This window comes from Dama dama, chromosome 7 (assembly GCF_033118175.1).
Source record: "Dama dama isolate Ldn47 chromosome 7, ASM3311817v1, whole genome shotgun sequence".
Taxonomy (NCBI): domain Eukaryota; kingdom Metazoa; phylum Chordata; class Mammalia; order Artiodactyla; family Cervidae; genus Dama; species Dama dama.
Genome location: NC_083687.1, coordinates 33,632,026 through 33,774,632, shown reverse-complemented (window position 1 = coordinate 33,774,632; position 142,607 = coordinate 33,632,026). Strand labels below are relative to the sequence as shown.

Here is a 142,607-nt window from a genome sequence, read left to right as displayed (position 1 = left end):
TCCTGGAATCTAATTATTTTTAAACATTTTCTTATCTTACATGAAAATTGAAGATGATATTGCTACAGAACTGAGGTAGTCATTTTCATAGGGAAGTCATTTTCAGAGAATTATAGCGTATATCTCGCATTCTTTAATAACTGTGATCATTGATTTGTTAGACCATGAAATGATAAACTCCATTTATTTTGCACTCCAGATTACAGGAGAGGGAATGTCTTTCTTTCCATACCCGCTGGCTTCCCCAGTGGCTCAGGTGGTAAAGAATCTGCTTGCAATTTGGGAGACCCAGGTTCGATCCCTGGGTTGGGACGATCTCCTGGAGAGGAGAATGGCAACCCATTCCAGTATTCTTGCCTGGAGAACTCCATGGACAAAGGAGCCAGGCTGGCTACAGTCCATGGGATTGCAAAGAGTCAGACTTGACTGTGCGACTTTCACTTTTCACTCACTGTAAAAGGAGGGGCAACAAGAAGTGACTTGTCTGCCACCCTGTGTTCACCTATTACCAGGAAAACCTCATGTGATGAAATTATGATCCTTCATGCTTAATTTTATTGGGTTGGCCAAAATATTCGTTTGAATTTTTCCATAACATCTAAAAAGGAAAAAAAAAAAACCTGAAAAAACTTTTTGACCAATCCAATACTTTATTACTTGGAGTCAACAGGATTAATGTCTTTGGCAGAATGTGCTTTGCCAGATTATAAGATCCTCTCCCTGACACCAGCCACTTTGCTGCCATGGTATCCACATAACTGGCAACACAATTGGATAGTCTTTGTTCTTTCAAATCTCCTGGAGGTTTCCTTGCATGTGACATTTCTTTTATTTAGCAAATATTTATGCATTTAATTAATACAACATACTCGCATTCTTCTGGGCAATCAGTATATAGCAGGATCAAAGACACAAAGTCCTGCTCCCACGTCTTACATCCTGGTGTGAAGTTGCTCAGTCGTGTCCGACTCTTGGAGACCCCATGGACTGTAGCCCACCAGGCTCCTCTGTCCAAGGAATTTTTCAGGCCAGAGTATTAGAGTGGGTTGCCATTTCCTTCTCCAGGGGATCCTCCTAACCCAGGGATCGAACCTGGGTCTCCCAAATTGTAGGCAGTTGCTTTACCATCTGAGCCACATGCACTGTAATCCTTTTCTGTTATTTGACAATGGTGTTGTCTCTCAAAGGAGTGGGTGGTGGTGCTGTGCTGAGTCATCTCTGACTCTTTGTGACATCATAGCCTGCTAGGCTCCTCTGTCCATGGTATTTTCCGGATGCCATTTCCTACCCCCGGTGGATCTTCCTGACCCTGGGATCAAAGGTGTGTTTCTTGCGTTTTCTGCATTGCCAGGTGGATTCTTTTCTGAAACACAGGCCAGTGGAAATGATTTGTGGGGACACGGGTGCATCTTGGAGTTTCTAACAAGCAGCATGAATGACTGCCTTCTCTAGTTTCCTGTCTGTGTTTCTGTGTTTCAGCTCTTTAGAAAACAAAGTCTCAGAAATGAAAAGGAAACATGAAAGAAAGAACATTTCCCAGCCACAGGATGGAAGTAGAAGTTGAAAACAGAAAAGTGGTCAACACTCAACTAGTTACATGGGAAAGAGTTCCATTGAGAACCATCTTGGCTGGATTATAAACCCCTAGCTGAATTTCCACTATTCCTAATCGGTATTTTGGATAAACTCCAAGTTAGTTTTCCTTGTCACTAGGACCATGAGGTTTGAGTCCAGGTAGAAAACTTGGGAGAATAGACTGTGTCAATTAACATTTCCTTTGAAACAACCACAAAATCTCAGTAGCATAACAATAAGAAGATCAGCTGATCTTGGCTAGGCTGGCTCAGATATCCTGGGGTCGGCTAGATGGTAGAGGCTGGCCTTAGCTTGGGCAACTGGGGCAACTCAGCTCTGTGAATCTCATTCTTAGGAGGCTAGTTTGGCCATACCGTCCTCATGGTGACTGCAGAAATATGACTGGGCAGGCACTGTTCAAGCTTCCTATTGAGTGGTATTTGCTAACATTTCATTGACCAAAGCAAAGCTCAGAATCAAAGAGTAGGACCAAGAGGAAGAGAGAACTACAAAATTACCTGGCAAGGGCATAGATTTAAGGGGAGAAGAACTGAAGCCATTTTTGTGACTTACCTACCATAACCGCTGAGTAAGGAAGACCTGGTTCAAACTTCTTTACGCAGCATTTGCCCCATGGGCTCCCTTTCACATCACCAGGCCCCATTTATTTACAATGTGCTCCTGTTACTCTCTTCTTTAGCCTGGCCCACTGCCAGCCACAGTAGATTTGAATGGTTCTGGCTTTTTACCATAGCCTGAGTTAAAAAGAGAATTTAGCCTGCTATGTTGAAAAGTGAAGAAAAGAATCAAGTACATTAAAAAATCTAATATTATTAACACCATCAATTCCCCTATATTTCTTTAGTAAGAATACAGATTATGCTTCCCCACTGAATGAGAAGCAGATATTGGTCTCTTATTTTCCTTCCCAATATCCTTGTGAATATGTAGGTTAAGTTGTTTACACAACTATTTATATTAATATAGTTCTTAAGTGTAAAGAGACTATGTCTTGGCCAGGAGCCCACAGCAAGTTATTGGCTGGGAAGGAGGCTGGCAGGCATGTGATTCTGGACCAGACCCCAGTCTCCTCCTCTCTCCTCTTTCCCTGTTTCCCTCTGGTCTAATTTCCCTGCAACTGTTTTGCCAAGCCTGACTCATTTCACATTAGGGTAAGTGAATATGAGTTGAACTGTTACTCAAAATTAATCAGATGGGTACATTTTTAAGGGAGACAATCTCATGACATGTTTCTAATGTTGCAATATTCTAAAGGAAAAGAGCTGGGTAAATATTCTCACTTAATCTGATAGTTCTAAAAAGCTTGAAGAACTTAGGGTATCTCAGGAGAAATCCTTACCAGTTTTGACTCCTGCTAAGAGAATTAGAAAACAATTTTCTAGTTCCCTCACTTGCTTAAAAAAAAAAATTCAAGAGAAAAAAAAAGTGCTTGACAAAATAAAAACAAACATGTTGCTTTGATATCTGTGTGTCTCTCCTCCACCCCTTGCTTATGGTGGTTTGTAGAATGATAAAATACCATTATTAAAGAAAACAATAGCTTACAAGTTAACAAAGCAGCCAACATCATGGAAACATCTACTATCATGGAAGAGTAAGCAAATGTTTTTATTCTGTATTTTAATTACAGATATTATCATTTAAAATCATTTGCTAGCAACTGTTGCCCGAAGGATGATTCAAAGTTTAAAGTTGTTTTTATGAGCTAAATGGCTTCATGGGGCCTGTCTGTATGTTATATAGAAGAAAGGGCAAGTGCAGGGCATCTGGACCAAACAAATGCGTCCAATGTGAAGAAAGTGCTAGGACACTTGAGATCAGAAAGGACATACGGTAAAGAAATAGAAAACAAAACCAAAAAACAAACCTTCATAGATGAGAACAAAAGTAACTGAACCTGCTATCAAGAAAGCTAGTTAAAATCTCATGAGCTCTGTCCTGTGTGTACTCATGCTTATCTATGGATACTCACGTCCAACCTCTTTGAGCCTCAACCTCCTCACCTGTTAAATGCAAATAATAAGTAGTAATAAGACTATGTACCTCACATGATTTGTGAAAACACTGTGTGACTGATTGAACTAATGTACATGAAAACATTTTATAAACTGATGCTTTGCAAAAACATTAGGTAGGTGAGATAGTAACAGGGAGGAGGAAAGGGGGAGGTTTGTTTCATCACCATCTTAAGTTATAAAGTTTAAAACAATCTTTTACGCATTATTTACAAGAGCCAAACATGGAAGCTACACAAGTGTCCATCAACAGACAACTGGCTTACGAAGATGTGGTAGATACAAGATTAACATACAGAAATCAGTTGCATTTCTTTTACACTAACAATGAAATATCAGAAAGGGAATATAAACAAACAATCCCTTTTAAAATTGCACCAAAAATACTTATGAATAAACCTGATCTAGGGGGTGAAAAACATAGACTGAGAACTACAAAACATTAAGGAAATTAAAGTTGATTCAAAAAAACTGAAAGATAGCCCACGCTCTTGGATTAGAAGAATATTGTTAAAATGGCCATTACTATCCAAAGTAATCTACAGATTTAATGTGCTCCCTACTAAATTACCAAGACATTTTTCACAGAAATAGGACACATACTAAAATTTATATGAAACAATAAAAGACCCAGAATTGCCAAAGCAATCCTGAGAAAAAAAGCAGGAGGCAAAACCCTCCCAAACTTCAGACAATGTTATGAGGCTACAGTAATCAAAAGAGAATGGCATTGGCACAAAAATACACACATAGGCCAATGGAATCAAATAAAGCACCCAGGAATAAACCCACAGACCAATGGACAAATCAATCTTCAAAAAAGGAGGCAAGACTATACAATGGGGATGACAGTCTCTTCAGCAAGTGGTGTTGGGAAGGTTGGACAGCTGTATGTAAATCAGTGAAGTTAGGAATACACCCTAACATCACACACAAAGATAAACTCAAAATGGCTTAAAGATCTAAATATAAAACAAGACACCATAAAACTCCTAGAAGAGAATCAAAGCAAAATATTCTGACATGAATTGTACCAACATTTTCTTAGGTCAGTCTTTTAAGGCAATGGAAATAAAAGCAAAAAATAAACAAATGGGATCTAATCAAACTTCAAGCTTTTGCATAGCAATGGAAACAAAATGAAAAGGAAACTTACAGCTTAATTTTCAAAACAGCTCATACAACTCAACAAAAAAACCTAACAATCCAATCCAGAATTGGGCAGAAGACCTAAACCAACATTTCTCCAAAGACAACATACAGATGGCCAATAAACACATGAAAAGGTGGTCAACATTAGAGAAATGCAAATTAAAACTACGAGGTACCACCTTACACCAGTCAGAATGGCTATCATTAAAAAGTCTACAAATAAATTCTGGAGAGGGTGTGGAGAAAAAGGAACCCTCCTATACTGTTGATGGGAATGTAAACTGGTACAGGCTCTATGGAAAATAGTATAGAAGTTCCTCAAAAAAACTGAGAGTTGCTATATGATCCAGCAATCCCACTTCTGGGCATATACTCACACAAAACTATATTTCAAAAAGATATACACACTCTGATGTTCATATTAGCACTTTCCCAGTGGCCAAGACATGAAAACAATCTAAATGTCCATTGACAGATGAATGGATAAAAAAACATGTGGTACACACACAATGGAATATTACTCAGCCATAAAAATGAATGAAATAATGCTACTTGCAACAACATAGATGGACCTAGAGATTATTATACTAAGCGCAGTAAATCAGAATGAGAAAGACAAATACCATACAATATCTCTTTTATATGTGGAATCTAAAGAATGACACAAATGAATCTATACACAGAAACAGACTCACAGACATAGAAAATAAACTTACAGTTACCAAAGGGAAAAGGGACAAATTAGTAACAGATGTAAACTACTATACATAAAATAGATAAATAACAAGATTATACTGTATAGCACAATTATACTCAATATAATACCTATAATGGAATGTGACCTGCAAAAAAAAGAAAAAAAAAATCACTAAGCTGTATACCTGAAATAAAGACATTGTAAATTGACTGTATTAAAAAAAAACCCAACAACAAAAAACCAAAGTCTGTCATTCCTTTGTTGCATCCCTGCTCCCCAAACGCTTATGCAGAATCCCTTATAGTTATGCAATATACACTTGTGGGTCCATACATCACACATTCATGCTATACGTCATGATTAACTGTGTAGTTGTTGGGCCTCAGGGTGGGTCATCCCCAAACGTGTTTCAGTGGCATACTGATTATTTTGAATTAAAGTTACTTAAGAAAAAGCCAGTGCAAGAGGAACACTTGACCCTCCTGTCTTCCTGAAAGGAGGAAATACATCTTTCACATGGAAGGTGCCCACCCTGCATCTGAAGGTAGGACACCCTTATCTCTAGAATTCAGGGTGAAGAGCCCCTATAAACAAAGCTTGTTACACTTTAATTTACTGCAGACTTTGCTTACATTCCTTATAATTTACAACCCAAACCTAGTTTCTTTGTCCTGTTGATTCCATTTATTGTTTGTCTAAAAAATTAAGAAGCTGCTTGCTTTGGCCACTCCTTAGCTCCTATTTCCATGAGAACTTCCTGTGCATGAATGAAAATTTGTTTTTCTCTTGTTAACCTGACTTGTGTCAGTTTATTGCTGGTCCAGACACAAGAACTCAAGAGGGGTCGAGGAGGGCTCTTTCTCGCTCCCCAACACAGTCACCGCACTCATTCTGCCTGCATTTAATTCTTTCTTTTAAACCTGATCCCTATTCCTAAATTTGAAACAGTTTGAGACAAATCTTCCCAGGTTCCCCACTAGGCCCGCATTTATTAACAGTCCAAGGAATCTAGGGGTAACCTGGCCTTTTGGCTGGAAGCAGCTGAAACAGTTGACCAATTTGCTTAAGTTGGAACTGATTTCTGAACAGAGAACAGAGGCTTGAAGGTTATTTTTCTATTTTACAAATTAGAATATTTGGGCTCAGAGAGGATAATTAAATTGCCTGATGTCTCCAAGCTAGTAAGTAACAGAGCAGGTTATGAATTCATTTATAAAACACAGACCACGTTTACCTATTAGAATGTGTTAGAATTTTCATTGCTGTTGCAAGCATGGGGGTTCCTCTCCTTCTGGCCTTGACTCAAGGCCCAAGTGAGCTTTGTCACAAAGATTCAGCCCTTTCTTCCTTCCTCTCAAGAAGATAATTGTGATCATTTGGGGAGGAGTCTCTGCAAGTCAGAGTTGGGACTAGGATAGAGCACATGAGTTACTACCCTTGGGAGAAAAAAATTAGGGAATTATAAAAAAACAAAAAAATTCTATAATAAAAAAGTACTATTTTTAATACAATGTGGTTTTTTAAAGTCATAATACACAAAACCCCATGAAGGAAAAAAAAGATACTAAAATGTTAAAGGCAAAACCAGTATTACTGACCTTTGCCTCAGGCTCCAATGTGGCTTGTTATGCCTATGATGCCAGGTGACTGTTTTGAAGTTTTAATTCAGGGGAAGCATCCCTGCCACTTATCAACAGGTAAACAACTCTCTGGACTTCCCAGGTGGTGCTAGTGGTAAAGTACCTGCTGCCAATGCAGGAGACAAAAGAGATTCGGGTTCGATCCCTAGGTTGGTTAAGATCCCCTGAAGGAGGACATGGCAACCCGCTCCAGTGTACTTGCCTGGAGAATCCCATGGACAGAGGGGCCTGGTGGGTTACAGTCTGTGGGGTCCTACAGAGTTGGACACAACTGAAGGCGCACATGCACAACTAGCTCGCTATCCCCCATAGCCTCAGGGGAGATTGACTGTCTTAGCTGGCAAGTCTAGGGTGGGGGTGGGGGGGTTGCTTCCAAAAGCCTAAGAATTCATAAAGTCTGTGGAAATGTAGAAAGGAGAAGAGGATTGAGGGGGGAAAAAGTGTATTGAAGAAGCAGGAGGCAAGCTGATCTTCCCACTTCCAACAACAAGTTTTCCCTTTGCTGGACTAAGGAAAAAAGACCTTTGGCTCCTAGGGCAGCTGAATTGGATCCAGCTTCAGCAAGAGCTTGCAGGGGAGAAATGCCACGTGTCACATCAAGGCTCCCTCTGTCCCAAGTATGGCAGAGAAGAGTCTGGGAAGCAGCAGGCCTTGGCAGTCCTGCAGACCACACAGAGTGGACAAAGGGATGAAGACCAAATAACAAACACCTTCCACATGTGTGCGCACATGTCCTGGAGTCACGATGCAATGATGGGAAAGGACAGGATCCTCTCCCAAGAATGCCAGAGAAGTTTTAACTAGCCAGGAAGAAAGGGGTCTCAAGAGTAAGACCAAAACCAGACTCAACCTAGCTTCCAGAAAATGGTGGGCACTATCCTACATCTATCCTACTTTCTATCATGCCAAGGTGGTCTTTGGCAGCTCCAGATCCACATCTTCACAACTAACTGCAGGACTAACCTTTCTAGTCGCTTCAACAGAAATGTCCAGGGAATATTCTGGTAGGTCTGGCTTGGATCACATACTATCCCTGAGTCAGTCACAGTGGCCAGAGGGGCAGGGCACTTCAACTGGTCAGGTCTAGGATCAGGAGTGAACACAGTTCAAACCCGGGCCAAATCTAGCCCCACGTGGGCCCCATCAGGTCATGCTCATTCATTTAGATTGTTTGTTTTCATGCTATGCCAGTAGTTGTGACGGAGGCAGAATGTCTTGCAAAGCCAAAAATATGTTCCATCTGGCATGTGTATATAATATTTATGTAAGTTACAGGTGTACAACATTATAATTCTACATCTGTATACACTAAAAAATTATCATCACAAGTCTAGTTACCATCCATCACCATACAGTTGACCCCTTGGCTCATTTCTCCTATCCTCCCCTCCCCCTGCCCTGCTTTCCTCTGGTAACTACTACTCTGATTTCTGCATCTATGAGTTTTGTTTTTTTATCCTTTGTCTTAAGATTCCACATATGGGTGAAATAAAATGGTATTTGTCTTTGACATTCATTTAGCACAATGCTCTCAAGATGCATCCAAGTTGTCACAAATGGCAGGATTTCATTCTTTTTCATGGTTGAATAGTATTCCATCATGTACATGCACCTCACCTTTTTAAGCTATCCACCCATTGATGGTCACTTAGATTGTTTCCATATCTTGGCTACTGTAAATAATGCTGCAGTGAAAATGGGGGTGCAGATATCTTTTTGAATTAGTGTTTTGATGTTTCTTGGATGTTTCTGGGCTTCCCTTGTGGCTCAGTTGGTAAAAAATCCACTGGCAATGTGGCAGACCTGGATTGAAAAGATCCCCTGGAGAAGGGAAATGCTACCCACTCCTGTATTCTGACATGGAGAATTCCATGGACTGTATAGTCCATGGGGTTGCAAAGAGTTGGACACGACTGAGTGACTTTCACTTTCATGCATATACTTTGGATAAATATCCAGATGTGAAATTGCTGGATCATGTGGTAACTCTATTCTTAATTTTTTGAGGACTCTTCAGATTGTATTCTGATAGGGATAAAATAGTTATACAGGTAGTTGTAGAAGTCCCAGTAGGAGATTACAGAAAGAGGGAAACCTAGGGAACTTTGGGAGACCATTGTACATTAATGATCCCTCAGGAAAGCCATCTGAACAGTCGTGGAACAAAGCAGGTCTGCTTAACTATAAAGCATGAGATACCTCCCAGGTCATTAAGTGAAAAAAAAAAAAAAAGTTACCATCCTTCTGGTGATTTGAATAAGCACTATGACAGTCCTAGTTTGAATTCATAGGGTCTCCTGCCGTATATGAAGGATGAGCTAGTGATGTAACCCAGACCTCTACTTGAAAAATGAGGAAGGTGAGGCAAAAGTGAGGCAAAGAAGGTCCTTGCCTCCTCCCCCATTTTCCTTTGATTATAAAAATTATAGTCTCCTTAACCCTCGGGGCAGAGCCCCTTCGCATGCCTACCTGCACCCTTCACAAGCATCCTGTATTAAGAAGTCTATTTCTTGCCTATCACTTTGCCTCTTGCTGAATTCCTTCTGGGCTGACACACATGAACCTGGGAGCCTTAGTAAGTCCAGGCAACAGGTTTGAGTGATTCTAATTAAAAGAATCAAGCCCTACATTCAAGCCCCAATCTAGATTTAGGCTGGGTTTGAGTCCTGGCACCTGGGTTCAAGACCCAATCAGAAGCGCACAGTTTCCCTACCAACAGTGTACGGAAGTTCCCTTTTCTCCATGTCCTCTCTCCAATATTTGACATTTCTTGTCCTTTTACTAGATAGGAGGCCTTCTAACAAGTGTGCCACAATATCTACTTGTGGTTTTGATTTGCATTTCCCTCATAATTAGTGGTGTTGAACATCTTTTCATGTTCTTTACAGAAGTTTGCTGATCCCTTGACCAGGTGGTCCACGACGGCTGGTGCAGAGTTTGACCTTTCTAAACGACCCTGAATGTTTCACAGCAGAGCGTTTGCTTATCAGAAAAAGGAAGCGGAGTCTAGCAGTAAAACAGAGCATTTGAGTTTTGTCAGGACTAAAGACACACATTATGTAACTACCTGAAACATAATATATATTCAATTGACGTAATTTTCTCCACCACCCTCTCCCCTCCCACACATATCCTTAGACTTTTTTCTTAGGACTATTCAGGCAGCTCTCTGCTTTAACTGGGATGGTGGGAGAGTTGGGGGTGGTCTCTGGTTTCCCCAGGTAAAGCTCCTGGAAGCCACAGTCCCATTCAAACAAGTAAAAACCCAGACAAAACCCCACAACTCCAACCATAACAGAGGAGAGAAAGCAGAGCAAACCACTGCCGCCAAGATTAGAGAGACAGGCAAAAATAAAGAGTTACCTCTGGGTACCTTGCGCGGGGCAGGAAGCCGAACTGTGACAATTGCTGGAGGCTCCACGCAGACAAATCCGAGTTAAAACTCCACGGGGACCCAGAAATACTGTGACCTTTACCTCCAGGAGCCCAACTCGATTCCCTCAGAAAACATGGGGGAAAAGTCCTCTTCTGGGAAGGAGAAAAGGGGCCATTTTGAACTATCCCAGAGTGCTTAGCTCTCCTTAAAAAGCCTGTCTGCAGGGGAAACTAGTTAACCAGAACCTCACCTGCTGGGTATTATCAGAGCCTAAGTGACTTGGGGGGGAGGGAAATACGCAACTCCTGAGGAAAAACCCGAGAAACTCTCGTGAAGTTCACAGTCCAGAAGCCTAGGCTCACCAGCAGACGAGACCCCATCACCCGACTAGAGAATGCTTCCCTTCCCCCACACCACACCGCCGCCACATCCCTACAGGCTTAGGGTGTATCCGGGGTCCCCAACAGCCCTCTCCTCGCCACCCCCAGGCCGCACAGCACGAGATGGGCGGCGGGAGAGCAAAACTTCATCAGTTCCCCAGCACTTGCCCTACCACCTGAACTGCCCCTGCGCCCACCTCCCCTCCATCGCTTGCGTTGCTTGCGCCTGAGCCACACTCCCACCCTGCCTCGGAAAAGTTGTCATCCGTGAAAAAAATGACAAGGCATGCCAAACATCAGAAGTCATTTTGAAGAGAAGAAAAAAACATCAGATCATCAGAACCAGACATGGCAGGAATGTGGGAATTATCACACTCGGAATTTAAAACTATGATTCATATGCTAGCGGATAAAGCAATGGCATGCAAAAACAGATGGGCAATGTAAGCAGAGAGGGAAATCCTAAGAACCAAAAAGAAATGCTACAGATCAAAAACACTAACAGAAATAAAGAATGCCTTTGATGGGTTATTAGTAGAGGAGACATGGCTGAGGAATCTCTGAGCTTGAGGATATCTCAATAGAAACTTCAAAAGTCAAAAGCAAAGAGAAGGAAGACTTAAAAAAACAAAAACAGGATACCCAAGGACTGTGGGACAATTACAAGAGGTGTAACATACATATAACACAAATAGAAGGAAAAGAAAGAGATAAAGGAACAGAAGAAATGTTTGAAACAGTAATGACTGAGAATTCCTCCAAATTAATTTCAGATACCAAACCACAGATCCAGGAAGTTCAGAGAACATCACTCATGGTAAATACTAAAGAAAAGAGACTGAAATCACTCGATATGGGCTTCCCAGTTGGTGCTAGTGGTGCTAAGCTTGAGTTTGATCCCTGGGTTGGGAAGACCCCCTGGAGAAGGGAATGGTAACCCACTCCAGTATTCTTGCCTGGAGAATCCCATGGAGAGAGGAGCCTGACAGGCTACAGTCCATGGGGTCATAGAGAGTCAGACACGACTGAGTGCCTAAGTACAAGCTCTCCTCCTTTCCATCTGAGTTTTTAATCAGTATAGATTATTGTAGGAAGCACTGACAAGCCCAAGTTTGTGTATCTGATGTACAGTGAGGCCTAAACCCCTGAAATGTTGGTGTTTGGAGCACAGAAAGATTTATTGCAGGGTCAAGGAAGGAGAATAAGCATCTCAAAAGATTTGCACTCTCATATTTAGTCTTTTATACCATGAATTTTTGGGGGGAGAACGAGGCAGGTATTGTACTGGGTTGTTCAAAAGCTCCTTTGGGTTTTTTTTTTTTTAATGGAAACCCAAACAAAGTTTTTGGCTAACCCAATAAATAGGGGCCAAAAATAATCCACATGATATGAAGCAAGAGAACAATTTTTGGACAAATATGGAATTCCTACAAGTAGTTCACAATATATTCCTCTTCCTCACTGGCAACTATTTCTAGTCAGTTAAAGACTAAACAAAGGTATCTGAGGAGAAATGGGAAGGGGAAAGGGAAAAATGTAAAGAAAATGACCACAATAAAAGAAATCACTGAGATTCCCTTTTCTCCAGGCTAGGGTCACTGAAGTCTGGTGGGGCCTATTTAGTCAAAGTGGAGTCAATCTCCAAAAGTATGTGCCCAATGCAGGCCTCCAGTGACTTTGGACTTTAGTCCTATAGGACTCCTGCCATTCTCAAAGTCAAGGAGGGAAACATCGCCCAGAGTCAGTCCTCAGGACCAATGGGAAGTGACAGAATTTATCTTCATGGTTCACAGGACACCCATTTCCATCTTTATTTTATTATACCTTTGAGGAGCCTTTTGCTTCAGAAACACATTCTTCTCTCACATTTTCTCCCTGTTCCCAGGTCTTGGGGAAGAATCTGGTGCTACTCATTTGTGATGTTAGGGTAAAACAGGGATGCAGAACAGTCGGGTGGGGCCAGGAGTCAGAACGTATTAGGTTTATTCTGGCTAGGTATGCAAGTGGAGCTTGTGTGCACAGTCATGTCTGACTCTTTGTGACCGCATGGACTACAGCTCACCAGAATCCTCTGTCCATGGAATTTTCTAGGAGAATATTGGAGTGGGTTGCCATGTCCTCCTCCAGGGGATCTTCCTGGCCCAGAGACTGAACCCGCATCTCTTAAAGTCTCCTGCATCAGCAAACAGGTTCTTTACCACTAGCACCACCTGAGTATTTTGGCTACTATCATATAATTAGCCGTGTGATTTCACTTCTCTAAACTTCCTGCGAAGTGGGGGATAATGAAAGAGTAAGTTCATAAATTGTTAGGACATTTTAGCAAAATAATTTATTTAGAGACAACCTCATTTCCTGTTGCAAGTATGAGAGGCTTTGTCCCTGGTTAAAGGCATTTCAGACTTCTGTCATCAGTTGAAAGAATAATTTTGGAGAAATCTGGCCTTTCCAAATCCCGCAAATTGGCAGTGATCTTCTCCACCTCAGGACAAGACCAGTCTTGACTGAGACTTGAGACCTGCCCTCATATCCTTCCATTGTTCTCCTCTGTTGCACAGTGTCAGCTTAAATGAGGCAGCCTGACATCATCTTATCAAAAAATAATGATTATTTTCTCCTAGACAGTAAAACAAAATTTTATTTCTCTAGTTATGTGAATGCAGATGGTAGAATTGAGTGAGAATGTTGTTTTACATTTAATGGGTGAGGGAGAGGATGGCTGGCAACCCTTGCTTGGCACACACTTTTTTGTCTTCTTTATAAATCTGTGTCATTCTGAGTCAGCACTGATTACCATAGGCACAATTATAGTAATCTGCCGACAAGCGCTAATATTGCTAATGATATCGCTTTGCAGCGTAATTATCTGAAAACCACTCTCAGCTGTTGCATCAGGATAACAGCATTTGGATAACTCCAAATTAAGCCAGGGGTGGAAAAGGCAGCACTTGTTCAGTCAAAAAGAGCTGGTGAAGAGGACAGCCTGCAATTAGCTCAAACAGGCTGTCACCAGGGGGCTGGCAGGCCTGGTTCACATGCCCTAGGGTAGGTGATGACCTTTAACAGATGTAGATTCTCAATAAACCCCCCCCCCCCCCCCCGAGTCCCAAGCAGATAAGTGAAGGAGGCTTTGTGCTTGGCTGCCTCATCTTTTCATCTCTTCTTGGATAAGTACCCTGCGTTGAAAACTCTTTAGGAACTAAACCAGCAGCCCCACCTGCAGTACTTGTGCTTGGGTATTCCCAAGGTCAAATCAACCAAAATCACTCCCATTTTCACTAGTCCCTTGAACCAGTTTTTGATATCTTCATATACACTTTTTTCCTTTGGAGAAAAACACCCCCGCCCCCGCAAACTAGATTAAATCCATTAACTGTGAGAATGTAAAGCTCAACTCCCTGCCCCAAGTCTTCTTTTCAAAACAGGCTGTCCATGAGTTTCAGGAGTTTTCTGTCAGCGTTCGCCACAATGAACTATGCTTGATAAGCTTGAGCCTGGGAGTGGCAGACCTGCAGGTAGACATATGCATACCGGAGAGGTAGATGGACCGAGAGGGTGGGCTCAGGAGAAAAGAGAAGCCAAGAGGAGGAGGGAACAGAAGGGCCATGCACTTTCAGCTCGGTCCTCAGCCCTGGAATCTCTTCTGCTGGAGGAAAAACCCCCATACGTGCGAAGTCACTTCAGTCGTGTCTGACTCTCTGTGACCCTATGGACTATATAGCCTGTCAGGCTTCTCTGTCCATGGGATTCTCCAGGCAAGGATACTGAAAAGGGTTGCCATGCCCTCCTCCAGGGGCTTTTCTTGACCCAGGGGTCGAACCTGCGTCTCCTGCACTGCAGGCAGATTCTTTACCACTGAGCCACTGCGAGAATTTCCTTTCTTCAACCTTTCCTCATGTCAATCTATCTCCCTGTTCCTAGGCATCCAGTTCATTCATCTGTGGCCTCCTCCTTTAAGTAAGTTTTGAGGTGAGCAGAGCCGGTGAACCAAAAAATGGAAACGAAATTAACTTTCACATTCTAGGGCCTAGGAAACCATCAGTTACATTTTAGTTACTCTTCTCCAATACAAAAAAGTAGGCAGCTCCTTGGATGAGCCCCCTGGCTGCCTTTTACTGATTTTCTATTTTTGCATCTTAAGCAATGGGCTTGAAGTGTTGAATACAGAATCCTCACATCACAGATGTTCAATAAGTGTGAATTCACCTGCCTCTCGCTGGCAACTTAGGGCCATATAACAGTAATTCTGTGGTAAATTTTAATCTTGGCCTTCTTTGTGAGGCAGGACCCAGCAAGCAAAGGAGAGAATTACAGGTGATGCTTGTAAAGCACTGAACAGCTGAGGTCCACATAAACCTCACAAGGGAGTCTTCCTTTAATGCCATAAATGGGGAAAGAGCTTTGAGTATCAAGAGATTTTTTCCCAGGTCACCCAGGCAGAAAGGGGCAGAGCCAGGACGCAAACTCAGGATACTGATTTAGGGCTTCATTCCCCAGCCTCTGTGAGCCATGAATGTCTCCAGTTATTGCCAAAAGTCCCTTGGGTGGCAAAATCACCCCCAGTTGAGAACCTCTGCACTAGATGAAGAGGAGAAGTAACATATCTGAACCATTTGCTATGTGCCAGATGCTTTATTGGACTTCCCTAGTGGCTCAGATGGTAAAGCGTCTGCCTACAATGCGGGAGACCTGGGTTCGATCCCGTGGGTCGGGAAGATCCCCTGGAGAAGGAAATGGCAACCCACTCCAGTACTCTTGCTTGAAGAGCCTGGTAGGCTACAGCCCACAGGGTCACAAACAGTCGGACATGACCGAGTGACTTCACTTCATTTCAGATGCTTTATTGATGTGATACACAATTTAACCTTCACAGAAACCCTGTGAGGTAGGTATTATTACACAGTGTGCAAAGGAAGAGACTGAGGGGCAGAGAGATTAAGACCACTCATGTTAGAAATAGCAGAGCCGGGTTGTGAAGCAGATCTATAGGATTCCCAGGCTCACAGGAGCCAGAAATGATAAAACAAGATCTGTAAAGACATTTATGAGTGTTTTACAGTTGTTCTCTTAATCACCATTCTTATATCTTTCCTAGTTCATGAAAAGTTGAAGTCTGAATGTATATTTTAAGCAAGATGTCTTGTTTTTCTCCCTAAGACTGTTGAGTGTAGTATTCATAATTTCACTATACATTTTCTCCAGTGTTATTTCAGAAAGGCACTAAAAATTGTATATATTTTCACGTGGAGTGCCTACTGTCTCCCTCTGGTGTCAGCTAAGAGTCTGTCTGCTTATAAAGGAGCTCATTTGTAACCACATTTCAAGTTAATGAATTCAAGTTTCAAGTCAAGTTTGTCAAGAGGCAATTTAAAAATTCCAACTGGCTCTTATTGATTACATTGTAAAATTGTTTTCTTCAGATTTCACAAATATTCTATTAAGGGTCGAACATAACCTAAGTTTTATAATATTAGACAACAGTGAATGTGATTTTATTGTTTATTTTTTAAGGCGCCCAAAGAGACATTTCACAAGATAAGACTAACTGGCAAAATAAAATGTTGTGTGTGTGTGTGTGTGTGTGGCTTCCCAGGCAGCACTAGTGGAAAAGAACCTGCCTACCAATGTAGGAGATGTTAAGAGGAGCAGGTTCAATCCCTGGGTTGGGAAGATCCCCTGGAGGAGGACATGGCAACCTACTTCAGTATTCTTGCCTGGAGAATCCCATGGACAGAGGAGCTTTGGGGGGCTACAGTCCATGGGGTTGCAAAGAGCCGGACATAACTGAAGCGACATAGCATGCACGTATGTATGTATACACACACACGCACATACACATATATATGAATGAAAATGTTCAGTCTCCCAATAATAAAAAGAAATCCAAATTAAAACAAGCAAATCTTTATCTAAGCAACACCAAATTCTTTGAGAGCAAAATAAAACATATACTTTCATGCTTTGCTGTGGTTTTTTGGATGTAACCATTTGGAAGAGGAATTTAACAATATGCAGACAAAGCTGTAAAATCATGTACACTCTTTGATCCAATCATCCTATATCTAGAAATAGTTTAAGGCAACTACTTCAGAAGGAGGCAACAGCTATTTGCTTGTAGGTGTACATTTCAGCATTGATTGAAATAATGAAATATTATTCTAAGACCATAATCTTGAATGATTTATAGAAACTAAATAAAGAAGGGCAGGAAGAACATTTGGGGGGTGGGGGGATACAACTAAGAAAGACAAAAGTGAATTAAATTCATGGAACTGCAAGTGTATTGATATGAGAACACAATGGGAGACCATGATAAGAAAAGAGCCCAGTGAGGTAGGCAGGAGCTAGACCCCACAGCTAAGCTAAGAGTAGTTGAGAGATGTTGAGGGAGGTCATCAGGAGGATGTGATCACACCAGTTGACCCTTGAACTGGACCCAGGCAACTGGAAGCTCCTCAATCCTCCCGGCCTTGAAATGAACATTCTACCCACTGTCCCTAAACTAGGAGCACCTTCAAGGATGCAGCCTTGAGAGAATAATGTGTTACTAAGACTATATGGACTATATTCCTGGCTGAACCCTGTTAAGACTGCTGTATAAACAAGATTCTGGTGGACAGGGATTGGCTTGTCTTATAGCTGCATAAAACAAGCCTCATACATAAGTTCCCTTGCTTATTAAAACTGCCACCCATTAATCTGGAGTGGTCCACCTCTTTTTTCAGTCTTCTCTTATTCTCTTGCCTTATGTGCAGAGTACATCATGAGAAATGCTGGATTGGATGAAGCACAAGCTGGAATCAAGATTGCCAGGAGAAATATCAATAACCTCAGATATGCAGATGACACCACCCTTATGGCAGAAAGTGAAGAACTAAAGAGCCTCTTGAAGAAAGTGAAAGAGGAGAGTGAAAAAGTTGGCTTAAAGCTCAACATTCAGAAAACTAAGATCATGGCATCTGGTCCCATCACTTTATGGCAAACAGATGGGGAAACAGTGTCAGACTTTATTTTGGGGGGCTCCAAAATCACTGCAGATGGTGACTGCAGCCATGAAATTAAAAGACGCTTACTCCTTGGAGGGAAAGTTATGACCAACCTAGACAGCATATTAAAAAGCAGAGACATTACTTTGCCAACAAAGGTCCATCTGGTCAAGGCTATGGTTTTTCCATTGGTCATGTATGGATGTGAGCATTGGACCGTGAAGAAAGCTGAGTGCAGAAGAATTGATGCTTTTGAACTGTGGTGTTGAAGACTCTTAAGAGTCCCTTGGACTGCAAGGAGATCCAATCAGTCCATCCTAAAGGAGATCAGTCCTGGGTATTCATTGGAAGGATTGATGCTGAAGCTGAAACTCCAATACTTTGGCCACCTCATTGGCCACTCTTTGGTGAAGAGTTGACTCATTGGAAAAGACCATGATGCTGGGAGGGATTGGGGGCAGGAAGAGAAGGGGACGACAGAGGATGAGATGGCTGGATGGCATCAGTGACTCAATGGACATGTTTGGGTAGGCTCCTAGAGTTGGTGATGGACAGGGAGGCCTGGCGTGCTGCAATTAATGGGGTCACAAAGAGTTGGATACGACTGAGCGACTTCACTTTCACTTTTCACTTTCATGCATTGGAGAAGGAAATGGCAACCCACTCGTGTTCTTGCCTGGAGAATCCCAGGGACAGCAGAGCCTGGTGGGCTGCTGTCTATGGGGTCGCACAGAGTCGGACATGACTGAAGCGACGTAGCAGCAGCAGCCACCATAAGATGAAAAGGCAAGAAGAACCAGAGATGTCAGAGATGGTGCTATTACACTTAAGGTCCACAAGGTAGGTCTTAAAGCACGTTCAACCCAACACTGGGATCTCTGTGTGAACACCGACCTTGTTTTTGACTTTTGAGCACACTGCTGGTGAATCCATCTGCCCCGCTCATTACACTAGACTGACTATCCTCTACAGGGAATTCCAGAGAGCCACTCACTGCCTGTTGATGCCTGGGGAATCTGCCAACTACACTGTGTGCAAGGCACTATGTCTTGTCACCAAATAAAACACCTATAAGAGAGCTTTTACAAGGACACATATGAAAACCAGAGGTTCTTTTCAGAGCTACTCATGCTTTCTGCTTAAGAGTTGAGTCTACTAAAATTTCTTCATCTGTTTATGGGTTTGGGACTCTTCCCTAATTTAATAAAAAAAATGTGTTGATTTTTTCAATAAGCTTTCTAACTTGGGATAATTTTAAATTTAACATAAAAGTTATACAGATAGTTCCCATATACCTCTGTTTCCTCTATTGTGAACATCTATGCATTTGTCACAAGCTAGAGCTAACGCTGGCACTTTACTGTGAGTTAAACTCTAAATTTTGTTTGGATTTCATTCGATTTTGTCTAAAAATCCAGTTTTTCTGTCCCGGGATCCAATACAAAATAGAGTTGACTCTTGCACTAGTTTGAATTTGTACGCAGATACTTTTCAATAGTAAACATTACAGGGCTATGCAGTCTGTCGCTGCATCTGTGAATGTGAAGGAACCTTGAATATGGATGGATGCTGACTATAAATTATATGCTGATTAATCCCCAGGTTGTTTTATATGGCATTTATTTATGTCTCCTTAACTGCTCTGGGCTAACAGTTTCTCAGAATTTCCTTGTTTTTGATGACCTTGGTAATTTTGAGGACTCATATTCTAAATAATATCCCTCAATTTGGATTTGTCTGATGTTTTTCTCATGTTTAGTCTGAGATTATGGATTGTTGGAAGACTAGATGCATGAATTGCCCTTCTCAACACATCGTATTAAGGGCACATGCAAACAACGTGGTTTATCACTTATATTAACACTGATCATCTAAGGTAGTGTTCTAGGTTTCTGTAAAGTCACTCGCATTCTCCCTGGCTTTTGCATGCTCCACTTTAAGTCTGGGGAGTTAAGGTCCAGCTGCTTGATGGAGGACCATTTATTCTATTTGGAATTCTTCTGTTTTGGAAATTTTTCATATATCCTTCATTTAGCCAATCACATCAGCATTCTTGGATTTTAAAATTTCACATTTTAAAGTTTTAATACCATGTTCTAAACAATCTAGTTTTGTTCAATGTTATCTGTATGAGTTTCCTTTTTCCTTTTCAGTTTTCAAATTTTTCCCTTCCTTTTGTGCCCTCCTCAATCGCATGCCTTATCTACATACATTAAGTCAAGACCTGATAGTCTTTTTCATAACTTGATTGTCCTTCATCAACATATGGAAGTTTACTTTTTTTTTCATTTATGTTTATTAGCTGGAGGCTAATTACTTAGAAGTTTACTTTCATCTCTTAACTTCTTACAGAACTCTATACTTTTCTTCGTACCTATCTCATTGTATGTCTTCCGTGTAGCTCTCGTGTCTAAAATGACTTACCAAAAAAAAAAAAAAAAACCACCACCAGTGACTCTTTCTCCTTGAAATAGGGCAAACTGCTGAATCTTCTGTAAGTCTGACAATCGTTCATTTGCTTTCCAATTTTTCTTGGTGTTTATAATATAGATCAAGTGAAGCCACTGTTTTGTAGAGGCGAAATCTCTTGAAAAATCTGCCCAAAACTCCGTAATGATTTCAATGACACATGATATATTCCTACCTCTAGAGATACTAGTATCCCTCTCTCCCCTACATATGCCATTAGGGTTTCTGATAGACACTCCATTTTAAGACATTTTCTCTGCACGTGTTAAGTCAGAGATTGTCAAATACTCACCAAAATGAGCCATAAAAAGGGTATTAGAATGAAGCTTTTCTCCTCTCGCCTGATAAGCATCTTGAGGGCCCACAAGCAAACAGCTTCAAGGAACCTTAAGTGTTCGAATCAACATTCAAATACTTTCATAGTACAAAGGTTGTGGGTACTAGAAATTTTTGGCAGCCTATTGCTGGAAAACTGCAATTACAGGCCCACTCTATGTCACAGCCCTCACTGATATATTTGAATGGCTCTGGAAAGAGCTTTTGGTTGCCGTCAGTTTACCAGACATTTGGATTGCTCACTGGCATTCTGCACTATGATTACTAGCTCTGTACTTCGTGATGGTGGCTCTCGGTCTTTTTGGGTAGCAGCACAGCCTGGATATTCGGCAGGACGCCACCCTGAGCAACAGTCACACTCCCCACGAGCTTGTTAAGCTCCTCATCATTACGGATGGCCAGCTGCAAATGGCAAGGAATGATGCGCGGGCTGCTTCTTGTCACGTGATGCATCACCTACTAATTCTAAGATCTCAGCCATTAGGTACTCCAACACCCCTGCCAAGTGTACTGACGCACCTGCCCCAACGCGCTCGGCGTAGTTGCCCTTAGCGGAGCAGGAGGTAGATCCTGCCCACCGGAAACTGCAAACCTGCTTTGGATGAGCGAGTTTTCGCCTTTGCATGGGCCTTGCGTCCTTGCTGCCCACGACCGGACATAATCTCAGAGTAAAATGGTGACACGCATAAACAAACTTCCAACAAACCCTACTGGACCTATTTATAGCCTGACGGTAGGTTGTGCTTTGCGTTCTGATTGGCTGATGGCCGGCTAGCCAATCAGCAAAGCTCAAGCAAATCGCCTTATTTACATACACGACAGTCCCAGATATCCAATCAGACGTTGGCCTCCTGATACGTCACTTGAGCACCGTGCCTATAAATACCACTCTTTCCACCCACGTTAAACGTCTTTGATTATTCGGCGCGTGTGGGAAGTGTTCTCTCCGTGATTAGCTGTTCATACTATAAGGAGTTGCTAACGCTAAGAACAACTGTTAACACTGAGGAGCTACTGACACTAGTCATGCCGGAGTTGTCTTCGAAGGGTGCTGCTATCTCCAAAAAAGGGTTTAAAAAAGCTGTTACTAAAACTCAGAAGAAAGAAGGGAAAAAGCGCAGGAGATGCAGAAAAGAGAGCTATTCGATATATATCTATAAAGTCTTAAAACAAGTTCACCCGGATACTGGTATCTCATCAAAAGCTATGAGCATCATGAATTCTTTTGTCACTGACATCTTTGAGCGTATTGCCTGTGAGGCATCGCGCCTGGCGCATTACAACAAACGTTCAACCATTACATCTAGGGAGATCCAGACAGCTGTGCGCCTGCTGCTGCCGGGGGAATTGGCTAAACATGCCGTGTCTGAAGGCACCAAGGCTGTTACCAAGTACACCAGCTCCAAATAAACTGATAAAAATCACTTTTCAGTAACCCAAAGGCTCTTTTCAGAGCCACCTAACACACTCTTAAAAAAGCTGTGGGCTCGGTAGTCACTTCACGTAGTTAGCTAGTAAAGACCTGCTGCAGAAGACTCCGGTTCGATTCCTGGGTCTGGAATGTTCCCGTGATGGCTAGGCTAACCACTCCCGAATTCTTGGTCTTTCCTAGGGGTTCAGATGGTAAAGATTGTGCTTGCAATTGGGGAGGCCTGAGTTCGATCCCCTGAAGAGAGTGGATACCTAATTACTCCAGTAGTGACGAGAATTCCGTGGACAGAGGAGCCTGGTGGGGTACAGTCAATGGAGTTGCAAAGAGTTGGGACTGAGAGATTACAATAAGTACTAGGATTGATAGTTAATTACTCTGGGTTATTCAACACAGGTGTTACTGTGTAACTAGTGTTCTCAAAAGGCCCCAATGAATTCAGAAAAGCTTGATGATAATACAACGTAAAACAAACTCTCAGAATAATGGATTCAGGAAGGCTATTTGGGCTTTCGTTTCTATGAATGACTTTTTAAAAAAACTTTCTATGAAAGGCCCAAAGCTGTGCAGAGATTTAGAAAGGGAGTGTGATAAAAGGAATAGAACATTAACACATTAAGGGTAACTTTTTTCCACTGTTGGTGCTTAAGGAAATTGGGACCCTCTGGGCCAGCCTAATTCTAAAGGTTAAGCACGTAGGCTTTTTTTTGCCTTAATGCCACACCCTTATATGCTGTTCAGTGCCTATTATCCCTGGAATGTGGGAATACTGCCATCACCTATATTGTAACGCAACAACCTGGCTACCCAAAATTGACTAGGAAACAGGAACAACCTCTTTTTGATTTTTTTCACCCCCCCTAAAAGATGGCATGATCATTTGTGGGTATTTATGTTGTGTATGTTGTGTGATGAATCAATAAAAAGGTGCCTTGTATTACTGAACCACGTGGGCTCTGCTCAGCAGACACAAACTGAACAAACATCAGCGGTAACAACATTGATCAGAGCCCTGGGTGCATGGCCCTACAGTCTTACTGCCCTTTTCCCGACCCTGGCTTTACTCTCAAGATGGTCACAGTTCGAAGTGTTCACACAGGTCAGAGGACTACATTTACTTGGGTTTCCAATTAACTAATAAAACATCCTCAGAGGATTTCCTCTCAAATCCCTTTTCGGTAACACCCTAGTCCCAGAGGTTGCCGGAGTCATTCACCTGAAGGGAAATTGGAACGTTGTCATTGATGAGGACAAGTTTAATACGTGTGGCATATTTTTAAATTAAATGTAGTTCTAGATAACTTTTCTTTCCACAGTGTATTTCCCTATTCATATCTTCCAGCATTTTATTTTATATGAAAGTACTGATTTTTGTGTGTTTTTTATATCTTATTGAATTGACTAATTTTCATATTGGCATTCTGATACAATTCTCTTGGGTTTTACATGTTTGCAATGATGTCTGAAAATAGTAAACATTTTACTGCTGCTTTTCAGTTAGTTCACTTCTAATTTTTCCCCTGATTTCAGTGCCTTGTAGCTTCACAAAGATGTTAAGTAGGGTGGCCATGCTTGTTTTATCCCTCACTTTGCTGAAGATGTGTGCACTATTCCTCATTACATATATCATACAATGAGGAAGAATTCTGTATCTACTCAGAATCGTTAAGTGAAGAATGCATGTTGAAATTTACAAAACATCTTTAGAGCATCTCTGAAGAATAAGCATAGATTTTCTCTAAGATAGGAGTTATTTTAATAAACTTCCTAATAGTCATTCTTGCATAAACTCTTGCTTGGGCCTCCTATGCTGCTCATTTACTGTTCTGTTGGGGTCTGCTTGCAGTATTATCATTTACAATTTAGGCTTCAATATTGTAGGTTAAATTTATCTCACTTTTTAATGTGTACAAATTTTTATTCAATTCATAAAAATAATATGGAGGATGGTTGTCCTTTTAATACTCTGGAACTGAACAGCTTTGGGATTTCTCTTTTCTTTAAAACTCTGGTAAACTCTTTTTGAAACAGTTTGTACCTGGAGCCCCCTTTCAAGTGACAGTTTGACAAGTTTCTCTATTTTTGTATTAAGAGTTGCTAATAATTTGTAATAAGCTTTTGGAAATTATATTTTGCCAGAAAATGCTTTAAAGATTATTTGCACTGTCTTTGTAGCTACAGCTCCTTTATTAGTCTTAATTTTGTATTTGTGTTTTCTTATTTTTCCACAAATGACAATAGCTATTGGTTAACCTTTTAAGTGTGTTTACTATTTCTTTATTCTTAATTTATTTTACTGTTTTCTTTTTCCTAATTATTTTTCTTTTTCAGTCTTTATCCTTTCTGCTTCCACTGGTTCATGTTATTTTTGTTTTTCCTAGTTTTTATTTTAGCAGTATGCTCATTTTGTAGTGACAGGCCTTAGATTGCACAATTTTGGTTTAAATGAATGCACTTACCATGGTTTAGTTAAATAACACCAACTGCCCCAAAACACAGTTCCAATGTCATTAATGGTGAGTATATGATTGCATAAACCACAAACTTCACTGCTGGCTCTTTAGTTCACAAGTTATTGCACAAGCAACACATACAAACCATGCTCAGTGACCTAACTATATCACTTATTTTAAAATTTGTTATAAACAACAGGGTCCTATTGTATAGCACAGAGAACTATATACAATATCCTATGATAAACCATAATGGAAAAGTATATTAAAAAATTACATATATAACAACCACTTTGCTGTACAGCAGAAATTAACACATTGTAAATCTATATTTCAATAAATACTAATTAAAAAATAATGATTAAATGTGTTAGCAACTGGTCATTGCACATGTTACTCACATGTTACTCAGCTTATTCACAAATAGAAAGCATAGTAGTTTAGCTGCCTCCTTGTCTCCCAGTGATGAAGGTACATGACAAAAGTCAATAGTCAACAAAATGAAAGGTAGAACAAAGCAACAAAAAAGTAATAACCCTGGGAGTGGGATTTAAATCAAACATAAATGGAGTTATTGGGGTAGGAGTTGGCAGGGGGAATGTTGACATTGTCACTATTGACTCTAGCTGTGCAACCAGAGGAACTCTGTGAAGGCCAATTTACATAAATGTAGAAAATGGTTGTGATGAAGAGGAAGTTCCAAAGAGAGTGGCATTGGCAAAATACTTCATATTAAAGGAATTCTCAGAGATATTTCATGGCACTAAAAATGCAAAGGATAAAATGTTGGAAGCTAATCCAAACTTGAAGAAAGCAAGCACCATCCAAGAAATGACACTTCTCACTGATTTAATATTTAAAATTACAGTGTCTTTAATACTTTTTCACTTCCCTTTATATGTTTGATAGATGGTAAGAGCTTTTAATGTTTTGATAAAAAAAATTTAAAGATCAGGGAACAATCATGATTTTTCCCATTATTAAGGCTGCTTTGCATAGCCAGTTTTACAATTTCCATACTACCTGAAGGACTGCTTGCATATATACTTTCTAATTTGTTAATTAAATCTATCATTTTTCCTTTGAGCCATGCTTCATTTTATTCCCACCTGTTCTGTAACAGATTCCTTCATTTCCTACTAGGAGCTTGCAAATTATAGAAAGGCAAAGCAGCTGGTCAAACTCTCCTTCTGTCAGAGATGCAGACCAGATGCAGACCAAGGACCAGCATTATGGAACTTGGTGAAACAAACACAGGCAGTTGCATTGGGTTTGCAGGCTCTGAAGATTCTCTTAATTATGTTAATTATGTCAGAAAAATAAGAGTACGACTTTAGTTTAAGACAATTCATGTGAAAGCATAGAAAAAAAAATTTTTTTCAGGTTGTTACAATATTTAAGAAAGGTGGTGTCTTTCGACTCAGATCTCAATCTGTCAGTCAGAGTTGGTAAGACAGCATTTTCTGAGAAAAGGACTATGGCAAAGTTAGGGTTCTGCTTTAAATATAATAATGTTTGGTTTGAGAACTGAGAAAAGCAGATCCTTTAAGTGCTATCCTCCCCAAACACCATCTAGCTGTTAACTTCACCCTAAAATCATTGCAATGGTTATCCACTGAGATTTTCCCTGGAAGCAGAGGAGATGTTTGCTGTCTCTCCCTGATTCTAAGTTGTGGTTCTTCTGTGCCACAAAACAGAGAACATGAGGAAAAAGGGCAGAGCAACTAGGCCTGTTTAGAAACCCAGATGTTGTAATTACCCTAAAGCCACCATAATGGCTCTGAATCAAGAAAAGGAGAAATTGCTGGTACAGTCCTCAAGAAGGAAACTTTGTAGTCTCATCTCAGATGGGTCTTTGAGGTCTACAGGGCAAGGAAAAATCCAATCCAGGGAGCAGGGCCAGAGGGAGCTAGACCACATAAAGCCCTTACTGCATGATTCTGGCAGGCTGACACTGCTTAACTCTTCAGTTCAGGGCAAGTCACGGACAGGTGACTATGAATTTTGTTGTTTTTCTTTATGTTGTTTTCCAAAGAAGTTTTTAAAATTTGTGTTTCCCTTTTCTTCAGTCTTCAAACATTCACTGATTGTGTGTGGTCTTCAAACATTCACTGATTGTGTGTGCATGTGTGTGTAAGAAAGAGAAGAGGTCCTTACTCTCACTGTTTCCATTCTAGTTTAGTGAGGCAGACATAAACACACAAGGTCATTTCAGTTGACTGTGAATGAGCGAGATAATTAGGTGTCTAAGGAAGGCCTTGTATTCTCTTTAATTTACTCTATAATACTTCTATCCAGATAGTGTGATGTAAATTTTGTGAGTCAAGGTTAAGCTAAACCTTAAATTAAGATCTGTTTGGTAATATGTGAAGTGTAATAGGCTGAACTATGTCCTGCAAGAGGATATGTCCAAGTCTTAATCTCTGATACCTAAATGTGAGCTTTGTTTGGAAATAGGGTGTAGTTAAGAATTTTGAGATCATTCTGGTAAAATTTAGGGTATCCTTATGAGAGATGGGAGAGGGGCATCAGAGCTGCAAAGCAGAGAGGACCGTATGAAAACTGAGGAAGACAGAAGTTGGAGTAGTGCAGTTGCAAGCCAAGGAACACCAAAGATTGTCAGCTGCCTCCAGAGGCCAGGTAAGAGACACATAAATAGAACAGACTCTCCTTCAGTGCCTCCACAAGGAACCAGCCCTATGGACAGTGATACTGTGCTGCTTGGCCTTCAAAACAGTGAAAGAATATATTTGTTTTACGTCAACCAGTTTTTGGTAACTTGTAGCTGCCCTAGGAAGCTAATAAATGGACTTTCCTAATGAGAAATTCATTCTGAAGAGGTTAGTTATCATTTGACCCACTACAAATTCTTCAAAATTATACTAGAGGACTGATAGCAGAAGTAATGAGAAAAAGTGTTTCAGTGAAAAGAATAAAAAAGTGATGATCAAGATGTGTGTCAAGAGCAGATACACTTGCATGAACTGAGTGGGATACCCCAGTAACTCCAGTATTCTGTGGCTGCAGAACTGACTTTCTCCATGAAGCAATCTTAAAATCATTAGTCTAACAGGTAATGAAGATTCAGTTTTTTGATCCCAACTGGACTGTTAGCAGAATTCTGCCATCTGATTTCTATGTCATCTGTCTTGGCTTTTATTGTATTATTTTCTGTGCCAGTCTAGTTGATCCTATATGAAAGTGACAATGAAAGTCGCTCAGTTGTGTCTTACTCTTTGTGACCCCATGGACTATACAGTCCTTATGATTCTCCAGGCCAGAATACTGGAGTGGGTATCCTTTCCCTTCTTCAGGTGATCTTCCTGATCCTATATACATCCTCTGAAAATAAATTTCTAAATACAAACAATAAAATATTAATTTTAATATTATCCAGATGACATCACCAGACCAAGAAACCCAGGAACTCGAAATTTCAGCAGCTGTAGGGCATCTGGCCTAATCCAGAATTTTCACACAATGCAGAAAATGCAAAGAAGCAAAATAGCCTTAAAGCTCCCAGGTCAGACATGGCTACTATCTTAATTTTTCCAGTTTTCAGGTCCCTTTCACTAATACCCGATTGAAAACAAACTTGAAATAGACATAGGAGAGGTCAAGCCATGTTCCTCATGGCACTAAACCAGAAAACCTCCCTGAAAATACATTTCGAGAGCTCCCTTCTTTGAAATATCTCGTGATCAGAGACTTCATTTACTGATTACTAGTCACACGTGACTAGCAAATTACTTGCCTGTTTCTTAACCATGTTACAGCTGGGGAGTGAAATAAAATGGATGTTAACCATTTTTCACTCTAGTGATAGAGCCTACCCGCACATATTAACCAGCCAAACAAAAAGCCTACAGCCCTCTAGAAACTTAAGTGGCTCTTAAAAGAGCCTTTGGGTTTACAAAAGTCGTCTGAAGGCAGAAACTTCACTTGGAGCTGGTGTACTTGGTGACGGCCTTGGTGCCCTCGGACACGGCGTGTTTGGCCAGCTCCCCAGGCAGCAGCAGGCGCACGGCCGTCTGGATCTCCCTGGACGTGATAGTGCAGCGCTTGGTATAATGTGCCAGGCGCGACGCCTCGCCTGCGATGCGCTCGAAAATGTCACTGACAAACGAGTTCATGATGCTCATGGCCTTTGAAGATATTCCCGTATCTGGGTGAACTTGCTTCAACACCTTGTAGATGTAAATTGAATAGCTCTCTTTTCGACATCTCTTCCGCTTTTTCCCTTCCTTCTTCTGGGTCTTAGTTACAGCTTTCTTGAAGCCTTTTTTAGAAATGGTAGTGCCTTTTGTAGTCAGCTCTGGCATGGCAGACGCACAACTCCTAGACGGCAAAACACTAGCACTCACTCAACGCAACTGTGGTATTTATAGGTACAGTGCTCAGATGCCCAGTTGGGCAGCTCACATCTGATTGGATAATGGGTGTGTGTATGTAAATGAAGTGATTCCAGTAACGTACTCTGATTTGATACAAGAGTATCAGCCAATCAGATAGCGAAGCACAACCTACCTGATACTATAAATAGATCCCCGCACCTGCCCTAACGGTAATTTTTTCCGTTATAACGTGTCTGCATCTTTAGTTATGTCTGGTCGTGGAAAGCAGGGTGGTAAAGTACGTGCCAAGGCCAAAACCTGGTCATCCAGAGCGGGCCTGCAGTTCCCTGTGGGCCGAGTCCACCGCCTGCTCCGAAAGGGCAACTACGCAGAACGCATGGGGGCCGGAGTACCTGTCGGCCGAGCGCCTGGAGCTGGCGGGCAACGCGGCCCGGGACAACAAGAAGACGCGCATCATCCCGCGCCACCTGCAGTTAGCTATCCGTAATGACGAGGAGCTCAACAAGCTGCTGGGCGGTGTGACCATCGCGCAGGGCGGTGTCCTGCCTAACATCCAGGCTGTGCTGCTGCCCAAGAAGAATGAGAGTCACTACCACAAGGTCCAGGGCAAGTAACACCTCCCAAGTTGTAAAGCTAAGCAAACGACCTGAACGTCTGAAGAGAGTTGGAAAAGTACCAAACTGAAACCAAAGGCTCTTTTCAGAGCCACTGACAATTTCTGAGAAAGAGCTTGGGTTTATAAAAAAAATCCAATGCAAGGAACTGATGGACTAGCATTAAAAAAGAACTGGCCCACAACCTCTGAAGCAGTAAATGTACCACAATTTTGATAAAACTTGTGATCTTGAGTGAGTATTTTTATATTTTTGGAGTAGACAGAAGAGGCTCCTGGTGGGCAGGGGGGTGGGGGGTTAGAGATTCCATTCTTCTTGGGGAAAAGAGCAAGTTTTAGCTTAACTTCTTATGTTTGGAGACAATGCTAGCCTACCAACTAGCAAACCAACATGCATCACGGCAGCTTTTTCTCTCAAATGCCTCCTAGTAAGGGATTTCCAAGACTTCTAGGATGATTCTATATCCTGAAAGCTGTGGCACGTCAAACCAAAAAGTAAGACATGACTATTTGACAGGTAATTTTACGTGAAAAACAGTAAATAATAGGTTATTTCTTAACAGATAAGATTTATTTTGACATACCATTTTGATGGTAAAATACTGATATCGATATTACACTTGGTAAGATGACAAAACAGCTTTCTACCACCAATTATTCAGAAACAGTAGGCAATGAATTCAACAGATTTAACCATTGAAAGTGAAGCAAAATATTTTTTTGATCTAGAGCACTGCATATGAGTAAACACCCACAAAGGCAACTGACTGGAAAGCAGCCACATTCAAAATTCTTGTACGAAAATGAAAGCATCTGTCAACTTAAGAAATATTTGCAACCTAAAAGTTGAGAGTTATGTTTTATTTGGTGGGACTTTTTAGAACTTCATGCCCTGGAGACAGCATCTCAAGTAACCCTGAGAGAACCCCTCCAGGGAGATGAGGGGAGGAGCCAGGTTACATAGAAGTTTTGCAACAAAGGGCATGTAATCTGAGCATTAAAAATTATTAAAGAAAACCAGATATCTCAAGTTAAGGAAGTTAGCCCTTTTCTATGCATGGGAAGATGCAATATTCTGGGCTCAGTGAAATCATTCCTTTGATATATACCTCAGCTTTCTGGGGCCAGTATCCCATTTTTTCCCCCATATCCTAAACTCAGAGCTCACTGTAGGGTGTGGCTGCAGTATGATGGCCATTAGATGGCAGGTATTCTTTCCTTCCTGAATCCTCTCAGGGCTCATCAACCTTCTGTGGTGACTGCAATTGCTGATGACTGTGATATCCTTTGTCCTCTGATATGGCAGGAAAAATTTCATCTCTCATTATCAAAAATTTTCAGGGAGGGAGGTTCACGAGAGAGGGGATATATTTATACCTACAGCTGATTCACATTTTGTACAGCATAACTAACACAACACTGTAAAGCTGTTATCCTCCAATTAAAAAATTAAGAAATGACCTTTAAAATTTTCCAAACACAACATAAAACAAACATCTACAACAATTGCAAAGTTAAAAGGTTTTGAACATTATTTTTGTCTATAAAAAGTAGACCCAAACCTATACATAGAATTAAAGTGTTTAAAAATTCTAAGAATATAGTTTTTAAAAACTTATGTTAACATATTAAAAAATATGAAATGTAAGAGTTTCTGAAAAATTATAAATTGCTTAAATTAAACCTAGAAAGCAGTGAGAACTAAGATAAATGGGGAAAAAAGTCATCAATGAGCTACCATCCTCAAAGATTAGGCTTCCAAGAGTGTATCCTCTTAGACATTTAAGGAAAAGATAAATCTATGGCTAATGAAATGGTTCTAAATTATGAAAAAAGTTTCATTTATATTTTTGAAGAAATATAAAATTTAATGACGAAAGCATGCTACTAAATGCAGTGCAATATAAATTTTAAATAATCCATAAATCTCCATTAAATATGAATAACTAACTTTAGCAACACATTAACAAGATTACCAAACAAGAATGTAAGGCTGTTTTCAATGTTGAGTAAAACCAAAGGGAAAATAAAGTCTTATGTTAAACTCAGGAGGTACTTAACATTTGCTAGTAGGGTTAACTGAATAGTTTTTGTTTCTCAGTGGAAAACTAGTGATTACTGTTAGCAGACTTTTTCTTATCACTATATTTTAATATTACTCTGGACTATGTTAGATAAATCATTAAAGAGGTATTAAGAGGATTCTGCTATAGCAAAAGAAGGAAAGTAAAATTAGGTGTCATCTTTCAGAGAAGGAGCTGTGGTCAAGTTTGAAAAAAATAGCATTTCATAAGTCATTTATATTCAATGTAATATTACCTATAACTACTTCAAAATGTTGGTGTTAATCTCAGTTTGTGCAAACTGTTATATGAGAAGCCATTTTAATGAGTAAAATGAAATCAGGCTTCTTTGTTAAGTGATGGCTGTTTTTCATTTATAATTTCAGAAAGCCACAGCAAATACTTAGGAAAAGAATTCATACTCCACCAGAATCGCATGGTGGAAAAATTGGAGCGAATGGGGGTTAAAGACAAAAGAATCAGGAGAAACAAGGACAAATGAGGCTTGATGCTAAAGCCTGAAGTGGAAATAAGTACCTCTATTTAAGTGGGTAAATGAGGAGCCGAGGGGTTAAGTGAGCAATCCTGCTCTAAAGCAGTCTACCACACAATACAGGGGAAACTGCCCTGCTGCTGTGAGTAATGTGTTACACAAACATCTAAGCTGGGAACAGCATTGATAGAATTCAAACACACAAATTTACATCCAATGCAGTAGAAAGTGAAAGTCAGTGTCCTGACTTTTTGTGACCCTGTAGACTATACAGTCCATGGAATTCTCCAGGCCAGAATACTGGAGTGGGTAGCTGTTCCCTTTTCCAGGGAATCTTCCCAACCCAGGGATGGAACCCAGGTCCCCCCCATTACAGACGGATTCTTTACCAACTGAGCTACGAGGGAAGCAATGCAGCAGAGTGAGTTTCTTCTTTAAACTACAATTCACATTAAAAAATACATTTATGTGAGCAAAATTACTCTCAGAAATACACATGCAACACACTAATAACTTAAAACAGTTTTCAGAAATAATATGCCATTGCTGGAAGTGTTACAGGGAAGAGCCAATTAGTACTCCAGGTTGGATCTATTTCTTTCACTTTAATTTTTGATTAACTTTTGCTTCCCATTGCTTTTATTCACTAAAAGGATACTGTTTATATGTAATGGCCTGCCTCATGGAACCCTTTCCCTGGGTCTGAATTTTAAACTGAAGTGCCTTAGTTCAGGACCCTGTACACCTGTGGATGTTTACAGAAAGGAAGAACTTAACACATTTGCTGTGCCAAATTGAAAGCTGTCACTTGAATTTGCCAAACAAATGTGTTTGCAGATGAAACACATAACTCAAATAGATTAAAGAAAAAGAGGGGATTCATTAAACATATTCTAATGAGGAACCCTGAGAATAGAAAGAAAAGCTACTGAGCCATTAGAAAGAGTGGAATCTGAGATACAGAGACACAACAAAAACCCTATTCAGCATGTCAATGAATTGTTTTTGATCATTAATCTTGGCGTTTCATCACAGCAATCTTTAGTGAAATGAAATGGCCTTGTTTTTTAATCATGATCTATCACTGAGATAAATACAGAATATGGGAGGCAGAGGAGAAGGATGAAATTTAGCAAAGAAATGGAATTTTTCTTTCTTCTAATGGTATTGATGTAGAAGATAGATGGGCTCCAGGTTAGACTTTTACAATTGGCCTCCTGTTTCCATTTCATGGGGCACGAAGATGTGGGCTTCAGGCTGGATGCCTACAACTGTTAGCATTTCCTGAGACAAGAGATAAGCAGGCTCCAGTTCAGGCATTTACAATCAGCCTCCTGTCTGCCCTGTGAAATGGAAGTAACGACAGAAACAGAGTAAATAGCCAGTGTTTGTTTCTTGTAAACACCTTAAGGTAAGAGTCATGGCGACAGTGAAGGTAAGGACAAAGAGGGGCAAGACTCTGAGTAAAGGATTAAGGGATCCTTGTTCCCCCCACTTTGGGGACAAGGGAGACACTACACATGAACAGAAAGGCTCCTTGTGGGTCACAAGTCAAGGGATCATGCCAGGCCATAATGAGTCTTGCTCCTCCCAGAAACCTTTACTTTGAGATCCATCTTGGCTGAGGGGTGAGTGAACCCTAGAGGAGTGTCCCAGGGTAGGTCAGGTGTGAAAAAAGAAACCAGATAATTGGCTAAAGGCAGACAAAGACCTGGAAGAACTGCCCTATATAAATGACTTAACTGCCTCTTTACTGTGCTCCTCCTCACTAGGGAGGATGTCCACAACCTCTCTCTCCAGGTGTGCATCTCTGCCTTGCTTCTGTCTTAACTCAACAAACCATTTCTCTCTGTGCTCTCCCACTTCTTGTTGTGCTATGTCTCTAATAATAAACTTTGTACCTGCACTTATAGTTTCTGCCTCTGTGATAAATGTATTTTTCACTGGGAGCAAAGATCTAGGGGAAAATAGCTTCTAGCCTCTAGCCCTCACTGGTCTGGTGGCTAGGATTCCTGGTTCTCATCCAGGATACCCAGGTTCAATTCCTGGGCAGAGAATTAAGATCTTGTTTCATGCCACCATTCACTGCCGCCTTGCTGAGATCAATGTAAGGCAATTTAAAGGCAAATTTAACACCAAACAAGGGGTATGGCTGGCCCTTTGAGAGTATTTGTGAATCATTAGAACATTCTGATGAGATCATCCTTTGGGGATGGTGATCCATTTTGTGGAGTCATGTTTCCACTCCTTACCTCTACTGCCAGAATCCATATAAGGGCAGTGAGTTAGGTCAGTCTGTCACTCATGGTTCCTTTTCTTACCCCATGAGTCATTTGAAATCTTGAGATTTATCAAGACCTGGATTACATTTAACTAAGTTTGGCTTCAAGCTCCTTCTACCTAGTCAAATAAAAGTGATACCTTCTTTTCTTTTCCATCTTGAATTTTACTTTCCTACATGGTCCAACTGAACTTATCAGTGTTAATCAACCAATAATATATGGCCATTATATATATCATATATATATCATATATATATACTAATGGCAAATAGCATGCTGCTGGAAATAAGAGCTAGCCTGCTGCATTCACTGAAATAAAACAATGGTATTAAATCACTGACAGTTTCCCCCTTTAAAAAATCTGGTGGCAAAATTTGGGATTCCACAAATAAATTGTCTCTCACTTTGTTACCACAGACAAATGTTAAGTCCTACATAAGTCGTTTCATTCCTAACACCTTTCTTCTCATTTTTGTTTATCCCAACCATTCAGGCTCTGTTTGGATTCTAGTTGGTATCTGTGTTCTTTCTGAGTAATCCAGGGTCTCAGACAATCTCAAGGACCCCAGTAGGGTCTAAATCCAGTAACAAGTGTTCTTATAAGAGACAGAAGAAAAGGTACATAGAAGAGAATATTTCATGAAAGATAAAGGTAGAAATTGAAGAGATACAGCCACAAAACAAGGAACACAATAGACTCCTGGAAGTCACCAGAAACTAGAAGGGAAGCAGGGGACAAATTTTCCCTCAGAACATCCAGAAAGAACCAATTCTGCCAGCACTTGATTTTGGACTTTGTTCTGCCAATATTATATGGGAACAAATTTCTGTTGTTTTAAACTACCCAGTTTGCAAAAATTTGTTAACAGCTACAAATATGTATAGAACTTCCAAAATTCAACAGTTAAAAGTATCAATCTAATTAGAAAATGGACAAAAATCATAAGGGACATTTCACCAAAAAAGATACACAGCAAATAAGCATATGAAAAATTTTTCAATATCATATGTCACTAAGTGTTAAGTGTTAGTTGCTCAGCTGTGTCTGACTTTCCCACCCCATGAACTGCAGCCCATCAGGCTCCTCTGTCCATGGAATTCTCCAGGCAAGAATACTGAAGTGGGTTGCCATGCCCTCCTTCAGGGGATCTTCCTGATTCAGGTATAGAACCGAGGTCCCCTACCTTGCAGGCAGGCAGATTCTTTACTGTCTGAACCACCAGGGAAGGGAATTATAAATTAAAACTACGATGAGATGTCACTATTATCTCACATCTTTTTTATTATGACCAAAATCCAAAACACTGACAACACCAAATGCTAAGTGGGAGATGGAGCAGCAGGAAAACACATTTATTGCTGTTGGTAATGCAAAATGGTATGGCCACTTTGGAAGACACAATTTCCTTTTTTTTCCCTTTTAACTGAAGGATAATTGCTTTACAATGTTGTGTTGGTTTCTGCCATACAACAATGTGAATCAGCCATTAAGTATACATAGGTCCCCTTCCTCTTGAACCTCCTTCCCACCTCCCATGCCATTCCACCCTCTATGTTGTCACAGAGCACCTGGTTGAGTTCCCTGTGTTATGCAGCAACTTCCCATTAGCTATCTATTTTACATATGGTAATGTACAGGTTTTAATCCTACTCTCTCAATTTGAACCACCCTCTCCTTCCCTGTGTTCACAAGTCTGTTCTTTATGTCTACAGAAGACACAGCTTCCTACAATAGTAAACACTGGCTATTCAATCCAACAATTGTACTCCTAGGTATATATCCAAATGAATTTATATACACATTCATTCACACACACAAAATATTTATAGCAGCTTTACTCACAATTGCCAAAAATTGTAAACTAAGATGTTATTCAATAGGTAAACGGATAAATAAACTATGTTATACCCATACAATGGAGTATTCAGTTCAGCTCAGTTCAGTCGCTCAGTCGTGTACGACTCTCTGCGACCCCATGAATTGCAGCACACCAGGCCTCCCTGTCCATCACCAACTCCTGAAGTTTACTCAAACTCATGTCCATCGAGTTGGTGATGCCATCCAGCCATCTCATCCTCTGTCGTTCCCTTCTCCTCTTGCCCCCAGTCCCTCCCAGCAGCAGGGTCTTTTCCAATGAGTCAACTCTGCATGAGGTGGCCAAAGTATTGGAGTTTCAGCTTCAGCATCAGTCCTTCCAATGAACACCCAGGACTGATCTCCTTTAGGATGGACTGGCTGGATCTCCTTGCAGTCCAAGGGACTCTCAAGAGTCTTCTCCAACACCACAGTTCAAAAGCATCAGTTTTTCAGTGCTCAACTTTCTTCACAGTCCAACTCTCACATCCATACATGACCACTGGAAAAACCATAGCCTTGACCAGACGGACCTTTGTTGGCAAAGTAATGTCTCTGCTTTTTAATATGCTGTCTAGGTTGGTCATAACTGTCCTTCCAAGGAGTAAGCGTCTTTTAATTTCATGGATGCAATCACCATCTGCAGTGATTTTGGAGCCCAAAAAAATAAAGTCTGACACTGTTTCCACTGTTTCCCCATCTATTTCCCATGAAGTGATGGGACCAGATGCCATGATCTTACTTTTCTGAATGTTGAGCTTTAAGCCAACTTTTTCACTCTCCTCTTTCACTTTCTTCAAGAGGCTTTTTAGTTCTTCACTTTCTGCCATAAGGGTGGTGTCATCTGCATATCTGAGGTTATTGATATTTCTCCCAGCAATCTTGATTCCAGCTTGTGCTTCTTCCAGCCCGGCATTTCTCATGATGTACTCTGCATATAAGTTAAATAAGCAGGGTGACAATATACAGCCTTGACATACTCCTTTTCCTGTTTGGAACCAGTCTGTTGGTCCATGTCCAGTTGTAACTAATGTTTCCTGACCTGCATATAGGTTTCTCAAGAGGCAGGTCAGGTGGTCTGGAATGCCCATCTCTTTCAGAATTTTCCACAGTTTATTGTGATCTACACAGTCAAAGGCTTTGGCATAGTCAATAAAGCAGAAATAGATGTTTTTCGGGAACTCTCTTGCTTTTTCAATGATCCATCGGATGTTGGCAATTTGATCTCTGGTTCTTCTGCCTTTTCTAAAACCAGCTTGAACATCTGGAAGTTCACAGTTCACGTATTGCTGAAGCATGGCTTGGAGAATTTTGAGCATTACTTTGCTAGCGTGTGAGATGAGTGCAATTGTGCTACTCAGTGATAAAAAGAAATGAACTATCAAGCTATGAAAAAGCATGGAGGAACCTTAAATGCACACTTCTAAGTGAAAGAAGTCAGTCTAGAAGACAACATACTATATGGGTCAAACTAATGACATCCTGGAAAAGGTAGAACTATAGAGACAGTAAGAAGGTCAATGGTTGTCAGGGTTTGATAGTGGGAGGGGGCAGGGATGAATAGGTGGAGCACACAGGATTTTTAGGACAGGGAAACCACTCTGTATGATGCTATAAGGTGGATACACGACATCACACATTTGTCAACATCCATGGAACTGTACAACATGAAGAGTGAACCCTAATATAAACTATGGACTGTAGTTAATAATATATCAGTAGTTGTTCAATAATTGTAACAAATGTACCACACTAATATAGATGGAGAAGACATTCATGTGAAGTCTCTGTACTTGCTACCCAATTTTTCTGCTTTAAACCTAAAACTGCTTTAAAAAATACTCTACTTTAAAAAGCCAATCCCAAAAGATCACTTAGCATAAATTCAATTTTTGTAACATTCTTGAAATGGCACAATAAACAGAATATATTAGTGGCCCAAGAGTTGAGGAGGGGGGTGGCAGAGAAGTGTCTGTGGGTATAAAAAGGCAACAAAAGGAATCCTTGTAGCAATGGAAATATTCTACATCTTGATAATATCGATGTCAATATCTTGGTTGTGATATTGTACTAAGTTTTGCAAGATGTTACTGAAACGTTGCTGCTGAGCTGTGAAAGACACTGGGATTCTTGGCCTCCGAAAGACAGGAATTAAATCTGCGGCCAGTGATGAGGCTTGATCGCTCAGAGCTTTTGTGTAATAAAGTTTTATTAAAGTATAAGAGAGATAGAGAAAGCTTCTGACATAGACATCAGAAGGGGGCAGAAAGAGTACCTCCTTGCTAGTCTTTAGCTGGATGTTATATAGTTACTAGGAGTCTGCTAATTGGACAAAGGAAATGTCTCAAAACTCAGAGACTGGCACCAGGCCCCTCACCCACAACCTGCATTTTGAGATAACATTGGCACAAAGTGAGTTGTCCTAGGCCATAAAATGATTGACACGAATCTTGAAGAAAGGCAGGTTTTCAAGCAAATATATTCTCATTAACATAGCTTAAGAGAACATTTGCACAAGTAAAACATACTGGTTTGTCAAGTCAGTTCTGAGACTTAGGCAGAACCACCTTGAAGACAGAGTCTAGGGTAAATACATAGTTCATTAACATAGCTTAAAACAAACATTTCCATAAGAAAAACACATTGGTTAGCTCAAGGTTTGAGAAAAATTAAGTTCAGGTGGAACCAGGTGTCCTTCTGGCAGCACAGAATTTTAAAAGAAATCTCTTTTTAAATTTGTATAGAGAAGGGGAAAAAATCTTAACACTTATTTGTTTCCTCCTACTGCTTAAGAGAGAGATAAAAAATGTCTGATGCTTGCAGCCTATTTCCTCTGTTTGGAGACCCCTGGTCTTCCTGTCTGTTACCCTCTCAAAAGCTTTGGTGTAAAGTCTGTCTACACCCCCATCTAGAGCAGGGAGCAATGCCTACAGTAGAAAGAGGGCACTGGTGGCTTTTTCTTTTCTCTCTTACAGATGGGAGCTAACAATTCCAGCCTCACTCCTTTGAACTGTACCCTGAAAAACTGGGATAGATTTGATCCCCAGAGCCTAAAGACATGCCTGATCTTCCTATGTGATACTACATGGCCACAGTATCCACTGGAGGATGGTGAATGGTGGCTAGACTGGTTCTATAGAAAACCAGGGAAGTGAGTAAAAGTAGCATATGTGTTGCCCTTTTTCTCTCTGCGATACATGCCAGACTTATGTCCTAAGGGTATAGATTTGGGTATGAAACCTTCAGCTCCCTCCTGTCCTCCTACTTTGTCCCCTTACCCAGGACTCCAAACTGAGCAAACTGAAAGTCAGGAAACCACACCCCACCCCACCCCCTCCAGGAAGGGTTACCTTGGTCTTGGTAAAAACTCAAACTGAGATTCAAACTGCCCAGATAGAGGTCCAAACAACCTCTGTCTCAGTACAACCTCAGACTACTGTGATTTCAATAGAAACTCAGACAATTGAAGTAAGAGAAGTTCAGACAGCAAAAACTAAGGGTGAGATACACGATGAGATGCAGGACAGGAGACAGAGATAAAGAAGAGCAGGTTTCTCCAATCTATCCCTGGGATCATATGTGCAGAGCAGCCTGAGAGGTTGAGGAACAGCCTCTTCATGAAGTACCCACCAGGAGAAATAATCAATCTGTGAGAATTAATAAGCCCTTTTCTTACCAATAAATACAAAGAATCAAGGAGGATCTGAGAGATTATTTAGAAGACCCAGAAAAATATATTAGAGCTTTTAAGGGTGTTACTCTGCTTTATGACCTTACTTGGAAGGATGTGATGTGTATCCTGGGACAATTGCTAACTTCTGACTCAAAAACTCAAGTTTTGGGGGAAGTGGTTGCCTCTGGAGATGAATGGCTTGGTAATAAATCAGTAGGGAAGAGGGAAGATGAGATAGCTGCCCTCCCCACTGGGAATCAGGTGGTCCCAACTATAGAACCAGATTTGGACTATAACACAGCTAAAGGAAGATGGGATCAGGGTCACTTTGTCAGATGTGTTCTTGAAGGACTCAGGCAAGCGCATGCTAAGACTTTAAGCTATGCCAAATTAGCAAACATAAAACAGGAAGAGAAGGAAGTTTCTGGTAAATTAATAGACAGACTGAGGGAAGCCCTTCACAGATTCACTGAGATTGATCCCGAAAGTGAAGAGGGAAGAGTGATCTTAAAAGATAGATTATTCAATCGGCTCCAGATATCCACCATAAGCTATTAAAACAGGCGTACGGACCAAATCAGTCTTTAGATACCTGTTGCAACTGGCTCAGTCAGTCAATTATGGTAGGGAATATAAGGAAAAGAAAGAAAGGCAGAGAAAGACTAAGGAACAGGGGAAGCCCTTGTAATGGCTGTCAGAACTGTTTTTAAACAGCTTGAGAAAAATGCCCAGAGGGACCCAGGTGAAAAAGGATGGTCTTGCTATTACTGTGGAAAGGAGAGGCATCTCAAGCGAGATTGCCCTCAGGCATCTAAGCTGCCCCTGGCTCCATGTCCGGTCTGCAAGGGACCACACTGGAAGAAAGACTGCCCCCACAGGCGTAGGTTTCAGGGGTCAGACTTTCAAGACAATCAGAACTGAAGGTGCCCGGGGGTCCCCACACAAGCTCCTGGCCTAATTACACCTGAGGAATACCCGGGGGGCCAATCTGTCGATTTCCTTTTGGACACTGAGGCAACTTACTCTGTGCTTACTGACGCCCCTGGCCCACCTTCTCCCTGATCCGCTTCTGTAATGGGACTGGACTAGCTAAACGTTTACATTTCAGTCATCCTCTAAGCTGCAACTGGGACTCTGAGCTATTTTCACACGAATTTATGATCATGCTGGAGTCTCCCTCATCCCTTTTGGGGAGGGATGTATTGAGCAAGGTCCATGCCTCTGCTTTCATGAATATGGAGCCCTCCCTTTCTCTACCATTAATTGAACAAAATGTAAATCCTAGAGTGTGGGCTGATGGAAAATCTGTGGGTCAAGCACAAAATGCCATTCCTGTAGCTATCAAGCTCAAAGACCTGCATTTATTTCCACATAAAAAGCAGTATCCACTGAAACCTGAGGTTAAGGAAGGGTTAAAACCCATCATTGGGAATTTAAAGGAGCAGGGGCTATTAAATCCCTGTAACAATCCATGCAACACTCCTATTTTGGGTATAAAGAAATCAAATGATAAATGGAGACTAGTTCAAGATTTACAAATAATAAATGAGGCTATAGTTCCTTTATGCCCGCGGTGCCTAATCCTTATACTTTATTGTCTGAAATTCCTGAATGAGCCAAATATTTTTCAGTAATTGATTTAAAAGATGCCTTCTATTCAATGCCTTTGCCTTTGAAGACCCTACTCAGCCAGCTTCTCAATTAACCTGGACAGTTTTGCCCCAGGGATTTCATGATAGCTCCCACCTGTTTGGGCAAAGTTTGTCAGGGGATCTACAAAACTTTAATAGCTCTGAGGCAGTGGTGCTACAATATGGAGATGATACTCTGCTCTGTGCTTGCTCACAAGCCTCAGAAAATTTCTTAAACTTTCTGGCATGCTGCAGTTATAGGGCATCAAGGGAAAAGGCTCAGCTCTGTCAACAATCTGTTAAATATCTGGGCCTAATCATATCAGAAAGGACTAGGGCCACAGGTCCTAAGAGAATTAAACCTATATTAAATCATCCCCTACCTATGGCTTTAAGACAAGCATTTTGTGCTTGACCCACAGGCTACTGCCGGTGATTGGATTCTGGGTTATGGGGAACTTGCCTGGCCTTTATATAAGCTTATAAATGAAACTCAGCAGGCCCAAACTGACAAGCTGGTTTGGTCCCTAGAGACTCAAAAGACTTTTAAGTCTCTTCAGACTGCTCTCCTGCAAGCTCCTTATTTGAGCTTGCCCACGGGGTCAGAATTTGTTTGTTGCTGAAAGAAAAGGTATGGCCTTGGGTGTTTTGACACAACCCTGAAAGCCTCACCAGCAGCCTATAGGAGTGTATTCTCAAACTCTAAGGTTAATACTTGGATGACAGACAGTCAGCTTCTTAAATATCAGTCACTGTTGTTAGAAGCACCAATAAATTAGCTTAAAGTTTGTGGAGACTTAAATCCTGCCACTTTCCTTCCTGAGAAGGAAAATGAAACACATGATCACGATTGTTCCCAATTTCTAACTTTAAACTATGCAGCTCGGGAAGATCTGATGGATACTCCATTAGACAATCTGACATGGAAGTATTTACAGATGGCAGTTCTTTTGTTCCGGATAGGGAGCATAAAGCAGGTTATCCCGTGGTGACAGCTGAACAGGTTTTAGAAGTGAAATCTCTCCCCCAGGGAATGAGTGCTCAGCTAGCGGAGCTTGTGGCTCTTACCTGAGCTCTAGAGTTAAGCAAAGGGCAGTGAGTAAATATCTACACTGATTCTAAGTATGCTTATTTGACTTTACATGCTCAAGCTGCAATATGGAAAGAAAGACAGTTTAAAATGGCAACCAGAGAACCTATTAAGCATTTCAGAGAGACTGAGAGACTTTTAACTGCTATATATTGTCCTAAAGAAGTAGCTGTTATGCATTGCAAAGGGCACAGCAGGGACCAGAGTAAAGTAGCTGAAGGTAATCAGCTGGCTGGCTGTCAAGCCAGAAAAGGGGCACTTTACAAAACCCCTTCACTGCAGATGCCTTTGATCTGGACAGGTCCTGTGGAACAGGAAAAACCACAATATACTGAGGAAGAATTAGAAAGATATGAGAAAAGAGGAGCAAAGATTACTAATAAAGGATGGCTACAGTCTGAGGATGGACGATTAATAATTCCTGAAAATGCTCAACGGAAAATTAAGGGTTTGCACCAGAGCTTTCATTTAGGTGTTGAGAGTACTTACCAGATGGCTTAGCATTTGTTTGAAGGTAAAAATGTAACAAAAACTTTAAAGAATATTATCAAAAGATGTGAGGTTTGTCAGAAAAATAACCCAAAGACTGAAAGGCTAGCAAAATCTGGGTTCCAATGAAGTACAAAATATCCTGGAGAGGACTGGGAAATTGATTTTACTCATATGCCAAAAGCAAGTGGATATTCTTGCTTAAAAGTTTGGGTGGATACTTCTATTGGGTGGATTCAGGCTTTTCCCTGTCGTAGTGAACAGGCTAAGGAGGTTACAAGAATTTTAATCCATGAAATTATTCCTAGGTTTGGGCTGCCACAGAGCCTTCAGAGTGACAATGGCTCCGCCTTTAAAGCTAGACATGTCAAGGGGTGTCAAAAGCTTTAGGAATAGAATATTACTTACACTGTTCCTGGAGACCCCCAAACTCAGGAAAGTTTGAAAAAAAGCTAATGACTGTGCAAATTAACTCAAGAGATGCAGGACAACTGGATTAAAATTCTACCCATAGCTTTAATGAGGGCTAGAACTTCCCCCCAAAATGAGGGACTGTCCCCCTTTGAATGTATTTATGGAAGGCCTTTCTTATGCACAGACATTGTTATAGACCCTGAAGCCTTGGAATTAACTAATTATGTAACTCAACTCTCAGTTTTTCAACAGGCATTAACAGAACTCCAGGAGGTGACTCCTGACCCAGCCTCTGAATCAAGCAAGACTTAATTTGAGCCAGGAACCAAGGCCCTGATAAAAACACTGGGGTCTGGGGGCCCATCCCTCGAGCCCCTCTGGGAAGGCCCTTACCAGGTTATTCTTTCTTCTCCCACAGCTGTCAAAGTGCCAGGAATTGATCGTGGGTGCATCACACTTAAGACGTGGCACCCTGACCGGAACTAAGTGATGTCATTTTATGTCTTTACTTTCTATGCTCTGACTTTGTACTTTTCAGATGGGCCTGATCATCTATGTGAGCCTGCTTCTGCTGACTCCAAAAATCTGAGTCAAGACAATGCCTTCCTGCCCTGGGCTCACTCCTATGCTGCATTCCACAATCAATCTAACTTCTGGGTCTGAGGAGCACTCCTCTCTTATCAGTGGAAGGCTTCCCGTGGTGGGTATTTCCACTTTAAGGAAAGGACTTCCTCCAAGTCTGCAAATACCTTCAACAACAACAATCATATGTGATGCCTCTTCTTCATCTGATGACATCTAACAACCTTAAAATGGACTGGTGCAGCACTTTATATTTTAACTATGGACATAATATGACTTTTAATTTTGATTATACATTGTCTTGGTTTAATGATTATTTTGCTACACATAAGAAGGTAAATGGGTCTAGATCTGGTGGCTTTTTACTTGATGTTTATCAAATATGGGATGAGGTTATAAGGCTAACTCCTGAAAAGGGATGTCTAATATCTAGTACCCCACTATGCTAGGAACAAATAAAGCCATCCCCAGAAGTTAGCCAACAACTTAATTATAATGATTGGAAACAACTGGGTTTTTTGCCTAAGGAAATATGAAATGTAATGATTCTTGTGTTTTCCAACCCCAGTTCAGGTCCTCCCTTTGCCTGGCCAGGCACTGATCAGGACTGGATATCTCAGTCATACTGCCTTGCTCCAAACGGGACCTACTGGATATGTGGCTCTTACCTATGGGCATGGCTTCCCCCTGGCTGGATAGAGAGATGTACCCTTGTTATAGCCACGCTTTCTGGGAAACAAACTCACTCAGAAGGACAATGCAGATAGTGGAGTGCAGTTTATTACACCGGGGGCCCAAGGCAGAGTCTCCTCTTAGCCAAGGACCCCGTCCAGCCTTTGTGAAAATCTTTTATACCCCATGCATACGTGTCCTAACCCACCACCTACCCCATGTGTACGTGTCTAAACCCACCACCTACCCCATGTGTACGTGTCCAAACCCACCACCTACCCCATGTGTTCAAACAGTCAATAATCAATAAGCCCGCAGTTACATTCCAAATAGTTAATAACCGATAAGCCTGTGCTTACATTCTGATAGATAGTGTCCGGAGGCAGGGGTGATTAGTGTCTGTTTTCTCTTAGGTGATGAGTAACCTGGATATGATCTTCAAGGCTCCCCTGTCCGGAGGGGGTCTTATCCTTCTATTGTTGTTCCCACAGGCACTAAGCAGAGAGTTCAGAGTCCACTGGAGAGGTGGCCGAGCACGATCAGCACAGACAGGCCTGAGATGGAGTCCAGGCCCTATGAATTCCTTCTTCACCTTAGGTATAGCTTTTACTCATGGTTTCATATTTTCAGAGTTTCCAGAGAAGCCTGCTAACATACCACACCTTAGAACTTGCGGGCAAGGTCTGTATTTCACTGGTATGGTTATTTGGTTGCAGTATCAGTTCCCTCTCTGGGAACTACGGATGTTACACTAGAAGTGGATGCTCTGACTAACTTTACTCAACAGGCTTTACAAGATTCTCAAAAAGCTATTTCAGCTCTTAATGCTGAACAAATACAAATTAGAAAGGTGGTTTTACAAAACAGATTGGCCTTAGATAGTCAGACAGCTGCACAAGGAGGAACTTGTGCCGTTATTCATACCCAGTGCTGTACATATATACCTGATATGAGCACTAATGTTACTCACTTTACTAAACACATGAACAAGATGACTCAGGCTATGGATACTCCTGAAGCCTCAATTGCCTCACTTTGGGAGATGGTAACTAGTTCCCCATAGTGGAAAACTATCCTAATTGCAATAATTCTGATTGTTCTGTTTTTGCTGTTTGCCCCCTGCATCTGTAACTGTGTAGCTGGATTTGTTTCTAGTTGCATGAAGGCTTTTAAGTTACAAATGGTTGCTCAAACTCCTGAGACTGCAGCAGCTTCCTCCAACTACTACTTGGGGCCCCTGGATCACAGACTGTCATTATGAGGGTTAGAAGAACATGTCGCCTCACCAATTTAGGGATGACACCCCTTATCAGCTCAGAAGCAATTACAGAACCAGAACGATGCCTCTTTCCCTAGGCAACCTAATTCTCCTAAAAGAAAATGGGGAAATGAGAGTGTAACAGGCAGGAAGGGCAGGGGTCTCCAAACAGAGGAAATATGCTTCAAGTGTCATTTTTTATGAGATAAAATGAACATTTTTATCTCTCTCTTAAGCAGCAGGAGGAAACAAACAAGTGTTAGATCTTTTCCTCCTCTTCTCTATACAAATGTAAAAAGAGGTTTCTTTTAAAATTCTGTGTTGCCCATATATATGGAATTTAGAAAGATGGTAACGATAACCCTATATGCAAAACAGAAAAAGAGACACAGAAATACAGAACAGACTTTTGAACTCTGTGGGAGAAGGTGAGGGTGGGATATTTCAAAAGAACAGCATGTATACTATCTATGGTGAAACAGATCACCAGCCCAGGTGGGATGCATGAGACAAGTGCTCGGGCCTGGTGCACTGGGAAGACCCAGAGGAATCGGGTGGAGAGGGAGGTGGGAGGGGGGATCGGGATGGGGAATACGTGTAAATCTATGGCTGATTCATATCAATGTATGACAAAACCCACTGAAATGTTGTGAAGTAATTAGCCTCCAACTAATAAAAAAATAAAATAAAAAAATAAAAAAAAAAGAAACATTACTATAAAATTTCTAACTACCCTCTTCAAATGGGGACATAGTTTTGAGGGCATTAGGCCACTGTGATCCCCTTGCCTGGCAAAACAATAAAGCTATTCTTTTGTACTTTGTCCAAAAAAAAAAAAAAAAAGAAGTGATTATGGATGATGTATCATTGGGGAAAGAATTTTGAATAAAATAATGGTACAAAAAATAAATAAATAAATAAATAAATAAAATTCTGTGTTGCCATAACAATACCTGGTTCCACCTGAACTTAACTTTTCTCAAACCTTGAGCTAACCAAGGCATTTTTCCTATGGAAATATTTGTCTTAATACGTATTTACCCTAGACTCTGTCTTCAAGGTGATTCTGCCTAAGACTCAGAAGTGACTTGACAAACCAGTATGTTTTACTCATGTAAATGTTCTCTTAAGCTATGTTAATGAGAATATTTTGCTTGGAAACCTGCCTTTCTTCAAGATCATGTCAGTCATTTTATGGCCCACTTTGTGCCACTGTTATCTCAAAATGCACGCTGTGGGTGAGGGGCCTAGTGCCAGTCTCTGAGTTCTGAGACGTTTCCTTTCTCCAATTAGCAGACTGCTAGAAGCTATATAACATCTGGTTAAAGACTAGCAGGGGGGCACTCTTTCTGCCCCTTTCTGATGTCAATGTCAGAAGTTTTCTCTATCTCTTTTATACTTTAGTAAAACTTTATTACACAGAAACTCTCAGTGACAAGCCTTGTCATTGGCCCTGGATTGAATTCCTCTTCTCCAGAGGCCAAGAATCCTGGCGTCTTTCATGGCTGAGCAATAACCTTTCATCCTGGGGGCTCGTCCCGGATTCTTCAGGACAAGGTAAGGACACTTGGAGCGCTAGTTCTTTCTTCTCCTAGAAAACACGTTTTCTGCTGTACTTTACTAACTTTACGGTGTGCTTGCGTGAATGAATGACAGACACACTCTGGGCAAAGCAAATGAGGAGCCCTGATCTGCTGTTTCTAGGTGCCTCGTAATGACTGAAGGCAGCCCCTAAAAGGGGAGCCCTGTCAGGGGTTTATACTGACCTGCCAATGCCAAGAGACATCCAGCCTCCTTGTGAGGGGAGCAGCCAGAAATGGGCAGAGCATGTGGACTGAACTCTCCTTTCTTGGTCAAACTTCCCAGTCTCTTTGACCATTTCATAACTCCCTGGGAATTAGAACTACTAACCTAATCTGTAGGATCATAGACTTTCAAGGGACTTGTGATCTATGCTGTTACTGGGTACTGTTACTCAGGTCCCAAACTTGGATTGGTATTCAGGAAGTGCCTACCTAGCCTTGCTAGGAGTTGAAAAGTTCAGATGCTAGATGGAGCTCTAGCTCCAAGAGCATATCTGAGGTTAAAGGTTACTCAGAAAGGAAGTAGAACACGCTTCTTCCTTTGGTATTGCTAGCTCTTAGTGGACCAGAAGAGGCTCTCCAGTGGCTTTTGTCCCAACTTCTTAGATATTCTTTCTGTGGAATCTGTGGGAATGAACTGGAAGGACTGGCCCTAATAACTCAAGGACAAAAATCATTTCCCCCTCACTGGCCATTTCTTTTGCTATCACTTATACTGGTGTGGTGATGCTCAGAAGGACCATAATGGTTTTTATGTTTGTACCGGTCTTACTCTAGTCAGGAATATACTCAGGGTCCTGCACAGGCACTCCTGGAGACGAATGTTTCCCCTAATGGTCTTAGCTTGGGAGGCATTCCAGAAGGTTACTCTGATTGCACCCCGGGTGGCATCAGAGGCAAGCAAGGTTTTAATGGTGAGACACTGGACATTAGCCCTGGGATGCCATCAGGTCTACGCCTGGTGCACCTCCACGCCACCTTGGTGGTAGAACCGGGAGGGACCAGTATGGCACGTCTGTTGGTAAGGGACAGACTAAGTCCGACCAGGGAAGCAAAGTGAAAGGTTGCTGCTGAGCCACAAAAGGCACCAGGATCCCTGGCTTCCGGAGGAGAGGAATTCAATCCGGGGTCAGTGACGAGGCTTTATCACTCCATAAGTTTTACTAAAGTATAAAAGAGATAGAGAAAGCTTCTGACATAGACATCAGAAGGAGGCAGAAAGAGTGCCCCCTGCTAGTCTTTAAGCAGATGTTATATAGCTACTCCAGAAAGGAAATGTCTCAAAACTCAGAGACTGGTACTAGGCATGCATTTTGAGATAACATTGGCACCAAGTTTGAGTTGTCCCTGGTCATAAAATGATTGACATGAATCTTGAAGAAAGGCAGGTTTCCAAGCAAATATATTCTCATTAACATAGCTTAAGAGAACATTTGCATAAGTAAAACATACTGGTTTTTGTCAAGTCAGTTCTGAGTCTTAGGTAGAATCGCCTTGAAGACAGAGTCTAGGGTAAATACATAGTTCATTAACATAGCTTAAAACAAATATTTCCATAAGAAAAATGCATTTGGTTAGCTCAAGGTTTGAGAAAACTTAAGTTCAGGTGGAACCAGGTGTTCTTATGGCAGCACAGAATTTTAAAAGAAACCTCTTTTTAAATTCATATAGAGAAGGGGAAAAAAAAATCTAACATTTATTTGTTTCCTCTTGCCACTTAAGAGAGAGATAAAAAATGTCTGACACTTGCAGTCTATTTCCTCTGTTTGGAGACCCCTGGCCTTCTTGCCTGTTACCCTCCCATTACCTTTGGGTGAAACTGAGTGAAGGGTACATGGGATCTCTCTGTATTATTTCTTACAACTGCATATGAATCTATAATGATCTCAAAATAAAAAAAAGTTTAATTTAAAAAATCTGTAGAATGTAGTTAAAGCTATGCTTAGAGGGAAATTTAGCACTAAATGTTAATATCAGAGAAGGTAAAAGTTCTTAAATCATTAATCTAAGTTTCCATGTTAAGCTGTGGAAAAAAGGGCAAAATAAGTTCAATTAAGCATAAAGAAAGAATAAAAAGAGAACTCAATGAGATTAAAACAGAAAAATCAGTGAAACAAAAAAGTCTTTTAAAAAGATCAATACAACTGAATAAGCTGTATCAAGACTGACAGTAAGAGAAAGACATCAATTACCAATCTGAAAAATCAAACAGAGAATAAAATAACAAACTATTAAAATGATAATAAGGGAGTACTATAAGCAACACAAACTAGCGGAGTTCATCGGAGATAAATTAGAGAATTCGAATATTCTTAAAGAAATTGAAATAGTAACTAAAACAACCAGATCCAGATGGTTTCATTGAAGATTTCTACCAAATGTTTAAACAAGAAATAACACTGTTTTTACACAATCTCTTCCAGAAAATAAAAGAAGATAAAGCATTTCCCAATTCATGAATCTAAAATTACTCTAATACTAAAATCAGACAAAAACAGTAGAAGAAAAAACCAAACTAGAGACCAATATTTCTTATGAACACTGACACAGTATTAGCAAATCAAGTCCAGCAATGTATAGAGGTCAAAGAATGCAAGACTGGTTTGAAATAAATCAATGTAACTCACCATATTAAAAGTATGAAGAAGAAAACAACATGATTACATTGATGAATGCAGAAAAAACATTTGACAAAATTCATCATCCTTATCTTATTAAAAAATCTCACCAGACTAGGAGTAGAAGAGAACTTTCTGTGTCTAATGAAATACACCTACAGATATCCTACAGGTAACATCATACTAATGAAGAGAGACTTAATGCTTCCCTAAAAGGTTAGGAACAAGGCAAAGACATCCATCCTCACCATTAAATTCGATTTCACACTAAATTCCTCCATTGTTCAATCAGGCAAAAAAAAGAAATTAAAGGCATATGATATGTATCCAAAAGGAGGAAATAAAATTCCTTCTGTATGAAGATGCCATGATAGGCTGTGTAGAAGAGAACAAGAATCTACAAATAAAACAAAACCCCAAAAGCCTCTTAAAACTATTAGCTGACAGCTATAGGAACTAGAATATATAAAATAATTTTGAAAAAGAAAAATGAAGTGAAAGGAACCACTCTCCCCAGTTTCAAGGTTTACTATGTCTTACAGTAATCAAGACTGTATAGTAATGGGAAAGGGATAGATAAATGTAAGTGGACCAGAAAAGAATCCACAAATAGTCCCACACAAGTATGGCCAACTGATATTTGATGATGAAAAAGAAATGTAATGGAGGAGGAATAGTTTTTTCCAACAAATAATGATGGAACAATAGGCAGAAATAAGAACCTCCACCTAAGCCTCAAACCATTTACAAAAAGAAACTAAAAATTGATGGTAGGTTTAAATGTAAAAGTATCAATATTTTAGGAAAAAATATAAAAATACTTGGGATCTAGAGCTAGGCATCAATGAAACCAAAATGATCCAATAAAGAAAAAAACTGGTAAATTTCATCAAAAGTAAAACTTTTTGTTCAGTGAAAGTCTCTGTGAGGATAAAAAGACAAGCTATAGGCATAAATGAAATATGTGCAAACCATATATATGACTAAAGTCTTATATTTAAAGTATATAAAGAACTTTCCAAGCTCAACAGTTAAAAAAACAAACAGATCAAACCCAAATTATCCCATTAAAGAATGGGCAAAAATTACAGAGCCATTTCACAGAATAGGACATAACACATGGCAAGAAAGTACATGAAAAGCTGTTTAACATTAATAGCCATTAGGGAAATATAGATTAAGACTATGATGAGATACTAATACACACCTATTAGGCAAGTGAAATTAAAAAATAGTGAGAAAAATGAAATGTTGGCATGAATTTCCACATTCTCATCTCTCATACAGTGAGAAAATCAAACGGGGCATTTTGGAAAATATTTTGGTGGTTTCTTAAAAAACTAAACATATGCTTACCACGTGATCCAGCACTCCCACTACTGAGCATCCAACCCAGAGAAATGGAAATTTACATTAACACAAAACCCACGTTAGAATGTTCATAGCAGGGTTCGGTTTATTTTTTATTTAGTAACGGTCAAAGCTTGGGAAAAAAATTAAAATGTCCTGTAACAGGCGAATGTTAAATATGCTATTGTTTATCCATACCATGGAATGCTATTCAACAATATAAAGGAATAAGCTAGTGATATATGCAACAACTTGGATAGATCTCGGGAATTATGCGGAGTGAAATAAAATCAATCTCAAAGGTTACATACTGTATGATTTCATTTATGTAGCATTCCAAAATAACACAATTAAAGAATATAAATTAGTACTCACTTCCAGCTGGTGTCCTACAAGGTCAGTAAACAGGAAAAATTCCTTTGACAAAAGAACTTCAAGTGGCTTTGAATAAAGAAAGCCTCTGGCTCTTAGTGAAACAGCCCAACAGCCTTACAGTCCTCGAGGTGCACTCAGTTCAGTTCAGTTCAGTCGCTCAGTCGTGTCTGACTCTTTGTGACCCCATGAATCGCAGCACGCCAGGCCTCCCTGTCCATCACCAACTCCTGGAGTTTACTCAAAGTCATGTCCATCGAGTTGGTGATGCCATCCAGCCATCTCATCCTCTGTCGTCCCCTTCTCCCCCAATCCCTCCCAGCATCAGGGTCTTTTTCAATGAGTCAACTCTTCGCATGAGGTGGCCAAAGTATTGGAGTTTCAGTTTCAGCATCAGTCCTTCCAGTGAACACCCAGGACTGATCTCCTTTAGGATGGACTGGTTGGATCTCCTTGCAGTCCAAGGGACTCTCAAGAGTCTTCTCCAACGTGCTACAGGCACCTAATTCTACAACTTCCGGTGTTTCGCAGAAGACTGGACCTCACTATCACAGCTGGACTTGAAGCAAACTTGCTTTAATGAAAGTTGCTCAGTGGTGTCTGACTTTTTGCGACCCCATCGGCTGTAGCCTGCCAGGCTCCTCTGTCCGTGGAATTCTGCAGGTCAGAATGCCAGAGTGGGTAACCTTTCCCTTCTCCAGGGGATCTTCCCAACCCATGGATCGAACCCAGGTCTCCCGTGACTGAAGCGAATTAACACACACATATTCAAATGAAGTTTTCAAACAATCAGATCTGATTGGAGGAATGATTATAGCAGAATATAGGTAAAAGTCCCTGGAGGAGGGCATGGCAACCCACTCCAGTATCCTTGCCTGGAGAATCCTCATAGACAGAGGAGCCTGGCAGGCTACAGTCCATGGGGTCGCAGAGTCAGACATGACTGAGCGACTAAGCAGAACGCAGCACAAACATAAGTAGGACTGCTAATTTGACTCTCTGATTATCTAATACCTGCCTGATGTCAACCAATCAGAACACTAATCTTATCCCATCCCACTAGTCAAGTAGCTAAAATAGCCTGTGAATACTTCCCTCAGTCATTTGTTAAGAACTCTTGTTTTTCTGCTGTTTCTATTTTGAAGGTAGGTAGGAGAGCAGGTAGGCAAAGGGCTGTCGTGTCTTCCTGACTGGAAAGGAGTGACTCTGCTGGGAGCGATGGTTGATACAGGGGCTGGCAAACAACTTGGCAGCTATAAGTCAGGCATCCTCCTGCCTAACTTTTGCACAACCATCGCCCTGGGTGGGCCTTCAGTCCCTGGGGTCTCAAAAGAGGAGGACAGGACTTAGTGACTAAACAACATAACTAATATAACTGCTCTCCTGGGCTATAGTGATTGGCCCAAAAGTGGGGAAGTGGCCTAAGCTGAGAAAATGTTTTCTGAGATTTTCAGCAGCTTGCACATATTTCTTCTTTTCATGAGGGTGTGAGTGAGGAAGTGTCTTCTGCCTTTTGGAAAAGATTGAGAAGAACGGTGAAGTGAAGAGGAGCAATAAAAATGAGTTTGGAAATTTGGGGTGAGGAACAGAGAGATGCATTTATATCCAGGCTCAGCAGGTGTGCTTGTTTCAAAGGCTCTTATCTTGTGAAGCATCCTAGTATACTTAAGGACCATCCTTCACTTTTGTCTCTTTTAAAAATGTTTCAGCTTGACTTCTGTCACTGCAAGAGACTGTGTTTGACAAATTAAAGCCAAAACTAACTCAGCATAATGAAAACACCACATTTACTAGCATATTGAACAAATAAGTTCATTCTGCCCTTATCTCTGCCCTTCCTTGTCTTGCAGCAACAATACTGATGTCTTTGCTCTTAATACTTACCTTTCATTGAAAGAGAAGTGAAAATCAGAGTGGGAGGGAGAGTAGCCTGAAGGCATTGAACCCACTCAAGAGATTTAAAGTAAATCATTGAAAGGAGTCAAGTAGAGTCTGAAGGGATGCCTGGCACTCTCAGAACAGTGGGTATTACAAAAAAGAAAGAAAGGAAACTCCTCTTGCTTTTGTCTCCAAGCTAAGATTAGAATTCCATAGTGGATGAACAAAGAGAAGGAAAATTTAAGGGAAATATTTTATTTTCTAATAGGTGGAGAGTAAGGGTACAGAGCCTATAGCCAGGGTCAATGGCTGGAATCTTGACTGCATTCCAAGTAACAAGTCACTTAACCTCTCTGTGAAATAATAGTGATGGTATTTTGTAGATTTGTTGTGGGTATTAAAAGTACAAATATATATAAAGTGCTTCGAACGTTGACTAATGCATAGCAAGTATCGTATAAGTGCTCTTGAAAGGAGCACTGGGAAGGGAGAAAATGGGAGCCCAGGAATTATATAGTAAAGAGCATGCTCTATCTGTAGGTAACAGGCTAACAGAACTGTCTTAACGAAAACCTGAGAGAACCAGTGAAAAGCAAGATACTTTAGTTAAGTAGCAAGATAGGAAACTAAGACAAAAGTCAATAGCATTAATTATAACGCGGTGGTGCTAGTGGTAAAGAACCTGCCTGCTAATGTAGGAGATGTAAGAGATCTCTGGGAGATCATGAGGAGGGCATGGCAACCCATTCCAGTATTCTTGCCTGGAGAACCCCACAGACAGAGGACCTTGGCGGGTTACAGTCTATAGGGTCACAAAAAGTTGGGCACAACTGAAACAACTTAGCACACAGCACACATAACTGTTTAGAAGATACAAAAAAGGAGAAGACCAAATTTTCAAAAGACACAAAATATGTGAAATGTCTACAGTAAACTTAATAAGAAAACTTTAAGTATTCCTAAAAGAACCAAAAATACAGTTAAATAAACATGAAGGCATCTTCTACTTGTGGACAGGATGATATGACATCCTAAAGATGTCAAATTCAGTATAATCCTATTTATTCAACAAGCTGAAAGTTCATAGGGGAGAAAAAGGCAAATTACCCCTAAATACATGAAAAGATATTCATTTATAATCAAAATAAAGGATAAATTAAAATTATTGGGTTAGCCAAAATGTTCATTTGGATTTTTTCCATAACATCTTACAGAAAAACCTGAATGAACTTTTTGGCCAATCCAATACAATGCGATATATCAATTCTTGCCTATCAGATATTAAAAAATCCTACAGCCTTCCCAGCTGACAATACTAAGGAGAAATGGGCACAAGTGTACATTGCTGGTGGGAATGTAAAATGATACAGTTATTTATGGTGGGAAATTTCAGTTAGATCTAACCAAGTAACATATGCCTTAACCTTGGACCCAGGATTTTCACTTGTAAGAATCTACCTTGAAAATATGATTCTCTATATATGAATTAACAAAAATGTACAAAGCTGTTCAGGCAGCATTATTTGCAATATTTAGTAAAGTGGAAATAACGTAAATGTACACCTACAGGGGAAAGGTTGAATAACTTCCAAGATACACTCACACTAGAGCACCTGGGAATGAATGAGAATCATCTTCAGGTCCTGGTAGGGAAAGAGCTTCATGACATACTGTAAGGCGAAGAAAGAAATGTGGAAAAATGGCACATTGAGTGTTACTTTTGGGTAAAAGGAGGGAAATTTTGAACCATGTTCATGTTTCATAGGTTCAAGAAATAAAATTACATCAAATGGAAAATAAATTCTGAAAACAGACTGATACGCATGAAGCCAGGAATGGAACCCATGTCTCCTTACTCGCTGAGACAATGGGGAAGATTGTGAATGAAGTTAACTGTATACCATACTGGTAACATGAACATATAACGGTTCAGTTTGAACAGTTCTCTGATGATACGTTCTTAATGGGATGTCTTCTATTTGTCAGAAATTAAAAAAAATAAAATAAAACAAATAAATTTAAATCCCCACTTTTGTAAACTAATAGAAAAATGAAGCAACTTCTATGAGGTTCTATGAGCTAGCATTACTCTGAAACCAAAACTAAACAAACATAGCACAGGAAAACTCAAAGCTAATATCAGTTACTGAAGTAGATGCAAACGTCCTAAAGAGAATAATATAAAATCCATGCAAGCAGTTTATTAAGGAAAAATAACATCATGAAGCTAGGTGGTTGAACCTTGGAGTGCCAGTATACTTAAGGATTTAAATGCCTTCCACCCACTGATTAAACAGGGGCTACAGAACATTTGGTGGCTCAGTGGTAAAGAATCTGCCTGCCAATGCACGAGATGTGGGTTCAATCCCTGGGTTGGGAAGATCCCCTGGAGAAGGGAATGGCAACCCACCCCAGTATTCTTGCCTGGGAGATCCCATGGACAGAGGAGCCTGATGGGCTACAGTCTACGTGCTTGCAAAGAGTCAGACATGACTTAGTCACTAAAAAAAATAAAAACCAACAAAACATTCACATGCAAATGATAACTGCCTTTAGCCCCCAAGCATTGGTGGCAAACCAGACAATGTTTCAAGGAATTTATGGATGTGGAAATGGACAAATAAATAATTTTAGAAAAATCATATACACCTAAAAAAACTATTTCCACAGCAGATAATGTGTACAAAAGTGTTTGCGAGCTATTGGGTTGCTCTCTTGATTACCTAGATTTAAGAATGTCCTAGAGGAAATGTGAATTAAACTTGAAAGTGTGATATATCTGTGGCTGTTGCACTGTAAAGAGCCCCAAATATTAAGGCAATATTTTTCCAGTATTCAGAAACTATTATCTGATTCAGTAAAAGAATCACTCATATCACTGACATCTGAGCAACGTTCTGATATAGTTTTTTCCTACTTAGCAAAATTTAAAAAAAAAAGAATCAACATTTATGTTAGGACTATATTCATTGGTCAATGGTATGAGTGACTTCTGTGATGAAATGGATAGTAATCAAGCAGTTCTTTGTAGTCTGATTTTATGATACTACTGTTGGTAATAAAATTATAAAAATGGGTATTTTGTATGAAACAGCAATTCCTTCAAAATGATAGGTCTAATCTGAAACTCAAAGAGACATTTTAGCTTAAAATTTATTTCTAAAACTGTATAAAAATAGTTAACAGAATTTCACACATTAACCCTTGAGCAGTGTCAAGAGTTTTATTAACACACACATGTGTGTGTATAGTGCTTAGTCACTCAGTTGTATCCGACTCTTTTGCAACCCCATGGACTATAGTTGGCCAGGCTCCTCTCTCCATGGGATTTCCCAAGTATGAATATTGGAGTGAATTGCCATGCCTTCTTCCAGGGACATTTACCAACACATCGCTGTCTATAACCCATACTCCATACATTTGCGATAAGTTCCTAAATGAAATAAATGTATAGAGGACAATGAAAGGCAAAGGAATACTTCATTCACTTGTTCTGTAGCCTCAAATCCTAGCTGGGGGGTGAGAGGCCAGATAATGGGAAAGACCCTTTTCCATGCACTAAAGAAAATAGGGAGGAAGTCAAACATGCTCATTTTTTCCATTTTAAAATTGGAGGCTTGTTCTCAGGCTCCTGATCCTTCTACCCCAGACTTATAGAGTAACAATCATCAAATAATAAAAGAAGATGATCTGGCTTCTTTTCAGAAAATCTGGGATTTGTTTTGGTTTTGCCATACATTGACTTGAATCCACCATTGTAAAGTAAAATAAATAAATTAATTAATCCAAAAAAAAAAAAAAGAAAATCTGGGAAAGTTCTAAAAGCCAAAACACTTGCGCACTATGGAGATATTAGTATGTCTCTTGAGCTACTCTTCTATTTGAAAAATTGCTTTTCGTATTCCATCCAATTAACAAATCCTCAGAGGCTTTCTAGAAACAGTGTCATTACATGAGATGCTTCAGAAGTATTAAAGGACATGCTTGGAGATAACTTCTTTAAGTCAAGACATGGGTAGCCATTCCTTTCTCCAGGGTATCTTCCCCACCAGGGATCAAACCTAGGTCTCCTGCATTGCAGGCAGATTCTTTATTGTTTGAGCCACCAGGGAAGCCCAAATAATAAACAGAATTAACTATTGTCTGCCTGGTAGGCTTGAATGTTTACCACATCTGCAAATAATAAATTCAACAAAAAGTACATCATGTCTTACCCAGTGAACTGTGTGATTCAGAGCCATGAGCATATAAGCCAGAAAAACATAGTTAATTACAGCTATTGTTTTGGAAAGTTAGTTGCTCTGAAAATACTTTGGTTTCTGATGATCTTTAATTAGTTTATCTGCAGCTGGAGTCCTTGATGACTGCCTCAAAGGGTTCCTCCCCTAAATCCAAGGATGATTCAATACTGGGACATCCATAAAGGTGATTCACCAAATTAGTAAGTTAATACTGATAAAGCATTATGTTCATAACAATGGTTACTAAAAATGCACTTGAAAATACTCACTATAGTTAACTCTTCAGTTAAAAACTTTTAGTAAGCTGAAGCTAATGGGATAAATTCTAAAAACTGTTGAATGAATACATCCCCAAAGAAAGCCCAGCGTGTCCAGTAGTGAAATAATAGTTTGACTGTCTTTTGAGTCAGGAACTTGCCGCCAAAAGTTCTTATCACCAACACATATCTTATTGTGGAATATTAGACAAAGATAGTAAGCACAGAATTTAACCATGGTCTTCACTGAAGGTCTAGTGTGGCTGCCAGCTTCTAGGATGGCACTCCATCACCTCTGCCTCCTAGTATTGGCACCCTTGTGTAGCCCCCTCCCCCACATTATACAAGGGTTAGTCTATGGGATGCAGAAAACACACACAATACAGCAGAAGTTAGAGCCTGTCACTTTGGAGATTAGGTTATAATAGATAAAGGAGTTTCCTTTAGTCACAAAGTAGAAAAAACAGAATCAATGGAGCTACTTATTGATTCCCAGCAATAGATTGCCAATAAAAAGATACACTTTCTTTTACAAATTCACAGTACCCTAAAAAGAATCTTTGATTTGAATGGAGCCTCCCAAAGCTATTCACCAAGAATATCACCAACAGAGAAAACACCTCCATGCCTCTTAACCCCCTGAAGCACTTCCCCACCTCCCCTCCTCCACTGGTAACCACAGTTTGTTCTCTGCCTCACCTGTGAGTCTGTTTCTTTTTTGCATGAAAAGACATTGTTAAGCATCAGGGAAACACAAATCAAAATGACAATGAGATATCACCTCATACTTGTCAGAATGGCTGTCATCAAAAAGACCACACAAATATCAAATGTTGGCAAGAATGTGGAGAAAAGGGAACCTTAGTACATGGTTGGAAGGAATGTAAACTGGTACAACCACAGTGGAAAACAGCATGCGGATTATTTTGAATTAAAGTGACCTGAGAAACCACCAGTGGAAAAAAATAATTAAAACACCTACTCTCATCTCCTGCTTTCCCCCTAAAAGTGGAAAATAAATCTTCCATGTGAAGGTACCCTATACCAGGAGGGTAGAATATACCACCAGACTTAGGGAATTCAAGACTAAGAAAGCTATATAAACAAATTTTGTTACTTCTTCATTAGTCAGCTACCCCAAGCACAAGCCCCTCTGTTTTGTTACATCTTCACAAATAATTGTTTCTCTGTTTAAAAATGACATATTATAAACAACCTGTTCTGATCACATAGCAATGGGATCCCATTGCTATGAGAATCCAATGAGAATTAGACTGGTGTTTTTTTTTCTCCTGTTAATCTGTCTCCTGTCAATTTAATCATTAGACCAGTCGAACTCAAGAGGGGTAGGGGGAAATTTCCTCCTACCTGACAGAGCTAACAACAAACCCCCCATCCCAAAAAAGTATTTTAAATTCAAAATTTGCTAAAAAGGCATAATTAACACTTATTTTACATTTAAAAAGTGCTTACTAAAATAAGACAAATAGGATTCCTAACATATGTGCCTAGTATATCTCAACCTAAAGCCCAATATTATGTTTGATGGTGAAATATCAGTACCATTCCCCAGAGAGTCAGGACCATGACAAAGAATCTTTGTATCACCATCGTTATTATTGATGACATTGTGTGACATATTTAGGAATATTCATCAAGGAATTTTCCAAAGAGTTGATTTATTGCATTGTGTTTACAGGAATATCTAAAGAGAGAAATGAAAACAGATACATTACTGTACTGTGTATTACTGTGGAAAAAAAAAAAAGCTCCTTTTTAACTATGAGGCTATAAAGCAAAACAATGTAATCCATACATCTACACAATCAAAAGCTACAGAGATTTGGGACAAAAAACAAAAGTGCACAGTGATATCGTGAAAAAAGTCTAAAGCTTTCTAAGAAGATTAACGTGTGATTAGAAATAGCTAAGAATATAATAGCTAAGAATAAACTTAGGCAAATCAATTGTTCCTTGAATTAAGTACATGTGCCTTCCATGTGTGTGTGTGTGCACGTGTATGTGTGTGTGCGTTTGTGTATGGCAGCTGCAGATTCCTTTTTCTCAAAAAGAGGCAAAGAGATTCTGGGAAATGTAGAGAGAAAACTGAACCTCAAATTATCCCAAAATATATTTCATTTCTATATACATAAAAAATATAATAATATGATGAAACCAATGAAAACAACATGCTCAAAATTGTTCAGAGTGACCTATTTCCTATGTTATTAATAAATATTAGAAAACAACTCTGGGAGAACATTAATCATTAGCACACAAGGATATACTATGATCCCAATAATTCAATATTCAGTAAATATATTAATATAAAAAGATATATCTATGGTTGCACCACTAGATCTAATTAGGAGTGAAAAACCACACAGTTACCTGAAGAAGGAAACTTTAGTATAAAGAATGAATTCAGGGAACTGGAGTAAGGACTCAGGGACTGGCTAATAGGAAGCAAAAATAACCAAATAGTGGAGGACTAGCAGAGACAAGGCTTCCCTGGTGGCTCAGGGGTAAGGAATCTGCCTGCTAATACAGGAGATATGGGTTTGATTCCTGGGTTGGAAAGATCCCCTTGAGAAGGAAATGCCAACCTATTCTAGTATTCTTGCCTGGGAAATCCCATGGACAGAGGAGTCTGGCGGGCTACTGTTTAAGGGGTTGCAAAAGAGTTGGACATGACTTAGCAACTAAACAACAAAAGAATAAGGAGAGATAAGGGGCAGTTACTACTCGTAGGGTCAAAGGGGAGCACCAAGGACTGAAATCCATACCTTCTGGGAAAGGGCACGTGTGTGGGTCACTGGATTAAAGAGGAGTTGCTGTGGTTCTGCGTCACTTGGTGGAAATCCAATCACAACAGGTGAAGACAGCTGAGCAAATAAAGTTTGGAGCTCAGAGGAAGGGCATTAAAGAAAGGAGACTGGGATCACTGGGAATAAGTTCAGTTAGAGAGGATGTTCAAGGACAGAGTTCTGGGTGCACCAACATTAGAGGTTAAGGGAAAAACTGGTGATTCAGCAAAAGATTCAGAAAGAACAACTTATAAGGCATGAGAAAAACCAGACTTAAATGGCATGTGACAATCAAGGGGAACAAGGAGTGAGTGATGAAAGCTGTCAAGTATTGACAGCTAAGACCTGAGAAGTGACCACTGGATTTGCCAGTACGGAGGTTGGTGATAGCTTTGCCAAGTGCTGTCTTGTTGATGGTGGGCTCAAGAGAGAATATAACTTTCTATGGAGTATAATTTCCCATAGTTTGTTGTGCTCCACACAGTCAAAAGCTTTGGCATAGTCAATAAAGCAGAAATAGATGTTTTTCTGGAACTCTCTTGCCTTTTTGATGATCCAACAGATGTTGTCAATTTGATCTCAGGTTCCTCTGCCTTTCCTAAATCCAGCTTGAACATGTGGAAGTTCATAGTTGAACAGTTCATGAACTGTTGAAGCCTGGCTTGGAGAATTTTGAGCATTACTTTGCTAGAGTGTGAGATGAGTGCAATTGTGCGGTAGTTTGAGCATTCTTTGGCATTGTCTTTCTTTGGGATTAGAATGATAACTGACCTTTTCCAGTCCTTTGGTCACTGCTGAGTTTTCCAAATTTGTTGGCATATTGAATGCAGCATTTTCACAGCATCATCTTTTAGGATTTGAAATAGCTTAACTGGAATTCCATCACCTCTACTACCTTTGTTCATAGTGATGCTTCCTAAGGTCCACTTGACTTCTCATTCCAGGATGTCTGGCTCTAGATGAGTAATCACATCATTGTGGTTATCTGGGTCATGAAGATCTTTTTTGTATAGTTCCTCTGTGTATTCTTGCCAACTCTTCTTAATATCTTCTGCTTCTGTTAGGTTCATACCATTTCTGTCCTTTATTGTGCCCATCTTTGCATGAAATGTTCCCTTGGTATCTAATTTTCTTGAAGAGATCTCTAGTCTTTCCCATTCTATTGTTTTCCTCTATTTCTTTGCATTGATCACTGAGGAAGGCTTTCTTATCTCTCCTTGCTATTCTTTGGAACTCTGCATTCAAGCGGGTATATCTTTCCTTTTCTCCTTTGCCTTTAGCTTCTCTTCTTTTCTCAGCTATTCGGAAGGCCTCCTCAGACCACCATTTTGCCTTTTTGAATTTCTTTTTCTTGGGGATGGTCTTAATCACTGCCTCCCGTAAAATGTCATGAACCTCCATCCATATTTCTTCAGGCACTCTGTCTATCAGATCCAATCCCTTGAATCTGTTTGTTACTTCCACTGTTGAAAACTTTTAAAGAGATGGGAACACCAGATCACCTGACCTGTTTCCTGAGAAATCTATGCAGGTCAAGTAGCAACAATTAGAACTGGACATGGAAGAACACACTGGTTCCAAACTGGGAAAGGAGTACATCAAGGCTGTATATTGTCACCCTGTTTATTTAACTTTTACGCAGAGCACATCTTGAGAAATGCTGGACTGGATGAAGCACAAGCTGGAATCAAGACTGCCAGGAGAAATATCAATAACCTCATATATGCAGATGACACCACCCTTATGGCAGAAAGTGAAGAAGAACTAAAGAATCTCTTGATGAAAGTGAAAGAGGAGAGTGAAAAAGTTGGCTTAAAACTCAACATTCAAAAACTAAGATCATGGCATCTGTTCCCATCATTTCATGGCAAATAGATTGGGAAACAATGGAAACAGTGACAGACTGGTGACTGCAGCCATGAAATTAAAAGATGCTTGCTCCTTGGAAGAAAAGCTATGACTAACTTAGACAGCTTATTAAAAAGGAGAAACATTACTTTGCCAACAAAGGTCTGTCTAGTCAAACATATGGTTTTCCAGTAGTCATGTATGGATGTGAGAGTTGGACCGTAAAGAAAGCTGAGTGCCAAAGAATTGATGCTTTTGAACTGTGGTGTTGGAGAAGACTCTTGAGAGTCCCTTGGACTGCAAGAAGATCCAACCAGTTCATCCTAAAGGAAATCAGTCCTGAATATTCATTGGAAGGACTGATTCTGAAGCTGAAACTCCCAATACTTTGGCCACCTAATGCGAAGAACTGACTCATGAAAAGACCCTGATGCTGGAACAGATTGAAGGGAGGAGGAGAAGGGGACAACAGAGGATGAGATGGTTGGATGGCATCACTGACTTGATGGACGTGAGCCTGAGTAAGCTCTGATGATGGACAGGGAAGCCTGGCATGCTGCAGTCCATGGGGTCACAAAGAGCTGGACACTACTGAGTGACTGAACTGAACTGATGGAGTGTAATCTATAAAATATTGAATTACTATGTTGTACATTTGAAACTAATATAGTATTGTAAATCAAATATAAATTTAAAGAGAGAGAGAGAATCAGAGCTGAGCAGACAGACCAGTATGCCTGAGTCTTATGAAATGTTTTGTTACAAAAGGGAGCAGATTCTTGTTGATGTATGACAGAAAACCACAAAATTCTGTAAAGCAATTATCCTTCAATTAAAAAATTAAATTAAAAAAAAAGAGAGAATAATCACATGGTGTCTATTTTCACAGAAAACTCACTGGCTTTGTGCAAATAGATATAATCAGAAAACCACAAAAATCATTAAAGTTAACCAAAATATATTAAGTCTCTACTCTGGAGAGCCCAGTTGTATCAAACAGGAGGGTGACAGAGAGAGGACTTAAAAGGAACAAGACATACCCCTTCTCATGAAGAATATAATAACCCTGAACCACCCCATAAGGCACCAGTGCTTATATAAGGAGCATGGGCTGTCAGGTTTCTATAAGAAGGAGCATCAATTTCAAATGGAAGATCAGGGATGATGATGGTGGCCTCATCTGGGCTTGAAGCATGAGCAGGATTTAATGAGCTTGATCTACTTGTCAGACAATGAAAGTAAAGTTAAAATTAAACCATTATGCCAATAAACTTCTCCCCTTTGGTAACACAGGGGCTAAAGGTTTAGGGTAATCATTTATCTCCTAGAGACTAGGAAATTTGGGAATGTTTAGAGATATCTATTTGAATGGAATGAGGACCCTGTACTCCACCTCCCTCAGGTGAGCCTTCCGTCTTCTGCTCTTTAATATTCTGCTTTTGAGATGATGAGAATGGGTTTTCCCATAGAGAGCTGCTTAGTTTGTTGTTTTGGGGTTGGGGAAGAGACTTTTCCTGAGATAATTCTGAAAAGTGAGAAAGGATGTTATCTTTACCTAAGAGAAACCAGGGTCCCAGAACTCTAGGGAATAAAACTCTGGGAATAAAATTATCCAAAAGGGTGGCCACAGAGACCTGGAGGCAAATCAATAATCTAAAATTATACTTTTTAGAGTTAATATCACCCATTTATTGGAATTAGACTAGATAATCTGTAGTTTAAGATTCCTAAACTGGGCTTGTTTTTATGGGATGCATTAATTTTAAAAAATTGGTTCATATCTAAATGTAAATACTGGCAGAGGGAGATTTTCATAGATTTTCATTTTATTTCATAGATCAAATAACCAAAACAGACTTAACCTTTCCAATTAATTCATGCATAGGGGAAAAGTAAAACAAAATGAAATCCCACAGGGCTTTGGGAAGTAGGTAATGAGTGAAGAGTTTGGGGCAGAGAACTTATTTTGGGGGCTATGAAAAAGAGCCATGAACTGTTCTTATATACAGGAAGTGCTCAGTGCTGAGACCAGACAAAGATAACATTTGTGCTATTAATAGCTCTGCCTGGTACCTTAAGGAAGAGTCTCATTCTACAGTGAACTACTCAATGGCAGAAGACCAGGATATATTTAATGCAAAGGCAATAGACACAGAAACAATCTTGGCCAGAGAAAGTGATAGGGAGTTGATATAGGAATGAATGGCCTAATTTTTTTTGCTGGTTCTTCCTCATTTACCTGGTTAAGTAAATAGATAAGGCTGAGGCCTTTCAAATTTATATTTCTACTTGGGCCCTCTGTCCTGAGCTACCAACTCATAGACACAATGCCTATTTGGCAGTCTTCCCTTCTGGATCAAACAGGCAACTCAAACCCAACATGTCCAAAATGAAACTCCTGTTTTTCTTCTGGAAACTTGCTCTCCTCTTGCTTATCTCCCTACTGCCACTGAGCGCACATCACCACTCACTCACTCACTCAAGCCATAATTCTAGAAGTCTCCAAAAAAAATCTCCCCTTTTCCTGACCCCCTATCCACCTCATGAGCAATTCTTCTTGACTCTAGCTCCAAAACAGATCCCCATGACAGCCCAGCCCGGATACCATTAACTCTTGAACAGGTAACTATGACAGCCTCTTCTCAAGTCTCTTGGTTCCCAGTCATGACCCTTGTAGACCATGCCCCCTACAGCAGCCAAGGCAAATCCAGTCCCCTTACCTACCCACAGGACCCTACATGGTGTGTCCTCAACCACTACTTTGATCTTACCTCCCACCGTTGACCTTCTCACTCACTCTGCCCTGGTCATGTTGGACAATCTTGCTTTGTTTCTTTGCCTGGAATGCCCTTGCTCAGAGCTGCCTCTTTCTCACCATTCCCATTTCAGCTTGGATATAACTTCCTCACACAACCAGGTAAAGTAGTTAGATTTGGCAAAGTGACGCTAGTTACTAAGTTATTGTCAGGGCTACTCTCATTATCTTCATACCAAGTGTCATTCTTACTTCTTTCTTTTCATTTTGTGCCTCTCCTGAACACTTTACTGGAGTTAACAAGGCAGTGGAAATTGGGACAAAGCAGATACGGGGTAAGGGATGCAGGTCTGGACAATATGCTGACATTATTGCTGGTTACCAGAAAAACTAGTAAGCGCTTCTGTAACAATAAGTATGGAGAGGAGAAGTTTAATGAAAACTAAGTCCTTCCATCATAGATGCAAGAGAAAGAGCTAAGGTAGCAAAATATGCCACTTACTGGTTCAACAAATATTTACGGAATCAATGAATGAACTAGTGGTCAGTGAACTTTCAGGTGCTGGTACACTAGAAGAGTCCTGTTAGGTATTGTTGTTATTTAATCACTAAGCCATGTCTGATTCTTCTGCAACCCTGTGGACTGTTAGCCAGCCAGGCTCCTCTGTCCATGGGATCTCCCAGGCAGGAGTACTGGAGCGGGTTACCTTTTCTTCCTCCAGGGGATCTTCCCAACCCAGGGGTCGAACCCGAGTCTTCTGCATCGGCAGGCGGATTCTTTACCACTGAGCCACCTGGGAAGCTCCCTAATAGGTATAACCTTTGGTAAAAAACATTCCTCTGAATATTATGTCTTCGAACTAATTGCCCTATGGGGTAGACAGGCATATAACTACTGTTATATCGGGATATTCAGTCCCTTCTTGTGACAGCTTTCTTGTCAGTTATCAGGCCTACTCTATTTTGCCAATGAGCAATGATTTGAATTCCAATTCAACTTTCAGTTCGTTTCTGAATTTCAACATGGACTGGAGGGCTCCTTGGTCTATAATCTCTGTGTTTTAAAATGATATAATGAGGCAACTGTTGTACTAGCTAATCACTACCCACTGTAGTTGTGATGTGCACAACACAGACATTATGCAATGTTTCCGATTACACTTAAAAGCAATATCATCAAAGAATCAGCTATATCCATGCTCTTATGTTAATTAAAGTAGTACTCCATAGAGAGAAATTAGAAATTTTATTTTACAAGCAACTCCTACCCTGCCCTCCCTTCCTTTTACCTCTGCTCAGCTCCATAACTTTTCTGATCATTTTCAGAGAGTGAAAAAGCCATTGGTTATTTTCAGCCTCCAAATAATCTCATGTGATAATTCATAGCTCCAGTCTGATGAAAAGCATACAACTCCCAAATTTTATCTAGAAGCAGAACTTCTCATCTCCAGCTTGGGTCTGCTTGGGGAGGGTGGTGGTGGAAGATTTGGTTTGCCTTCTTACTCCCTTTCTTTGTCAACTCCTCCTCTTGCCCTTCCTGGTAACTGAGGCTTCTGATCCATTTCAGGCTGGTGGTTAGGGTGGTTGGTAAGAGGCAGGAAGTATGGTTGTTCCCTGGACTCTTAAGATCTGGCATCGGGGCTCTCTAGGTTTGGGTGGATGTTCAGCGTTACTCTTCTGGAGAGTTCCCTGCTTGGGACACCCATCAGTCTCTCCCATGCTCTCTGCTCAGCCCTTACTGTTCCTCCCTCAGCCATTGGGCATCCGGCACTCCACCCCACCTTTTGGGAGGTCGTGTGGTCCTTCAAGACAGTTCTCTTGGCCGGATTTTAAAAGGCTATAACCTGGACCTCTCTAGTCATTCATATCTGGCTCAGAAGGAACCTGCATGTGTCTGTCCAGGCATCTTTGCACCTGCTGCTGTGGCGGGTCTCACAACCCTCCGATGTGCTGCGGGCCCCTTCTCTGCCCTGCAGCCTCAGGCCATGAGTTGCCGCCCCATGGCCTTCGATTCGGAGGTCTGTGTTACTTGTCAGTTTCCCTCTCTGTCTCATACACACGGAGTGGTGCACACACACACACAACCTCCAGGGGACATAGGTCAAGCTCTGGATGATCCCGCTGCAGGCAGCCCATATTGTTTGACTTGGAGTCCACCTGATCTCTTTCATGAAGTCAGGGTGAAAGAGTGATGCGCAGATCAGCAACTTCCTGGAAGGAAGCTTTCTCAGATTCTTTGTCTCAGTTCGTGTCTTTGAAGTGAGTTCAGCAGGCTCCTCCTTCTCAAGTTTCTCCCATCACTTGGGCTGCTTTCTCAGGACTTCCCTGCAGTGGTAAAGAATCTGCCAGCCAACGCAGGGGACATGGGCTCGATCCCTGGTCTAGGAAGATCTCATGTGCCACAGGGCAACTGAGCCCGTACACCACTACTACTGAGCCCACATGCCCTGGCGCCCATGCTCTGCCACAAGAGAAGCCCGAGCACTGAGAAAGCCCAGGCACAGCAATGAAGACCCAGCACAGCCAAGAATCAATCAATAAATAGTAAAAAAGATGTTTGCTAGATTCTGTTTTGTATATCTAGATCTTATTTAGTAGATCTAGTTGTTCAACTTATTTAATCCATTGGAATCTTCCAGGTGAAATTTCAAAGACGACTGTCCGGTTTTAACATCCAGTTGCTACTGATGGCAGCTGAAAGACATGGGAACATAGAACTCGAAAGAATATTACAAGCCGTTAAGGCAAGCCAGACCAGATCCCTCATTTGAGAAAGGCAGAGAAGTGCCATTCCCAAGACTACCATTTGGATAGTGATAGAATCTGGACAACAAATCATGTCTCTTGAACGCTAATCTAGCTCATTTTCCACTAAACATTTCCTCCTAATTCTTAGAAGAATTGGGGCTGTGCTATAGGACACCTCTTTTTATATTTGCTTTTATTTCAGTAGGTAAACACCAGTGTCTGGGTGAAGAGAATCAAAATGTCTAATACAGTAGAAGCCGGAACCATAGTGGGAGGTCCTGTCAATAATGATACTGTAAACACGGCTCAAGTGCAAATCTCCAGGAAAGGTAAAATCGTGTACTGGGGCGTGGATAAAACTGGGATCTATGTCACTGTTTGGTGATGTACAGCCTCTTCTTGATCCTACACATTGTCAAGAATTCTAAATAGCTGTAAAGCACTTTTACTGAGAATTACTTCATTTCTTGCAAGAAACCTTGAAGGTATATAGGACAGGTAGATATCAAGACACTAGATCATCAAGACGTTAGGCAGAGATAAAGAAAAAAAATTAGAGCAGATGTCAAATAGAAAATATGGAAACCAATCTAGGTTTTTCTGATACCAAGTCCAGAGACCATACCATTTGATCTTTCCACTCATACTAGATCTAGATCTACCTCAAGGAGAACAGGCTTTTTCTTTACGCCATATCATAGAAGTCACACATCCTCCTCCCTCTCAGTTAAGTTACAATTTAGTGCTTTTCAATAATATATTGAATAATACATTGGTGCTTCCCTGGTGGCTGAGATGGTAAAGAATATGCCTGCAATGCAGGAGACTTGGGTTCAATCCCTGAGTCAGGACGATCCCCTGGAGAAGGGAATGGCTACCCACTCCAGTATTCTTGCCTGGGAAATCCCATGAACAGAGAAGTCTGGCAGGCTACAGTCCATGGTGTCACAACTGAGCAACTAATACTTTTTCAATAATACATCATAAGGGAAACTGTTGAACACCTTATTTTACTCTAAACTCTAAATGACTTATAACTATTTTATTCACTAATTCTCTTAAGCATATAGGCTTTTCATAAGATAATGCTTTTTAAAAGTAAAACATTAACCAAGATGGAATGCTTTGTGAGACTCAACATTTTAGCCAGTTATATCTGCTGGCAAGTGAACATGCCTTGAGGAAAAGGGGATTTACCTAATCTTATCCATCAAAGAAAAAATCAGGAAACATGCATGCTATTTAATACTACTCACCCTACAATTAACTACCATCTGACATTTAATGAATACTCTTCCATTGCCTCAGCTTCCTTATCTGTAAAGTGGAAGCATTTGTATTTCTAAGATCCCATCCATTTCTAAACAATAGGAGACTATTTGACTATATGCCATTGGTCAAATTTTCTTATCCCAACTCTTTCTCTCTAAAAATCAGTAACTGATAAACAGACAACTTATAAACAGTTTTCATGACACAATATAGCACATTGGGTAAGAGTACAGATTAAGGTGCTACACTGCCTATGTTAGCAACCCTGATTTTGCAATTAATGAGCTGTGTGACCTTAGGCAAGTTACTTAAATTTTCTGTGTCTCAGTTTCCTTATTTGTAAAAATGAGATGATAACAACAGTATTTATCTCATAGGATTTCCATGAGGATTAAATTAGTTATAATATGTGAACCATTTAGAACAATGTCTGGCATGTAGTTAAGCACTTTATAAACTTCACTATCATAATCACCTCTCATACAGTTTTTCTTCCTCAGCCCACTTTTCAGCAGTCACTGGAACTCTCTGGGCTAATTTGTCTAAAAGTGGAACTTAATATGGTCTTTCTAGTTTCTTCCATAGTCTCTTAGGGCATCCACCCCACCATGCTGCTTTTCCCCTGGTGACCACCTCTTGACCCCAGCCTGTTATCACAAATGGCATTATGCTAATAACATTCATCTTTTGTTTTGGCTGATTCTACTCCCACCTTATAAGAGAGAACCTCAACCACTCCTCAATGTCCCACTTAGTTATTTTGTATTTCTCATAAATGCTTATGAATAAGCCTTGCTGGCTGCTTCTTCAGTTGGCGTCCAACACCAATTTTTCTTTCCTCTCTCTCTCTAGCCCATTCTCACTGGGCACTGCTGGGTCCTCTGATTCTCACTCTCAGGGCCCTGCTGGGGCTTTCTCCCAGGGCCAGGACCCCCAGAGATTACTGACATCTTTACTGGGCATGATTGTGCTTCTAAGATACTCAGAGAATCAAATCCAGGTGTTCCATGGCACGTGGGGAAATGCCCTCTCCCCCATTATATGTCATATCTGGTCACGTGGCCACAGAAAAGACTTGCTTATGCTCCTATATCTCTAGAGACACTAGATGAAAAGAGATGGACCTTCAGGTTCTGCCAGAGGTCAGGCTCTATTAAGGGTTCATATGGCAGGGTAGGGACAGACATCACCTTGACCTTCTTATCCTTTCTCTACCAAAGGCCCATGAGCTTTTGCCTGGGTTCAGTCAGATAAATGGAAGCCACTTTAGGTAATTCAAGAAAAAAAAAAAGAGGTTTAATATAGAAGATGAAAATAGTTCACAGACTTTGGGAGGCTGGGGAAGAAGAAGTCAAGTTAGGCACTTGGAGGAAATCCTGAAGCATAGGACGGATGGGACACAGCTAGCGATCCTGTGGAGCACATAGTGGGAGGTATTCAGGAGAGTTCCAGGCCCAGGCAAAAACCCCGTCTACCATTACTGATCCTCCTACTCCCCCCTGTAGTGGCCTCCTCAGCACCGTGTTCAGCTCTCACTGTGTTCAGCCTTCCAAACTTTGCCCTAATGCTCTTGTAATTGGAACCCTGCTTGCATACATGTAGGTTGAGGATTACCATTTCCAGGTATTTATCTGTTACTGTGAAGAACCTAGAAGGGCCGGCCTGGCAGTGAGAATTAATAAACAACACTGGACACTGCTTCGTTGCTGCCTATCAAAAGCCGGCACAGAGTTAAATATACCCTGGCCTATGTTAGGAATGGCCCCAAAAGATGAGTCTGCAATAATGCTCCTTTCTGAAAGTCACAGAAATCAATAAAATAAGCACAACACCTTGAGAAAATATTTTTACTTAGGTTAAAACTTGGGAATTGTTCCTATCACACACTACAAATTCTAAGGCTCCTTGCTAGATTTAGTATAATTTGGATGAATTAACAGGATGCCAAGAGGAGACAAAACTCTCATCCTTGGAGCATGGCCCCATGTTACAGGCAGAAAGGGGAGGGCACTGTGAAGCCCCAGGTCAAGCTCTCCAGCTTAGACACTCTCCAGCATCTCAAGCCTGGTGGACCATAGGCCAGGTGAGGTCACCACAGACAAGGTGAAGTCTGCAGTACTGGGATATGGTGGGGGAAGCTGCTCTGTGCCCACATCTTGATGATTCCCCCTCCACAGCTCACCAGTCTTTCTAAAGGTCTGCAGCTTAGGATCTTGGGCCAGTGCAACAGAGCAAGGGAAAACATACACAACTGCTGAAATTAACTTGGAAATGGGGGGAGGGGTTCCTCAAATTATGCAATGTCATTGTAGAATTAAAGTGCAAGAGTAGCTAGTTTTCCCTGAATTGGTGACAAAATTCCAAGGTGCCATCTTCCCACCACCTGCCTCTTGACCACATGCATACATAATACTATCAGCATGTGACAACAGGCCTCCAACCAGCCAAGGCGGCCCACCGCAAGGGTTCTATCACACAGGAGCAAAATCACACATGACTGACTTTTATAGTCCAAGACCGGGGGTGTGGGTGGGAACCACAAGGGACCTATATAAATACTGAGTTGGCCAAAAGGTTTGTTCAGTTTTTCCAAAACATCTTTGGTCAACCCAGTACTTTAGCACACACACACAGAAAAGGAAATAAATACATAAAAGACAGATCACTGTATAATGAAGGCATGTCTATCAAGTACTGAGCACTTTATATGAATTAATTCATTGAAACCTCACAAGAATCCTTCAAAGAACATACTGCCATTATCTCCATTTTTCAGGAGCAAGAACTCAAGTACAGAGGGATTAAGTCCTCATTTAAGGACTCATTTATGTCATCCAGGCACAAACAAGTATTATCTGGATTTAAACTGAGTGGTCTGATTATTAGAGTGGTCTGATTATTAACCGTTATATTACAGCGCTGTGCTTATTTGGGGAAATTGAAGAGTATTTTCATTTCACATTTCTCCAAGTTCTCAAGACTACTTTTAAAAAAAAGCTTAGCATATATGAAGTAAATCGACAGGAAAATATGAAAGAAGATGAGAAAGGAAACTAAAGAGAAAAAAATGTCACTTCAGAACTAAAACAGGGTTAGTAGTAGGAAGGAAAGAAATTATCACTGTAAAAAATCAAATCAGCAATGTAGAACTGAGGCTTGGTCACTCAGTTGAGTCTAACTCTTTGTGACCCCCTTGGACTGCGGCCTGCCAGGCTTCTCTGTCCATGGAATTCTCTAGTCAAGAATACTAGAGTGGGTAGCCATTCCCTTCTCCAGGGGGTCTGCCTGACCCAGGGATCGAACCCAAGTCTCCTGCATTGCAGGCAGGTTCTTTACCATCTGAGCCACCAGGGAAGCCCCAGTAAGGAAGTGATTCAAAAGATAATGGATGTGGGGCTTCCCTGGTGTCTCAGTCGTAAAGAATCCTCTTGCCAATGTAGGAGTCGTGGATTTGATCCCTGATCTGGGAGGATCCCACAAGCAGTGGAGCAACTAAGCCCGTACACCACGACTATTGAGCCTGTGCTCTAGAGCCTGGGGTGTGGCTCTAGAACAAGAGAAGCTGCTGCAATGAGAAGCCCACACACCACAACTAGAGAGTAGCCCCCGCTTGCTGCAACTAGAGAAAAGCCCTCAAAGCAATGAAGACCCATCACAGCCAAAAATAAACAAATAAATAATTAAAAAAAGATAATGGGTGTGACGAAAGTAACAAAGATTCTTCAAAAATAAATAAAAGTAAGTTAATTAAGCATTCAGTTTACTGAGTTTATAACTTCCAGGAAAGTATCTAGAAAACCAAAGAAGACAAATGTATAAAAAACATAAACTCAAATTATGAAGGGAATTGAAATAGAAAATATTTATAAGAACTGATTTCTATTCAACAGCAATAAGACAATTTACTACTCAGATTGATTAGAGAGATTAAATAAAGCAATCATGGGAGAAAGGGGGAGAGAAGCATTTAAAAGGTATAAGGTGCTAATTACAGGAGAATAAAGTACATGATCTTCTCTGAAAATATAATTTATAAGTTTGAATTAAGAAATATTGTGCATCTCAAAAAACAACTGTGTAATAGGGTGAGAAAGTTGTTCAGAAGTTATTCCTTTTAAACAAAACAAACTGTGCCCTAGTAGATTCACTAGAAAATTCTATGAGAATTTTAAGGAGCTGAAAATACTGATATTTTCTCTGCAGAAGAAATCCAAATAATTTATGGAGATGAAGGTGAAATAAAGCTCTTCACTCCTTAAGTGTGGACTGTGCATGTGACTTTTTCCAGAGCATAGTATGGAAAGGAATAAAAAAAGAGTCAACTTCACAATTAAAAACCCTAGCAAACACTACCTCAAGCCAGGTGATCAAGGTTAATGTCATCAGTGAGAGATCACCTTGATAGCGTGTATTTTTGATATGATGTCATGAAAATAGCAGTCTACCTCTATGGTCATCCTTTCCAAAAGCACATTACTTCAGTGTTATCATGAGAAAAACATTGGACAAATCCCAGTTGAAGGACAATCTACAAAATATCTGACTGATAGTCTTCAAAATTGTTAAAATCATCAAAAATAAGGAAAGTCGGAGAAACTGTCACAGCCAAAAGGATTCCACATGTGGTGATTAATTGGGTTTTGGGACCCTGAACGGGATTCTGGGACAGAAAAAAAAATCTATTAGGTGAAAACTAAGAACTCTGAATGAAGAGTAGGCTTTAGCTAATAATACTAATTAATGTAGGCTCATTAATTGTGACAACTGTGCCATACCAATTTAAGATGTTAATAACAGGGGAAATGGTATGAGGTCTATAGGAGCTCAATAACTCTGTAAGTCTGAAACTGTTCTATAATTAAAAAAAACATTAAGAAAAGAGAAACTGACTTGGTATCTAAAATACTTCAGATCACATATTGAGATGGAAAGCTTAAAACTTCCTTTCTTTACAAAGCTAGCATGGCAAAAAATCACAAACACACACATTCACAAACTACAAATTAAGCTCAGTTATATATGCTAATGTAAAACTCTAGCTAAAATATTAGCAAAATAAAAAATGTGTTTTCATTAAAACAGCCTATTAAGAAGAGGTCATCCTAAGAATATAAGGCTATTTGAGTACTAATAGCTATAATGAATTTATATTGCTGTTGCTTTTTTTGTTTAGTAGCTAAGTCATGCCCGACTCTTGTGACCTCACGGACTGTAGCTTGCCAGGCACTTCTATCCATGGGATTTCCCAGGCAAGAATACTAGAGTGGGTTGCCATTTTTTTTTTCTTCAATAAGGAACTTATATAAACTTTCAAATCTCATCACACCACCTAGAGTCTCTATTGTTAACCTTAATTCACAGGTGAAATAATTGAAGCCACACAGAGTTCACAGACTTGCCCAAGAACACACAGCTGTAAAGAGAGCAGATCCAGGAGTCTGGCTCTATGATTAAAATATAGTTGATCAAACTTATTACATTCTTTTAAAAATAAGAATAGGATAGCTTAATACAATAAAAGTATAATTCCCACCAACACCTAGCAACATACCTAATAAGTAAAGTTAGAAGTATTCCCAGTAGATTCAGGTATCACATGACTGCCCATTTTCACCATTCCTATTTACCAGTGTTTAGAAACTGCCAGTGAATAAAATTACCCAAGAGAATAAAGTAAATGTTACAAACGGCAAAAACAAACACCTATTTTTTCCCATTATTTTGTACATAACCTGTGTATGTATTTGATTTTCTTGTCTAAACCTAAGTGGGGGCAGTGAAAATGACAGGAGAAAATGACTCAGTTAAGAAACCACAGAAAAGTACTTTAAAAAAGCTTGTGACTTAACTAAAGATTAATTACAAAATTCTACCTTGGGACAAAGGAAAGAACTTGAATTAATGGGGAGCCATCTCTGCTCTTGGCTAAGAGAAGGCAATACTATAAATACTGCAATCCCTCTTAATCTGCCATATCAATATGATATTGATCAAAATTCTAGTATAAATTTTGTGGACAGGGGAGGGGAGAGTCTCAACTAAATGCTCCCAGAGTTAAACCAAAGGTGGGGATCTGTCTGTCAATTCCTAGAACTTAACAAGAGTATTGCTACACAACAGGGGACAGTGCTGGCCACCCCAACTGTTTACTCCCTTGCAGGAGCCAGGAAATGGGGCATCCACCTGCCCTAAGGATAGTGATCACACATCACACCTCTGGAATTTCTCTCCAGGGATAATGAATCAATTCTATCAGCTGTTGTCAAACTAATGTATCTGGACTCAACCCCAGGGATAACCTCAGAGTTCTCATGGATCAATGGCAAATTATTTGCAAGCCTGGATTATAGTATCAAGATAATGTTTAAATACTTCCATGGTCTAACTAACCTTCCTTTCAAATCTCATTTCCTCTCAGCCCCCGGACATATTAATCTACCACGTTCCTGGTTACATTTGGTACTGAAAGCCATCCCAGCTGTCCAAGTGGGGCACTTGGGAATCATTTCCAACAAATTCTCTCTTACCATCCATATCCAATCAATCACAACTTTCAGCTAATTCTTTCTCTAAGTCTACTTCTTTCTATTCCTGCTCTCATCAGCACATGCCAGGACATTGACTGGGAAACTCTTTTGTTTGCTCTGGCCAATTCCATACATTCTTCAAGTCTCTGCTTAAATCATGGTTCTGATGGAGTTATCCACTCCCCACCCCCGTACTCCAAGGGGTACATGTGTTTGCTGAACACCTACAGTCACTTCTGCTCTCTGCATTTCTGCTTCACAGATGGACTGCAATCTTCTCCCACGTCCAGACTTAGGAAGGGTGTGACAAAAGCACCCTTTTATAAGACTATCTGTACCTTTTGTCTCAGGCTTTTGTTCAGTTCGACATGGGCTAGCCCTTATCCTGCATCTGTGTAATCTTTCGATTTCCACCCAACAAATGAACATGAGCATTGCCTTGCCAGTTATGGTGAACAACACAGCTCCGCCCAGTTCACCCAATGCCTCCACAGAAAGGCCACCCACTGACTCCCAGGACAACTGGAATGAAACTCTGAACGAATCTAAGGCAGTGGTAAGTTGAATGAGACTCTGGATCCTTTCTTTGACTCAAATATTTTGACCTAAAGAGTTATGTGCTAAGATATACTATGTTCAAAGAACCATATTACACAAAAGCATAATACGCATCTGAGATTTTATACTAGTTAGTGTCTATAGGTGTACCTAGGGACTACTGTTAGAATGAAAGGAACAGATCTTTAGCATTTAGTAGGGGTAAATTCTTCCCCTACAATGATGAAAATCACCAAAAAGTAAGTTCTATAGATTTATGTCTATTTTCTCTTTCTTCACATATTTTTTTATTACCTTGTCTACGATGCCTTCTTCTTTGTAAGTTTTCTTTCTTTACAGGTTCTCAGTTAATTGTGTAGCTGGGGAAAGTGAGTAAGGGAAACAGTACATTGGGCATATATTTAGGTTTTACTGATAAAATTGGCAGATTGAGGAACTGGAGAGAGGTAAAAGGAAAGAGAACTGCCAATCATTTTCTTGAATCTCAAGTCCTGACGATAAAAACGGTTGAGTCTCTAGTCAGTGAGTTTCTCTTTGTCATCTAGGCTGCTGTGTATGACTGGAGTCCTGAAGTTCAGGGGATCATCCTCAGCTCACTCAACTACGGCTCATTCTTGGCTCCAATTCCCAGTAGCTATATGGCTGAAGTATTTGGAACCAGGTACTTGTCTGGTACCTGCATGTTTATTACCTCAGTCCTGGCCCTCTTCACTCCACTAGCAGCTGATACTGGAGTGACTGTGCTCATTGTCCTACGGGTCATCCAAGGCATAGTCCAGGTACCAAGACTTTTTCTAAGTACGCATAAAATTAGGTTCCAAAATGACCTCAGATAGCCAAGAATCAACTTTTTATTTCAGGTTGTGTTATTAACAAGTCAGTATTCAATCTGGGCTAGATGGGCTCCACCACAAGAAAGGAGTCAACTCATCACCATTGCTGTAGCAGGTAATTGATACCGTAATTATCACCTTGTGTGCTCTGTCCCTTGTGGCTGAGCTGGTAAAGAATCTGCCTGCAATGTGGGAGACCTGGGTTCTATCCCTGGGTTAGGAAGATCCCCTGAAGAAGGGAAAGGCTACACACTCTGGTATTCTGGCCTAGAGAATTCCATGGACTGTATAGTCCATGTGGTTGTAAAGAGTCAGACACCCACATGGCATTGGGTGGACTGGGCAGAGCTGGACATGACTTTTTAGTGACTTTCACCATGCTTTGTCCAAGAGTACTCTGCCACAGCCTATCAACAGAAGCCAAAACTTACACCGTAAGTACTCTATCTCCCTGCTTTACAGGAGCTAACCTAAACTATCCTATCTTCCTTGATCATAACCAAATGCTTCCTGGGCACCAAACATTCTTGCAAGTGCTTTTAATTTCATTTTAGTCTCAAAGCAATCTTGCAACTCAGCTACATATAATTATTTCCTTTTCACACAGAAGGGAATAAGAGACACAAACAGACTGATAACTTTTCCAGAATCACAGAGCTACTGAGTGAAGGAGCAGAATCTGAACTTAGGTAGCCTGGGTTGCAGCTTAGCTTTGTAATGACATTGGTCTATAGGAAGCACCTAGAGTCTCGAGTCTGACCTTCTCACCCAGATCATCCTCACATCTTCTGTTTAGGGTCAGTGCTGGGCTGCTTCATCATCTTCATTGTCGGTGGTTACCTCTGCCAGACTATAGGATGGCCTTATGTCTTCTATATCTTTGGTGAGTTTGTGCTTTTCAAATCTCAGAATCTTGTTTTATGACCGAGACTGCTGGGCATGATTTCTGTGATGCAGGTCATCTATGGTTAACCAAATCCTAGTAGATAAAGTTCAGAGCTAATCATGTGGTAAATCTTGCAAGTGACATTTAAGTTTTAATATCCTGAGTGTAGAGCTAGAATAACCTGATGAGTTTAAAGACATCATAACGTTCCTTCCTGCTTCTAAACTGAACCCACAAAGGACCTCAGAGGGATTTCTTTCATAAAATGCTGCATATGTAATCTTAGTGAGATTCTATTTTTAGTTATGCTATTTATTTAATGCTTCCTCAGTGGTTCAGTGGTTAAGAATCTGCCTGCCAATGCAGGAGACATGGGTTCAATCCCTGGATCAGGAAGACCCCCTGGAGAAGGAAATGGCAACCCACTCCAGTATTCCTGCCTGGGAAATTCCATGGACAGAGGAGCCTGGTAGGCTACAGTCCATGGGGTTGCAAAAGATTTGGACACTACTTAGTAACTAAACAACAAAAATTTATTCAGTACCTTCTTTTAAATTTCTGTTATTACTATAACCAGAAAATTATGGGAATTTGACTTTCATGCATGCTCAGTTGCTCAGGTGTGTCAGACTCTTTGTGACCCCATGGACTGTAGCCTGCCAGGCTCCTCTGTCCATGGGATTTCCCAGGCAAGAATACAAGAGTGGGCTGTCATTTCCTTCTCTAGGGGATCTGCCCAACCGGGGTTAAACTCCATGTCTCCTGCATTGGCAGGCAGATTCTTTCTCTCTGTGCCACCTGGGAAGCCCAAAATACTGATTGGAGTAGAGATTCAATCAGTAGAGGCTGCAGGACAGAGCAGATCCTGTGAGGCTCAGCAGTGGACAATAATATACAGAGATGTTGGGAAAGTTTCCGAAGATCACAGTGTTCCAGAGGTGGCATTCTACCACTTCACAATTTTGCCTTTACTCAGCCCTGTGTGAAATCTTCCCAAATGCTTTCAACTAATCTTTGTTTGATTTTTGAAACATTCTCCAGAATCCCATCTGCAAACTGCCTGATTCCAGTGGAACTTACTGGTCTCATTGGTGTTTTCATTAGAGGATAGTAGTCTTAGATCCAGGATTCTTATAACAACAGGTCAGTAAATCTGCTGAGAATAAAAGTGTATGAAGACTGTTTACTACACTATAGCATATCAGTCTTCAAAGGTTCTGTCATGGAAACTTTCAGAAGGGCAGGTTACAAAATTTTCAGGGAATGAGAACTTACTGTGCTCCTGGTTTTGGGAAAAGGTAAGTAATATACACAGAATAAGAACTCAGCAAATATTGCTGAATCAGTGTTAACATCCTCCATCCTCAACGTGCAATAGTGCTAATTTTCATCTCTCTCACTCCCCTCCCCTCTTGCTTTTAAGTTTCTTGATGACAAGATCATGTCTTTATACTCTTATATTCTCAACATGAAGCAAAATGCCTGGTATATGGCAGGCTGTTCTATATTTGGGAAGGACTGTATAAACAACAAGCTAACAAGTGAAGAGAAGACTCTCTTAAGATTCCAAAAAGGGAATGAATGTTTCCACTCAATACTAATCATGTTGAGTTGTCCAAAACTGTAATAATGTACATATTAAACAATTTCTTTACTGAGGATTAATTTCATTCTATATCCAGAAATTACCTGGGCAAATTACCTCAGCTGCATATATACTGTATATACTGCTGCTAACCATTAAGTGTTAGAGATAAATAAGAAAAGATTTAATAAAACATAAACTTTGTGAAGCATGACTGGCAGGGGGGATGCTGACTGGTAACTTCAACAGTGAGGGCATTTTCAAGTACATGGGATGAACACACTAATAACTTTTAGCAACAATGTACAGCCTTACTACTGGTGCATTTCAAAACCTCCCCAAACTCAGTGATTTTAAACAACCAACATTGAGTCTCTTAGTTTTGTGGGACAGCTCGGCAGGTCTGCTCTCTGTGTCTCTCATCCACCTTAGAGAGTGGCCGAGCTGGGGCATGTTCTTCCCATGCCAATGGCTAAAACACAAGAGGACGAGTGAAAAAACACAGTGCTTCTTAAAGCCTAGCCTCTGATTTGCCCCATTTCACTGGCAAAAGCAAGTTACACGGCCAAGACCAAAGTCAAGTGGTAAGGAAGTACCTTCCATCTATGATATGCAAGGGATATGTCCAGGTAGGAGGGGAGTATGGGGCCATTCTGTTAACCACAGGAATCATCTCAAGGCAGAATCAAACTGACAGAAGTCCAATTCTGTGCTAAGTAGAACCTCTTTTTATTTTTTTTTAAAGGTGGAATTGGCTGTGTCTGTTCTTTTCTCTGGTTTGCTGTCATTTATGATGACCCTGTGAATCATCCATTTATTAGCACTAGAGAGAAGGAATATATCGTCTGTTCACTGGCTCAAGAGGTGCATTGGGGAACTCCTCTGCCATTTCCCCATGTCTGTCTGATGTCTCAGTGGTGAAGACTTCAGTAGAACAGAGTTCCGATCTTCAGATACATATCTGATATTGATATGTACTTTCTTCCAGGGTTCTCCACCAGGCTGGTCTCTTCCCAGTAAAGCTATGATCAAATCACTACCACTTTGGAGCATTCTCATCTTTTACTTCAGTGATTACTGGCATTTTTTTGTCCAGACATCATACTTACCAACATTCATCACCTCTGTATTTCAAGCTAACATCAGAGATGTAAGTACGGAGAAAACTCATTCTGTTCTTCTGTTGCTTTATATATAATCCCTTCTTCTCTCTCCTACAGTCACAGGTTTAGGCCAAGGGTCTTCATGGAGGAAATGCTACCTGATTCACTTGAATTCTGATTCAGTTCAACATGTCAACATGCTTATTGGGGGCAGAATGGTATGGCTCTAGGTCAACCTGCCATTCATAGAATAGCATATTTTTTAAGGGACCTATACAGAAATTTTTATGTTCAATCCAATCAACATTTGCAAACAAGACATTCTGCTGGCAGCATAAGTGATAAAACAATAAAACAAAATTTGCCTTTGAGAAGGCTGTGACAGGGAAGCATAAATAATGTTACAACATTAGAAGGACATAAAGTTCCAAATAGGACTTGTACCAAAAACTTGTGGAAAATGTTTTTTTAGAAAAACTTTTATTCAAGTGTAACATATATAAAGAAAAGTGTGAAAACTGCACATGTGTACAGTTCTCTATACAATACGTACACATTTTCTTTCTCTGTACACAGTTTCACAAAGTGAACAGATGCTCTGAATGGCTGAAAAGAGCCTATCAATTCCTGCCAGATGAGTGTCTCGAAATTGTTGAAGGGTGTATCATCTTCTAGCTTGTAAGTGACACTTCACTAGGTCACTGAATTAGTGTTTCATTCTTATCCTTTGTACAAAGAGTGGGGCTCATCTGGTGAAATCACGCTAAGTGGTCAACAAAGAACTGACCTTTCCCAAGGTCAGAGTCTAGAGGGCATACATGCAAACAGTCTGGAGGAACTGAGATCAGAAAGCCCAACGACAGAGTAGCTATGGGTCTTCCCAAAGGAGGAAGGGGGGGGCCAGCAGCAGGTAATTGAAACCAGAATCCCAGGCAAAGGAACTGGAAGACAGGAGGTCTAGACAAGCAGGATGCCAGTGCTGAGAGCTGTTGGAAGTGATTGGTCCCTGGTGTGAAGTGGGGTAGGCTCTTTAATCTCAGAAACCAAGGCTGAGGAAGAGGATGATGAGGGAATGATTAGAAGGGCAAATTGAGGACAGACAGTGGGGTTTCCTCAGCTTGAGAAATCAAGAGGCCTTGAGTGCCATTGGTCTCAGGGTATTTTTCTCAGTAACCTTGATGGTCCTGGTTTGTTACTGGTTTTGTCACTACAACTCTTTGCCCACTCTTTGTTGTGCCTAACTCTTTGCAACCTCAGGGACTATAGTTGGCGAGGCTCCTCTGTCCATGGAATTTCCCAGGCATGAATACTGGAGTGGGTTGCCATTTCCTTCTCCAGGCTTTGGTTTACTCATCTGTAAAATAAACATCTTGGACCATTTGACAGTGAGATCCTTTTCATTGTCTGGATTATGTACAACAAAGGATGTTGCATTTTCTTTAATAACATTTTGATTTAGGAATTGAAATGATAACATTAAAAAAAATATAAAAAGACATGGTAAAAAATCTTACTCTCATTCCTGTCCCCCAAAAGCCCTGTTTTCTTAGCCTTCTATTATGTTGAGATATGTTCCAATTTTGATGAGAATTTTTATCATGAATGGCTGCTAAACTGTCAAATGCTTTTATTCTGCATCTATTAACATGATTATGTGATTTTTACTGTTCCTTTTGTTAACATGATGTCTCACATTGATTGACTTGTGAATACTGACTCATCATTGTATTCCTGGAATAAATCTTACTTGATCATGGGGTATGATTCTTTTAATATATCATCAAATTTGGTTTGTTAATATTTTGTTTAGGGTATTTTCTTCTATATTCATCAGGATATTGGCCGATAGTTTTCTTTTATTGTAGGGTCTTTATCTGATTTTGGTATAGGGTAATGGTGGCCTCATAAAATGAATCTGGGAGTATTCCCTCCCTTCCATTTTTCTGGAATAGTTTGAGAAAAGTAGGTATTAGCTCTTCTTTATATGTTTGATAGAACTCCCCTGTGAAGCCATTTTGTTCTGGACTTTTGTTACTGGGAGTTTGTTATTTTAATTACAAATTCAATTTCATCACTATTGATTGGTATGTTCAGATTGTCTATTCCTGGTTCAGTTATGTATGTTTCTAGAAATGTATCTATTTCTTCTAGATTGTCCAAATTGTTGGCATATGTTCATTGTATTCTCTTATGGATTTTTTTTTTTTTTTGTATTTATGGTATTGAGTGTTATTTTTCCTCTTTGATTTCTTATTTTATTTGGGTCCTCTTTTCTTCTTGGTAATCTTGGCTCTTTATCAAGTTTGTTTATCCTTTGGAAAAAGCAACTTTTGGTTTCACAGATCTTTTCTATATCTATTTATTTCTGGTCTATATTTTATTTCCTTTTTGATTTTTATTATTTCCTTCCTTCTGTTGACTCTGGACACTTTCTGTACTTTCAAATACCAGATTGTGAGATTTTTCTTGAGAAAGGCCTGTATTGCCATAAATTTTGCTCTTAGAACTGTTTTTTCTTTTCCTTGAAGGATAAATGCTTTACAGAATTGTATTGTTTTCTGTCAAATCTCAACATGAATCAGCCATAGGTATACATATACCCCCCCCCCCCTTTTGAACCTCCCTCCATTCTCCCTCCCCATCCCATCCCTCTAGGTTGATACAGAGCTTGGGTTTGAGTTTCCTGAGCCATACAGCAAATTCCCATTGGCTATGTATCTTACATATGGTAACCTAAGTTTCCATGTTACTCTTTCCATACATCTCACCCTCTCCTCCCTTCTCCCCATGTCCATAAGTCTATTCTCTATGTCTGTTTCTCCACTGCTGCCCTGTAAGGAAATTCTTCAGTACCATTTTTCTGGATTCTGTATATGTGCATTAGAATATGATATTCATCTTTCTCTTTCTGACTTACTTCATTCTGTATAATAGGTTCTAGGTTTTTCACCTCATTAGAACTGACTCAAAGGTGTTCCTTTTTATGGCTGAGTAATATTCCATTGTGTATCTGTACCACCACTTCTTTATCCACTCATCTGTCGATGGGCATCTAGGCTGCTTCCATGTTATAGTTATTGTAAATAGTGCTGCAATGAGCAATGGGATACACGTGTCTTTTTCAATTTTGGTTTACTGAGGGTATATGCCTAGGAGTGGGATTGCTGGGTCATATGGTGGTTTTATTCCTAGTTTTTTAAGGAATCTCCATACTATCTTCCATAGTGGCTGTGTCAATTTACATTCCCACCAACTGTGCAAGAACATTCCCTTTTCTCCACATCCTCTCCAGCATTTATTGTTTGTAGACTTTTTGATGATGGCCATTCTGACTGGTGTGAGGTGATATCTCATTGTAGTTTTGATTTGCATTTCTCTAATAATGAGTGATGTTGAGCATCTTTTCATGTGTTTGTTAGCCATCTATTTGTCTTCTTTGGAGAAATGTCTGTTTAAGTCTTTTCCCCGCTTTTTGATTGGGTTGTTTGTTTTTCTGGTATTGAGTTGTATGAGCTGTTTGTATATTTTGGAAATTAATCCTTTGTCAGTTGTTTCATTTGCTATTGTTTTCTCCCATTCTGAGGTTTGTCTTTTTACTTTGCTTATAGTTTCCTATGCTGTGCAAAAGCTTTTACGTTTAATCAGGTCCCACTTGTTTACTTTTGTTTTTATTTCCATTACTTTAGGAGGTGGGTCATAGAGGATCTTGCTTTGATTTATGTCATCAAGTCTTCTGGCTGTGTTTTCCTCTAATTGTTTTATAGTTTCTGGTTTACATTTAGGTCTTTAATCCATTTTGAGTTTACCTTTGTGTATGGTGTTAAGACGTGCTCTAATTTCATTCTTTTCCACATAGCGGTCCAGTTTTCCCAGCACCATTTATTGAAGAGGCTGTCTTTGCCCAATTGTATGTTCTTGACTCCTTTGTCAAAAATAAGGTACCCATAGGTGCATGGGTTTATTTCTGGGCTTTCTATCTTGTTCCATTGGTCTATATTTCTGTTTTTGTGCCAGTACCATACTGTCTTGATGATTGTAGCTTTGTAGTATAATCTGAACTCAGGAAGGTTGATTTCCTCCAGCTCCATTCTTCTTTCTCAAGACTGCTTTGGCTATTCGGGGTCTTTTGTGTTTCCATATGAATTGTGAATTTTTTTGTTCTAGTTCTGTGAAAAACGCCACTGGTAATTTGATAGGGATCACATTGAATCTGTAGATTGTGTTTGGTAGTATAGTCATTTTCACAATGTTGATTCTTCCTATCCAGGAACATGGAATATCTCTCCATCAGTTTATGTCATCTTTGACTTCCTTCATTAGTGTCTTATAATTTTCTTTGTACAGTTCTTTTGTCTCCTTAGGTAAGTTTATTCCTAGGTATCTTTTTGTTGCAATGGTGAATAGGATTTTTTCCTTAATTTCTCTAATTTTCATTGTTAGTATATAAAAGTGCAAGTGACTTCTGTGCATTGATTTTGTATCCTGCAACTTTGCTAAATTCACTGATTAGCTCTAGTAATTTTCTGATACTATCTTTAGGGTTTTCTATGTACAGTATCATGTCATCTGCAAACAGTGAGAGATTTACTTCTTTTCCAATCTGTATTCCTTTTCTTTTTCTTCTCTGATTGCTGTAGCTAGGACTTCCAGAGCTATGTTGAATAATAGTGGTGAAAGTGGACACCCTTGTCTTGTTTCTGATTTTAGGGGGAATGCTTTCAGTTTTCCACAATTGAGGATAATGTTTGCTATAGGCTTATCATATATAGGCTTTCCCTACTAGCTCAGTTGGTAAAGAATCTGCCTGCAATGCAGGAGACATGGGTTTGATTCCTGGATTGGGAAGATCCCCTGGAGAAGGAAATGGCAACCCACTCCAATGTTCTTGCCTGGAGAGTCCCATGGAGAAAGGAACCTGGCAGGCTACAGTCCATGGGGTCACAAGAGTTGGACACAACTGAGTGACTTTCACTACTACTACATTACTATCATAAATGACCTTTACTATGTTGAGGTAGGTTCCTTCTTTGCCCATTTCTTGAAGAGTTTTAATCATAAATGGGTGCTGAATTTTGTCAAAGGCTTTTTCTGCATCTATTGAGATTATCATATGGTTTTATCCTTCAATTTGTTAATATGGTGTATCACATTGATTGACTTGCATATATTGAATAATCCTTGCATCCCTGGAATAAACCTAACTTGATTATGGTGTATGAGCTTTATTATGTGTTGCTGAATTCTGTTTGCTAAAATTGTGTTGAGGATTTTTGCTTCTATGTTCATCACTGACATTGGCCTGTAGTTTTCTTTTTTTGTGTTGTCTTTGTCTGGTTTTGGTACCAGGGTGATGGTGGCCTTGTAGAATGAGTTTGGAAGTGTTCCTTCCTCTGCAATTTTTTGAAACAGTTTTAGAAGGATAGACATGAACTCTTTTCTAAATGTTTGACAGAATTCTCCTGTGAAGCCATCTGATCCTGAGCTTTTCTGAGAGATTTTTGATCACAGCTTCAATTTCAGTGCTTGTAGTTGGGTTGTTAATAATTTCTATTACTTCTTGGTTCAGTCTTAGAAGATTGAACTTTTCTAAGAATCTGTCCATCTGTCCATTTCTTCCAGGTTATCCATTTTATTGCCATATAGTTGTTCATAATAGTTTCTTATAATCCTTTGTAATTCTGAATTGTCTGTTGTAACCTCTCCTTTTTCATTTCTAATTTTGATTTGATTCTTTTTTTCTTGATAAGTCTGGCCAAAGGTTTGTCAATTTTGTTTATCTTCTCAAAGAACCAGCTTTTAGCTTTATTAATCTTTAGTATTGTTTCATTTCTTTTTATTTCTGCTTGGATCTTTATGATTTCGTTCCTTCTACTGATTTGGGTTTTTTTTTTGTTCTTCTTTTTCCAGTTGTTTTAGGTGTAAAGTTAGGTTGTCTATTAGATGTTTTTCTTGTTTCCTGAGGTAGGATTGTATTGCTATAAACTTCCCTCTTAGAACGGCTTTAGCTGCATCGTATAGGTTTTGAATTGTCGTGTTTTCATTGTTTTCTTAGAACTGCTTTTGCTGCATCTTATAGATTTTGGATTATTGTGGTTCCATTTTCATTTGCCTCAAGCTATTGTCTGAATACCTCTTTGATTTCCTCATTGACTTTTTTTTTTTTTTTTAAGTAGAATGTTCTTTAGTCTCCACATGTTTGTTTTTCCTATTTTTTCTTCCTATAATTGATTTCTAGTTTCATACCATTATAGTTGGGGAAAATGCTTGATATAATTTCTATCCTCTTAAATTTGTTGAAACGTTTTGTAGCCTCATTTTGGAGAACACTTCAAGTGCAACTTTTCAATGTGTATTCTGCTGTTTCTGGATGGAATATCTTGTAAACCCAACTGGTCTATTGTGTCATTTATGACCACTGTTTCCTTACTGATTTTCTGTCTGAATTATCTGTCCATTAATGTAACTGATGTGTTAATACTATTACTGTATTATTGTCAATTTCTCCCTTTATGTCTGTTAATATTTGCTATATATATTTAGGTGCTCCTACTGAATATATGTTAGAAAGTGTTGTATCTTCTTGTATCGATCCCTTTATCATTATATAATCCCCTGTTTTTTTTGTTCCAGATTTTGTTTTAAAGTCTATTTTGTCTAATATGAGTGCTGCTACCACCATTTTATCATGCTGTTTTCATGAAATATCTTTTCTCATCTCCTCACTTTCAATCTGTATGTGTCTTTTAACTCTGAAATGAGTCTCTGCAGGCAGCATACAGATGGGTCTTGATTTTTAATCCAATTACCTGCCCTGTGTCTTTTGTTTGGGGCATTTAGCCCATTGACATTTAAAGTGATTATTGGTAGATATATACTTATTGCCATTTTGTTACTTGTTTCCTGGTTGTTTCCGTAGTTCTTTTCTACTCCTTTATTTTTAGTTTATTACCTTGTGGTTTGATGTTTTAGTGGTATCCTTGTGTTCCTTTCTCTCTCTCTCTCACACACCCCCCCCCCCTTTTTTTCCCTGTATCTACTGTAAGTTTCTGATTTGTGGTTACTATAAGGCTCATGTACGTTTACCTGTATCTACTTGTTTTAAACTGGTAGTCATTCAAGTTCAAACGCATTCTAAAAGATCTTTCTTTCTGCAGCTCTGATTGCTGATTTCCATTATTCTATCCTCCAGATCACATATGCATTCTTCTGTATCATCTAGTCTGTTAATTCTTTTCAATAGGTTTTTAATTTCAATTATTGTATTCTTTAGTTCTGGCTGGCTCTTTTTAAAAAATATTTTTTATCTCCTTGTTAAAATTATCACTATGTTTATCTATTTCCCTAATTCAGATTAGCATTCTTATTACTAATTATTTGAACTCTGATACATTATTTGTTTCATTAGTTTTTTTTTTTTTTCAGGGGTTTTCATATTCTTTCCTTTGAATTAAATTCCTCTGTCTTTTCATTTTGCTTAATCTTCTCTGTATCTATGAAATTAAGTGAAGCAGTTACCTATCTCAAACTTGAAGCATCCCTGTGCAGTCTGTTGTGTCCAGGGTCTTTGGTGGGAAAGCTCGGTTCAATGTTGAACATGAGTCACTCTTCCCCATGGTCGAGAGGAGGAGGTAGAACTAGAGGTGGAAGGGCTAGAGCAAGAGCCCCTTGTGAGCCAGGGCTTGTCCTCCGTTTGATAGCCAACACCACACTGCTGGTGTGGGGTGGGTGGGAGGGTCCCAAGTTTCTGGGTCAAAAGCCTTGAGGGTTGGTCTGATCTGGTTACATTCCTTCTGTGTGTGCTCTCCCCACTCCCAGCACTGGCACCCTCACCCAGGGAGGAACAGTGCTGGAGCAAGAGGAGCTGCAGTGGGTGCTTGACATGCGTTGGGGTGTGGGCTGTGGCAGTCCCAGCCCACCAGTCAGAGTCCTGGACAGCTCCTGATCTGCTGCCTTCACAGGCACCAGCAATGTTCAGACGTTACGCTCAGTCTGAGCTGCCTCTTTCCCTCACAACTGCACACTCTTCTCAGGCGTGGCAGCCCTTTCCCCAGCGTGGAGCTGCACTGACAGCAAGAGGGGCTGCAGCAGGTGCTCTGCTCAGGTTGATGTGTGTGTTAGGCAGTGGTGGGAAACCAGCCAGAGTCCTTGTCAGTTTCCATCTGCTTCTTCTGCCTTTTTTCGGGAGTAGGCAAGCATGTGCATTCTCTTCCTAAGTGGAGTCTAGGTTTCTCTTTTTCTTTTTTTTTATAGTCTGGCTATCAATCCCACTGTTTTTCAAATCAGCTAAGGGGAATTGTCCTATTGGTGTCAGACCCCAGGTTGTAGCACTCAGTATGTGGTTCTCACCACTCACTCCCCAGGGAGGATCTCCGAACCTGTGTAATTCTCCCTCTTGTGTGTACCCTCCTAAAGATGCAAGTCCTGATCCGATCACTTCTCTTCATTTCTACCCAATTCCGTGTGGATCTTTCTTACAGCGTTGGTTGGATAACAGTCTTTCTGCCAGTCTCCAGTTTGTTTTCAGTGAGAATTGCTCCACATGTAGGTGTATTTTTGATGTGTTCATGGGGAGGTGAGCTCTGCATCCTCTTACTCCACCATCTTGATCTCCCTCCTTTATAAACTTTTATATTTATTAACAAATTTCCCTCAATTGGGCATTAATATTTGGAAGTGACTGATTCCCCTTGGCATCACCACAGATCATGTCAAAAAACTATTGCCCTCTTGCCAATTTGACAAAATGTTCTCTCACAATAGTTTTACTATTATGAAGTTGGTTACCTTTTAATACGTTTAGGAATCACTTTTTTTTCCCTGTAACTTGTCTTTCATACCTTTTGACTATTTTTCTACTTAGCTTTTGTTCTTTTTAATATCTATTTCCACAAGATCCTTATATATGACAACATTAGTCCATTTTTTTCAACTTGAACTTAATGCTTATTTTTCCTCAGACACTAAAATTATATTGGTTCATTCCAGTAACTTAAGTTTTTATTAAAGGTGCTATGTATATACAAGAAAAGCTATAGATGTAGATAATTCACCCAGGGATCAATCTATGTCATAGTGGCTGTAGTGAGGCATGCACTTCACCTCAGTTCTGGTTCTCAGAGTGGGATACTGTCAGCCCTGCCGTTTGCTTCTGCCTGTATCTGTGTTGTCCCTGGAGGTCTACTGGCAGATTTTCTCCTCTCCAGAAAAATCCTCAGACTCAATACCATCAGGAAACTCTTCACTGCTATAGGTAAGAACTGAAGTGGATACAGGGGGTGGATGTGGGACGCTCAGGGAAGTTTCCTATTCACTCTTTGTTCTCTTGCCCCAGGGGTTCTCCTCCCAGCTGTGCTCTTCACATCTGTTTTCTGGGTTAGATCCAGCTTCAGCACCGCCATAGCCTTCTTGACAATCTCTTCTGCCTTCAAAAGCTTCGCCCAATCAGGAGCCCTTGTCAACTTCATGGATATTGCTCCTCGGTAGGGACCCCTTTGCCTGATCCTCACAGAAGCTCAGTTCATATCCAGTATCCCTAAATCTGCTCTGACACACATGAGCAAAATGTGACATGTACTATGGGTCATAGGAAATTTCAGCACCACCCCTCATCCAAACAACTCCTGGAAGGGACTCAAAGCTCGTCAACCACTATTAAATTAGTTTCTCCAGATGAAAACAGGAGTCAGTGGCTGCACTCACAGTTGAACTGTGGGAGACTCACGCCAATCTCTTTCTGTTGGGGAAGGCAGCAGTTACACAGGACTGGGTCACTGAAAGGACTCATAAACTTCAGCAGGTATGCTTATGTAAGCCTTTAATATGGGTAGAGGATAGCAGGAGAAACATTTACCTCTGATATAGGTAAATATCAGAGATGACTGAGGCTTCCAAATGTAGCTCCCAGGGACCATCCACGCACCGTTCACAGTCAACAGGACACACTTCCTCTTCAGATAATGAACCATCAAATTACATGGGAGATACCTTGGTCTCAGGGGAGCCAATGACTCATCCAATGAGAGATCTTTTATACCTAAAAACAAGGCTTCTTAGCAGAAGCCAAGAGAACATATAAAGTAGGTGCCAACCATCAATTTGTGCGTTTGGTATAAAGAATGTTGACAAGTTAGTACAGTTTATAACGCCCTGGAAATCCCAGATCCTGGCACTGGATTATATGCATCACTAGTCAATACATTTCACTCAGGTTTGACTAAGGACCAACACAGCCCCAGGAATCCCCAGATAAGCACAGAGTTGCAACAGATCAGCTGATATGAACTCTATGCTTACACAGGAATATTGCTTTCTCCCAGGTACAGTGCTTTACTCAGGGCACTAGCACAAATCTTTTCTTACATGGCAGGAGCCATCTCTCCCACGGTCAATGGATTTTTGATCAGTCAGGTAAGGTCAACTGTTCTGATGACAGTCACCAAAGTCACCTAGAAAGGTCACCCAGCCTCTCATTCTCACCCTAGGCTCATCTCAAGCAGAGAAATCACCACATGTTCAGGGTATGAAGTGAAGGAGAATGCTCCATTGTATGAGCATTCATTGTATGAGCTCCATTTATGCCTTATGAGTTGTTAGAAGATGAGTTTCTCATGCTAATCATCAAATTTTCTAGGAACAATCACAGCATTTCTTGTAAAGTATAGAATAGCCAACATTCTGATTTGCCTGGGGCTGAGGGCTTTCCTGGGATGTGAAGCTTTTAATGCTAAAATCTTGAAAGCTCCAGGCAATCTGGAAAGAGTTGATTATCCTACGTAGGAAGCCAACAAATATTTATAGAGAGAGAGGCTGAGTAGATGACAGAGTGAAGGAGCAACCTGCACCTTACACATATGTTGACCAGTGATTAGTAAAGCAATTCCTCTGCCCAGTATTGCTTACATAGTGTTTTTACACTCATACAACCTTCTGTCCTGGGAGGTGCATTTAAAATTGTCAGAATAAACAAATTCATCTGATGACAACTTCGTATGACTCAGACTTGATACAGACTTTATGTGAGAAATATGTATATGACATTCACATGACAATCATTCTTTAAGTTTCTTGTGGTTTCTACCAGTCAGCCAGGAAAATGAATAGAGAATAACAAAGAAAGGGTATTTTTCTTGACATGAAGTCCTTTCTTTGTTTGAAGCTTCAGTTCTCTTCCAGCCCCTAAGACACTGTCAGAAAATGGCTGTTTAAAATAGAAATTCTCAAATTGCCCTTGTTTCCCTTGTTACTCACTCATTCATTCAACAAGTATGCAATAGATATTAGAATGTGCCATGCAATGTTTAAATGAATAAAACAAAAGTCCCTGCCCTTATAAGGTCAACATGGTAGGGGAGAAAAGCAATAGGAAACTAGTAAACTAAACAAAAACAAGATATACTGAATGATGGTAAGTGCTAAGAGAAAAGTAAGGCAGGAGAGGAGAGTACGGCATGTAAGACGGGGCAGGGTTACAGTTTTAAATGGGGTGGCTGAAAAAGTAATACTTAAATAAGAATGGGAAGCAAGCACATGAGCGAGACAAATGGCTACCTGAGGGGAGAAACATTCCAGCAGAGGGAAAGGCCAGGGTACCAGAAATTCTAGAAACAACCAGGAATATATAATTGAGGGCAGAGTTGGGGGTGGGGTCAGTGGAACATAGTGCCAGAGCCTTTCTGCAGCAGGATGGACAAGAACAAGGAGACTGATGATAATTTGTGGTTTCCTGCCTCCAGGATCCAGAGCTTGGTTGGAGAAATGTCTTCTTGCTTTCAGCTGCTGTGGGCATACTAGGCCTGATTTTCTACCTCATTTTCGGCCAAGCAGAGGTGCAGGACTGGGCTAAATGCAGACATGCACCCACTTCTGAGCGAACTGAGTGACGCCTCGGATGCCAGCGCTTAGTTGTTCACTGTTTGCCCTCATGGACATTCCCCTTCCATACCTGCTTGGCTAATTAGCCTTTCAACTTGAATTGACTTTACTTCCAGTATCTTCTCTGAGACCTCAGCTATGTCATACTGAAAATTCTGCCTGGAGATTTTACAAGGGATGGTGAGGGGGAGGTTAGTTATTTAACTCTAAGCTCCTGAGAGCATAGGTGTATCTGAATTTCTATGTGTTCTCCACTCTTTTCACTGTTATTGCAACATATTTGGTAGAGATGAAATACATATTTCTTATAATGGCACAGAGCTCCAAAAATCCTTGTTAATTTCTTGAGTGATAGGGAAGAGAGGAGAATCTTTTATTATAATATTTGGTCTTAGTCCTTGGTTCCAGACAGAAGAGCTTCTAAGACCCTCGGTATCTCTGGAGTGACCAACGTGTCTTTATGGTATACTAATGAGATGACTGGGCCTGGGGGCTCTAGATAGCTTCAGGATGGGGGTTGGTTGCCAAAAAGACCAAGACTTGATTAGAAGGTTGGAACTTTCAGCTGTGCCATCCCACATCTGGGGAGGGGAGAAGAGCTTGAGATTTAGTTATTCATCAATGGCCAGTGAATTAATCAATTATGCCTACACAATAAAATCTCTGTAAAAACCCTAACAGTGGGGTTCTGAGGATTTCTGGAATGGTAAACACACAGAGGTTCTGGGAATGGTGCACCCAGAGAGGGCATGCAAGCCCTGCATCCCTTCCCACATAGCTTGCCCTAGGCATCTTTTCTGTTTGACTGTTCCTCAGATGCATCCTTTAGTATATAAACCATTAACAGTAGGTAAACAATTTTCCTAAGTTCTGTGAGTCATTCTAGCAAATTATCAAATTTGAGGAGGGACCATGGGGACCCTGAGTTCTGAAAATAAATCAAACAGAAGTCTGGGTACCTTGGGCACCCACTATTTTGATTGGTGTCTGAGTAACTGTTCTCAGAATTGAGTTAGGTAGGGTCTTGGTGTCCACAGAGAACTGGAGAACTGCTTGGTGTGGAAAACCCACATTTGCTGTGAGAGTGTTGTAAATAGAGAAACAATTTTTCTTTAGTTATCCAGATATAAGCTAGAGAGGCTAGAGGACAATTTCTCACCAAAGCAAAAGAGGACACCAGAACCATGGGGTGTGAAGACTGAGAATCACAATAAGACTTGTATCCAAACATCCAGAAGATGAATCCTGAGCACCACTATCAAAAGAAAGCCCCAAACAATGAAAGCCACAGTGTATAAATCCAAAGTCCTGGACCAGGAAGACAGAGCAGGGAATTAAGTAAGGAGGGATACAGGGCCATCCTGGGGGCTTGGCTTGGATAGGCTACCCAGGTGAAAAATGTCAAAGCAGAATGGATAATAAAGACTGACTCCATTTTAGGATATTCCCAAGTGGCACAGTGGTAAAGAATCTGCCTACCAATGCAGGAGATGCAAGAGATGCAGGTTTGATCCCAGGGTCAAGAAGATCCCCTGGAGTAGGAAATGGAAGCCACTCCAGTATTCTTGCCTGGAAAATCCCATGGACAGAGGAGCCTGCTGAGCTACAGGCCATTGGGCCGCAAAGAATCAGACTTGACTGAGCATGCACTCACACACTCTTTCTCTCTCTCTCTCTCTCTCTCACACACGGCTGTCACTTTGCCATGCACCTGTAAATATCATAACATTGTTAATAAAAAGTTTTTAAAAAATGACTGAATCCATTTTAACAAGAGTAAGAAACATACCTGCAATGAATGGGGTGGGGTAGTAGACTTCAACTATTTCAGACAACTTCCTTTCTATGGAGGCTAGCTTTGGAATCAGAAACCCCTCTTAATACTGCAGGGCTGGGGTGCTCTCCAGGGTCAGTTCTTTCCTTCTTTCTGGCCATCGTGACCTCTGCCTCACATCTGGCTTGCAGCACCATGCAGATCCCTTGAATCTTGGCGAACAGACATTGTCCAGTTTCTCCCTTATTCCTTCAAACACCTGTTCATGCCACCACTCTTGTCTCTGATGTCCTTGTTCTGTTCCTCTGCTGGAATTCTACCTGCCTTCAGAGGGCCTCAGTTAATATTCACCTGTTAACATGTCTTCCAAAAATGAGTACAATCCCTGTGCTGGTTTGACTCCATCCCAAATATCTGGAGAGTGTGTATGGTATACCTGCTTTCATTAATCCCTCATGTGGGCAACATGAACAGTAAATAAATATTCATCAACACATAAGATGTGGCAATGGCAGAGACCAAAACCAGATATAGCCTCAACATCTCTGGAGGGTGGATGACTCTGAATCAAAATATCACACGAATGTGTGATAGCTGTGGAATGAAATCATGAGAGGTACACCAGGCTATGAGAGCGAATGATAAGGGCATATGTATGAGTCTGAAGATGAGGAAGGGCCCCCATAACAAAGTTTCAATTTGTTGCTAGGATCTGAAGAACAATAGTTAATTGATAAAGAAGGTGGATGGAGAGAATGTTCTAGAAATATGGAATAAAATAAGAAAAGGTTGGTGGCAGGAGGGAGCTGGAGAGGCCCACCAAGTGGTTTTATTTTATGTTGCCTCCTATTTGGAAGGGGTAAGAGAAAGGTCTAAAGTGCTCTTGTCAGACAAGAGGACCAAAAAGTAGTGAGACGCCCTGCAGGTAGCCAGGCAAGGTGATCACCTCCCACAGAGTAATGCCAGTGTTACACATTATTCCACAACTGCTTCATTTATGACAGTTCCCTCTACCTAGTATGACTGTAAATTTCTAAGGTTTAGGAACCATGACATACACTATTTTGTAATATCTTTAACACAGAAGATATTAGCATCTTGTACACAGTAAGTGCTAATAAACTTGTGCATGTGTGTGTGTGTATATAAGATACTTGTTGAATCCCTGAATGAGTCAACAGTGAAATGGCTTTGGGGTGGAATGAGACATAAGTTAGGAAAGAAATGATGGGGAAAAAAGGATCCTATTTTGATCCAACTTTTCTTTAACTCCCTTTGTTTTACAAAGCAGAATCACTTAGACCCATGGACTCTCTTTCTTATCTCATCTGATATTAAGATACTGAGAGACTAGGTCTGCTCCATTCCATAGCAATCACACAGTCAACTCCAGGCTCTCATCGGTGATGGTTAAGACGTTTGCCATTAGGGCACAGAGTTTCTTGTTTATTTATGAGCCAGCCATGTCTGCCTTTATTCACCTCTTTTCCTTCTCGAGGCCCTTTTGTTTCTTTCTAATCTGTCACTTTTAGTTGCTTCTGAAAACAAGTGATTTCTCCCTGGGCCTGACTTTTATTGGGCTGGCAAAAAAGTTTGTTCATTCAATACGTTATTCAATAAAGTTCTTGGTGAAAATAATTTAAAAAAAAAATGTGTCTTTTATTTTTACTTAACTCTGGACAAACTTTTTGGCCAGCCTAATAGTTTTGTCCCTTACTTTAAGGCTGTCCTTAAGCACAGAAATTTTCTTCAATTTTCCAGTAGCCCATACATCTATGACATGGAGGAGTGAGAGCTGCAAATTGTGGAAAAACTCTTTCACAAAGTCTTAGAATAAAATCTTATCTTCTTGTGCTTGTTTTTGGTTTATTTCATTATCTTTTACAAAGCATTTAATGCAGAGTAGAAGACAAATAAATCTGAATTTAAACTTCAGATGTGTTATAAACAATACATGGACAAAAGAGATGGCCACAGGGTGGGCATGGTGGCAGGAGGTGGGGGTGGGGACTGGCCTCCTTGGAATCTCCACGCCACATCTTCTTCCTTGGGTTGGTGACTGGAAGTCGGTGACCCTCAATCCCAACTCAGGTGCTGGTCCCTCTCCCCTACAATAAGGAGTTCAGCCTCAGGCTCTCTAAACACTCTGTTTTACCCTAAGTTGTGCAGAGAAAGCAAAAAGCACACACAATGTCACTGCTAAGTCCTGATACCCAGTGGATATAAGAAAGTTTTATATAACAGTTTGAAGGAATAGTCCAGCTTAGTATATTTTTTCAAGTTGTTTCCTTTGTCCGAATTACAGGTTATCCTAGGTATTTGTTACACTCTCTCCTCTTGACTTAAAAATGGTGCCATTTTGTCCTCCTTCCTCGTCCCTACTCTCACAAGTTTCCGTGTCAATATCATGCTAAGTCCAGACATGTGCTATGAAGTCACCCACCATCTGCTCTAGACCTATGCTGTAACCTGAAAACAAAAACACTGCACATTCTTGGGGTCTGGGATGCAGGTAGTCTGATATTGCTTCTCTCCCTAATAAGAACACATTTTATCCACAGCATTCACAAAGGTACACTTTTTGTATTTGACCAAATTCCCATTCTCTGTAACTAATATTATTACAAAGAAAATGACAACAAAACTTCTTGTGACCCTACACCAACCACACACACTGGTCCCGCTCAGAAGCATCCCAGTCCTTTCAAAGAGCAAGTTACCAAAACCTGTGGCAACTGTAACAGTGCTATCTGGAAAACTGGACGGAAACCCAGCTTCATCTGGCTGGCAGGTGTCCAGATTAATTCATCTGCTGTAACGTTCTCCGAAACCCAGAAAAGGAAAGTGGCCAAGGTGCTTACTCTGGGTTTCAATCAGGGAGCCTATCTGGGCAACAATGAGGAAGGCACACTTGAAACACGGCCATTCACACAAGTAGACATTTTCTGGGTTTCCCAGTAGAAACAGTTACACTGCCTAATAACTATCAAGAAGTGCCCCACATGTGTTTCTACATGTTAGCTGAATATAAACATTTCTTTAAGGTAGGCAATCTTGATGCATTTTTTTCCACAGCAGGGAAAATGCTATGTAACACAGGTATTTCACCTATGACTGAGAAAAAAGTTGGTATCCCTCACCAAAATGTCACTGCTTTAAGTGCACATAGTCCACTGGAAGAAATAAAGGTTTCTCTTGTCTCCTCTTTTCTGGGATGGCCTATATTTGGCCAAATGTATGGTGACTTATTCTCTGCTACTGCTAAGTCACTTCAGTCGTGTCTGACCCTGTGCAACCCCATAGATGGCAGCCCACCAGGCTCCCCCATCCCTGGGATTCTCCAGGCAAGAACACTGGAGTGGGTTGCCATTTCCTTCTCTAGCACATGAAAGTGAAAAGCGAAAGTGAAGTCGCTCAGTCGTGTCTGACTCTTAGCAACCTCATGGACTGCAGCCTACCAGGCTCCTCTGTCCATGGGATTTTCCAGGCAAGAGTATTGGAGTGGGGTGCCATTGCCTTCTCTGGACTAATTCTCTAAGAGTGTGTATAACAATGTTATACTGAAGACTAGCTATAGGTGGCCATGTACAACAGCTATAAAATTCCAAAGTGAGGTGTTTTAGGGTACCTTACAGATATTATTCAGGATATGATTTTTTTAAAAGCCATATGATTCTAAAACCATTTAGGATTAGATAAAAGTAAAAACCTTGTGAGCACAGAGTTGGAGACAGGCTTAGATAGAATTTTAAAATGTATGTTGTCCTCATAAGATCAAGAACAAGACAAGGGCATCTACTCTTGCCACTTCTATTCAATATCCTATTAAAGGTTCTAGACAGGGCATGTAGGCAGGAAAACCAAATAGAAGGCAGGGTCTTCATTTAGAAGGCAGTGGTAAAGAATCTGCCTGCCAGTGAAGGAGACACAGGTTTTATCCCTGATCAGGGAAGATCCCACATGTGGCAGAGCAACGAGGCCTGTGTGATACAACTCTGTTCTGGAGTCTGAGAGCTGCGTACGGAAGCCTGAGCACCCCAGAGCCCATGCTGTATGCACTACAAGAGAAGCCGCTACAATGAGAACCTGCACAACACAACTAGAGAGCAGCGCGCACTAACCACAACTACAGAAAAGCTCACGTAGCGACGAAGACCCAGCACAGCTAAAAATAAATAAATAAAATCATTTAAACAAGAAATAAAAGGTGTCTAGGTTATAAGAGAAGAAATCAGACTATATTCACAGATGGCATAATCCTCCATATAGAAATTGTAAGGAATCACTAAAAAATAAATGAGTTCAGCAAAGTTTTGGGGTACAAGATCAATACCCATAAAACAGTCGTGTTTCTACAGATTTCCAACAAACAATCCAAAAATTAAACTAATTTCATTTACAGTAGCATAAACAGACTAAATTTAGGAATAAATTTAGCAAAAGAAATATAAGATTTATACTCAAACAGTAAAATTTGTTGAAAGAAATGAGAGAATATTTAAATGAATGAAAAAAAATGGATGTTTATGGATTGGAAGACTTCAATACTGGTAAAATGGGAAAAACTCCTGAAACTGATCCATAGATTTAATGCAATTTCTATCAGAATTCCAGCAATTTCTCTGTGGAAATTGACAAAGTGATTCCAAAATTGATACAGAATTGCAAGGGATCCAGAATAGCCAAACAGTCTTTTAAAAGAAAAGTAAAGTTGGAGGATTCACACTTCAGAACTCTCCACAAAGCAAAAGTAATCAAGACAAGAGTTGTACTAACATAAGGATAGATACATAGACCAGTGGAATAGAATTCAGAGTCTAGAAGTAAACCAATGTGTCCATGATCAACCGATTTTTTAACAAGGATGCCAAGACCATCCAGTGGGGAAAGAATAGTCTTTTAACAAATTGTCCTGGGACAACTGGATAGCTAAATTCATTCTAAAGAATGAATTTGGATCCCTAGTTCACACCATTTACAAAAATTAAAATAGATCAAAATAGATCACAGATCTAAATGTAAGAGCTAAAACAATAAAATTCTTAGAAGGGAACATAGGGATAAATCTTCACAACCTCAGAGCTGGCAATAGCTTCTTAGATATATAACATCAAAAGCATAAGCAGCAAAAGAAAAAATAGATAAAGTGGATTTCATATATATTAAAAACTTCTGTGTGGCCAAGGGACACAGTCAAAAAGCAAAAAAACAGCCTCAGAATGGGAGAAACGATTTGTAAATCACAGATTTGATAAAGATCTAGAACATATAAACTCAACAACAAAAGACAATTCAATAGAAAAATGAGCAAGACTTGAATAAATATTTTTTCAAAGAAGATATAAAAATGACTGATAATGCAATGAAAAGATGCTCACCATTATTAATCACTGTTTAGTTGTCAGTGAAGTCCGACTCTTTTGCAACCCCGTGAACTGTAGCCCACCAGACCCTTCTGTCCATGGGATTTCCCAGGCAAGAATACTGGAGTGAGTTGCCACTTCCTTCTCCAGGGGATCTTCCCAACCCGGGGATAAAACCTGAGTCTCCTGGATTGGCAGGCAGATTCTTTACCAGTGATCCACCTGGGAAACCCCATTAATCATGAGGAAAATGCAAATGAAAACCACTTCAAACCCAGTAAGATGAATATAATAAAACAAAAACAAAATAGGAAATAACAAATGCAAGGATGCAGAAAATTGGACTCTTCAGACATTGCTGATAGAAATGTTAAATGGTATCTCCACTATGGAAAACAGTAAGGTGGCAAAGACAAGTATGACAACACACCATGAATGAAATTCTGAGAGCTCTGTGTAACACACTTCCTGATTCATTTAGTTGCTAATGCCAAAATCTAGGTCCCATCCTAAGATTCTCTCTCTTGCACAGTCCATAATCTCCCTGCCATGTCTGCCTAGCTCTGCCTCCAGAGTCTGCATCTAACGGCTTCTCACCATTTCTTCTGCCTCCTTCCTAGTCCACACCACCAGCATCTTTGGCAATGAACTTCTGAAACAGCCTCAGTCTGGTCTCCCTGCCTCCACTCTTGTTTCCCTAGAGACTTTTTCCTAGAAGGCAGCCAGAGGATCTCTATAAAGCATTAATCAGGCAAGTCATTCCCCTCCTCAAAAGCATTTAATTGATTCAATTATAAACAATTAAATTCAAACCAAGTCCTTCACATGATCTGCAAGCACTACAGGATCTGGCTTTTAACTAATTCCAAATCTCATTTCCTGTCACTCACTAGATTCCAGCCCCACCACACTCTGTTCTCCCTGCTAGGCAGACTCAGTTCATTCCCACCTCTGGGCTGTTTCCTTGCTTATTTTTGATGCTTGAAGCACTCTTTCCCTTGATTGTTGTGAGGCTCTTCTCATTACGGAACACAAATGTCACCTCCGGGACCTCTAGCTAAAGCAACTTTCCTGGACACTGCCATGCTACCCTCTTTCATGTTATATATGGTCTATTAATTAGGACCTGGAATTGTCTTAACTTTCAGAATACAGATATCATTCATCTTCTCTCCCCATTCCACCCCCAAAACACACACCTCACCACACACAACACAATGTAAGGCTCTTTTAGAATTAGAAGTCCTGATGATGTAGCTGACTTCTCAGTACTTATAAAAATGCTGTAAAAATTTGTTATCTGGTTGAATATTAGAAAGCAGAGGCTTTTAATCTCAGATCTGTGAACTTTATAGAAAAAGTTACATCTTTATATACCCAACCTCTGGTTGAAATGCAACATTTCTATCTATTATGAATGTAAGTAACAAACCACAGTAATAGCAGTATTGATGACTGATACCATATGAAATCACAGATATTTTCTTATGACATTACAGTAATTAATATCTCAATATCTCAAAATACATTGTTTTGCTCAACACTATTTTGAAATTACAGTAGCTCTACTAGGCTGGTAGTTAGTTCTCATTATTTAATGAATTAATAAAGGAGCATATATATGATCATAAACACTCTTTTAAATATCTTTGATGACTTTCAGCATAATCATTCTCCTGTGGAGTTCTCTGCATTATATTCTGAACTGAAGCCCATCACAAAATAGTTAAGCAGCCTTGCTCTAAAGGACTTCACAGGCAGAATGTATGTCTCTTTATACAACTATTATATCTGGAACCCACTGAAATACATTCAAAGATGCAAAATCAAAAAATTATAAAGAATGGAGAACTACATCATGCCCCAAACAACAAGGACTATTTGCTAAATTCAAAACAATGAGGACCATTTGCTAAATTAAAACAATGAGGACCAAATGAAAAAGTGACATCGGAAATCAACTCACAGATGTATACCAGACTGAAAAGGTAGGTGCATTCCTCTGGAAGTGAGAGAGGGTAACGCCACAGGGCCAGGGGCTGCTATATCCTTCCACCAGGAGGATCTAGGAACCAGATAGACCCTTGCAATTGTGGCGTCCCATGCCCTTTAGCAGTGGCTTCTGGGTTCGAGGAGAAACATGTGGCTGTGACTCAGCCCTTTCTTCTTTTCCCTCAGATTCTTAAATGAAGATGGGAAGTGGAGATTGACCAACTTTGCAACAGTGTATCAGTTCGACCGCCGCGAGAAATACCACCGATTCCGGAAACACAATGCCTGAGCACTGCCTAACGGCTGACACCCCTTAAGACGTAGGTGAGCGAAGAAACAACCAGTAGCACGTGGAAACAGAAGACAAGACTGAGGAAAATGTCTCCGGAACTATCACATCACCAGGGCTTGCGTTCCCTGAGCTGTCTAGGGTCTTGGCTAGGGTCTGAAAAGCGGATTTCAACTCCTGGCTCTCCAGCAGCAGCCTGATGGGAAGATGGAAAGAGCAACCAGGTAAACAGGAATATTGAGGAAATTCTATCCACAACATGTTTGAGGAATTACAATCTCTGGGAGAATCGGTCCTCGCCAGGGAAAAGTAATTAGAAAAGTCGAGTATGTTAGATATTTTGGAAGGGAAAAGAAGGCAGAAAAAGAATATGGCAAGGTAAGGGAAAATGAGCACATTTTCAAAGAAGATTTAATTAGAGTATAAACATAGCCCAAACTTACAACATTTCATAAACCTTCCAAATTAGTAGAGGCAGGCAAGGGAGCAGGAAGTAAAGAAGGACAGAGAGAATATAAAATAACAGAAAATGAAGTTTGTTTCTAATTGGAATGAATGCAGTTGGAACTCAGCTAACAAAGGAGACAACTCTCAGAATGGGTGAAATCATTGAACCCAACTATATATCCTTTGTACGGAACACATACAAATGAAATGACTCAGAAAGGTGGAATTTAAAGGCTATGAAAAAGTATTCCTGGGAATCTAAAACAAGCACAAATGTACAAAGTTTGAGGTTGCAATATCAATATCAGAAAGTCAGTTAAGAGTAAAAATCATAAAATAGAAAAGGGTGATAGCTTTACAAAATTGAAATTAAATTTCCAATTAAGATAAACTTGTCAAAATCTTTTGGAAATTGTAATATAATGTCAGAATATTCAATAATGACTGCTCGGACATAAACAGAAATGAGTAGAAATAACTCATGGAAATAACATAATGGAAAACTCTTATAACGTTTAGTATTTAATACATCAAATATATGCAAACAAGTAAGATTTATAGGATCTGAGTAGTGTGATTGTTTTCATAGCTGTGCCCACTCTGTACCCTGGAAACAGAAGAGGAACTTTTGCTAATGCCTATGAAATATATCCTAGTGCTGTTGTGTGCTTCTTCATAACAATGGCCTCAGTAATTTCTATATTAAAATATTTGTATGAGATCCCATATTTTTCAACTGCTAGTTATATTCCATTCACCTACAAAATGTATTAACAAAGACACCACTGATAAACATGTTTAATTCCAGATCCAATTTTTTGCCATTTCTAATCATCAATCTTGAGCACAAATGCATCTTGGTGAATTTTTGTGAGTGCACCATTTATGGAAATTTCTTGGCAAATTTCTCAGCAAACTGAGTCAAGTTAATATTGGATTAATAACGATCAAATTTTCCTCCAACCATCATTTGGATCATTTCAATAATTTTGCTAACTAAATTTCAATAAATTTGCTAACTAGTTATTGCTGTTCAACATGAAAAAAAATGTGTATTAATAAGTTAGTCAGGAAACTTACTGCATGCACTTATTTTTTTCTGTAGCTTTCCAGCCAACTCAGTTACATTTTCTAGGTAAACAATTGTATCATCAACTCATAATGGCAATTTTACCCTTTTCCAATGTGGATTCCTTTTCTTTCTCTCAACTTCTCTCTTAAGTGAAAACCCTGTAGATCAACCAAGATGTGGGAGTAGAAAGACCTCATCTCCTCTTATAAGCACATCAAAATCACTACTTGGAGAATAATCATCTATGAAAAAGACTGCAACCTATCAGGAAAAGATCTACAACTAAAGGCAGAAAGACAAACCAAAATGAGATAAGTAGGAGGGACAGACTCACTATATAATCAAGTCCCATCACCTCAGGTGGGCTACCCACAAACTGGAGAATAATTGTAGTCAGAGGTTTCCCTAAGAAGTGAGTGTTTCTGAGCCCCACATTGGGCTCCCCAGCCCAGGGGACCTGCACCAGGAAGATAAGCCTCTCTTCATCCATGATGTATACATGTGCATGCTGGCCAGAGCCCCTTTACCAGTCTGTCATGATAGTTTCTTCCGGGAGAGGAAGAGGGGACCTTGGGGGAAGACCTGGGATGACTTTGAGTGAGTAAAGCAATTGGGCTGTGCCTTGCAGATGCTCACATCTCCAAGGAGAGCTCTACCACGAGTGCCTGTGGTATCAGGGGCACACCTGTATCCTGTGTGCCATGCTCTCTGGGTTCCCTGTGGACACGGCCTCAGCCACCACTTCAGCCTGAGCCTCAGATAGTATATATATGTCCAGGTAATTCAAGTGGTGTAATTCTGCATGTGCATTCTCTCTGCAACATTGTGAAACCTCACTTTTGGATTATACCATCAGCTGATATACATCTAATTCTAAAACAGCAAACATATAAAATTTCCCTGCTATACCATGCCATTTCTCTGCTTTCCTTTAGAGGGCTGTCTATTTTGCTGTCTCCGCTTCCTTAGCCACAGCATTCAGATGAGAGAAAGAAATAAAAGGTATTCAAATTGGAAGGGAAGAGGTACAACTGTCATGATTTGTAGACGGCATGATACTCTCTATAGAGAACCCTGAAGTCTCCGCCCAGTTAACACTCTTTTGATCATGACCTTGGACATGAAAAGCAGACTATCACCAGGATCCCAGCAGTTTTGCATGTAGTTTATCCTGATCACAACCTCTCCCTTCCCCTAAAAGTAATGACTGTCCTGACATTGGTATAACATCTTCTGTGCATGTCTTTATAGACGTATCACCCACACATGTTTTATAGATTTATCACCCACACATGTTAGTAGACTTTAGTTTTGCCAGTTTTTAAAAAAATTGTATGTCTTTTAAGTCTCTGAGTCTAGAGACTCCCCCTCCATCACTCTTCTTTTTCTTTATAATTCATTTGTTGAAGACAATTATAAAGCTGTTTGGATTTGCTGATGATATCCTTAGGATTTAGTTCAAAATATTCTCTCTCCTCTGTATTTTTTACAAAACAGTAGCTGTATCCAGAGGTTTGACCACATTCACTTTGATCTTTTTAGCAAGACCTTGGTGGTGGTGTGTTCTTGCACCAGGAGGTACAAAACATCTCTCTCTTTGTGGTAACAGCCTGATGCTCAACCCTAGACCTCTTAATTCACTGGGGTTTGTAAAATGGGTATATTCTACATCTGTCAATTCTCATTGATGTATTAGCTAAACAAATTCTACAAAGGGACATTTCTCCTACTGTTTACTTACCACTGATGGAGTTTAGAGAAAAAAAGGCACAATATCAGATTCTCCTTTGAACTTTAATGGACCCTTTGTCTCCATCATTTATTTGAAAAACCATTCTAGTCGTGATCATCTTTAAAGTACCTCTTGCCAAACCCATTAATAAATTCTCAGAATCTTACATATTTTGATCCCTTGATAGCATTTGCCATGGGTACTCATTCCCACCTTTTTCAGTTTTCTTCTGAGACACCACATTCCCCAACCATCCTTCCTACTTCATCAAAGGCCCTTCTCAGTTCCCCTTTCAAGAGTCCACCTCTCTTCCTCACTTTTAAATGGTAGAGAGGCCCATACTCCCAAATTTCTATCTCTAACCGCAGTATCTCTCAAGAATTCTAGGGCAGTACAGCCGCTGGGCTGTATACCATTTCATCAGGGTGTCAAATAGTTTCAGACTTTACCTGGCCCCCTCTACTCCCCTGAACCTGCACCCCTTATTTTTTCCAATCTGTCAGCAACACCAGAGTTTGCTCAGAGGCCATTTAGCTTCTTTCTATCCTGCATCCACAGTTTCAAAATCTGCCCTTAATTGAATCACTTCTTACCTTCAGAGATAGGTGTTTTGTCTTTCTTTAGCCCAGTCTTGAACTTCTGCTTTAGCAAATATAAGGTAGAAGATTAGGCTTATCATGTTATTGCCTATCATCAGGAGGAAGATTTTAAGCCAGGGAGATTCTGCATCCTGAGGAATTAAAGTGCAAAAAATTATAAACTACTGCTGTGTCTTGTAACATTTAAAATGTAGTGTTAATATAGGCTTGATGCAGGTCACTTAAACATGGCAAAACATTCTAATAAGGAACAAAAAGTTAAATTTCACTCTACAGAGATAATCACCATTTGATTTATGGTTTGTGTCTATGTACATATAACTTTTCATATGTTAAAAGGACTTTGCATGAATATAGTGCTAAAGCCAAGAATGCATATGGTTCTATATTCAGAAATATCCTATAAATGTTTTTGTATATTAGGAAATATTTGACTGTATCATAACTGTTACTGACTAGTAATCTGGAATTTAGATTTATAAAATTTATAAGAGCATCCCTTATTTCTTTAAAGTTGTTTTCACTTTTTGTTGCTATAAGTTTGAATAAGTTGGTGATTGATTACAAACACAGCAATGCTTTTGAATAAGATTTATCAAATACCCTTATTTATAAACATGGTTAATACATTTTCTCTTTCAGCCTATTAATATGATCAGTTTCATTAATACATTTTATTAATAAATAGAGCCACTTTACTTTCTTAGAAAAGGGCCTACTTAATCATGATGTTGTACATATTTTAATATATTGGTGAATTCTATGCACAGGTAATTTATTTTTGGCATCCATATTCAAAGATTACTTTAAACTTCAGTTATGTTTCAGATTTGTTTTACCACTTTGCCTTTTACTTTTTGAACAGCTGAGGTTAAATTTTATGCAGTTAAATGCAAAATGCATTGTGATTGCATTTTGGTCTCTGGTGTCATGCTTTTGAAGAATGGATGTCCTGTGTGAAGTTTAAATAATTATTAACTCCTATTTTACTTTGGTAGCTTATTATATCCTTTCTTCATTTACATTTGTTATTGTCCATAATTAACTTGGGGGTAAATATGAGAACAGAATGTAATTTTCTTTTTTTTTTCAAGTGGGCTCACCACTGTGTTTTTAAAGAAATCAATCCATTCCTTCTGGTTTGAGATGAAACTTTATTATAAAGAATGTGGTTTTTTTTTTTTTCCAGAACTTGATCAAATCATCACCAGTTTCATTTAAAATATAATTAGGAGTAGAAGTTGAAAAAAATGTTTCTTGCCAAACTAGACATTAAATATATTTAATTATAATGATTTCTATAATTAAAACATGCTGAATTTGGCAGCTAATATGTAAACAGTGAAGAAAAAAAGAATCAAGATGTGTTTAGAAATTTAATGATAATAAAAGTTTTGATAATTTTAAGTGAATAGAATTTATTGTCATTTGGAATTAAAGTCCGACCTAGAAATTTAATGTGTCTCCCTACTAATATTTTCACCGATGTTGCTCAATAAGTGTGCAGTCTTCTTCATATGGACTTTGTACAGTTTTCAAAATACTCATAGGTATTTTGCAATATTAGTTGACACTGTGCTTATTGATTGATACTATGCTTCAGAGTTTTCCACATTATGCTATCTAACTTTGATTTCACACCCCCACCCCCTGCCAGGAAGATAATCACAATCTCTGTCCATAGTGTTGTATTTTTCCTCTGCACTTACATGGTGTATATCAATAATTTAGTTTTCTTGACAGGTGTGTTTGCTAGCATTTTCAGAATGCTAAACAATAGGATGGCTAGCAATATGCTTTTATTTTTCCTGATTTAAAAGTATATGAGAATAAAACTACTAATAGCTGTTATGCATTGCACGCAAACATCTAATACTCCCATGAATGATCTGATGTGGTAATTACCTTAACTCCATGAAGTTTCTGTGTCATCTTAGGCATTTACAGCTAGAGACACTGAGATTAAGAAGTGTTTCCAGGTCACATATCTTGTAAGTAGCTAAGACTTGAACAAGATAGTTTTTTTGCTGGAGAAATTGAAACTCCTAAGAAACTGTTAGGCCTTCCCTTGTGGCTCAGCTGGTAAAGAATCTGCCTGCAGTGCGGGAGACCTGGGTTCAATCCCTGAGTTAGGAAGATCCCCTGGAGAAGGGAAAGGCTACCCACTCCAGCATAGTGGTCTGGAGAATTCCATGGACTGTGTAGTCCATGGGGTCACAAAGAGTCAGACATGACTGAGCGACTTTCACTTCACTGTTAAGTAGCTGATTCTCAATGTTTCTAGTATTTTTGTATAAATGTTTTTTTCCCTGATATCATCATCTTTGGTTAATGTTTACTTCATCTTTTTATGCTATTCTTACAAGTTTCAGTGTTTCTATGTCTATTTTAGGTATGTGTGTTATATATTTTTTATTTATATAATATTTATGTATTTTATATAAATAATTTCTCTATGAGGTATGCAACTGTGGATTTCTGTTTATCCTACTTGTCATTATTGGGTTTCTTAAAGGTGTGAATTGCTGTCTTTCTGTAAAACTAGAAAACAATCACTTTTTCTTCAAATTTAACTTCTGTCCTATTCTCTTTTCTGGAACTCCAGTTAAATGTATGTTGGGCCTTCTCCCTGAGTCCACATATTCTATACCTTCTATATATTTTTAATGTGATTCACTCTGGATAGATCCTCCAGAAGGGTCAAGATAAAGTAAGTTATACTACAGATATTAATGCCCCCTCCCCAACCCTTCACAAATCCTAGTGGCTTTTAATGGCAGAGATTTGGTTTTTATTTAAACCAAAGGTTCATAGTCAGCTTCCCCAGTGACTCAGTGATAAAGAATCCATCTGCCAATGCAGGAAATGCTGGTTTGATCCCTGGGTCAGGGAGATCCCCTGGAGAAGGATGGCAACCCACTCCAGTATTCCTGCCTGGTAATTCCCATGGACAGAGGAGCCTGGAGTCACAAAGAGTTGGACACAACCTAACGACTCAACAACAACAACAAGGTTCATAGCAAGTTCGCTAGAGATCATGCTCCATGTCTCTTCATTCCTGGCTCCTGGTTGATGGATTTGCAGTTGCTGTTCTGACTGTTGCCAGTTGCTGTGTCAAAGCAAGAAAGTAGTCTGTTGATTCTTAATGCTTGTCTTCAGAATGAACACATATCACTTTCCCTCATGTGTCATTGGTCAAAATAAGTTATATAAAATACATCTAGCTTCAAGGAAATAGGAAATCCCCAAGAGGAGAACAAGAAAAATTACTGTGTCTGCAATAATTACTTCCCAGCCTGCCCTCTGCTCCACAAATGGATTCACTTACCTTCCTCTATGCCAAACACACTAATCAAGAGGGACCACTCCACAGGCCCTCCAGCCCTACCTTCACTTGCTTCCGAGCCTCATTGAAGAATATTCAAATATTCATCAGGACATGCCTCCCAAACTGTCTGCCTAGCAGTGTGTCATCAGCATTGGTGTGTGTGTGTGTGTTCATTCGCTCAGTTGTGTCTGACTCTTTTGCGATCCCATCAACTGTAGCCTGCCAGGCTCCTCTGTCCATGGGATTTTCCAGGCAAGAGTACTGGAGTGGGTTGCCATTTCCTACTCCAGGGTATCTTCCTGACCCAGGGATTATACCCACGACTCTCACATCTCCTGCAATGGCAGGTGGATTCTTTACCACTGAGACACCTGGGGGTTGTGTCAGCATAACTAAGGATCTGCGGTTTCTGTTGGTCTCCCAATCCTCCTTTTCTGAAAGGAAATACTTATTGCAGCTATTGAATTGCTATGCTACCATTAGATACAGCATGATAGAGCATGTAGCCCCTGGTATAGAGGGTTCTCCCCCAATGAAGGGGTGGATACATTCTGCACTTTGAACTTGATGCCATATCTAGATGGGACTTTGGGTGTCTGTTGATTTCCTTATAGAAGGAGTAAAATTGCTGTGCATTTAAGATTTTATACATTTTCAGGTCTTTAAATTGTCTTAAGAGAATTGGTCCAAATTCCTTACCTTTCCCATGAATGGAAGCAGAAACCTCACAAATTCTCTTATTAGATGTATTTAATCTGAATTTTTAATTTTTATATTTTCAATTGCCAGAAGTTAGATTTAGCTCTTTGTTAAACCTTATGTTTCTATATGTTCAATCCTTTTAGTTCTTTAAATGTATACATATATGTCCAATATCTGACCTGATACTGTGGTTTTTATTCTTCTCTCACATGACATTTCATTTCCTCAAGCATTTTGTAATTTTTGATTGATTGTGAAATCATATTCACCAAAACTTTATGCATAAGAAATTCTGGAGGATGAATTTTAGGGTTTCTTCAGAAAAAAAAAAGTATTACTTTTTCTAGACATCTGTGGACTACTTGAAATTAATTTTTTGGCTTATGGCATTAGGACCCAACAGAGTTTGAATTAGGGTCTGAAATCCTTGTGAATGGTTTCTTGTTTCAAACATTCCAAGGAGTCTTTATTCAGATCCCCTCTCCCTTTGTAGCTGAGGCGCAGACACACAAGTGTCCTTACTGGGCAGAGACAACTTCAGACAACTCTGGAGTCGTGTTTCTTGACACCTTTTGGGAAAGTCAGGTCAGAAGGTCCAGATGAGTTCATTGGAAGGCTGAACTGGCTGAGTGGGCTACATGCTCAGGAGGAGAAAACACATCCTGGTCTCTAAGAGTTCTTTTTTATTGAGGCCACCTCTCTGACCATGGAGTCTCCATGGTTATAGTGATGTTTTCAGCCTTTCTGATACCATAAATCCTAACACATGATGGTGGGGGGCTGCCAAAGTTGTGGGATAAGGAGCATTTGGAGGATTTTCCTGTACACTGCTATTTCTCAGCTTGTAGATACATGATAGTAGTGGTATCAGTTTGTAGTCCCTAGTGATTACAGTTTTATGTCAGCATTTTCATTTTGGCTCTTCTTTGTGAGTGGTTTTGGGGGTATTATTGCTTGTGTCTGTTTGTCCATAATAACTGAAGCTATAGATCACCCAGCATGGGCAATTTCTCCAAGGCAGCCAGTGGCTTTGCTGGTCATTTACCTCTCTGGAATCAAGCCCTTCCTTCATTTTCAGTCTCTGAAATTTTCCCTTACGTTTTTTTTTTTCAAGGTCAAAGTGAAAGTGACCTCAGTCGTGTCTGACTCTGCGACCCCATGGACTATACAATCCATGGAATTCTCTAGGCCAGAATACTGGAGTGAGTAGTCTTTCCCTTTTCCAGGGGATCTTCCCAACCCAGGGATTGAACCCAGGTCTCCTGCATTGCAGGTGGATTCTTTACCAGCTGAGCCACAAGGGAAGCCCTTTTCAAGGTCAGGCATGCCTTTCTTTAACATGATTATTAAAATTTGATAAGGCACTTAAATTTCTTTGAATATATATTATTAGGTTCTGGAACCACAGAATTCATCAAATTATGTTGGCAAAGATTGTACAGCCATTTGAATCCAGTGGGCTGGAGAAAGTATATTCAGGTGTTACAACAGTCATCGTATCAGAACAATAAATCCTGGTCAAAGATAAACCAAGCTAGCAAATAGTAAAGTGAAAGTCACTCAGTCGTGTCCAACTCTTTGCAACCCAATGGACCATACAGTCCCTGGAATTCTCTAGACCAGAATACTGGAGTGGGTAGCCTATCCCTTCTCCAGCGGATCTTCCCAACCCAGGAGTCAAACCAGGGTCTCCTTCATTGCAGGTGGATTCTTTACCAACTGAGCTAACAAATAATAAACTTATTATTAATAGTTAGTGGGTAAATAATCTGTGGCTTAAGAAGAAAAGTCAGAGGAAATGTGATGGTTGAGGAATGGTTTCCAATGATCACCCGAGTGACTATGGTGATTTTGCCGCCAGGCAAACAGCTCTGGGAATTGAGTTTCTTTACATGATACTATCAATTTATACAATATTCCTTCCTTCAGAATTGTCCATATATTTATCATCTCTGTTGCCTCTTTTCCTTTTCATATCTCTAATCTATCATTTGGGATAATTTTATTTTTCCCTAAAAAACTACCTTTAGCTTTTTTTCCTCAGTGCTAGCTTACTTTTGATGAATTCTGTTTTTGTTTTTTTTTGAAAATGGATGCGTTTAAACTCCATTTTTTATGGCGGATTTTTTTTTTTTTTTTTTTTTTTGATGGACTGTAGAATTCTAGACTAGCAGTTATCTTCCTTCAATACCAGAAAAGTCATTTTAAGTTTTTGGTTTTTTTTTTTTTTCATTTTTAAAAGGAGAATTTCAAGTAACTTTATCCATGGAAACAGAAGCCAGCCTTCATAGAATTGTTTCGTTTGGTCATTTTAAACTTGTCTTTGTTCCTGATTTTTCATTCCTTTCCTGACAAAACTATGTCTTATTACTTATATTACCATTCACCCAGTCAACTATTTTGATCAAGGCACACATTAATTGTTAAAAAGCGCAGAAGTCCACCTGTTTCAATAACCAATAGTTAAAGTTACCAGCATAATTAGTTGACATATTACAAGAAAGAAATTGTATCATCTATGAATTTGGAGGCAATGCCTGATTTGACCAAGTTTAATATGACAGAGAATCTCATAACTCACCTCTTGATGATGTCTCCTCTGCAATTTACTATATGCATTACCTTCTTTTTCTGTACAGTTAATATTAGAAAAGTAACTACCCATGTCTTGATGTTCCTTACCTCACTAAGGATGATTCCAATCACAGTGGAAGAAATGAGTCCTCCTGTTAGTCCAATTACATTTGTAATTCCTCTAAGAAATCCATAATATCTATACAAAAATGAATGACAATACACAAATGTAAAGTAATACAAACACTACAGGAAAAAACATAATGTGTTGAGAGTTTAAGAAAGAGAACTGTTGACTTCCTAAATTTCCCATTCCCACTATTCAAATTCCATTAAAATGTCTGAAAAAGTATATGGATATATAAATAACGTTCTGGTTGCACTACAGAGTCAGAAAGCTTGGCTTTAACAGTAAAGAATATTAATATATTGAGAAAATGAAAGCATATTAAGAGTGAAATCTATGTTTGAGAAATTCCAAAGGTGATGTGTTTTAGTAATAGGAACTGGTTTGGGATTAATACAAAATTGAAGGGTTCCGTTCATCTGGCCTCTTCTCACCGTCCCAGAACTACTGGCCCCAGTGATTGTTCCCAGGCAAGGAGCAATGATTACTCAGGCAAGGAAACCAGAAACTTGTTTATAAGCAACTGTGATTGGCCAATCCTGAGTGCCAAAACCAACCTCAGCAGAAAATGAGCACTGTAGAAAGCAGGGGAGCCACAGGGAATAACACATAAAATAGGGGTCAAATCTATCAGTCTTCAAGAACAAGGAAGTGCCTTTTGGAGAACAGAATCTGTCTAAACAAGAAATTAGTTCACTTCAGGACTGGGAGTCTGTGACTTTCCTGCCCAACACATTTCACCACCAAAGGTTGTGTACTTTAAATTCTTCCCTTTTGTGAGAGTGAGGGCTTTTTGTCTTTTATTTCCTTGGGTCTATTCTAATCTTTCTCTACCTTTACATGTTGAGTATGAGGGGGAGTGTATAATTTATTAGTTTATGGGTTCCTGATCAAAGAAGCATCACATCTGGGCCTAGAGTCCTTGGTGTATGCTTTTTGCTCTGGTCCCTCTTGCACCAGTTGAAGAATTTCACCTGAAATGCACCCCTGGCCATCCCTCTTAAGGTCGGAACTACAGTGGTATTTGATCGTCTTTGACTTTTTTTTTTGACTTTTGTTTTTTTCGACTTTTTGTTTTTGATTCATGAAACATTCTTGGCAAGTGGACCTAGAGTCCCTGGATTGTGGAGGTGTATGTAGTCACAGGGTGGAAATTTGATTTGTCTCTTTTTGAGGGGAGCTGGAGAGTGTCTTTTAATGTGTGAAGAAGAACATTTATGGTTATGAGCAACCACAGGTACAGATTGGGCAGAAACCATCAGTTGTCTGCCGTATTCGTTGCTTCCTTTTTAATTTTAGCAATAGAATCCCTGGGTTCAGGGCCACTTCTGCCTTTGGGAGCTCCTGTCATTTTTGCCTTCAATAAATGTTTATAATATTTATCATATTGTTTACAATATTCTGTTGCTTTATTATGTGCTAAAACTTACTACAATGTACCCTTTTTCATTTCTTATATTGGTAATTTTTTTCCTTTTTCTTGATCTTATTTTATTAATTTTAAAAGAAGCAACTTTGATATTGTTGGCTTTATGTTATCATTTTGGTTTTTTTTTTGGTCCTCATCTTCATAATTTCTTCCCGTCTACTTTCTTTGGGTTTAATTTGCTACTTTTTTTCCTTACCTACTTGAGATACAAACATGGTTACTGATTTTAAGACTTAATTGTCTATCAGTATATAAGTTTAAAGCTATACCTTTCTCTCTGGGTATGATTTTTAAATGCACCCCACATGCTTATCAATGATATGTCACATTTCATTGTAATGTAAAGTATTTTCTAATTTCAAATGTGATTTCTCCTTTGACCTAAACATTAACTTCAAAGCAATGGGAGTTATCTATTGTTTGCTTTTGACAGCAACCCTAATTTCACTATCTTTTGCTTTTGCTAGCAACCCTAATTTCACTGTGATTAAAGAATGTATTCTGAGTGATTTCAGTCATTTAATCTTAATTCAGTTTGCTTTATGATTCAGCAGTCCCCAGTGTCAAGAATCCTGAGTACCATGACAGTTCCTCTGAAAATCATTGCACATCCACAATATGGAGTGATTCACCAACCTGTGATTGGCAAGGTGAGAGCTTTTTATGCTGCATTCCTCATGCCATCCAAACCTCAAATGGTAGGTATTTGATATGGGGAATGAAAACAGTCTTGAGATGGTTTTAATGCTGGACAATTCCCTGGACAGCAGTTAGCTCTAAAATTGCTCAGTTGTGTCCAACTCCTTCCGACCCCATGGACTATAGCCTGCCAGGCTCCTCTGTCCTTGGGGATTCTCTGGGCAAGAATACTGAAGTGGGTTGCCATACCCTCCTCCAGGGGATCTTCCCAACCCAGGAATCAAACCCAGGTCTCTCACATTGCAGGTGAATTCTTTACCAGCTGAGCTATCAGGAAAGCCCTGAGATTGTTTTAATGCTGGATGATTCTCTGGACAGGAGTTAGCTCTAAAATTGCTTCTTCAACTGTAACATCACATGGTAAAAGCATTTTGGAAGTATAAATAGCTGCTGAAGCAGACTTTCAATTTAATTGATTTTATATTTTGGTTTAATAATGATTCAGTAGAACCAGAACAAGATTCAGATGTCTAAACTATACTTTAATCTTACATGGAGGGAAATTGAAGAGTACATGACCCATCCATCAGTCAAAAATAATTAAAAAACGTTTTGGAGCCTCCCTTTAAGAATGTCAAGGGGATGACAGTGCCTTCTTAATGCATCACATAGCATCTTTAGAATCCTCTGTGCTTTTCCACTCTTGCTACCCACCAAAGAGATGGTCACTACATTTCCAGGTCTGCTCTGTCTCACTCCATTTCCCAAACAATATTCTCATGGAACCACATCTGTATCTCTTCTTATTCCTTCCAGACCTTCTTTCTTGTCATCTTGGTTCTACTCAAACAAATGTAATCATTTGCCCATTCCTCAGTTCTAGCAAAGATCAAATTCCCCTAAAAGGAAAATTTAGTAATTTATCTTCTAAGGGAACTCTTTTTAATAGGCAAGGGAGATATATGACTAGAAACATTAGGAATAAATTAACTCATTAATTAAAAAGTTTAAGAATTGTTTGTGACATAATGTATTAATACATGTACCCTAAATATTAAGGATGATCTAGCTTAAGAGGCTAATAATATTTCCAAATTGTATATTAGTCTATCTTCTATGACCTTACAAAATCACCTGGCTAACATGGAATTTGGACCCACTGGAATGATGCAACACCAGTCAAGTTCTGTGATATCCAAGCCATTGCTGGCCAAGGTATTTCCCATCCTACTGACCACGTACTGGTGAATAACACTAGGGAGGCATTGACTACATCTAGGCAGCTCTGGAGGCAGGCAAATCTAGGTATTAATCCTCCTTCTACTTATTACTAATCATGTGACTTTATATACATTCATTTCCCTGGGCTTTGGTTTCTTTTCTCATACTTTCTGGACAATATTATCTTACAGTGGGGCATGTCACATAAAAAATAATAAATGGTTGTTCTTGCTGGTTAGTCACCAAGTCATGTCCAATTCTTTTGCGACCCCATGGACTTGCAGCCCACCAGGATCCTTTGTCCATGGGATTTCCTACCTAAGAATATTGGAGTGGGTTGCCATTTCTTACTCCAGAGGATCTTCCTGACTTGGGGATTGAACGCCCATCTCCTACATTGGCAGGTGGATTCTTTACCACTGAGCCAACAGGGAAGGCCCCCAAAATGGTCGCTATTTATAATTTTCTTAATCTATCTGTAGATACATTTTTAATTTACCTGGTTCTCAGAGTGCATATGGCCCAACTGGCATTGTGTATTCTGTAGCAAATAATCCTTTTATGTCTTTATATAATTCCAAGTAGTCAGAAAACTTGCAGGCATTTTCAAGGAGGGTCTCAAAACTGAATAAATCAAATGGATACATGTCTTTGTTACTTTGGCCTTCACCTAGTGTAGATCTGATGGACAAGATTCTTTACAAAATTGTGACAAATTAGAATATTCTTGGTTGATCTTTGCCTCTCTACCCCAGGCTGCAGATTTACAAAACTTCAGAGAATTCTGTTCATATTGGATCTATGTTCTCCGGAAAGTGCCAGCCCTGGACAGTGTCCCTTGGAATTGTGCAAACAACAGAACCGCTTCCATCAGTCACACTTATTATATCTAAAAAGAGTATATTATATCTAAAAAGGGTATAGCACAGTAAAAAGAGGAAAAGTTTTTTTGCCAACCAGATCTGGATTATAATCCTAGGTAATATCCAAGCCAGTGGTGAGATCTTAGGCTGATAATCAAGTATCGGAATGTCAGTTTCCTTAGTTGCAAAATAAATATTGCTAATTGTTGGTTGAGGAGTGATAATATATACTTTTTATGTCTGACCTGTATCAATGCTTCTTCAGAATGTTTGGCCTGTTGACCATCAATTCCAAAATAGTTGGAATCTTAAAAGATCCTTGAGTACTTAGATACAAGAAAGAGATTTTAAAAACCTACCTGGGAGCGATATCCACGATATTTATCACTAGTCCACCCATAGCAAAGCTTCCTGTTGAATTAGCAAGTATCAGGAAAATTACAGTGCTATAGAAGCTGGAACTCAGGTAAAGCAGGCAGAGGCTGAAGAGGGAAGGCAGGAGAAGTCCTGGGGAATGATTCAGACAACAGTCAGGTGCATGCCAAAGATGGGGGATACCCCAAAATACTTGAATGTATTGGCTATTTCTTACCTAGCGAGGTGAAGAGTTTCCGGATGGTGACTAGACTGAAAGTATTCCTGGTCTGGAAGATGTCTGCCATATAACCTGCTAGGACAGCAAAAATCCAGGCAAACAAATGGGGGATAGAAGACAGCAGCCCATTCTGAGGAGGAAATGTTATTGTGAGTGAATATGAGAAATGGAATAATCCCTACACTGAAATTCAGTATCAAAAATTTGTATTATCACACAGGAAACAATCAACATGCAACCCCAGAATTATTTCATGCTACCCAAGAGAAAGAGAAAAATAGTTTTGAGGTCAGAAACAGACATCACAATCTGCTTAGTTTTCTATTGCATTATCTTGGGACCTGAAAGTTCTAGATGGCAGAGAGGAAGACTAAGTTGGAGATGGGAAATGCTATCCCTGAGGAAAATGACAAATAATAACGATAATAGAAGACATGTATATGGTGCTTATTCTGGACCAGCTGCTGTTAATCTTTGCAACAAATCCGTGGTCTAGTGGAAGATTACACTGAATCATACAGAGCTTAAAAGACCTTAGTGTCACGCTAGTCCCTAGGCTGGGTAGTTGGAAGTTCATTATAGAATGTCTCAAAGTGGCAAGCCCAGACTCCATTTCTAAAGGAGTCTTTCCTGGTTATTATGGCATCAAGCAACAGAAGGTTTCAGGCGTTTGTACTTTTTCAAGTCAGAAAAGCAATGAGAATGGCAGTCCTTTCAGAGCAAGATATGAGTCACGGGTTCCCAGGACTCTTTGCCTCTCCCCTGTGGAGAGGATTGGTATGAGCTGTGATGAGTGGTATACTCTGGCCAATTGACTTTCAGGGGAGAATCCGCATCCCTGCAGGGAACAATGGTATTGAGCTAAGGAATACACAGAGGTTATTATTACAGGGAATGGGAGATATGGAATCTGTGGGAAGCTGGGTGGTGTGTATTTTTGTGGGAGTGCTAGAAAGGATGTCTACACTTTTGTTCTGGGCACTGTTAACATAATAATCGGAAATGGTGAAATCTCTAGGTAAAGAACATCAGCTAAATATTATGAGTGCTAAGTCGCTTCAGTCATGTCCGACTTTGAGACCCTGTGGACTATATCCTGCTAGGCTCCTCTGTTCGTGGGATTCTCCAGGCAAGAATACTGGACTGGGTTTGCGTTGCCCTCCTCCAGGGGATCTCCCTGACCCAGGGACTGAACCCATGTCTCTCTGTCTCTTGCATTAGCAGGCAGGTTCTTTACCACTAGCGCCACCTCAGAAGCCCAAATAGTATAGGGATGGGCAAGAGCTAGGACTACAGTCATGGGAGAAAAAGACATGGGCACAAAGTCCTTCATAAAGTGAAGAGGAAAAGGTGTATTTACCTCTTTTACATCGACATGAAGCTTGTAGTCAATATATATTGGTGTATAAATACTCAGGAAGGTATTTGACCAGAAAAAAGCAAAACCACAGAGGGAAATGACCCAGAGTGGAGCAGACTTCAGCATAGCTTTGATGGGCACTTTGATGGGTGTACTTGAGCTGACCTGGAAGGGAACCCATTAATCATTAGCACATTAGGTCAAGCTGGAACACATTTCATCTGGCACAGAATCTGGGAGATACCAAAGTGGAGCATGCGGATTCTACCTGCTGGGTGAGAGCGGATGTGATGTATTCCTTCTCTCTGATGCTTATATATGGGTGGTCCTTTGGGTCCTCATAAAACAGAATGAACCAGAGAACACTTAAGGCGCAGCCACAAGCACCTATCAGAGCAGGACAAATTAGAATTGAAATTGCTCTGTCCGTAGTGAGTTTCTTTTCCAAATTGGCACTTTTCATTACTGGTCTGAGAACCTGGACCTCCTCTTTCTTTTTGGAACTTTGCAACAAGGCTTAAATTTTTCCTAATTTTCTTTGTATCCACACCTGCCTCTTCCAACAGAGTGAATTTTGCAGAAATGGTAGCAAACCCTCTGGCCTCTCCTGATTTCTTAGCCTCTATTATTCTCCATGTAGGATAGCTGGGCCTCCTTGCTCTTACACCATCATCTCTACAGATTCTTAATGTGTTCTACCGTGAGAGGAGGGTGTAACTGGGCTCATACAGGGCTTGACAATCACCTGGTTTTGAGAAGCAGGCCTTGGCCATACTCCTAAGATGCAGTCTAGGCCTTCAGGATCATCCAAGTCCCATAAGAGTCTGCCAAATTGTTTGCTGCTTTTGAGTTTTTTATACTAATGATCTGATCATAAGGAATACTCTGTTAGGATAGGGAATGTGTATTGCTTAGTAGTCAGGCTTCCAGAAATGCATTCATTCATTTGACAAATGCACTGGTTAAATACCATTAGGTACCATGTACCATTCTAGGTCATGGGAATGCAGCAGTGAATAAAGCAGACACACGCCCTGCCTTTACAGAGTTTACTTTCTAATGGATGAGAGAGATAGTGAATAGTAATTAAGCAAAAGGTAATAAATGTCAGTGACAAGAGCTAGGGAAGAGAGTTATGGGGAGAGGAACAAAGGAGCACTATGTTCAGGGAAAGTGAGGACACCGATATGGGCACAGACACTCTAGGCTGAGGGAGAAATAAGTGCCAAGGCCCAGAGTTATGAAGCCAGTGTCACTGGACAGGGAGCAAGGTGAGGATGGTAATGGATGAGGATGAGAGGTAATGAGATCAGACCATGTGGAAAGCTGGAGCCATTGTAGGATCTCAGACTTTTGCAACACGCTTTAAGACAACATTAAAAGAATAGTTTGACAGAATACCATTTCCACCTCATTCTGTGACCTGAGTGCCCAAACTCAAGGCAAAATGTAAATAGACATGAACACCTAATAAATACACAGGAAATACAATATATTTCTCTGAATTACTGTAGCCAGTCCTTAGAAAACTCATCTGATGCTATTAGCTTTCTTTCAAAATGGGAAAATGGATGCTCAGAAAGGTCTATTTACTTGCTCAGGGGCACATGGTTAGTAAGTGGTAACTGACACTTCAGCATGGATTATATTGTCTAGAGAGGGAAAATAGCTGTAGAGAGGAGACTGGAGAACAGCTTTGAAGAAAGACAACAGTTAGTGGCAAGCAGAAGAGGAGAATCTCTGCAAGTCTCTGCAAAAGAGACTGAGAGGAAATGGCCAGAAGGATGAAGTCCAATGCAGGGAGAGCAGGACCACAGCAGCTGAGATGAGAAGGAAATGCCTGATCACCGAGGTTCAGCGCATGGAGTCAAAGGTACAGGCACCAGGGAAAGAATGGTATTGTTGGGTTGATTGATGGTACTTGTTCAGGTCAAATGTGGACTAAAGAACTTCAACTTGATTTATGGGCATTGAGGCTTGGACAGTTCTAACATTTGGGAGGCATATAAGGAGCTTGGAAGTCATCATCAAATGTTGAACACACTAAACATCAGACAGTGCTTCTTTATCTGGCAGAGAATTGAGGTCACAGGGCAAACCACTGCCCCCAAACCACTGCCCTCCTATCTCTAGAGAGACAGACAGACAGATGCAGAGAATTACAAGTTCCCAGAACAGAAGCCCAGAAACAGAAAATTCCAATGGAACCAGTCAGTAGTAGAGTAGGAAAACCTAGCATATGATGGTTTACCATAGGTTCAGTGTGGACAACTTTGAGAGATGAAAAATCTGGGTGGGAGGGGGCCCAGGCCTAAGCAGACCTCTCACACTTTTGTGAGTTTTATTTCCAGAAGACCTGCCAGATTCTCACAGTGAATATAAGAAGAAAATCTCTTAATCCTTCTAGGAGAGGATGGGCAAAGTAGCCATTCTTAATTACATCTAGAGCATTCTGTTCTTCACAAAAACTACTCAAGGGAAATTATTTTACCAGAGCCTCACCAACTTAAGGAAAAGGAAACGCCCAACTCCAGACCCTTCTTCCTGTCTCACTTAAGGAGGGGGAAAAAAACAAAACTGAGAACTTGCGAAGCTCAGGGGCGCAGGCTCACCAAAACCCTGAGACCAAATCATTGACCACAGAACACTTTCTCCCAACACACACACCTTACCACCATATCAGAAGAATCCTTGCATGTTAGTGGGAATCCATCTAGAATTGCATGTCCCAAACCTTATTTAATAAGTCTCTAGAGAAACTAAAAAAACTACAGGAAAGACAAAAACAAAGATACCAGAGGAAATTGTAACCTCTGAAACTTAGAGCACACAGTAAGCCAGATTAACCTGTAACCAGTAAAACATAAAACCTCACACTAAAGGGCTATTTATTTCAGTTCATTTTAGTGTATTTTGTTGAGATTTCAACAAGAAAACCATGAAGCATAGAAAAAGACACACACACACACACACACACACACACACACACACAAAACAGTTTGAAGAGACAGAGTAAGCATCAGAACTAGACTCAGATATTAGCAGAGGTATGGAATTATGAGATCAAGAATTTAACACACGATTAAAAAGCCTGTGAAAAAGACAACATACAAGAATAAGTAGTAATGTAAGTAGAGAGACAGATTCTAACAATCAAAAGAAAATGCTGTAAATTAAAAACATGGTAACAGAAATGAAGAATGCCTTTAATGGGCTTATTAATAGATAGACATGGTTGAAGGAAAAAAATCACTGAACTTCAAGAAATGTCCATATGAATTTCCAAACCTGAAATGCAAATAGAATAAAAGAATTAAAAAGAAAAGAATATCCAACAATTGTGGGACAACTACAATGGTATAATATATGTGTAGTGGGAATATCAGAAAGAGAATAAGAGAAAGGAACAGAAAAAATATTTGATGACTAATGGCAATGATGAAGAGCAGTGAAACTGAGAGGATGGAAGACATATTTTCACATTATGGCTCGGCCATTTGCTCCCTGTGTGTATTGGAGGCTCCCTATAGATCCACTGTCCACCCTTCTTTACCCTTCTTTGGCCACAGATTGGCTGACTTCAATGAACATCAACAGGCCCCCATGTCCTCTGCTTTCCAGATAGATTTGGGCAGAAGAAAGCCTAAGCAGAAGATTAGAAGGAGAGACTTGAAGGAGATTAGGGTGTCTCCTTCCCTAGTTATGACCTTCCCCAGCATTGCCTCTATACTCCCTTTTATGAAAAGTCACAGGTCCTCTCAATGTAGATATCTCTAAAGGACTCTCTCTTAGTAGATTACCATCAATTACTCCCTTGCTTGCCCCTTTGGACCTGGGGATGGTACTAGCTTCTGTTTTGCTCGCACCAGATCACTGCTCTAACTCTGATTCTGCCACATCTTAATACCATTTAAAATAATCACTTCATAAATAGATCCCTCTGCATTAAGCCTCTATATTGTTCTTTGTCTATCAAATGAGCATAAAAGTACTCATCCACAGTCCCTTATTGACAAATTTAAAATCAAGATTTGAAAGTGATTTTCTAACTTATCTGGAAACCCCAATCCTTTATAGTTTTTCATTTATTCCAATTTGTTGAGAATTTCATGTGTCACTCTAGAAACTAATGTGTTTGATTATGAGATGATAGGGCTTCCCTGGTAGCTCAGCTGGTAAAGAATCCACCTGCAATGTAGGAGGCCCCAGTTCGATTCCTGGGTCCGGAAGATCCTCTGGAGAAGGGATAGATTACCCTTCTTGGGCTTCTCTGGTGTTTCAGCTGGTAAAGAATCCACCTGCAGTGTGGAAGACCTGGGTTCGATCCTTGGGTTGGGAAGATCCCCTGGTGAAGGGAATAGCTACCCACTTCAGTATTCTGGCATAGGGACTGTATAGTCCTTGCGGCCTCAAAGAGTCGGACATGACTGAGCAACTTTCACTTTCACATAAGATGATGTACCAAATCGTGCTTGGGATGTTAAGTATACATAGTATACTCATACTATGTTTGAGCTGTTCTGATCATCCCTTTCCCCATGAGTTTACGTAAGGGATATGTTTCTATAGCATTGATGTTATAGAGTTGTGAAATTATATACAATAATGCATGTATAGTTCTGAGCGTGATGTCTTGCTTGTAATAACAAATTAAGGAAAGTTGACAGCTCTTTTTCCTTCAATGTGATTTATGATTTTTAATATTGTTAACTTCATATAAATTATTAAATTTTGCATTTAATTTTAGGTTTTTTAGACCTCTAAATAATGACTGGGATTTTTATAGAAAGAGACTCACCAAAAATATAAAAGACCATGGGCCATCCCAGGGAGTCACAGATGAATCCAGTGATAAGCAGGACAACACAGGGTCCTAGTAGAAGTCCTAATCAGAAGGCACAAGGAACACCCCTAATGAATGCAGGTATCCGGAAATGGAGATAATGTAGCTTCATGGTGGCAGTGAACAACTTCTAGTGAAATATTGATATAATACCAAACAGAAGAAACTAATGAAATATTTGCTTTCTTCTCTTTTTGCTGTTGTTAGAGATAAGGAAACCTCTTCTCTGTCCTAGACAGTTTCCACATATTTAAAGCGTGGATGGTTTCCAAAGCCCTTGACAGTTCAAAACACACATATTTCTTATGTTCTAGGGCAGAACGTGCTACAATGAGATGACAATGGGATTAAACATTCTAGGCCCTAAGTCATTACCTGACATACTCAGAGAAGTAAGTCGCGTTAGTTCCAAGGGAGGAGCCCACTTGATCCATATTACTTGCTGAGTTGTTAAGGTTATCCCCTGAAAGAATGATTAGAACATTTGATCTCTGACATGTTCTGTGAATTTAAACTCTAGTTTTTGCATTATCTTTTTATTTTTTTAATTGGAGAAAAATCGCTTTACAATGTTGTATTGGTTTCTGCTGTATAAGAATGTGGGTCAGCCATAATTATATGTATATCCCCTCCCTCTTGAGCCTGCATCTCCCCGACTCATCCTGCCCCTTTAGGTCATCACAGGGCACCAGGCTGGGATCCCTGTGTTAGCAACTTCACACCAGCTATCTATTTTTCACTTAGTAGTGCATATATGTCAATGCTACTTTCTCCACTCATCCCACTCTTGCCTTCCCCCACTGGGTCCACAAGTCCATTCTCTACGTCTGTGTCTCCATTCCTTCCCGGCAAATAAGTTTCTCAATGCCATTTTCTAGATTCCATATATACGTGTTAATATATGATATTTGTTTTTCTCTTTCTGACTTCATTCTGTATAACAGATTCTAGGTTCATCCACCTCACTAGAATTGAATAAAATTCATTCTTTTTTATGGCTGAGTAATATTCTATTTTGCATTATCTTTATACCTGGAACATTCCCTTGATTACTCGGCATATAATGACCCAAATTTCTCCAAGTTCAGCTGCGAGTGGGAGGAGCAGGGTAAATAGAGAGCTGAGAAATAATGCAAAACCAATCATTTTCTTTAAAGAGTATATTCCAGATAAATATCCTGAAGGAATTTGGCTGATGAGTATACCATAGAAGATGGAACTTAACATGATCCCCTGCATGTCAGTGCTCCAGTTATACACAGGGTTCTGAAAGAAAAAAAGGAGACAGGTCTAGTCACTCTGCAAATGATTTTCTATAATGTTCAGGAATGTGGGAAAACTGGTCTTCCAGTCTTCCAGCTTACCTCATGTAAAATATCTGCCCTCTGCCTAATCTCCTCTGTTATATGACTTATCTATTCCTAATAACATCAATTTCTGTGTGTAATTACATTTTATCATTGGCATCCTCAACTATAAGGAAGTCCTTGCTATAAAGGGCATCACCTGTTCCTCCCATATCTGCATAGCATAGACATTTAAAACGTTTGTTTTTTAAAAAAATTTAGATGCAATTGGCATATTAGTTTCAGGTGCACAACATGATTGGATATTTGCATATATTGAGAAATGATCACCACAGTAAGTCTAGTTAACATCCATGACAACATATGGTTCTAGTTCTAGTTGTGATGAAAACTTTTAAGATCTACTCTCTTAGCAACTTTCAACTATACAAGATAGTACTTTTAACTGTAGTCACCATGCCATATGCTACATTCTCATAACTTATTTTATAGCTGGATATTTGCAATTTTTAACTCCTTTTACCTATTTTGCCCAGCCTCCCCAACCCCATGCTACTAGCAACCACTAACCTATTCTCTGTGTCTAGGAGCTCGGTTTTGTTTAGATTTCACATATAAATGAGATTATATAGTAGTTGTCTTTGTCTTCATGGCAAATAGATGAGGAAACAGTGGAAACAGTGGCTGACTTTATTTTTCTGGGCTCCAAAATCACTGCAGATGGTGATTACCACAATGAAATTAAAAGACGCTTACTTCTTAGAAGGAAAGTTATGATCAACCTAGACAGCATATGAAAAAGCAGAGACATTACTATGCCAACAGAGGTCCGTCTAGTCAAGGCTATGGTTTTTCCAGTGGTCATGTATGAACATGAGAGTTGGACTATAAAGAAAGCTGAGTGCTGAAGAATTGATGCTTTTGAACTGTGGTGTTGGAGAAGACTCTTGAGAGTCCCTTGGACTGCAAGGAGATCCAACCAGTCCATCCTGAAGGAGATCAGTCCTGGGTGTTCATTGGAAGGACTGATGTTGAAGCTGAAACTCCAATACTTTGGCCATCTGATGCAAAGAACTGACTCATTTGAAAAGACCCTGATGCTGGGAAAGATTGAGGGCAGGAGGAGAAGGGGACAACAGAGGATGAGATGGTTGGGTGGCATGACCAACTTGATGGACATGGGTTTGGGTGGACTCTGGGAGTTGGTGATGGACAGGGAGGCCTGGCGTGCTGCGGTTCATGGGGTTGCAGAGTCGGACACGACTAAGTGACTGAACTGAACTGAACTGTCTTTGTCTGATTTATTTCACTTAGTGCAGGGTCCTCAAGATCCATTCGTGTTGCAGCAAATGGCAAGATTTCATACTTTTATGTCCAAGTAATATTCTATTAAATATTAGTACAACATTTACATTATCTATTCATTCATTAATGAATACTTAGGATATTGTAAATAATGCTGCAATGAACACGGGATGTAGATATTTTTTCAAGTTAGTGTTTTCTTTTGCTTTGGATAAATACCCAGAAGTAGAATTGCTGGATCATATGGCTATTTTTTTAAGAACCTTCATACATACTGTTTTCCATGGCAACTATAGTAATTTACATTATACCACCAATGCACTAGTGTTTCCGTCTTTCTTCATCTTAGCCAATACGATATTGCTTATCTTTTTGATAATATTCATTCTGACAGGTGTGAGGTGATATCTTATGGGTTTGAATTACATTTCCATGATGATATTGAGCACATTCTCTTGTGTCTGTTGACAAACTGGACGTTTTTCTCAGAAAAATGTCTATTTATATCGTCTGCTCATTTTTGAATGGATTGAGTTCTTCATATATCTTGGATATTAATCCCTGATCAGATAACATGATTTGCAAATATTCTCTCCCGTTCAGTAGGTTGCCTTTTCATTTTCTTGATGGTTTCCTTTGCCGTGCAGAAGCTTTTAGTTTGAGGTAGTCTCACTTGTTTATTTTTGCTTTTGTTGCAATTGACTTTGATGTCAAATCCAAAAAATCATAGCCAAGACTAACGTCAATGAGTTTTTCACTTATATTTTTAGTTTCATGGTTCTAGGTTTTAATGTTCCAATTTGGATTCATTTTGAGTTAATTTTTGTGTCTCTTATAAGATAGGGGTCTAGTTTTCCCAACACCATTGAAGAGATTGTTCATCATTGTAAATTCTTGACCCCTCTGTCATAGATTAATTGCCCACCTTATGTATGGGTTTATTTCTGGGCTACCTACTCTGCTTCATTGATCAACGTGTCTGTGTTTATTTCAATACCATACTTTCTTGATTATTATAGTTTTGGGATATAGTTTGAAATCAGAGGGCTTGATGCCTCTTTGTTTTCCTTTCTTATTATTGCTTTGGCTATTTTGGGTCCATACAAATTGCACTCTTTGCTCTATTTCTGTAAAAAATGTAATTGGAATTTTGATAAAGATTACATCTAATCTTGACTTTTTAACAATGTGAATTCTTCCAATCTATGAGCACAAAATATCTATCCACTTACTTGTATCTTCTTCAGTTTCTTTCATCAGTGTCATGTAGCTTTTAGTGGATAGGTGTTTCACCTTCTTGATTAAATGCATTCCTGCGTATTTTATTCTTTTTGATGCAATTGTAAGTGGAATTGTTTTCTTAATTTTATTTCTGCCAGTTTTTTCATTAGTGCATAGAAACACAAAAGATTTTTGTATATTGATTTCGTATCTCACATGTTTACCAAATTCATTTATTAGCCCTAACAGTTTCCTTAGTGAAGTCTTTGGAATTTTCTATATATAATGTCATGTCATCTGCAAACAGTGACAAATTTTCTTCTTCGTTTACAGTTTGGATGCTCCTCCTTTTCTACCTTGCCTAATTGCTCTGGTGAAACCTTCCAACACTAAGCTGAATAAAAGTGGTGGGAGTGGGCATCACTGTTTTTTTCCTGACATTGGTAGAAAAGCTTTCAGATTTTCACCATTAAATATGATGTTATCTGTGGCCTTGTTACATTGCTGGTCTTTACAATGCTGAAGTATGTTCCCTTTATACTCACTTGCTGAGAATTTTTATCACAAATAGATACTACTTTTGTCAAGCCCTGTTGGCCACCAGAGCCAGGTGATCAAGGCAGCAGCTGCTAAAAAGATTAAAAAGAAAAAAAATTGAGCACCAGAACAGGAATGCCAGGAGAATGTAAAAGCTGCCCCTTTGGGAGATACTGGCTCTCTGGAGTACAGAAGAGAGAACACAAGGATGGCATTCACTGGTTTCCGTCCCCAAAGAGAAGGAACCCCAGCAGACCCTGATGTGTATTAAATCAGATGCTTGTGCCTCGAGTCAACAGTTTATGGTAAGCAAATAAGCCTCTTTCATAGAATGTCTTGGTGCTTTGCAAACAGCTGCTTCTGTGCTGTGCCATGGGGTAGGTGAGTCCATGGACAAGCCATTTAAGAACCATTTCTCAGCTCCCTTTACCCTTGTGGGACTTGTTTGTGAGCCCCGTTGGCTTTCAGAGCTAGACCTTTGGGTGGCTTCTCTCTCAGGCGCAGGGATGATGCCCAATGCGGGGTTCAGACTCTTCACTCCTGAAGGGGGTGTCTTGCTGGGTCACCTTGCCAGGGGTTTACAGTGAGATTGTGTCTCAGCATTTCCTCTTGGTTATGGGCATTTTCTTGTTCTCCCGATGTGTAGGAATATTCAGCTTTTGATTTTTTTCCAGAAGAAAACTTTCCATAGGTATCTGTATATTTGGTGTGTCTGTAGGAGGTGGTGAGTCCAGGACATTTCTACAGGTTCATCTTCAGCATCTCTAATACTTATTTCTTAAATATTACTAAAATACACGCAAACTCCTCTGTAGAATACCATGTAGTACTACATTTACTGCAGTTATTAATTTCCGCTTGCCCCTTCTCATCCTTTTTCTCTATTCAGTTAACCTTGTTCACAAAACAACATATCCCCCTAACAACACACACACTGATCCCAGAGAGCAAAGTAGCAACAGAGAGAATATAAAATCATGAAGAGAAGTTCTCAGGCTGAACTATGGGAATAGTTGAATGGGATAATGAAGGAAAAAAGGCCATTTCTCTTTTTTCACTTGGCTCTGATGCCACATGTTTTGTTGTCTGTCTCAGGAGTGGATTCCTCTGCCGGTTTTGGCTAGGGGGTCTTGCATAGTTTTGTTACTTTATTAAATCTGACATAAGAAATTCTTAATATTGAACTTACAGTTTGGACTATGAGGAGGTTGCAATATTTTTGGACTCACTGAGCAGGAAGAAATTTTAATTTTAGTAGGTGAGGACAAGATGAAAACTTCTTTGGAAATGTCTAAGATAGTCCTCCTTCTCTAAACTATCTATGTACTAGCATAATTAGTTTATTTTAGATAAAGAATGAATGTTCTAAATGGAACTCTTGGTTGACTATGAAATAATCAACTAGGTAGGAGTCTGTTTTCTCATCACTATTATCTTGCGTCCTTCATCCTTTGTCTCCCTTTCTCAAATCTCTGTCATCCTATAGCAGTAGATAGTGATGTCTTGTCTGATAGAAACGACTTCCATGAGAGATTTGGTAGGAGCATCACTTTGAGTATATTGAAATATTAATAGTGAGGGGCCTCTATATAGTAGTCAAGTGGTCATGGAAGCTCCAGATCTTTTTCATTGGTGGGAGATTACTCAGAGGATGGAACAAGATGCTCTGCCATATTTTTCTAAATGACAGGTATTTTCCCAAGGGAATCAATATTCACCTTTCCCCATATCAGGTGATTCAGCACACATTTGCTAGACTCTCTCTGTGCAGATTATTCAGAATATTGGGTTGTTTTTCTCAAGGCATAAAGCCATCACTCTTTATAGTGGAATGGAGAAACAGAAGAAAAATGGGCACCATAGTTGAATTCAAACCACTCACCTCAGATGAAATTCCCCACACCAGAAGAATAAAACCTAAGTTGGTATTTCCATATTCAATCCATTAACTAGCTATCATTAAATAAAGTAATCTGTATATAAATATGTAAATTACCCTATATAAATCTTAGGAATAAATATATATACATCTGTATGAGTCATATAAATGAAGAAATAGATAATATCCCAGTAGGTAAAATGGACAAAGGGTATCAATAGATAATTTATAAGAGAAAAAAATAGTAATGGTCAATAAATATAGATCACAGAAATATAAAAATGTACACATTCATTAATAAATTTTAAAGTTATCACAGAATTTCTATCAGACTGGTAAATTTTAAACAAAATAATTATATATATATTTTTGGCTGTTTTGGCAAAGGGAAGACAGAGGCTATTTCTCATTTATGTGTAACACTCTCTCATCTTCCTTCCTTTTCTTTTCTATACTCAGTGCCCCTTCTTGCGCTCTCTTTGGTTTCTGTTCTCTCTTGTTTTCCTTATTTGCCTTCTTTTCTAAAATGTTCTGTCTAGTATTATCGTATCAGTTTTCTGAGTTCTGTCCATTTCTTTTTTTTTCCATCATCCACTGTCTGAGCAGAGACTTCTATCACCGGGCCATCTCAGCTTTGAGTACCTAAATGTGCTACACTATAGTGTTCCTTCCTAGTTATAGTTACTTTGCTAGTTTTTAGGTTTACTTGTAATTTCAGTTTACAATTTAGGTCTGCTTTGGGAAAATAATATTCTGGTGAGTTTTCATATTTGAGAATAATTATGTAATCTATTTCTTTATCTAGTACCTTTGTGGAGGAGAAAACGGAATTCCTTTTCTATGACTCTTATTTGAAGAAGGTCAATTCTCCTGGATTACAGCAGCAGATCCCTGGGGGGGAGGAGTGGGGGGGAGAACGGTGAATGTGCCAAAGAAGTTTCAAGCTTCACAGTTTGAGCTGCCCTTCTTTTACTACAGTGAAGGAAATAAAATACAGCTTTTTTGAATAGCTATTTCTCTAGAAAATGGGGTTCTTGATATTTAAACCAAGGCAATGGAATACTCAAGAATTAAAAATTTTTGAAAAAAATTGAGTTTTTGACAGATTTTTTGAGGTACAGTTGACACAATAAACTATGTATTTAATCTTTGTTATAAAGTATACAACTTCTTAAATTCTTAAATGTGTAACTTCACAGGATATAGAATTTTAGTTTGGCAGGTTTTTTTTCTTTCAGTGCTTTAGAGATTTCACTTCTTTCTTTATGTTTGAGTGGTATCTGATAAGAAATCTTCTGTAATTTTTATTCTTGTTCCTCTGTAGTTTTTTTCCTCCAGATTTATTTGAGATATATTCTTTTTGTCTTGGTTTTCTGCAATTTAAATATGTATGTCTGGGTGGTAATTCTTATTGTTCTTGATTAATTTTCTTTTTAGTATTTATCCTGTTTGGTGTTCTGAATTTGTGGTTTGGTGTCTGCCATTAACTTCAAAAAGTTCTCAGCCATTAATTTTTCAAATATTTCTTCTTTCCATTTTTCCTACTCTTTCTGATAGTCTAATCAAGCACGTGTTACACCTCTTGGTGCTGTCCACAGTTCTGGGGTGTTCTGCTTAGTTTTTTTTTTTAAATCTTTTTCATTTTAGCTTGGGAAGTTCGTATATTCAAGTTCACTGATTCCTTCCTCACCTGTGTTGATACTACATATGAGCCCATCAAGGCATTCTTTATACCTGTTACAATTGCCATGATTTCTACTATTTCTTTTTTATTCTAGTAATATCCACCTCTGTATTGACATTACCTCTCTGGTATTGTATTCTTTTCCCACTAGACACCTTGACATATTAATTATAGTTATTTTAAATTCCCTGTAGGAATTCCTACATATGTGTCAAATCTGAGACCTGGTTCTGATGCTTATGTTAAAAAAAAAAAATCAGGGTGCAGTACACTGCATATAGAGCTACTCTTAGTGTAAATAGGGGTGAAAATAAGGAAATATTTTATTTGCTTGTGCATTAAAAAAGGGACATAAGAAAAGTATAGTGAAAAAATATTTTTTCCTATCTATTTCCATTTCTTTTTTACTACATCTTTTGACAGATAAGTTATCAACCCATTAGCTTCTGTAGGTGAAATTAACAAAACATGTAAATATACTGTATGTTAAAAACATAAATAAGAAAGAAAACATGTTGATTTCTGTTTCTCATTTAAGATGTTTTCCTTTTTTCTCTTGTCCAAACTTCTCTTGCCGTTAACAAATACTGAGACATACTTTAGTCATGGGACATCTTCATTTAGGTTACTACTGATGAGGTAGATCAAGACTTGAGCTTCTTTTTTGAATAATTACTATCAATTATGACAACATTCAATCTCTACACAAATTAGTTAGCAAGATAGGATTTTAAACTTACGACTGTGTATAATATTTCTGATATACCTTTATGTTATCCTGGAGCTCCTTTGTGGAGGTGTTGGACAAACCATGTGGCTCCGTGCTGTTCACCATGGCTATCATCGTGAGGCTCATACATACACGCTGTGACATTACTATAACATTACAGAGGAGCAGGAAGACAGCAATTCCATAACGAATGGAACAAAAGTATGGAACTGGAATGTACGACAGAAAATATCCACTGTTAACACAACTGACGAAGAAAACATATTTTAACATTAGGGGTCCAAATTTCCGAGTGGCCCTTCCTAAGAAGTGGCCCTTCCTAATGTTTATTTTAAAGGGACCATTTTTAAAAACACCCTGAGTCACTCTTGGAAATAAGTCCCCTGAATAACCAACAAGACCTTCCCTCAAGTAAACGACTTTATTCTCAAAACTTACATGACTAGTCTGATTGAGAAACTCAAATGTGCACATTGCAGAAGAAAGTTGCATTTAAAAAAATTTAATGTGTAATGTAATTGGCCTCCAATTAAAATAAATAAATTAAAAAAAAAGTAATGTATTTGAGGTAGCTTCAAGCTACAGTGATCAATGCAGTGTTAGTGTGAGACCAAACAAATTCATCTATAGGAGAAAATAGGGATTCCAGAAAGAGAGGAATATATATGATCATATGTTTTTGAATAAATGCACTAATGCAATTCAATGGAAGATGTTAGTCTTTTCAACAAATGGCCTTTCTCAAGAGAAATAAAAATATATATCTACTAAAGGCTTGTACTGAATTGTTTATGGCAGCTTTATTTAAAATAGCTGGATCTTTGGAGTGGATGAACATACTGTAGTATATTAATACAATGGATATCACTCAGAAATACAAAGGAAGGAAACACATACACTCAAGAATCTGGATGAATCTCAACAAACATTTGCTCAGCTAAAGAAGCTAGACACCAAAGAGTGAATACCATTTTTATGCTTGTTATTTCTATGAATTTCAAAAGTAGGCAAAATTAATTTATGTGGCTAGATATTAAATAACAATTCCCTCTTGGTAAGGAGGGCAAAGGGACATCATGGGACTTTAAACGAATGTAATGTTCTATGAGTCTTGTTTGTAAGTTTATACATTTCTCAAAGCATGTCTAAATATACACTTAAGATCCATATTTTATTTTATATAATTATACTTCAATAAATATTAAAATATTCAATAATGGTGTTGGGAAAACTGGACAATCACATGCGAAAGAATGAAACTGGACCACTTTCTTATACCATATACAAAAATTAAGTCAAAATGGATTAAAATTTGAACTCAAGACATGAAATCATAAAACTTCTAGAAAAATATATAGATGGTAAATTCCCTGACATAGGTCTTGGCAATGATTTTTTAATAAGACACCAAAAGCAAAAGCAGAGAAAGCAAAAATGAACAAAGGGCACTATATCAAACTAAAAAGTCTTTTGCACTGCAAAGGAAATTATAAACAAAATGAAAGGGCAACCTACTGAATGGGGGAAGACATTTGCAAATCATTTATCTGATAAGGGGTTAGACTGCAAAAAATAAAAAGAACCCAATTTTGTTTTTATTCTGTCTTGAGATATAGCCAATTAACCAACAGTGTGACAGTTTCAGGTGGACAGCAAAAGGACTCAGACACAAATACGTGTATCACCTCTCCCTCAAACTCTTTTCCCATCCAGGCTGCCACATAACATTGAGCAGAGTAAAAAGAACCCACACAATTTAACAGGAAAAAATTTTTTAAAAAAGCAAAACCAAAAAACTGTGATTAAGAAATGGGCAGAACTGAAGAGACATTTTTCCAAAGAAAACATGCATGTAGTTAGGAGGTACATGAAAAGATGTTCAGCATCACTCATCATTAGGGAAATGCAAATCAAAACCATAACGGGATAGCATCTTACACCTGTTAAAATGACTTTTATCAAAAAAGGTAAGAAATGAGTGTTGGCAAGGATGTGGACATTTTTGGACTTCCTGGGTGGTCCAGTGGTTAAGACTCAGTGCCTGCACCATAGGGGTTGTGGGTTCCATCTCTCCTGTGTGAAACTAAGATCCCGCATGCCCTGCAGTGCAGATAAAAATTTAAAAAGACAAAAAAAAAAAAGGATGTGTAGTAGGCAGAATAATGCCCCAGTCACATACATCAAAAAAAATTGTGTAGAGAAACTATGATCACATATCAGATTGGCATAGATCCAAAAGCACGTTTGTTGGCAAGCCTGAAAGACAAGAAGATGGAACCTCCATTATTACAACCCAGTGGAGGTTTTAAATTGTCTGTGGTTAGTATAAAGAAATAATTTTTTGGCTACACCATGCAGCAAGGGGTTAGTTCCCCCATCAGGGATTGAATCTGCACCCCAGGCATTGAAAGCTTGGAGTCTTAGCCACTGGTCAGTCAGGGAAGGTCCAAGAAATTAAATATGACTTTTAATTATTGATGTTATATCCATCAATAATAGCTAGCCAAAAGTTAATCTTGCTTCTGAAAATTCATCTCCTAATTTGGAGAGGTTTTCTATGTACGGAATGTGCAAATTATGATTTTATCTCCTCTTTTCCTATCCTTTCTGTCTTTAACTTCATGGTATCATTGCATCAGAACCACGAGTGTATTACTGATTGTTATCAAGTAGTTCTGGTTTTATGCCATTGTTCCTGATTTACATAGAGTGATTCTAATGTTTTTACATTTTGGATAATGTTTGTTGGAGGTTCTGTTGTAGATATGCTTTATGAAGTGTATTTGTTTCTATTGCTATGTTAAAAAATTTTCACAAACTTAATGACTTAAAATGGCACCCTTTTAATAAAAGGTTCACAATTCTGCAGGTCATAAGTTTTAGGATGATGTGGTTGGATTTTTCAATCCTGGTCTCAAAGGTCAAAATCAAGCGATCAGGCAGGATGAGTTCTTAGGTGGAGGTTCCCTGGAAGGAACTATTAGAAGAGTTCAGTTTTCTGTGGTTGTTGTACTTCTGTTGCCATTTCCCTGCTGACTGTCAGCTAAGAGTTACTCTCAGTTTTAAGATGCTGTGCATTATGCTGCTTGTCACATGGCCCCCTCTATCCCCAAAACCAGCAAGGAACAATCTCTTCTGTTAAACCCCTCTTGTGCTTTGAATTTCTCTAGCTGCTCTCTGACCTCTAGATCCAGATTTAAAGAGCTCCTTTAAATCCAGTCCTACCTGGATTTAAGATCAGCTGATTATGGACCATGCTTAGATCTGCAACATCCCTTCAAGCAGCACCTACCTTGACATTTGCTTAAATAACTGGAGGACGGTATATGTACACCAGGGACCAAAATCTTGTGGGCAATCTTAGAACAATTCACTCTCTGGTCCCAGAAGATCCATGTTCATGCCATATGCAAAACATACTCACCCCATCCCAAGGTTCCTTAAGGTCTAAATCCTCATCAAAATGTCAGCTCAAATTTACAAAATTTAAAACAAATATGGAGGAAGTTTCTAAAAGTAAGCCACTATGGGTACAGTATCTATCAGCGAACTTGTGAAATTAGAGAGACAAGTTACACACTCGCAATGCTTCCACTTATAATGGTGGGACAGGCATAGGATAATTGATACAGACATTCCAGTTTCAAAAGGGGGAGAAATGGAGTGTAAAAAGAAGTCACTGATCAATAAGAGTTTTGAAGTTCAGCTAGACAAGTGTTGAACTTTTCTTGAGGCCTGGGAATAATCCTTGTGGCCCTTGGCTCTGCCCTCTGAGCCCTCCGCTTTATCCTCTGCCCTTTGGTTCCACCCAAGAGTGCAAAGGAGCCATCTTAGAGTACTGTCCATCACATATTCATAGTTACCTAATAGTGTTCATCGTGAATGAATGTTAATTTCATAAAGATTTTTTTGTATCTAATGAGATCATCATATAGTTTTCTTCTTTAATTTGTATTGAATGACAATTATTTACTTTGTAATAGAAAACTGTTCTTTCATTTCTAGGATCGATTGGACTTAACCCAAGGCGAAACACCCCAAGACACATATTAATCAAATTAACAAAGATCAAACACAAAGAACAAATATTAAAAGCAGCAAGGGAAAAACAACAAATAACGCACAAAGGGATTCCCATAAGGATAACAGCTGATCTATCAATAGAAACCCTCCAGGCCAGAAGGGAATGGCAGAACGTACTGAAAGTAATGAAAGAGAATAACCTACAACCTAGATTACTGTACCCAGCAAGGATCTCATTCAGATATGAAGGAGAATTCAAAAGCTTTACAGGTAAGCAAAAGCTGAGAGAATTCAGCACCACCAAACCAGCTCTTCAACAAATGCTAAAGGATCTTCTCTAGACAGGAAATGCAGAAAGGTTGTATAAACGTGAACCCAAAACAACAAAGTAAATGGCAACGGGACCACACCTATCAATAATTACCCTAAATGTAAATGGGTTGAATGCCCCAACCAAAAGACAAAGATTGGCTGAATGGATACAAAAACAAGACCCCTATATATGCTGTCTACAAGAGACCCACCTCAAAACGAGAGACACATACAGACTAAAAGTGAAGGGCTGGAAAAAAATATTTCATGCAAACGGAGACCAAAAGAAAGCAGGAGTCGCAATACTCATATCAGATAAAATAGACTTTCAAATAAAGGATGTGAAAAGAGACAAAGAAGGACACTACATAATGATCAAAGGATCAATCAAAGAAGAAGATATAACAATTATAAATATATATGCACCCAACATAGGAGTACCGCAATATGTACGGCAAACGCTAACGAGTATGAAAGAGGAAATTAATAGTAACACAATAATAGTGGGAGACTTTAATACCCCACTCACAACTATGGATAGGTCAACTAAACAGAAAATTAACAAGGAAACACAGACCTTAAATGACACAATGGACCAGCTAGACCTAATTGATATCTATAGGACATTTCACCCCAAAACAATCAACTTCACCTTTTTCTCAAGTGCACACGGAACATTCTCCAGAATAGATCACATTCTGGGCCATAAATCTGGTCTTGGAAAATTCAAAAAAATTGAAATCATTCCAGTCATCTTTTCTGACCACAGTGCAGTAAGATTAGATCTCAATTACAGGAAAAAAATTGTTAAAACTTCAAACATATGGAGGCTAAATAACACGCTTCTGAATAACCAACAAATCATAGAAGAAATCAAAAAAGAAATCAAAATATGTATAGAAATGAATGAAAATGAAAACACAACAACCCAAAACCTATGGGACACTGTAAAAGCAGTGCTAAGGGGAAGGTTCATAGCATTACAGGCTTACATCAAGAAACAAGAAAAAAACCAAATAAATAACCTAACTCTACACCTAAAGCAATTAGAGAAGGAAGAAATGAAGAACCCCAGAGTTAGCAGAAGGAAAGAAATCTTAAAAATCGGGGCAGAAATAAATGCAAAAGAAACTAAAGAGACCATAGCAAAAATCAACAAAGCTAAAAGCTGGTTTTTTGAAAAAATAAACAAAATTGACAAACCATTAGCAAGACTCATTAAGAAACAAAGGGAGAAGAACCAAATTAACAAAATTAGAAATGAAAATGGAGAGATCACAACAGACAACATTGAAATACAAAGGATCATAAGAGACTACTACCAGCAGCTCTATGCCAATAAAATGGACAACTTGGATGAAATGGACAAATTCTTAGAAAAGTATAACTTTCCAAAACTGAACCAGGAAGAAATAGAAGATCTTAACAGACCCATCACAAGCAAGGAAATCGAAACTGTCATCAAAAATCTTCCAGCAAACAAAAGCCCAGGACCAGATGGCTTCACAGCTGAATTCTACCAAAAATTTAGAGAAGAGCTAACACCTATCTTACTCAAACTCTTCCAGAAAATTGCAGAAGAAGGTAAGCTTCCAAACTCATTCTATGAGGCCACCATCACCCTAATTCCAAAACCAGACAAAGATGCCACAAAAAAAGAAAACTACAGGCCAATATCACTGATGAACATAGATGCAAAAATCCTTAACAAAATACTAGCAAACAGAATCCAACAACATATTAAAAAAATCATACACCATGACCAAGTGGACTTAGTTTTTGTGATTTAAAAAAATTTTTTTTAAAAAAATTATGTTTTGCTAATGTTTTATTAGGATTTTTGTACCTTTTAAAAATAGTGTTAATTTTGCTTTACATATTTGAGTCTATTTAGTTACACAAGTTTTTTTTTTTCAGTAATCCCACTGAATTGAAATTTGTAACATTGTACATTTTTGAAGAGTTGTTTGAAACAGTAGATTTTAAATTAGATAAATCAGCAATTATCTAACTAAATAAATTAGATAAATTTATCTAAATTATCTAGTTATCTATCCAATAAATTATCTAGTTAAATAAACTATAATATAGTCATACCACATTCATATGCAACTGTAAAAAATGATGAGGAAGCTCTTTGTGTACAACTGTAGGATTCCATTTAGATACATTGTTCAGTGAAAAAAGTAACATTAGTACCTGGAAAATTAGTTTCTTGACAGATCTCCCTTTCTAAACAGATAAGAATATTAGATAAAAATTTAATTAAAGTTAACAGTTCATTGAAAGTGTGAATGATCTGGCAGGAAAGATGAGATACTCAGGCCAAAGCTTTTGTGAAGACAGAGTCCTCAAGGCATAGACCGATCATTGAAGGCACATTTTTCCCTGAAGACATTTGAACTCAGGGTGCTTTTTGCCTCCCAGAAAATGGGGCAACAGGAATCAGATACCAATGCCCTAGCAGTGGAAGAGTCTAGTAAGTGACCCTTTCCTTAAATGTTTAGATGCCAAAGACTTGCTGAGTCAGTGAGGGGAAAATCCATTGCCTCCTAACCTTTTCCAGGAGGCAAAAATTTTTGCCCTGTTTGAACCTTGAGACTGAGCAAAAGAAAGAAAAAAAATGCCTCAGAAATTTAATCATTACCCAGCCCTTCCTTTGCCTTGAAACTCACTGGCCTTGGGTCATCTGCAAAACATTTCAAACCACACATGTATACATGCACACTGAGATGACTTGCTCCAAAGCTTTCTGAACAATCTCATTCTTTTAAAAATTCTCAAAAGCAAAAGGGAAATAAGTAGACCCCAAAATCTGAAGGAAACAGTGGGAAAATTCCTAGAGGAGGAAAAAAAGCCTCTAGAGGGCAAAGGGGAAGCTATCCTCACCATGTGGGGAATTGGGCTTGTCATGGTCAATTAAGGGTACCTTTCCAAGTTTTGCTCATTTTTTTCTCCTCTACATTGGTCCAGAAAGAATATGAATTACTTCTAAATAAGTCTTGAATTTGAAAAGGAATCATAGGGGTTTAGAAAGGAATATTAAAAAAATGTATATGTGTGTTTAACAGTCACTTTGCTATACAGCAGAAATTAGCATAACATTGTAAATCAACTATATGTCAATAAAAACAAAGAACAAAAAATCTGAAACTCAAAAAAAGAAATCACACACAAAAAGAGAAATCACAAGGAGTGTTCTAAAGTGCCTGGGATTGAGTAACAGTAAGATACTACACATCAATCTCTGGAAAGAGTAAATTCTACACCTCAGAACATATTTATTAAAAAAGAGAGAACTCAAAGACTTGGAAAATGAACAATGGATGAACCCGAAGATCCTAAAAAGAAGTAAAAAGAAGTAAATGTTAAACATAAAGGCAGAAATCAATTTTATATACATAAATATATGCTTATATCTTTTACATGTTCACATATAATTAAAATTCCATGGATAGAGGAGACTGGTGGGCTACAGTCCAGAGTCACAAAGAGTTGGACACATCTGAGCACACAGACACTAGACTAGATAATTTCAATACAAAGGAACAATATGAAAATACCAAAATAATTAACTATCAAAACTGACACAAGAAGAAATATAAAATTTAATAGGCCACTAACATTTATATAAATTGAAAAAGTAGGCAATTTGTTGCCCTCCCTCTCTTCTAGGATTTTTGTCCCCCATAATGTGGATATAACTCTAATCTGATAGCAGTAATTCCATATTGTTTTTCCTCTGCCCTACTTGAGATAAACAATCTAAAAAATATCCTGTAAATATCCAGCTGTTGATGTTGAAGGGTGCAGTGACTCAAGAACATTCATCCTGCCTCACTTCCATCCATGTATCTGTCTCTCTCTCCTTGAGATAGAACCAAAATAGTCCCCTCTCTTTCTGACATTCTCCACCAAGTGATAACCTGACAGGTGTATAAGAATCAAAATAACAGTGTGAATAATCTTGGTACATGGGTTATTTTATTTAGGGTTTTTCTAATGGAAAATCATTGCAGGGATATTTTCCCCCGACCTCCTTTCCTGAACATTTCTAAGACCCTTTACATTTTAGTCCATATGTTTATGGACAAAATCTTCTCACATGGAATCAATGGTGTCCTGTTTAAGAAGAAGGAAGCCTATGTGATAGAGAATAATTTCTACCTTTCCCTGGAGAGACCTGGTTATCCACTTGCATAATGGTGTTATGGTTGCGTTTCTTCTGTTTGTTTTCTATCTCCTGCAAGTGCAAAACACACTGATGTCAGCATTACAGAGGGAAGAACTGGTTAAAATCCACCTAGCACCTCTCTCTGCTTTAAAACATTAATCCAAGGGAAATTTGCTTTGTCATACCAGTACCCATTGTTTTGACATTTCACTTTTATGATATTTTTGTTGATTACAAAATACACAGAAAACCTGAAAACTCTAAAAAGCAAACAAGACATCCTGCCAAGTCATAATTCTATATCCAGTGAAGATATCACTCACAAGTGAAGGAGAAAGACTGTCAAACAAAATTGAGAGAATTCATTGCCAGGAAATCTACCCTGTAGGAATGTGAAAGGAAGCTTTTCAGACAGAAGCATATTACTGAAGGTAGCTCATCAGTAAAGAACCTGCCTACAATGCAGGAGATGAGGCAGAAGCCTCAGGTTCCATTCCTGGGTCAGGAAGATCCCCCAGACAAGGAAATGGCAACTCATTCCAGTATTCTTGTCTGGGAAAAACCAAGGACAGCCCATGAGGTCACAAAAGAATCAGACTTGACTTAGCAACTAAACAACAAACCTGGATGTACAAAAGAAAGGAAGGATGTCAGAAAAGGAATTATAGGTAACATACAGTTCTTTGTTTTTCTTATATCTTCATAGAGCTAAAAGATTTGTTTTTTAAAAATGCTTTTACAAGGAGAGGTAAATCATTCTCCCCACTACCCTGGACAAAATGACCCCTCCTGCCAGGTCTGCATTTGTTGGCGGGAAGCTCGACAAAGTGGGTGAATCAAAGAGTTTTGTCTGTATTAGCATGTATGACATCAGATGCTCAAAAAATACTTAAAATTTCTAAGGCTGGGTTTGCAAAATATATATAAATGAGCAGTCTTGTCAAGCACCATTATTACCCACTGGGACATCTAGGGCTGCCGTTTATTTCAGTATACACACACACACCACCACCGTCACAAGCACACTCTCCACGCCACTCACACATACACAAGCATTAAACACCACACAATACACACTTCTCTTTCTTTGTCTATTGACATAACTGTCCACCTCAAACTCTAGGAATGTTTTTTCTTTCCCTTGTGGAAAATCTATAAAAAGAGATATTTTTTCCAACTCACCCGTCCAAATTTCCCCAGATTGCTAAATAGCTTTGATAAAATCTCTCATAGAAGCCCTCCTTATTCTTTTGAGGAATTAGTTCTAAACTTCACTTAATGAATAACATAAAAACATTTAGTTACTAACCTGATTTAGGACAGAAAAGCAATTCCTTTTTGCCCTGTGAAGACTTTCCTCTCAAATTTAAAAAATATTGAATTTCTGGATTTGCT

At 39.5% G+C, this 142,607-nt stretch overlaps 5 protein-coding genes and 1 pseudogene across 5 annotated transcripts; 3 read left to right on the top strand and 3 right to left on the bottom strand.

Moving 5' to 3' along the window:
- Positions 1–20,911: 20,911 nt before the first annotated feature.
- On the bottom strand, positions 20,912–21,306 carry LOC133059144 (histone H2A type 1-A). Its single transcript, XM_061146179.1, is given in 3 exon segments — positions 20,912–21,076; positions 21,078–21,197; positions 21,199–21,306. Coding segments are annotated over 3 exon segments (393 nt in total).
- A 367-nt stretch (positions 21,307–21,673) lies between these two features.
- Positions 21,674–22,057, top strand: LOC133059143 (histone H2B type 1-A). The gene has a single exon (XM_061146178.1). The coding sequence runs from the start codon at positions 21,674–21,676 to the stop codon at positions 22,055–22,057; it is 384 nt and encodes a 127-aa protein (XP_061002161.1).
- A 6,410-nt stretch (positions 22,058–28,467) lies between these two features.
- Positions 28,468–28,851, bottom strand: LOC133059142 (histone H2B type 1-A). The gene has a single exon (XM_061146177.1). The coding sequence runs from the start codon at positions 28,849–28,851 to the stop codon at positions 28,468–28,470; it is 384 nt and encodes a 127-aa protein (XP_061002160.1).
- A 280-nt stretch (positions 28,852–29,131) lies between these two features.
- LOC133059141 (histone H2A type 1-A-like) lies at positions 29,132–29,498 on the top strand (annotated as a pseudogene).
- Positions 29,499–76,613: 47,115 nt separating this feature from the next.
- SLC17A4 (solute carrier family 17 member 4) lies at positions 76,614–102,509 on the top strand. Its single transcript, XM_061146298.1, has 11 exons — positions 76,614–76,811; positions 77,359–77,592; positions 77,674–77,761; positions 78,443–78,529; positions 80,863–80,981; positions 81,106–81,267; positions 90,338–90,470; positions 90,552–90,699; positions 91,537–91,627; positions 92,953–93,095; positions 102,407–102,509. The coding sequence occupies exons 1-11, from the start codon at positions 76,677–76,679 to the stop codon at positions 102,507–102,509; spliced, it is 1,443 nt and encodes a 480-aa protein (XP_061002281.1). The 5' UTR covers positions 76,614–76,676.
- A 3,846-nt stretch (positions 102,510–106,355) lies between these two features.
- Positions 106,356–141,239, bottom strand: SLC17A1 (solute carrier family 17 member 1). The gene is made up of 11 exons (XM_061146176.1): positions 141,206–141,239; positions 132,740–132,912; positions 125,073–125,306; positions 124,416–124,503; positions 123,996–124,082; positions 119,466–119,584; positions 119,198–119,362; positions 117,835–117,967; positions 117,602–117,749; positions 113,072–113,162; positions 106,356–106,490 (listed from the first exon to the last, which is right to left on the bottom strand). Exons 1-11 carry the CDS (start codon positions 141,237–141,239, stop codon positions 106,356–106,358), a joined length of 1,407 nt encoding a protein of 468 aa, XP_061002159.1.
- Positions 141,240–142,607: the final 1,368 nt, after the last annotated feature.

Excerpts from the sequence above, each read along its gene's own strand:
- LOC133059143 (XM_061146178.1), top strand. The coding sequence starts at position 21,674 with ATGCCGGAGTTGTCTTCGAAGGGTGCTGCTATCTCCAAAAAAGGGTTT.
- LOC133059142 (XM_061146177.1), bottom strand. The coding sequence starts at position 28,851 with ATGCCAGAGCTGACTACAAAAGGCACTACCATTTCTAAAAAAGGCTTC.
- SLC17A4 (XM_061146298.1), top strand. The coding sequence starts at position 76,677 with ATGAACATGAGCATTGCCTTGCCAGTTATGGTGAACAACACAGCTCCG. Across the intron at positions 77,593-77,673 it reads TCATCCAAGGCATAGTCCAG|GTTGTGTTATTAACAAGTCA; the intron begins GTACCAAGACTT and ends TTTTTATTTCAG. Across the intron at positions 93,096-102,406 it reads CCCACTTCTGAGCGAACTGA|ATTCTTAAATGAAGATGGGA; the intron begins GTGACGCCTCGG and ends CTTTTCCCTCAG.
- SLC17A1 (XM_061146176.1), bottom strand. The coding sequence starts at position 141,239 with ATGCAAGTGGATAACCAGGTCTCTCCAGGGAAAG. Across the intron at positions 132,913-141,205 it reads CCAGGTCTCTCCAGGGAAAG|TTCCATACTTTTGTTCCATT; the intron begins GTAGAAATTATT and ends CGTACATTCCAG. Across the intron at positions 124,504-125,072 it reads TAATCAAGGGAATGTTCCAG|GGGATAACCTTAACAACTCA; the intron begins GTATAAAGATAA and ends TCATTCTTTCAG.